Source organism: Amphiura filiformis, chromosome 1 (assembly GCF_039555335.1).
Source record: "Amphiura filiformis chromosome 1, Afil_fr2py, whole genome shotgun sequence".
In the NCBI taxonomy this organism is placed as follows: domain Eukaryota; kingdom Metazoa; phylum Echinodermata; class Ophiuroidea; order Amphilepidida; family Amphiuridae; genus Amphiura; species Amphiura filiformis.
This window is the reverse complement of record NC_092628.1, coordinates 7,806,893-7,910,004: the sequence shown is the minus strand read 5'-3', so window position 1 is coordinate 7,910,004 and position 103,112 is coordinate 7,806,893. Positions and strand designations below refer to the sequence as shown.

General features: G+C 37.1%; 2 protein-coding genes and 2 long non-coding RNA genes across 4 annotated transcripts; 1 reads left to right on the top strand and 3 right to left on the bottom strand.

Annotated features, from left to right (window-relative positions):
- Positions 1-1,611: 1,611 nt before the first annotated feature.
- Positions 1,612-45,045, bottom strand: LOC140146590 (uncharacterized). Its single transcript, XM_072168493.1, has 20 exons — positions 44,767-45,045; positions 41,834-42,247; positions 41,217-41,373; positions 39,972-40,090; positions 38,486-38,736; positions 36,822-36,909; positions 20,676-20,752; positions 20,407-20,443; positions 19,753-19,850; positions 17,339-17,467; positions 16,293-16,441; positions 15,970-16,105; positions 14,803-14,952; positions 13,680-13,779; positions 11,177-11,256; positions 9,316-9,450; positions 8,207-8,332; positions 4,726-4,886; positions 4,034-4,169; positions 1,612-2,605 (listed from the first exon to the last, which is right to left on the bottom strand). Exons 1-20 carry the CDS (start codon positions 45,035-45,037, stop codon positions 1,871-1,873), a joined length of 3,549 nt encoding a protein of 1,182 aa, XP_072024594.1. The 5' UTR covers positions 45,038-45,045; the 3' UTR covers positions 1,612-1,870.
- On the top strand, positions 21,814-26,700 carry LOC140147302 (uncharacterized). Its single transcript, XR_011858352.1, has 3 exons — positions 21,814-21,887; positions 23,606-23,703; positions 25,606-26,700. It is a non-coding gene; the product is annotated as an uncharacterized lncRNA (long non-coding RNA).
- An 8,030-nt stretch (positions 45,046-53,075) lies between the features above and the next one.
- On the bottom strand, positions 53,076-68,250 carry LOC140147541 (uncharacterized). Its single transcript, XR_011858357.1, has 3 exons — positions 68,179-68,250; positions 57,794-58,240; positions 53,076-53,177 (listed from the first exon to the last, which is right to left on the bottom strand). It is a non-coding gene; the product is annotated as an uncharacterized lncRNA (long non-coding RNA).
- Positions 68,251-68,913: 663 nt separating this feature from the next.
- LOC140155206 (tyrosine-protein kinase receptor Tie-1-like) lies at positions 68,914-97,322 on the bottom strand. The gene is made up of 8 exons (XM_072177951.1): positions 97,076-97,322; positions 91,715-91,846; positions 88,078-88,227; positions 71,114-71,245; positions 70,650-70,703; positions 70,060-70,113; positions 69,473-69,526; positions 68,914-68,945 (listed from the first exon to the last, which is right to left on the bottom strand). Exons 1-8 carry the CDS (start codon positions 97,320-97,322, stop codon positions 68,914-68,916), a joined length of 855 nt encoding a protein of 284 aa, XP_072034052.1.
- Positions 97,323-103,112: the final 5,790 nt, after the last annotated feature.

The window sequence follows — 103,112 nt, the reverse complement described above, 5'->3', positions numbered from 1 at the left end:
TACTGATCAATATTTGCAGTTCAGCTCTAATCATCCATTGGTCCAGAAACTCGGTGTAGTGAATACTCTTTATCACAGGGCCGATACCATCATCACAAAGGACTCTGATAAGATCACTGAGCACCAACACTTGCGCCACGCCTTGAAAACGTGTGGTTACAAAGACTGGGCAATTGACAAGGCCCTAAATCGTGGTGAGAAAGACGCTAAACCAACCAGCGAACCCACCGCCTCTTCTGGTACCAAGACTTTTGTCACCATTCCCTACCATGGGGATGTTTCAGAGAAATTAAAGAGGATCTACCGCGATCATGGCATCACTACACACTTCAAGCCAACCAATACCCTCGCGGCAGTCGCTAGTACACCTAAAGGACAAACAGCCCAAGGGCCGTATAAGTGGTGTTGTGTATGGTGTCCAGTGCGCTGAAGATCAGGTGTGCCAAGAACATTACATTGGCGAAACCGGCCAACCACTGCAGAGTCGCATGTCTCAACATAGACGCGCCAGTTCAAGTGGCAACGATTCAGCTGTCTACAAACACCTTGAGGGCAGTGGTCACAGTTTTGACATTGACGACGTTGTCATTTTGGACCGTGAACCCTGTTGGATTGAACGGGGAGTCAAAGAAGCAGTGTGGGTACGAGCCGAACAACCATCACTCAACAGGAGCGGGGGCGTTAGAGTGAATCTGTCACATGGTTGGGATCGGGTCATCAAGCAACTTCCTCATCGATTGACCTCAGATGACCCTAAATCATCCACCCAGCTGAAGGCCTAAGGTTTTGGCCGAAACGTCGGTGATTCCATCTGACCAAAAAGTGAGTTTTTCTGGTTGACCAGATTTAATTATCTACTAATTAATAAAGGTCCGATCTTTTTACCTTTCTGATGATTTTCACAAAGTTTCTTGTCAATTGAGTTGTGTATATGATAAATAATGACATTTTTTGAATGTCATCTCATGATGTTTCTACTTCTGAACATGTGATGTCAATTTTGCAAGTTTTTGTAATTCTTTTACACACAATGAAAACATATTTTGTAGTTTATTTCATGGATAAAAATGTACATGTTTCTATCTTGGAATGGTGCAGTGAAATTTCTTGAATAATTAATTTCAGCTGTAATGTATAGATAAAATATTGTTTAGAATTTCTTAAATAAGTTCAGTATGCATGTAGGCCAGTCCAGCTGAAACACTACTTACTTCTTTCAAAAGTTCTTCAGTTTTGAAAAACAAAAAGCAAAATATACAATTCTGTATACTTTAGCAAAAATATAACATTTTGAGATTTTTAAAGAGGAACCATTTATATATTTACATATATGTGACCCAACGTGAGTGAATGAAGGACAAAATTAAATTATTGTACATTTTGTTAATTGAGACTTTTTGCATTGTCATACAAAGTACTATATAAAAATACATATTTATTAAAATGATACTTCAACCATCTCTGTCATTTACGGTTGCAAAGTTATGATTGGTAAAAGATCATGGAACTTGGACATTGTGAAATACAAAATTATACAGAGAAATACTGTAAATATGTATTCTACATCAGTGGCATTATGACACATATGATAATGTTACAAGCTCAATGATAATGTTACAAGCTCAATAGGCAAGAAAGAAATGTGTACACCTGAATGTGGCATTAGGAGAAGGCGTGCAAGAATTGTAAATAACTGAAATTGTATATTACTTTGGAACTGAGTACAAAATACAATATTTTAACATATGTTTTAACTCTCTTCATGTGGGTGTCGACTGCAGACGACAAGTTTCAATTCAAAAATTCTTTTCATGTTGAAGCGTATGGCCATCATGCAAAGCATTAAAGATTCAGTATTATTCAAATCCCTCTAGAACTGTCCATCAAATGTTACATTTTGGTAATGTTGTTCCTGTTTCTTGACCCCTTTCTTTGACCCATCCACACCTTCTCCTCCTCCATTGCCCCCTTCTTTGACAAGTGGCTTTGCACCTCTATCGATATATGTCTTGGGTCGTCCTCTACCAGCTGGCTTTATCTTGCTGACCACAGGTGGTGTTGATTTTCTCTTAGCAGATGGGCTTCGCTTAGATCCTGCATCATTCACACCGTATGCTGCTGGCAATGTGGCCTTTCTTATAATTGATGGACTGACTTGTGATGTTGCTGCATCTACTGGTAGTGTGAATGTTTTTGCACTTGATGGATTTCCTCTGTATGCTGCCCCCTCATTCTTGCTAAATACTGGTAGAGTGGCTCCTTTTGCAGTTGCTGATGGAGACACATTATTTACTCCAGATGACGCTTCATTCTTGGAGGCTTTTGAGGCTTCACTCTTGGAAGGTACATTTGAAGCACCTTGAGGCATGTCATCCTTTGACGATTTCTTTTCTTTTTCTGTCTCAGACTTTTTCTTGATTTCTTGTATGGTTTCTTGGTTACCGTAGATCACGGCATCATCTTGTTTTTTCTTCTTTTTTGGCTCTTTTGGCTTCTTTGTATCTTTCTTGACGTCCATCACATTCTGGTAGCTTTTCTTGCTTGCGTAGTCATCAAATGCTTTCAGATACTCCAAGATGGTTTCATAGCAGAAGAGATACTTTGCCTACAATGGGGAACAAAATATAGTATATGAATACATTTTTTTTCTGTTTTCACAATTGAAAATGGTAAATTGTAAAGTGCGGTGAAATTAAAGCCATAGTATGTGACACAATATGGTCCATGGGGGCCAAAGGCGGCAAATTTAAATTTAAGGTAAAGGCAAAAATATGGAGTAAAAAACAATAAAATACATAAGAAAAATAGACATCGCAAAACTTCAGAACTGTAGAACCAAATAATGCCAGACATTTTAAGTACATGATAGCCCAATGTTTGTATAAGGTAATCATTATAGTAACTCAATTTTCAAAATGTCTCCTTTGGCCACCATAGAGCAGACTGTGTCACACAATGTCAAATTTTTCTTAACTATATATACTATTAACAACAGTTAGTAATGTTTTCTGGTCATTCTAAACCAAAATAAACATGGCAAATGAAAGAAAGGGAGGATTTTATGTCTTGAGATATTATTTCAAAATTGCTATGTTGTCCTACAAATATGACATATTTTGCTGATTTCAAATTAAGTGTAAGTTAGAATGTTGGTAAACATTATAAATGTGTCAAAAATCAGGTTTGGGAAAAAATAACCAAATACATTTTTTAAAAATGACGGGGCGGCGGAAGAAGAAGGGGCGGCAAAAACGAAGGGGCAGCAAAAAGAATTAGTAAATAAAAAGGGTTGAAAAATTGGATAAAGCATAAAAAATTTTGAAAAAAAAAAAAATTGGCCTGAAACCTTTTTTTTTTTGCTCTTCACTTTTTCAAACGACCGAGAAAAAAATTGGGTCAATCTTTTCGGGCTGTTGAGGAAGGGGCGGCAAAATTGAATTTTCTTCAGCCCCCCGGGGTTGGGTCGGCCACGGTACGTCACTGATTATGGCTTTAATCTGTGAACAGCAGGAAGCAGAAACCTGTGATAATACTTAAGATCCTGGTAGTTTTTGGGTTTTAAACATAATTAAAAGGAATATGTTTTATTTCTTTCTGCCACAAAAATTCTTTTTTAACAATTGAAATGAGCAATAGAAATGGAATACTTGATATTTCCTTTTTTCAAATCAAATCAAAGGGACTGCTACCTTTTGATCTGGTGTGGATAAAGTTTTCTGTGGATAAATTTTATCCCCAACAGGCATGAGTTATAATTAACTCAGCCTCTTTTTTATCCAGATATTTTTTCCTCATGTCAGAGACTACTACAGACTCATCATCACCCGATAATGAGGGCCGATCATACCATGACGTACGATAGATGAAACTGCTACGCACACACAGCTTATGTAGGCGAAGGCACCCAACACTTGCATGATTATTAGGCATGCACGATTGGCCCTCATGAATATACGAGAATTCACAGCATATAAAGCACATGACTCTGACTGTGGATGGATAGTCTGTAGTAGTCTGTGGTAAAAACACTTACTGGTGTATCCACCATATTGGTTCTATGAATTCTCAGCTGTTTGACATTTTGCAGGACATTTGCTCCTTGTTCCTCTCTCACTTGGTCTAGACATGTCTGGATGGTGCAGAAGGCTCCTGTACGTCCTGCAGCATTCCTGTAGATAACAATAAGACAAGTAACAATGAATATAAGGCAGCACATTGATTCTGTGGATTTCAATCTGATCAGAGGCACTGGGTTGAATCAAAGGAACCATAAACAGTGGTCAGGACTAGAGTTTTGTGTCATCAAGGACTTCATAACACACCACCTGAAATAGGAATGTTGCACTTGTGCATAATATGTGGTCATCAGTAATAGGCATACATGTAATTCATCAGTGTGTGGGGGATGTATTTGTAAACACTGGCAAATGAAATTTGTGTGTAACAGCAGACACACAGGAAGGACGGATGTGCACGGTTCGGATCCTGAACAGTATAAATAGATCATCATGCATTATAAAAAAAATAATTTTAATGCCAAAAGGTGGGTAATGGGCATTTGGTGCAAAGGTGGAGCAAATTTGCATCAAGAGAGCAAAAATTGGCATTTTTAGGCTAAATTGCCAAATATTGATATTTCACTGTCCACATTGGCCGTTGTTTACATAAAAGTGTGGGTGTGTGGGAGAGAGAGAATGAGAGAGCGATAGAGTGGGTTGTACTTACATGCATAGTACAACTATAGGTCCTGGTGGGTCCAGTGTTTTCTGCCATTTCTCTACAGCTGATATGAGTTGTAATATCCCTTCTGATGTAGCAGGTCTCTCATCGTCTTTAGGCCATGTTGTATACTGGAAATGACGCACTGGGATGGGACTCTTGACATCCTAAAAAAGAGATGAAATACAACAACTCTCAAGCTATAACAGAATAAGGTAAAATTAAATTTTATTGTCTGACAACTATAATGTTATGTACACATTCCAAATATTGTGATATCATCTTTGAAGATGAGGTCCCCTTTAGCATTGTTTCTCTTCTTTACAATGTAGACTTTGGTAGCCATAGAACTAAATGGTCAAAGCTGGGATAAAGCAATTGAAACTGTCATACTAATTGTTGAGTTATATAAAACTGTTAGCATGATCATGCTATAGTCCGTATGTCTTCCTCGAGTCAGTAATTTAGATATTGTTTTTTATTGTATCTCTAAAAGTGATGATGGTAATCATAAAAGTAAACATTTTCAGAAAGGAAATGTTGCAAGGAATCCAACTAAACAAATTCCTGCAAAAATAGCAGTTTTAGAGAAAATCACAAAATTTGAGATTACTTTACTGCCTCAAGGAAGGCAACTAACTACTTCATCGCCATTTCTCAACAACACCTAGGCCTACTTTTTATTTATTTTTTTAATAAAATGTATGACATTAGATTTGATCTGTAAAACTTTCAGGTTTACATTTTTAAGGAAGGAAGGTTTAATGTTTAAGTCTTGCATTGTCAAGATTAATGCATAACCCACAGATCTTTATGAAACTTCTTAAGGGACATAATTATACACATAAATTTATGTCTTGTGCTTAAATTACAGAAAAAACTGTAATTGTATCCGCATTATTGTAATATTTTGTTATCAATGACACAAACTACATCTATGCAAGCTACTCACCTTTATTCAGTAGGCTATATGAAAAAACTCAATGAACATTAATATTCCATCACCAAATGCAGATGTTATATTAAGCAAAATCCTGCTGCGATAAAGGCAAAATAGTATTAAATACAATGCTGTTCTACACATTGGACAACAAGATCTTCATCAGTTTTTATCATGCAATTATTTGCCCATATTTTTGTTATTTTGTTGGTAGAACTGTTGTTATAACTTGGCTATTCCTCCTCTGAACACTGGAGTGAAACATTGCTATGGAGGTGAATGGGAAGTTAACAGAATTTGAAATGTCAGCAGAATAATGTTATGATCATCTCGTAGCCGACATGAGCAATGATACATTTCAGCAATATGCAAATTTGACTAATATTTTGATAGTATGAATTAATTCTCATGTTCTGTGACTTGATTGTGATCTCAAGTATGGTCACAAATACAGCAGCGAAGATCTTGATATTTGTATAGTATGTTAGTTCACTAAAGTACATATGTTGAACAAATAATTAACAGCATCCTCTGATGCAAATATTACACCATTCCGCCACTTGGCAAATTGAACCACTTTGGGTGACACTTAAACCACTGGCCCATGTAATTAAAAGTGAACCAGCAAAGGCTTGCTTTGTGGTAAAGACATAAATATGATAGGCCTACTAATGGATACAGTAATGGAATAAACATCAGACATGACAATGAGATAATGAATAATGATGCGATAATGAACAGCACAGCAATGATGTAAATCACACAGGTTGGAATGTAATTTCACCTGCTAAGATAATTGCCCGACTTATTTTTTGTAATTTTTCAAAGTTCAAAAAATGGTTGAAGCATGCATTTAAACATATTTATTCACGAATGTTTGAACAAGAACAAATGATAATGAGTCAAATTAAAGGAAATGTAGTAACAAAAAGCCAAATAATTTCTGCCACATATAAGCCAAACAAACTTTATCGGCGCACTGATAGCCTTTTTTTTTCAGTTTTGAATTGCCCCTGGGCTAAATGCTAGGAGATCATTCGTGGTTGACTTACTAAAAAAGTTTGTATTTTAAATATGCAAAGTGATAATTTGTTTTCATGTCATACTCTATTAATGATTTCAAAATGGTTACAAATTCAATGCATTTTGAAATCATTAAGGGCTGGGGTATGAACGTTTGGACAGTATTTATTTTGAGACATCAGAGCACATAGACATATCGAATTGCATTCTGAAAGAATGTCATTCTGATATCAAATAATTTTGATTTTTGAAATTCGCAATTTAATACACATTTTATGGCAAATCATTAAAATTGATATTTTTGATATTTAACAGTACTTGAAGTAAACTTTATAAATCTGATGATTTATACTTAAAGTGTATGTAGGTGGGATGAAAAAGTCAATTGAAAATTTTGACCTTTTTCAGATTGAAGATATGGATTTTTTTCCCAAAACACCACAAAAAAAGGTCTTTTGGGAAAAAAAATCCATATCTTCAATATGAAAGGTCAAAATTTTCAATTGACCGTCGGCTTTTCCTCCCTGCTACATACACTTTAAGAATATATCATTAGATTTATATAATTTACTTCGAGGACTGTTATATATCAAAATTTGAAAAATATCAAATTTTTATAATTCGTCATAAAATTTGTATTATATTGTGATTTTCAAAAAATGAAAATTATTTGATATCAGAAAGACATGCTTCATATTCAGAATGCAATTCGATAGGTCTGAGGTGCTCTCATGTCCTACAAAAAATACTGTCGAAACGCAATAAACGCTCATTTTAGATCCCTTAATAGGACATGAATAAAAAGTATCACTTTGCACATTAAAAACACAAACTTTTTTTGTAAGCAAACCATGAATGATCCTAGCATGTAGATCCAGGTCCAGGGACACTCCAAAACATCCAACGGATAACCTGAAGTAAATTTCTGGTCACCCAGGTTATAATGGTAATCATCATACACAGTAAACATAGAAATGTCTTAAAATGTCTTTTTTGTGTGTGCAAATTAATCAAACTGTTTTAAAAACATATAAAATGTCTGGTTATATAAAGGTCAAAATAAACATTTAAAAATATTTTGAATGGAATAAATGTTGACAAAATAATTTTACTGCACAATATTATTTTTTCAAACATTAAAAATATATTTTGTCAGTACTAAAATAACATTATGTCAAAATATTTCGCAGCAATTTTTAAAAACTTTAAAAAAATGTTTTAGAATCTTTATATAACATGACATTTCAACATTTTCTGGCAACTTTTTCTGCTCCTTTGAAAATGTTACCAAAATGTTTTTGTATTTTCTGGGTGTATTTGATAGTGTTATTTCCTATACTGAATATCTAAGTACTAAGAAATTATAGTTCCCATGTTTTGCTCCCAAAGCTAGCATGTTATTACACTACACATGGCTTTATAATTGAAACATATTTCTTGCAAGCCTACAGAAAATACCCAAAATTTGGTTTTCAATTGATGGGATTGAAAACGTTATTCCCATACACCAGCATAGTGACTTACCCTTTTGGTATAGACAAGTCTGAGTGTTTTGATCTTGAAGTCTTGTGTACTTTCTTTCTCCATGAGGGACACTGAGAATGGTCCATATTCACTGGTGCCTTCATCAGGCCAATACTGGGGGCAGTCCTGTAGGGAAACAAAAGGATAGCAAACAATTCTGATTATTAGGATTGCTGATGTCACAGGTGGACAAAACAGATACAGTCTTCCATGCTTCCTTCTTTATATGAGATATTGAAAATTGAACCTTAATAGCTTGTCCCTTCTTCTATGAAATCTGACTTCTATGGGAAGACAAGTAGGCCTATCATTATCTCCCTATGAGCAAATGTGAAAATGCCTGGTCAATACTGAGGTATGGCATAACCTCTCTCTCTTAAACTCCATTTTATCTACAAAACCAGCTCATTGTGACTATTTGGGCATACAACATTCCCCAAACAACATTACCCAACTCAGGCTCCCTCTGTAACATGTCATTGTGATAACATCCAACCTGCATGTGAATTCCAAAAAGGCTAATAGCTCTGTTGCTTTAGTATGGTATCCAGAGAGGTTGCACCAGCAGCTCATATTTCACGCTTGGTCCAGCCCTTTGGGATGGCCTAACACTCTGCTCATGAGGGCCACAGATTGTAGCTACATATGCACAAATGGGGGGCGAAGATACCGCATTAAAGGAGGATGGTCAAAAATTTAATTACCTTCATACCCCCTTTCCACCTATAGAGTTTCATTCTTGTACTTTAATCCCTTTTGATATGGGAGACAAAAATGTAATTTTGAAGGTCCATAGAATATTGTGTGAGTAAGAAATGGATTTTGAAGGAGAAAAAGTGAGGAAGATATGAGAATGAGACCATCTTCCTTTCCTTTAGGTGTTTTCTGTCAGATATGCCATCTGAGATGGGACTATGTTTCAATAATTCCTTCAGAGCAATATTATTAAGGCTTGTCTTTACCTCATCCTCTTCATGGTACATAGCATTGAGTTGTACAATGTACGGTTGTAATTATAAATTACCCTCAACTCTGGTTCTGTAAGAAACAATAGCATTGTTCAATACAGACCTATTATAAGAATATCTAACATAGTCTCATATTCTTACCTCCTCCTCATGGTCCATAGCATTGAGATGTACAATACTTGTACAGTTGTAATCATACATCATTCTCCATATATCAACTACTGTGTGTGTTAATGGCATCTGGGTTGATATGAACAGGTCTTTCTTCTTGTAGCCCTATAAAAGTTAAAGAAAATGAAAGGTATAAGATGCAAGCATACACCAGAAAGGAAATATGCACACAAACTTCCATGTGCAGTCAGAATTAATAGGTAAATTTTCACGGGAAAATTTTCTGGACACGTGACACCCATGGGCGCAGACATATTAGCATTATGGAATGTGACTCCGAGCACAGCGGGTGTTCTTCCAATGTATTTGAATAGGAAGAATTCTTCCTCTGAGGCAAAATAAGTTACTTGTCGCAAGTTAATAATGTTATGGTAAGAGTTTCCGTAGATAAATATTTTTTTCCGTAGATAGATATTTTTGAAATTACGTTTTGATGATATTGTGAAAAAATTAAGATAACATAATATTCAATAAATTTGCAATGCACAAATTTCTATCAAAATTACGGTCAAAAATACTATTCCAATTCAAAATTACTAAGACTTGAATAGCGAGGTCACCGCCGGGGGTCAGAGATCAGGCTCGAGGTTACACTCACATTGATACGCATTGGTGACGTGTCCAGAAATTTTCCCGTGAAAATTTACCTATTAATGTTGACTGATGTGGGTACCCTATTTTTCCTACTAATTTAACCTCTGATAAATTCTGAAATCAACATCCTCACTTTGCAGGACCTTTGTCATCTACACTGATCATGTATTTGTAATATGCTTGTAGTGACAACTGAAAAACTTACCATATGTATATCTTAGACTCATGAAAAATATTCTTGCATGACTTTGGTTGTGCACTATAACATGACTGCCTATCGGCACATGTCTTACCATGCCTTTGTGACAGGATTGTTGTCTGAAGTTTTTAGAATATGTGACAACTGCACAGTCTCAGACCCTAAGATTCTGAAGAAACATCTGACACTTTTTAAAACAAGTTTTTCAGTTGTCAAGCCAGATAGTAAAAGACTTGAGGGTGACAGTCTAGCAGACAGGCAGTATACCTGTATGTAACTCCCTCCACCACCACTACCACACACATGTTTGAGTTTCTTTCCACTTAAAGTTTTTGCTATTATATGGACTGGTAGATGTCTCATTTTAAGCCATAATGTTCGATCTGCGTCAAATTTTAATTTTGTTATTCTTTATTCAAAATGTTGAAATAATATTAATAATAACTGCCGGGAAGAGCTGCTGTCCATTTTAAGCTGAAATAACAATGTAAAGTGAAAGAAATCCCACTGGTAATTTTGGCCATTTAAAGTCATAATAAAAAATTATGACTTTATGTCAAACTTTGCTATGTTGACCTACAAACACAACAAATTTGGCTGATTCCATTTAGGTGCAAGTTGGGACATGTGTAATCAGGTTTGAAAAAATAAATCAATTTTATATTATATGCATCACCATATGCTAATTTGAGTCAGGGGTTACTAACCCTAACCCTAACTCTAACTCTAACCCCAACCCTAACTCCTATAACCCCGGACCCTAATTAGCATGTGGTGATGATCTGTTTTAAATGAAACATCTACCTGTGGACTGACCCCATACTGGTAACTGTGTCCAATGCTTTAAATGCAAATTTAGGTTGCTCTGGATCTAGAAATACCATTCAGGAACTGCAGACATCTGCGATTCCTGTGTCTACAAATGCACACATACCCCAACAAAGATCCCCACAGGCAACAAACAAATAATTGGAATATAGCTTTTTATATGAAATAGAATATCAACAGAAAATTTGATCATCCTCATTTGAAACTTACATCCATGAATGCAGCATTGATATATGGACTCATGTCATTGTCTTCTCTAGATGTCATCAGGTATGGACGACTAGAATCAACTGAAAGACAAATATGTACTTGATATTAAACATGTGTACTGTACTTTTTCAAAAATAATTAACATTAATTTGTATGATACTTTATGGCAAGCTTGTTAATGTGATTTCTTTAAAAGTATCTTGTTTTGGGGATTGAACAACCATGCATACATAACATTACAGTTGGTGCTATCTACCAAAAATATCATGGGTACATGATCAGAATATATTACAACTGGTATTATATCTGAAGATAACACTGGTATATGATGAGAATGTATTACAACTATTGCTATCTACTGAAGATAACATTGGTACATGATCAGGATGTATTACAACTGGTGTTATCTACTGAAGATAACACTGGTACATGGTCAGGATGTATTACAACTGGTGTTATCTACTGAAGATAACACTGGTACATGGTCAGGATGTATTACAACTGGTGTTATCTACTGAAGATAACACTGGTACATGATCAGGATGTATTACAACTGGTGTTATCTACTGAAGATAACACTGGTACATGATCAGGATGTATTACAACTGGTGTTATCTACTGAAGATAACACTGGTACATGGTCAGGATGTATTACAACTGGTGTTATCTACTGAAGATAACACTGGTACATGATCAGGATGTATTACAACTGGTGTTATCTACTGAAGATAACACTGGTACATGATCAGGATGTATTACAACTGGTGTTATCTACTGAAGATAACACTGGTACATGGTCAGGATGTATTACAACTGGTGTTATCTACTGAAGATAACACTGGTACATGGTCAGGATGTATTACAACTGGTGTTATCTACTGAAGATAACACTGGTACATGATCAGGATGTATTACAACTGGTGTTATCTACTGAAGATAACACTGGTACATGATCAGGATGTATTACAACTGGTGTTATCTACTGAAGATAACACTGGTACATGGTCAGGATGTATTACAACTGGTGTTATCTACTGAAGATAACACTGGTACATGATCAGGATGTATTACAACTGGTGTTATCTACTGAAGATAACATTGGTACATGATTAGAATGTACTACAACTGGTGTTATCTACTGAAGATAACACTGGTACATGATCAGAATGTACTACAACTGGTGTTATCTACTGAAGATAACATTGGTACATGATCAGAATGTACTACAACTGGTGTTATCTACTGAAGATAACACTGGTACATGATCAGGATGTATTACAACTGGTGCTATCTACTGAAGATAACACTGGTACATGATCAGGTTGTACTACAACTGGTGCTATCTACTGAAGATAACACTGGTACATGATCAGGTTGTATTACAACTAGTGTTATCTACTGAAGATAACACTGGTACATGATCAGGATGTATTACAACTGGTGTTATCTACTGACGATAACACTGGTACATGATTAGAATGTACTACAACTGGTGTTATCTACTGAAGATAACACTGGTACATAATCAGAATGTACTACAACTGGTGCTATCTACTGAAGATAACACTGGTACATGATCAGGATGTATTACAACTGGCGCTATCTACTGAAGATAACACTGGTACATGATCAGAATGTACTACAACTGGTGCTATCTACTGAAGATAACACTGGTACATGATCAGAATGTACTACAACTGGTGCTATCTACTGAAGATAACACTGGTACATGATCAGAATGTATTACAACTGGTGTTATCTACTGAAGATAACACTGGTACATGATTAGAATGTATTACAACTGGTGCTATCTACTGAAGATACTGATGCTTTCTTCTGAAGATAACATTGGTAGGCATACATAATCAGAATGTATTACAACTGGTGTTATCTACTGAAGATAACATTGATACATGATCAGAATGCAATACAAGTGGTGTGACAACATTATTAACTTGGTCCTGGTGATGTCACCTCAAGCCTCTCATGGCAGTTTAAAGATAGCAGCTGGGTTGGACATCCGGGTACTGCACTTTCAACACTTTCTAAAAGTGGGGTTGGCTCAGCAGTTTGTTGCATGGATAAGAAGTGCAATTCCAGCCCATGTGTACATGCCCTTATTTAGCCTAAGTATGCACAAGTTTACAAAGACACAGCATGTTTTTAAAAAGGCGCCATCTTGCTTTCACTGTCCCACCCGCCCATTTGTCTACTGAAGATAGCACTTGTAAATAGCTGCATTATGGGGTTTGCTGCTATCAACAGAAGACAGCATAATACGGATATTAGTGCTATTCACCAGGCTTTTAATGGGGAGAGGGATAGTCACATATAAAAGTTGCAGGCATGCATATGAATGCAAATGTAGTGATGGGTGGTTTTGAAAAGCAAAAAGCCAATACGTGAATGTGTAATTTCATAGGAAAAGATTGTAAATGCCAATATTAAGATGCTCAATTTAATAGAGAAAGATTTGGGTTTTTTTATCAGGCCCATCACCAACCTGGAATACTATCCCCAGATCTCAGTTTGGATAAGCTTTCATCCTTAAGACTGCCCCGTGTTCTGTCTGAACTGAAGTTTGGTGAAACAAGTTCCAGAATCTGTAAAAAAATGGAGGCATCAGGATTGATTAGCTTGATGAAAATAAGACATTGAAGATACAATATAGCAATGTCACTATCATGTCTATGCCAAGCCTTGCAGAATCCCATGCCCGGCAACCTTGGCCAACCAAAATTTGATCTCAGGCAACCAAATACACAGACTGACCTGGATTTTAAATGACAGATCAATATGTTTATGATCAAGATATTTCCACATTAACTATTACTAAGGCAAGCCCCTCAAAAAGAAATAATATGCATTCTTAAACACTTGATAATGTTCCTGCAATCTTATTGGTTCTATTTCAACCAATCGGAGTTGCATAGCAACAACACTCAGGACTGGTCGATTCTAAGCCCTAGGTAATTCCTTGTAAATTGTAGGATTTAATTTGATTAAAATTTGGTATACTTATGGATAATCTTCTTCTTCCTTATAAGTGCTGGCCTCATATGTATGAGTATTACGCACTGAGTACAGACAAGCTGTACTTAATTATTACTCTGGAACCTAGAGAAGAATTTAATTTGAATTGAAGTGTTTGAGAATGAGAATACAGGTATTGTTTTTAGCCACTGTCATGTACCTATTGTCTCATATGCGACATCATTATTTTTGGCATAAAACAACGAGACAAAGTCGAGTTGTTTTACTTAAAATAATGATGTCGCATGCTACACCTTGTCTGATTGCTGACTACCTTATCATGGTTTAAGGTGAATAAATGTGTGCAAAGACAATTGTAAATAAAATATCAAGCCAGGCAAGTGGATTTCTAAGTGGATTTACCCGATGCAAACAACTAAAAATAGAAGCATCATCAAAGTGACTTAAAAATTTGAATGCAATTATTGCTAAGGTTTAAAAAACAAGAACTAGGAAGGACATTTAAAAGACAAATTTAAAGTGTGTGATTGTCAAAAGTAAGTGACATGCACAGCAAGATGTGTTATATGTAGCAAGTTCAATCCACTACAACTGCACTTATGAACTACACTTATCAAAACCCAAAAACTTACCGCATATTCATCTTCTAAGTATGTGTTGCCAGTCTCTGGGTTCTGTTCTTGAAGTGATTTCAGTCTATCAGCAAACTCCTCTGCTTTAACAAATGAGTTCTTACAGAATAAGTGCTCCAACATGGCATCATGAACATATGCATATTGCTCCTGGGAAGGAAGTATGGAAGTTGCAATGACAATTATACAGGAAGTGATACAACCAAAACCACACAATAGGTTTTTAAAATTCTGCCCACTGCATTTGATGTTATATACCTCACCTAAAAATTCCTGCCATCTGATTGGTTAAAAACATGGGCATAGTTTTGACTATGCCCGCAAAAGTAACTATTCCCTGTGCATAGTTCTGCGTGTGCTTTGTTCCCAGCATGAAATGATATTACGCACATGTTAATGATTTCGCTCGTTACTATTACGCGGAAATCACAGATTGTAATTTGTGCTGTTCGCATTAAAACTAAATTAATTTCTCTTCCCAAAATCGATGCTTTTAACCAAACAGATGACAAGAATCTTAAGATTTGGTATATAAAACATAACATAACATAGCATAACAAATATTTACTGCTTTTTATCAGTTCAGGGCATGATTAAAATTATTGGCCTGCGGTGATCTCAAAACGATGACTATACCCCTCGGCTATGCCTCGGGCATAGACATGGTTTTGTGATCACCTTGGGCCTATAACTTTGACCATGCCCCTCATAGCAGCAATATTTGTATAATATGGCATGGTTGCATATAGGGTTTCCTGCCATCATTACATGTATCCTCATTTCTTCTTCATCAGTCTCCCCGTGGATCTCTTCATCAGTGTCCCCTATCTTATTACCAGAGTGTTCTCTATAAAGTTGTGTAACGTAACTTGTCGAAAATTACATGTAGGGGTACAATGCGGCTTCTGAGGAAGTGTCACCAGATTTTGGACCAGATTGACACAGCAACACTGTGTGGGATTTTTATCGCATCCGGATCACCCTAAACAGGTCTGTGTTGTGTGCATCTTCTATTTTCACCCTTGCATCTTCAAGAGACCCATATCTTACACCCTGTCTCCCTGACGTGACTCCCATAAATCTTGTGTCCACCCATGGAGCCTCTCTTGGATTGAGGCTGTGATGGGCAACACAACAACAAAACAAAATAATTCTTATTTCACTTACCGATGTTTGGACTATGTTGGCTCTATTGTTCCTCATACTGAATACAAAGTTGTAGATATCCACTTGTCCTCTGTGTTCAGCCATTTCCATCATGGCATGTATGCCTATAAGAGCACCTGTACGCCCTGCACCAGCACTGTAATATGGGAGGAAGGAAGAAGGGATGAAAAGGATGAAAGAAGGAAAAAAAATTGCCGCCTTTGGCCTCCATGGATCGTGTCACATATTATTATTGATATTAATTAGAGTATCTTAAATCACATGTAACATGCCATTTTTTAAATTTTATATATATATATATATAAATCAAATACAAATATTACCTGCAGTGTATGAGTAATGGAGCCTTCTTGTCCTGGTAATGTTCATTGACTTCTTTCAGGAATTGGAGGACTGGGGTACAATGCTTAGGTACATCCTTATCTGGCCAATTGACATAGTGGAGCTGAACCACATTGCGAGTACCTTCTCCCTGAAAATATTTCAGATATACAGTGTAGTATTGAGCAAAGCTCGTCATGTGATAACCCAGATCAATAAACCAGTGACCATCAGTTTGAAAAAGACACAGAGTCGTCATGTTGAAAGCTCACATAAGTGAACAAATTTAGTTGTAACTGTTTAAACTCTACCAATATGAATAAATCTTGTTTCTCGAAACAGTTGAAAATAGCTCATCTTTGGGTAGCTTTCTGTCTGCAATTCTCTAGGCTTTCTTCAGCCCCTAATAAACACCTGGGGGCACTGTACAGTGCAGTAGTGTAGCGTGAGTTATCCTGAAGGAGGGGGCACTGACCATTATTGGTTGGCACTGGGCTGATAAGCCATTTTTCAGCAGTTTTCCTATGGGATTTTCTAAATGTTCAACTTGAATCAATGGGCCTAGGGCAATATGCCACTGATACAGTGGGATTAAATCAGATGTTCTGAAAGATAGTAACATTTGTTGAAGAGATAGGAGACCCATGCATTTGATTGGTTTATTGGATTATGATCTAAAAAGGCAAATTTTACTTGAGATACTTGACCACAATAAGATTCACAGATATAACAGTCATTCACAGATATAACTGTTCATTGAGCTTAATTACAATCCTGATAAAAAAACATAACATAACAAAACAACAACAAAAACAAAACATACCAAGTGACTGGCCAATGCATTAACAAATAATTTGCTATTGCAATAGATACCAGTTATTTCCCCATAGGCATGTATGTAGAGGCTACTTTTATTTTTATCATCTTCATTTTGAGAGAGAAATGTCTTTTGGGCATTTCAACCATATTATGTCTGTGTAGCCATTTCACACATCCACCTGATGTATTGAACCTTTCAAACTGGACTTCTCGTAAGTGTTATACTTACCTCTTTAGTAATAGTGAAAAATCTCAAAAGAAAGTCTTCATGTTTCTGCTCTTCTCGATCAAAACTGACAACAAAGTCACCAAAGACCTCATTGCTGCCCTTCTCGGGCCAATATTTGACACATTTAAGCTGCAAGTAAAACAAATAATAATAACACAGCATTAGTTCACTGATGATGTAATAAAATTTTTCACCACAATCAGCTAGGAGGTTTTCATATTTTTATCTGTCCTTATTAACCCTAACCCGCCTGAATACTACAAAATACTACTTGATATATGCGCTGTTCGTGCATGCATCCCATGTGGTGTGATGACGCAATCGCCCTAAGTGATATATAGGCACGCCGACCGAGTGCTTGGCATGCGAGGGGTCTCGGGTTCGAATCCCACCCAGAGCAAAGAACTTCTTTCCTTCTTTTCTCTCTTTATTCTTTCCTTCTTTCCCTTCCCGTCGCCAAAAGGCCCTTAGGCGGTTAGGGTTAGGTTACCACTATCGAAACTCAGTATAGGCTTCCTTAACCCTAACCCGCCTGAATACTACAAAATACTACTTGGCATGCAAGGGGTCTCGGGTTCGAATCCCACCCAGAGCAAACAAGAGCTATATAGAAAGTCATGCGAGACATGACACACAAGCCGACCTGTTAATGGGTCAAGTTTGAGCAATTTAGAAATTTGACCTTTGACCCCTAAACTTTGACCTTTGGGGTCATAAATATTTTAACATGTTTAGAATGTCGTAAGAATAATTCCTGTTGAATTTGAGCTCGATTGGACCAATTTCAAAATTTGACCTTTGACCCCTATAACTTGACCCTTGGGTCACGGATGGGGTCAGCTGCTCTTGCATTGTGCTTAGGATGTCATAAGAAAGATTCCTGGTGAATTTCAGCTTAATCGGAACTTATACATGGATTTTGATTTTTTTAAATTTTTGATTGACCTTTTGACCCCTTAATGACCTTTGACCTCAATGAAAAAAACCTTATGTACAATCGACAAAATGCATTGTTCTAATTTTAATTAAAAAATTCTAACATGTTTAGTTCTCGAGATAAAAATTCTTGAAGTTATTCAGCTAAAAACAGGAAGTGACCAGTTAATGACCTTTGACCCCCAAAATAAAAATACCATGCATACATCAGGGAACACTGATTCATGTATGATGGTTATATTATTCTGGTCTGTTTATCTTTTGAGATAAAAATTTTTTGAAAATTTTTGATAATTTTGGTTTTGACCGAAGTAACCCCTTAATGACCTTTGACCCCAAAACTGTAGGCATCCTAAAGACCCTGTCTAGTAGCAATGCATGTGTGCTAATGGCGACACTCTGCTATGTAATTTGTAAAGACAGTGATTTTTTGAATATTATTTACAAGTTTTTCAGACTATAACCGAAATGACCCTTAATGACCTTTGACCCCTTATCAATGAACACCCTATATACACCGACCATAGACGAGTCATGTGACCAAACCGTGTCATCATCGCATGTTGTTTGTAGGAGAAGATACATTTTGAAGAAAAATCACATTGTTGACCTCTTTATCTAGGTCAAAGGTCACACGTAGTTCAAAGTCATATGACATGTGCGGGCAATGCCAACGGTCCTTCTAACAACGTTTAGTTAAAATACGTCAACCCATGACTGAGTTATACGTACGAATGTGGTCGACAGAAGAAAGAAAGAAGAAGAATGCCAAGAAGACAGTACAAGCCGACGTTCGTCGTCGGCTTGTCGGCTTGTAACAACTTCTTTCCTTCTTTTCTCTCTTTATTCTTTCCTTCTTTCCCTTCCCGTCGCCAAAAGGCCCTTAGGCGGTTAGGGTTAAGACAGTTCATGAACACACTGGCTTCTCTGGGGCTTCTTAAAGCCATAATGTGTGATTTGCTCCAAAGCGATGCTCCATTGTCGAATTTCTACTTTTTGCATGATTTAAGTTTATATATTATATTAAAACCGGAGAACTCCGGTTTTATTCAGAGGTCACTGATCGAGCGCTTGCTATGAATATCAGCTCATGTGTACACACGTATCATTGAATCAGTGACATTTTATTATGCATATCACTGTTCATAGTACGTCTTGATGTATAAACTGTGTGCATATCTCTATTTTGTCTTACATCTTGTTGTGCAATATACAATCGGTGAGCTAATACATGCATTGTACTGAAATGATATTGCAGTATTCTTCATTTTACATAATTTGTTAGCTCAAAATTAGAAGGGGGCAATGTGATCTATGAAAACTAACATTTGAATAGGAATCTATTCTTTATGCAAATCACACATTATGGCTTTAAGTCTCATATATCCTGCATAAATTAACTGTCCTATGAATATTAATTTTCTTCACAAACAATAATCTAAAAAAGGAAACAAAATGCACTCGTCAATCCAACTCACCCTTCCATTTTCAATGATGTTACAAGCCATCACCATCACTGAGACATTTTCTTGCCAAACCATTCTCCAGTAATCACCTATGCTTATATCACTTGGACCTGTCAATTATTTCAATTAATAAAATTAAATGCCAGCCTTTACTGGTGATGCTAATATTATTGTTTGCATTGATTATTATGGGAATGATGATGATAACAATGATGACATTGATGATGATAATGATGACGATGATGAAGATGATGACGACCACGACCACGATGATGAAGATGATGATGATGACAATAGTGATAATGAAGATGATGATAGTGATAAACCCTGGTAGTGGTTTAGTATACCCTCGTGGAAAAATTGAGTGAACTTGAAATTCCCCTGGACAAGGAACTTACTGCTAATGACCTTGTTGTGACACAACTTTGAAAGCTGATCCTGGTTGTGATGGTCATTTGTGGAATATGACTAGGGTAGGGTGTATGCTCTTGAAGCTGCAAAGTCCCTGTGTTGTTGTTAAATGGTTTATGGAATAATGTGGGGCCGTAGTGGTCAGTGACAATCTGTAAAATGTGCTGAGGCTTGTGGATCAACATCTAGGCATTGTACCTGAGCATAGCAAACTATAAATAACAGGTTTTGGTTTTTTTTTTACTGTGCACTCACCTTGAGATGCTATGTAGGCTCTTGGATTGCTCAAACCCTATTAGAAGAAAAAATGCATTTATTTGTTTAGAGGTTGATGGCACTTTTACAAATGTACATCACATTTTATTACTTTTTTATACCATTGTATTGTAATGGAAAATATTAAACTACACATACATATCATTCATATGTCAAAACCTACTTCTGGCATTCTTACGTAATACAACACGGTTAGTTAAAATTTTCTTTTTATTTTGTAAATCCAGTCAGTCATACAATAATCTCACCTTGATGTAACATGCGTTGATGTAGTCAGAATCAGGATCATCTTCTAGAGGCTCTAACACAACACGCGAGTGGTCATCTGAAAGGAAATTATCCAAATGATAACTATTATACATTGGTAGATATGAGTATGTTAATGAGTAAATGTTGCATAAGTATGTTTGGAGTGTATTCTGTTCTATGAATTAAGAACAAACCTGGTGATTGTAACCAACTTGTTATTTATTTCTAATTCCTATAATATGATGCAGAATACACATTAAGTTATCATTTTGTTACAGTTTGTGTTGAATTTCAAATGGGTTGCCTAAATGGGTGACTCTATTTGAAATTCACATGCACTGTGTGGGAGATTAAGGTTATGTCTTCCATAGTGGGGTATAAGGATTTCAACTAAATAGCCCATTCCTGTCTTATGGATGAGGATAGAATAAAGTAACCATGGAAAAATTGGGCACACCTTGACTGTCTTTTGGTGAATCCTGCTCCGGCTCCTCAGATGTTGTCATCAGGTCAGTGAGACCCCCAATATTGAAAGATGGGGAGTGGGGAAGGCTGAGATACAAGGCAAAGATTCTACTTTAAATTCATGGCAGACCTGTATCACTCACCTTCATATTATTGGTATGACATCCATTTGAATAGTTTAAAGCACACGGCATCTTTCGGCAAGAAAAAAGATTGCCCATGCCCATATTATCGCGGTCCATGCGTTACGCAAATAAACGGTTACCGCCCATCCCTAATACATTGAAAGCCCACGTAACTGCACGTAATGTAGCCCGAAATGGCAATTTTTTACATTCTTCCTAGAAGAAGATTTCACAAAGAGGTTGTAATGTTTTAGCTTAATTATAATATTTAAAGTGTTTACTTTACATTTTTTAATGAATCGTCCCGGGGCCAACAAAAGTGAAATGTATTTCATTCGAGCACACTACACCCTGTTAGGTGGTTTATTGTTTACTCTTGACAGCTGTTTGCAGCTGTTGTTGATTTCACACCCAATTCAGCGTAATTGGGTGTAATATTGCGATAAATTGGGCGTTAATATTCATCGACGACGTTCGCGCACGTAACAGTAAACGTATGTGGGTGCACTATGTTCTACATTGGGCGGAAAAAGTGGACACTGGGTGTATTCAGAGTCCGACTTCAGACGCACATGTGATGTTGTTTCTACGATTTTCTTCATGTAAATCCCAATTGATTCCGTAAGTAAATCACACAATTCGTAATATATATAGGCTTTTATTGTCTCAAAGTTTAACCATATTACTTTTTGAACGATCGTGGAGTGCACCAGGCCGGTTATAACGCTTGGAAAAGTGGGACATGTTTATAACTTGTTGACTTGTCCGGGAAGCTTATAATTTTTTTCTATTGACAGTGCAGTATCAGTATTGCAGCATAGTCAGTCAGCTGATCAATATTGCAAAACAATCACGCATTCACGGTAAGCTTTACATGATACAAATTACAATGCGCAGGGCTGTCAACTTTTTGGAATTGCTTGGCGTGAGACAAGCGGTGTACCGGGATTTGCCGACTCAATGTTCATTTTGTACCATGTTCGAGAATGTGAATTGTGGGGGGTAGGAGCAACAAATTATTCATGACGATGCGTGAGATTTTGCTCATTTTCCAGCTTTTAGCGTGAGATTTACTACCTAAGCGTGAGATTATACTACCTTGGGCTTGTCGTGAGAAAGTGACCCAGTGCGTGCCGCATGAGACTCATGGCCAATGCGTGAGAGTTGACAACCCTGAATGCGTACATCAGATGTGCATGTGGGAAATACAGGAATAAGATTATGAGAATGGAGTAGAATTTATGAATAACCATTTCATGATTTACAGAAATCACACGTGTTTACTGTCATGACTGTCTTACTTTGTCGATCAACGTCGACCCCTGTAAACGTAAATTACTCCCGAGTCCTGTACGCCGGCCTGTATCAGGGGTAATAAATTTTAATACATATTTTCTTCATTATCTATTATCATGTTCGGATGCATGATGATGTAAGAATTGATTGAAAGACGTTAAGACGCTGCACTCATGAGTCACGCCATTCGTCACTGGCAGGCTGTCAACTCTCACGCATTGGCCGTAAGTCTCACGCATTGGGCCACTTTCACACCAAGGTAGTAGGCCTATAATCTCACGCCTAGGTAGTAAATCTCACAAAAAAGCTGGAAAATGAGTAAAATCTCATGCATCGTCAAAATAATTTGTTGTCCCTTCACAGTGTCATGCTTCAGCGATTTCAGCTATATTTCGAATGCAATGGTCTCTAGCCTCGAATGTTATCAGTGAGCAAATTTGTGGCTAGAGTAGACTTTTGAGCAAGCCACGCCCTGTATGGAAGTCGATTGACAGAGACGGAAAATTGTTGTTTAATGGGGGAGCTCTCTGATCAAGCCTTGAAATAAGCAGGCGCTGGGAGCAAATTTGCTCTCGTAAGGCCACCAATTGCTCCTGGTTCTTGTAAAAGTCAGATGGACCAGGAGCAATTTTCTAAAACAAATTGCTCCTGTTGCACTTGATGCAGTAGTACTGGTATGCTGTATTGTATATGCACAAAAGGGTTTACTATTTGAAAATTGCTCTTGTTTGTTCAGAAATTGCTCCTAGTTCTTGTAAAATCCCAGTGAACCAGGAGCAATGTTCAGAAACAAATTGCTCCTGGTTCCAGTCTGCTTATTTCAAGGCTTGTCTCTGATACAAAGATGCCCAGCTCGGCATGGAAGTCGAAGGGGCCTATGGGGATTTGACGACAGTTCCCTGTAGTTGCCAGGGTATCCGAGACCGGTCGTACAATTAGTAGCCCCATTGATGTTGATGAGGTACATTGTATACCAACAAAGAGTACAGTTTTGCAGTTTATTTACCGTAACTATGTTCCATTTGCCACATTGTTATTTTCAGGTGTCATCCAATAATGGAAAGTTATAGTTGCCATTATACCAGAATAGGCCTACTGCAAATTGATGGAGTGTGATTACTACGTGTATGACTAAGTATCGGTATGTAAATGCAAGTTTATAATTAACAATGTGTTGCAATTAAAAACAATAATTCTAGACAACAACAAAAAAAAAAAACACCTGTTCTACTGGGCCAACGGTCCCATGAGATTTTTTGTGGGTAAGAAATATAAAAAATCCTGACAGACCAGCCCTACAAAAGTCCTTCCGCAGTAGAGCAGGGTTTGTTGATGTTGTCGTCTAGAATTATTGTTTTAGTTTGCAACACTTTATTGTAAACATGAAAAAAGAAAAGGTGACTAAGGCATGCATTTTGGAGTTATTTTGTATCTGGGTACCCTACACATTTTTCGGGCAGGTAATCGGGTACCTGAAATTGCATAATTGTGTCCCTGGACCTAGAGCTAAATGTTAGGATCATTCATTGACCCCCCCCCCACACCACAAAAAAAAAAAATCTACCACAACATTGTTTTTGTCAACCATGAATGATCGTCATATTAACTATTTAGCATAGGTCCAGGGACAAAACCAAGAAAATAAATAACATAAATAATAATAAAAAAAACATGCTGCTGACTCTCTTACCTGGGTAGTGAAATTTTGGTTGGGTACCTGAAAACCGGACCGAAAATGCATGTCTTAGCGGTGCCTCAACAATGGCAAAATGGGCCAGGAACATGAGCCTGGATCTTGTCAGGGACTTCAACATGGGGCAGGACTTTGTAGGGATTCACCATTCAAAGAGTTCATCCTGTTTGGAAGTTAGTGGACAGCGACTAAGTCACTTGGGAAACTTCACCATGGGCCGGGATTTAGTCGGGGACTTACCATTCGATAAAATGCCCTGCCCTGTGTAGAAGCTGGCAGGGCCTTGTGTTGGATTTGTAAATTTTCAAAATTAACACTGTCCATGTCCCTGTGTTGCCCAGGGGACAGTGCAGTGTTACAATAGAGAAGGTGCATTATACAAAGTAGATGAGGGAATATTAATAGAAGCATTAACTAGACTAAGCTGTGGTCTAACCCACGAACACAGCCGTGTTGTTACCCCTAATGACCTTTGACCCCAAAATATATGAAAACGGCCATAGACATTGGCTAAAGTCAATGCATGGGTGCATGTGGTACCACTTTGCTATGTTACTTGTGGCAGAAGGGGCATTTTGAAGGTTTTTCGTCTCAGACCGGAAGTGACCCCTTAATGACATTTGACCCCAAATAAAAAATACCACATATGAATTGGGTACCCACAATTCATGTGTGAACATACTGTTACTGTCCTATGTTTTTCTTAGCAAATAAACAATTTTGACGGTTTTTCGCTTTATACCGAAGTAGCCCCTTAATGACCTTTGACCCCAAATAAAAAATACCACATATGAATTGGGTACCCACAATTCATGTGTGAACATACCGCTACTGTCCTATGTTTTTCTTAGCAAATAAAAAATGTTGAAGGTTTTTCGTTTTATACCGGAAGTGACCCCTTAATGACCTTTGACCCCAAATCTGTGAGGACCCCATAGACACTGGGTAATAACAATGCATGTGTGCAAGTGGCGTCACTGTCCCACGTAATCTGTGAGAGAAGAAGCATTTTGAGTTGAAACCCCTATGACCCCTGCGTGACCTTTGACCCCATGAGTTTCATGTGACATGTAGGGGCATGGACAATGATGGCTGTGACCAAGTCAGGTCAAAATCGGTCCAAGCATGTGAGTGCTAGAGCAAATGTAATGGTCGGCAGAAAGAAGAAAGAAGAAAGAAAGAAGAAAGAAGAAAGAACCTGTAAGAAAAAAGACACAGCCGTGACTAACGTCACGGCTGTGTAATGAAACTTCCATTGCATTGGTTAGATATGTTTGGGTTCTTACAGTATCGGTTTACAAGAAATTAACCAATTTCCATTTTTATCCTTTTCATTTACACATGATGCAGGTGTCCAGAATTTGATATTGATTCAGCATGAGTGTGGCTTGACATCGCTGTATTCCTGACGCCATCGGGCACCGATCTGCTTTGTTACCAAAATGGGACTTGTTTGGTCTTTTAACAATACGAGCACAGTCAATTACAATCATGGATGTACATGTACCATTATGTGCAGGATCCATTCAACCAACTACTGGTGTATCAATCACAGAGCCATGTACACACAAATTCCATATTCTGGGCCATTTTTTACATCATCGTTGGGCAGGAAAAACCTCATATGTGTCATAGGCCCCTGAACATGTTTAAAGCAAAACCTCCTATGTAACCTCTTTGCAGTTTTGTTTTAAACATGTTCAAGGGCCACAAGTACATAGGAGGTTTTTCCTGCCCAGTGACGATATGTAATTATGTAAACATTATAAAAATAAGCGCCCACCCAAAATGACTTTGTTACGCTACCTGGGTTGTTAATGGAATGAATATGGTAGGAGAAAATTGTTCACAGTGGACAGATATGGTGGATTATTGAAAATTGTAAAATATTCCTGTTTCAAAGGAAAAATATTATAAACTATTAAAATTCAGTAACAAGTTAGACAATCTGTCTTCAGTTCCAGTTACATCGTACTTTGTGTCGTTCACCCACACGGTCTTTGTATACCATGTATACTGCCCTATACATGTGTGTATTGACACTGTCAGCTATGGGGGACTTCAGCAACCATACATTTAGCACCTACAGGAACAGAAGAATGGATGAGAAGACAACAAACCAATTTTATTTGAGAACATTATGGAGAAATAATGTCATATGCAAGTATACCCCAGTATGCTTGAAAAATGAATGTGCAGCAATTTACAATGCATGTATTATTGTACAATGCACTTTGAATTTAGTAAAGGGGGAAATGAACATATCAACATATGTACACATAATACACATACATGTGAACATATTGAGCTAAATCCTTGCTCCACAAATGCATTTAGATGGATCAAAGAAATACTGATACAACTTTTTCAGGAAAGCCCATGCTTTAAGGTAACCCACCACATGGGTAGCATCATGTGACTAAATTGTGCCAGCTGTTTTTACAGGAATTTTTTAAAATTCATTTTATTGAGCTACAATCAATGATAAAATTGGAAGACAAACAAATTGTGTATTTGTATCTTTAATTCTTTAGTGATTATTGCGATAAAATTGAAATTAAGAATTTGATTTCAATGTTCCGTATTTTTACGCAAAGCTTTATGAGGCCTAAAATCTCGATAAATTCCTTCATTATCAAGATTTTAGGCCTCGTAAAGCTTTACAAAAGGCCTAAAATCTCGCTTGAATTGAAATTGAGAAGTTTTAATTGATTTTAATGTCCCGTAGCTTTTACCCAAAGCTTACGATGCCTAAAATCTTGAAAATCTTCAATGTGCCGTAGATTTTACGGAACGTGGACAATTTTATCAAGATTTTAAGCCTCGATTTATTAGGCCTAAACTCTCGATAAAATTGAAATTGAGAATTTTAGTTGATTCCAATGTTCCGTAGCTTTTACGCAAAGCTTTACGAGGCCTAAAATCTTGATAAAATCCTTGATTTCAATGTGCCGTAGCTTTATCGGAATATTAAAATGGAGAATATTATCAAGATTTTAGGCCTCGTAAAGCTTTACAAAAGGCCTAAAATCTCGATAAAATTGAAATTGAGAATTTTAATTAATTCCAATATTACGTAGGTTTTACGAAAAGCTTTACGAGGCCTAAAATCTTGATAAAATCTTTGATTTCAATGTGCCGTAGCTTTTACAGAACTTTGAAATCAAGAATTTTATCGAGATTTTAGTCCTCGTAAAGCTTTACTTGGCCTAAAATCAAGATAAAATTGAAATTAAGAATTTAAATTGATTTCAATGTTCCGTAGCTTTTACGCAAACTTTACGATGCCTAAAATCTTGAAAAAATCCTTGATTTCAATGTAAAGTTTGCGTAAAAGCTACAGAACTTTGAAATCAAGAATTTTATCGAGATTTTAGTCCTCGTAAAGTTGGCCTAAAATCGAGATAAAATTGAAATTAAGAATTTAAATTGATTTCAATGTTCCGTAGCTTTTACGCAAACTTTACGATGCCTAAAATCTTGAAAAATCCTTGATTTCAATGTGCCGTAGCTTTTGCAGAACTTTGAAATCAAGAATTTTATCGAGATTTTAGTCCTCGTAAAGCTTTACTTGGCCTAAAATCGAGATAAAATTGAAATTAAGAATTTAAATTGATTTCAATGTTCCGTAGCTTTTACGCAAAACTTTACGATGCCTAAAATCTTGAAAAAATCCTTGATTTCAATGTGCCGTAGCTTTTACAGAACTTTGAAAGCAAGAATTTTATCGAGATTTTAGGCATCGTAAAGCTTTACTAGGCCTAAAATCTAGATAAAATTGAAATTGAGAATTTATTGATTGTTCCGTAGCTTTTACGCGAAGCTTTACGATGACTAAAATCTTAATCAAATCCTTGATTTCAATGTGCCAGAAGTTTTATCGAGATTTTAGGCCTCGTAAAGCTTTTTACTAGGCCTAAAATCGAGATAAAATTGAAATTAAGAATTTAAATTGATTTCAATGTTCCGTAGCTTTTACGCAAAACTTTACGATGCCTAAAATCTTGATAAAATCTTTGATTTCAATGTGCCGTAGCTTTTACAGAACTTTGAAATCAAGAATTTTATCGAGATTTTAGTCCTCGTAAAGTTGGCCTAAAATCGAGATAAAATTGAAATTAAGAATTTAAATTGATTTCAATGTTCCGTAGCTTTTACGCAAAAACTTTACGATGCCTCAAATCTTGATAAAATCTTTGATTTCAATGTGTCAGAAGCTTTTACAGAACTTTGAAATCAAGAATTTTATCGAGATTTTAGTCCTCGTAAAGCTTTACTTGGCCTAAAATCGAGATAAAATTGAAATTAAGAATTTAAATTGATTTCAATGTTCCGTAGCTTTTACGCAAAACTTTACGATGCCTAAAATCTTGAAAAAATCCTTGATTTCAATGTGCCGTAGCTTTTACAGAACTTTGAAATCAAGAATTTTATCGAGATTTTAGTCCTCGTAAAGCTTTACTTGGCCTAAAATAGAGATAAAATAGCAATAAAGAATTTAAATTGATTTCAATGTTCCGTAGCTTTTACGCAAAACTTTACGATGCCTAAAATCTTGAAAAAATCCTTGATTTCAATGTGTCGTAGCTTTTTACAGAACTTTGAAATCAAGAATTTTATCGAGATTTTAGCCATCGTAAAGCTTTACTAGGCCTAAAATCGAGATAAAATTGAAATTAAGAATTTAAATTGATTTCAATGTTCCGTAGCTTTTACGCAAACTTTACGATGCCTAAAATCTTGATAAAATCTTTGATTTCAATGTGTCAGTAGCTTTTACAGAACTTTGAAATCAAGAATTTTATCGAGATTTTAGTCCTCGTAAAGTTGGCCTAAAATCGAGATAAAATTGAAATTAAGAATTTAAATTGATTTCAATGTTCCGTAGCTTTTACGCAAAACTTTACGATGCCTAAAATCTTGATAAAATCTTTGATTTCAATGTGCAGTAGCTTTTACAGAACTTTGAAATCAAGAATTTTATCGAGATTTTAGTCCTCGTAAAGCTTTACTTGGCCTAAAATCGAGATAAAATTGAAATTAAGAATTTAAATTGATTTCAATGTTCCGTAGCTTTTACGCAAAACTTTACGATGCCTAAAATCTTGAAAAAATCCTTGATTTCAATGTGTCAGTAGCTTTTACAGAACTTTGAAATCAAGAATTTATCGAGATTTTAGTCCTCGTAAAGCTTTACTTGGCCTAAAATCGAGATAAAATTGAAATTAAGAATTTAAATTGATTTCAATGTTCCGTAGCTTTTACGCAAAACTTTACGATGCCTAAAATCTTGAAAAAATCCTTGATTTCAATGTGCCGTAGCTTTTACAGAACTTTGAAATCAAGAATTTTATCGAGATTTTAGCCATCGTAAAGCTTTACTAGGCCTAAAATCGAGATAAAATTGAAATTAAGAATTTAAATTGATTTCAATGTTCCGTAGCTTTTACGCAAAACTTTACGATGCCTAAAATCTTGATAAAATCTTTGATTTCAATGTGCCGTAGCTTTTACAGAACTTTGAAATCAAGAATTTGATCGAGATTTTAGTCCTCGTAAAGTTGGCCTAAAATCGAGATAAAATTGAAATTAAGAATTTAAATTGATTTCAATGTTCCGTAGCTTTTACGCAAAACTTTACGATGCCTAAAATCTTGAAAAAATCCTGGATTTCAATGTGCCGTAGCTTTTACAGAACTTTGAAATCAAGAATTTTATCGAGATTTTAGTCCTCGTAAAGTTGGCCTAAAGTCGAGATAAAATTGAAATTAAGAATTTAAATTGATTTCAATGTTCCGTAGCTTTTACGCAAACTTTACGATGCCTAAAATCTTGAAAAAATCCTTGATTTCAATGTGCCGTAGCTTTTACAGAACTTTGAAATCAAGAATTTTATCGAGATTTTAGCCATCGTAAAGCTTTACTAGGCCTAAAATCTAGATAAAATTGAAATTGAGAATTTATTGATTGTTCCGTAGCTTTTACGCAAAGCTTTACGATGACTAAAATCTTGATAAAATCTTTGATTTCAATGTGCCGTAGCTTTTACAGAACTTTGAAATCAAGAATTTTATCGAGATTTTAGTCCTCGTAAAGTTGGCCTAAAATCGAGATAAAATTGAAACTAGATATATTGCATCCTCAGTAAGGCTGCGAAGTCTAGCCGTGACCTTGAAATGACATCTGATGACCTTGAAATGACCTTCACCACATTTTGCATCATATCCACATAACATATACTAATTTTCATTCAAATTGAATAAACTTTGTAATTTGACCCCTTTGACCTTTAGTTGACCACTGGTGACCTTGAAATGACCTCCAATATATTTTGAATCATATCAAGATCACATATACTAATTTTCATCTAAATTGGACAAATATTAGAATTTGACCCCTTTTGACCTTTCGTTGACCTCTGGTGACCTTGAAATGACCTCCAATATATTTTGAATCATATCAAGATCACATATGCTAATTTTCATTTAAATTGGACAAACTTTAGAATTTTACCCCTTTTGACCCCAAAACAGACCCCTCCTCCATGTTTAAGCCAAATCTGATTACAATCGTATATGAACATAATGCTAGAGCCCTTTTGGCATTATTCTGATGATCACAGCACGTAATATGCAGAAAATATTGAATTTTAAAGTGATTTTCAGTAATCAACCATTTTTTTTTTTGTTTGACCTTGAACTCAAAATCTGTGAGGACCCCATAGACACCAACTAATGTCAATGCATATGTGTCAGTCGCATCTCTGTACCATAGAATCTGTAGGAAAAGAAGCATTTTGAAGTTATTTGGTTATGGGCCGAAAATACCCCCTTAATGACCTTTGACCCCAAATCTGTGAGGACCCCATAGGCCCCGGCTATAGCCAAGGTAAATGTCCAAATCTCGATACTCTACCATGTAATCTGTTGGAGAAGAAGCATTTTTTGTTTTTTTCACATTTTTAGCCAAAATTACTCATGCATGACGTTTGACCCCAAATGGGTCATGTCATATGTAAAGGCTGGGGTAGTTGAGCTTGTGCGCAAGTTTGGTCATAATCGGTCAAATAATGAAGGAGCTATAGCAAATTATATCAAATGTTGACAGAAAGAAGAAGAAGAACTAGATATATTGCATCCTTAAAAGGCTGCGAAGTCTAGCCGTGACCTTCAAATGACCTTGAAATGACCTTCACCACGCTTTTGCATCATATCAACAACTGTGTGATATTTGACCGCACGATTGTCATGTGACAAAGCGTGGTCACGGGCAGTGATTGTCTGTGGTAAAGTTTGATATTTTACATGTACTTCAAATAATTAATTGGTGTGGCCCTGCATTGCATACGTGCTCGTGTAGATTTCGCCAGGCGCACAACACTAAATCCTTCCGCATTTGGTGTAACCCTTCATAGTCCCGGTAAAAAATAGTGCCTAAGCGAAATATATCGGCGCTCCGAGGGAACCGAATTTTGAGTGACTCTTGGTTGAGTTGATAGTTGATAAAAACGATAGAATAGGAGCTCAACCTTACAAATTTGTTCAGAACACGTTCCGAATCGAATGTGCATGGGCTCTCGGAACAATAGCATGGCCGTAACTGGGAAGGAGGCGCGAGTGTCTGCTAAAATTCGGGATGGCGCTGTTCAGGGTTTCAGATTCGTCAAGTTTGTCTTAATTTATTTAAATACAAAAATAATATTTAAGACATTTGTGCGATCAAAATATTAATAAATGATTGGAACGTTCTGATAATAATCAGGCTGATAGCACATGCGCCGATGACTGCATACTGAGAAGCCTACTGAGAAAAGTAGTAGGGAATACAAGTGTTGAAAGTGACTTGCCTGAATCATTGCATGGTAAACGGAATTGATTCAGGGCTTGGTAATAATCCTTAGAAAGCCTATTTAATATTATGTAATGTATAGTGAAGAATGAAAAGGATTAGAACCATAGTGTTGCTTTATCGTAGCAGTTGCCTATACACGAATACACAGTCATAGTGGGTGATTAGAAAAGGTCGGGGACTCTATAAAACGATGATAAAATCTGTTTGGGCCGGCGCGGCAAATTTGGGATAAATCCTGGCAACTCATCTGGCACACATCAACTCGCCATCATGTTGTTTTCGTGTCAGATGGACGGTGAAGAATAACACAGAATTCCTATGACCGGTATAGGCTCTTATCGCGTGACTGATAGCCGATGCAGAGACTGCACAAACAAAAAAGACCAAAATGACCCACTTAATGACGGTTGATCTAAAATCTGTGAAGACCCCTAAACTACATTAGTCAATAAACAGTTTGAGTAAATTTCGTGGAATTCTGTCAACTGCTCTAGGAGAAGAAGGAATTGCGCTAAATTGAAAAAAGCGTGAAGAGATACAAGAGTCTAGCACGCCGCCAGACTAAAAATAGTCACGACTAGCAAAAAAAAAACAAAAAAAAAAACAACAACCCATGAAACAGGTAGGGGTTCGAACCCACACCCGTGAGAGCGAGATCAGAGTTTAGTTTACAAGCCGGGTTCTTACCGCTGCGCTATAGAGGATGCTGAAGTTTTCTGAACAAATTCCAAGTAGTATGTGTTGGTGTTAATGTATAACATTGAGGTCGGATCTAAATTGTATAGAACTGATGTATAGTGTTGATGATAGTGGTGGAATTAGCATGATAAAAGCACCCATTCATGGTTGAATATTGTGAATAGATTGGTTGAATGTTTTTTTCTTACCATGTACACTGTAGTATTATGATCAATACCAGTTTATAAAGGACATTTTAGTCAACAATACCGGTCTGACGTAATCCCTGCAGGACTCGGTAATAATCCTTAGAAAGCCTATTTAATATTATGTAATGTATAGTGAAGAATGAAAAGGATTAGAACCATAGTGTTGCTTTATCGTAACAGTTGCCTATACACCGAATACACAGTCATAGTGGGTGATTAGAAAAGGTCGTGGACTCTATAAAACGATGATAAAATCTGTTTGGGCGTTCGCCGGCGCGGCAAATTCGGGATAAATCCTGGCAACTCATCTGGCACACATCAACTCGCCATCATGTTGTTTTCGTGTCAGATGGACGGTGAAGAATAACACAGAATTCCTATGACCGGTATAGTCGCTTATCGCGTGACTGATAGCCGATGCAGAGACTGCAGTAATTAAAAAGACCAAATGACCCACTTAATGACGGTTGATCTAAAATCTGTGAAGACCCCCTAAACTACATTAGTCAATAAACAGTTTGAGTAAATTTCGTGGAATTCTGTCAACTGCTCTAGGAGAAGAAGGGAATTGCGCTAAATTGAAAAAGCGTGAAGAGATACAAGAGTCTAGCCGCCGCTCGGCCAGACTAAGAAGAAGAACTAGTGGCAAATGGTGGTCATAGACCACAAACCTAGCTGGGGCATGTTGGTGTTGTGGAGGTATCTGACCCCTGCAAAATGTTCCACAAATGTTCCACTGGTCATGACGTTTGTTGTCACAGCGGTTGAGTCTCGTACTCCTTACAGATGTCTAGACAATGCATTGTTAAAATTTGACCCCAGATGACCTTTGACCTGACCCCTGCAAAATGTTCAAAATGTTCATCAAGTCTGTTGTCTCTGAGTTTGAGCCCATGCACTTTTACAGATGTCCAGAAAAGCTATTCTAAGATTTGACCTCTACATGACCTTTGACCTGACCCCTGCAAAATGTTCCCCTGGTCATGAGATTTGTTGTTACTGAATTTGAGCCCCATACCCCTTACAGGTATCCAGAAAGTGAAATTCTTAGATGTGACCCCAGATAACCTTTGACCTGACCCCGGCAAAATGTTCCCCAGATCATTGAGTTTGTTGTCAACAGGTTTGAGCCCAGTACTCCTCCCAGATGTACAAGAAATGCATTTCTTAAATTTGACCTCTGCATGACCTTTGACCTGACCCCGCAAAATGTTCCCTGGTCATGAGATTTATTGTAACCGAGTTTAAGCCCCATACCCCTTACAGATGTCCAGATAATGCAATTGTAAGTTTTTACCCCCTTAATGACCTTTGACCCCAATTCTGTGTACAAGTTATAGGCATGTGGTATAGCCAATGCATATATGCAAATTATGTCATTGTGAGAAGCATTTTGAGTTAAATATTTGGTTAAATACCAGAAATGCCCTTTAATGATCTTTGACCCCAATTCTGTTTAGACCCTATGGGCACTGGACATAGTCAATACATATGTGCAAGTTACGTAATTGTAGGGTGTAACATGTAGGAGGAGAAGCATTTTGAAATTTATTGCCAGAAAGAAGAAGAAAAATTCTTAGATGTGACCCCAGATAACCTTTGACCTGACCCCGGCAAAATGTTCCCCAGATCATTGAGTTTGTTGTCAACAGGTTTGAGCCCAGTACTCCTCCCAGATGTACAAGAAATGCATTTCTTAAATTTGACCTCTGCATGACCTTTGACCTGACCCCATAAATGTTCCCTGGTCATGAGATTTATTGTAACCGAGTTTAAGCCCCATACCCTTACAGATGTCCAGATAATGCAATTGTAAGTTTTTACCCCCTTAATGACCTTTGACCCCAATTCTGTGTACAAGTTATAGGCATGTGGTATAGCCAATGCATATATGCAAATTATGTCATTGTGCTATTTAATATGTGGCAGAAGAAGCATTTTGAGTTAAATATTTGGTTAAATACCAGAAATGCCCCTTTAATGATCTTTGACCCCAATTCTGTTTAGACCCTATGGGCACTGGACATAGTCAATACATATGTGCAAGTTACGTAATTGTAGGGTGTAACATGTAGGAGAAGCATTTTGAAATTTATTGCCAGAAAGAAGAAGAAGAAAGATCGGATAGTAAAACAGTACCTAGCTTGGGGGTTGAAAACCCCAGCTAGGTAAGAAGAAGAAAGAAAAACTACTGGGATTCAAGAGTCTCAGCCACCGCCGCTAGACTAATTAAGAATTTAAATTGATTTCAATGTTCCGTAGCTTTTACGCAAACTTTACGATGCCTAAAATCTTGAAAAAATCCTTGATTTCAATGTGCCGTAGCTTTTACAGAACTTTGAAATCAAGAATTTTATCGAGATTTTAGTCCTCGTAAAGTTGGCCTAAAATCGAGATAAAATTGAAATTAAGAATTTAAATTGATTTCAATGTTCCGTAGCTTTTACGCAAACTTTACGATGCCTAAAATCTTGAAAAATTCTTGATTTCAATGTGCCGTAGCTTTTACAGAACTTTGAAATCAAGAATTTTATCGAGATTTTAGGCATCGTAAAGCTTTACTAGGCCTAAAATCTAGATAAAATCCTTGATTTGTAATGTAAAATTTTATTTGCTAAGACTAAAATCTTGATAAAACTGAAATGAAGAATTTTAAATAACTTAATAGCCAGCCACCCAGCATTTCCACTGTGTATAGATTAAGCTTACCTACATGCTGATGCTACAGTCAATGTAGGCTAGTGTATAAATCACTGTAGAAGTCCAGATTTAAAATAAAATATAAAATAAAAACACTCGAAAATGTCTCAAATGTGTTTATATTACTAAAATTTGTGAAATAGTATGGCTATTCTGACACAAAAACCTAAACGGTTTCAACAATCAGACGTGTTTGTATGCACTGTGGTGGTCTTTACACTGCGCCGTAACTCATGGCTGCGGTGACATGCATAACACGCGCTGTACGTAGATATGCGAATTGCCCTGCACTATAATGGCGATTTCATCCGTAAATACTGAACAAATCATGCCAAATTTATTCATCTTGAAGTTCTGTCCCCGGCGCACTTTTTAGTATTATTGGAAAGTGTGTAGTGTTCTTTTCCATTTCCATACCACACATTCATATTTCTTTGTGGTTTTTTCTTTAAATTGATGAAATTCTGTACACTATTCTCGGTAAATTGAAAATGTTAATATTATGCGCTTATCGGCGGAAAACACGCCTGTCAGCGGTATGATTTCAACGCATAATTAATAATTTGTTTAACTCTTAATATTTATTATATAGCAATTTTACAGCAAAATAAAGTTATTACTACATGAAAATTGAAACGTTAGGTAATTATTTATTTTATTCTTTGAGTTTGATGCATTTTTCCATCTGCAATTTTGTGCTTTCGTTCGTCTTTGCTTGCGCTATGGGAAGCCCTTGTTTACGCTATTTGTGTGACGTCACAGTAGTGCTTTCGCGAAATCCCTTACTGGAGGAAACAATTCACTCACCAATAAATCCAAATACTTTATTATCGAAAATGCGTGTATTGGCGATGCCGTGAGCAAGATGTGCTATTTTTATTGTGCTGAATCAATTTATAAAAAGATCTAATTTTACATTTTGCCTTATGTCTTTTCATGGAGAGGTGGTATTTTACAAGTATTCACACCAAACCAAAGCTACCTACCCTGAAATTGTGGTTTAAAAATAAGGTTTAATAAGGCGGTTGAAGCATCACAGTGCTTTTAATTAAAGAGTAGAAACAGATATAGATAAATAAACTAGTGAATGAATACATGAATGAATAGATGAATAGATAAGATACTTACATGCCACAACATTTCTGAATCTATTCTTTCCTCTGTTTTCTGATTTCTTTCCAATTCCTGTAGGCCTGACAAGATCTTTAGGTAGACTCTGTGATAAAAAGGAAATAAACAGAATGATTAATATACAAATACATATGACTTGAATTTATGACACAAAGACATAGAATTCAAACTCAGCAGTTGTTACCTACCATGCACCCATACACATCTTTAATAGCCATAAGATGCCACATTAACACATTGAAGAGTCAACAGTTTACATCATGGTTGTTGATAAGGTGACTGTGAAGGGTTTTAGGGGACTTTCAAATGGTTATGATTAATCATGTTGATCACAACATTCTGCTTTCTAATGCTAGCAGGATGACATTATAAAACATTTTGCAATGCAAGGCACTTCATGTACTACATACAAGGTGTGGTCGTGTATCTGAGCTCGCCACCAAAAGAAGGTGGCGACGTTACATTTTGCCAAAGTCGACTCAAAACAAATGATGATATCTCCATCAAGAAAGAAGGTATTGTCATGCTTGTGGTCTCATTTTATTGCTAAATAAAATGCACTTTCAACCCTGTAAAAAGAAATACTGTGCTTCATAGAATTCAGAATGGGAAGGGTGGTGGTGGTCGGTGGTGGGGATGTGGTGGTGGGGGATGTGGTACACACAAACTCTATGGGATTGGTATTTTTAGTGCGTAATCTGCTTCTGTAAAGGCTGTAAATTGGATTTGGACTCTATTTAGCATCTAAAACACTCATGGCCTTACAGCTAAACAATTCGACTAATTGTTTTTAATAATTTATGATTGGTTTAGTCTACAAAATACAAACTTTTCCATACAAAACTACCCGTTGTCATATTAAACACTGTAGTAAGTAATGCAGATGTCTTCAAAATCTAAAAGTTACTGTAAAATTTTAATACTTATCCTATCATAGTCAAAGTATAGATTTTCTGGAGGGAAATTTGACGAGGAATCTAAATATGGACATATTTTTTCTGTATGGGTTGGGGGGAAAATGTTTAGGTTCAAAATATGTTGAATTGTAAAAAAATCTAACATACTTTGGGACACCCTATAGTTGGCTCTCCATATCCTCTAACCAAATGAATGTTGTTTACTTCCAGTTTATTACTGTAAGTTGGTAATAAGCAATGCATTGAGTGACCCATTTTTTTTTTTTTTCTTTTTTATTCAACCCTGTATAACTTGTAGGTCACCCTGTATAATGAGTTAAAATGTATATATTTGAATTGCTTATGCCTTCAGCTTTCCAAAAATGTATACTTTTGCTAGTTTAGGGTTGACGATTGTTGAGATAATCTAATTAGAAACCCGGTTGGTGTAAAAATTCAAAATATTAGTCATATAACACTAAGGGTGGCGACTTCAGGACACACGGCCGTGTATAGCAATCTGTTATTGCTCAGTGTGTAGAAATCACGATAATATGTAATCATATAAATAGTGCATTTAATATGCACATGTATATCAAAACATTGACAGGTCTTCCTCAAGAATTATAATGCCCTGATACTTATTTGAGCAACATGTGATTTCACCAAAAATTATCTAACTCTTCAAGACTGATTTTGAACAGATTTGTTTTGTTTGTTGCTATTCTGGTTTTTCAACTATTGATAATTGATCACTTCACTCACCTCCCATTCTCTTCTAAGCTCACCAAAATTCAGTCGTTTATCCTTCACATAATTAGCAAAGTCTTTAACATTCACTGCTGGGATGCGAAGCCTTGTTTTTATGGACTCTGTTGAAACCATACTAGGGCCTGCCCCTGATGATTCAGTAGGTATTGGGGATGGTGTTGGTTGGGCTTGAGCTCCTTGTATGCTGGGTTCCTCTTCTACTTCTACAGCAATGTTGTCTATGACATTAAGACTGGACATTGAAGCTGGTGGGAATTACAATCATCGATTAAAATACATAAGAAATTTGGTATTGTAAAAGCTTTGCAAATCAAATATGCTATAGGGATATGCGGCTTTCATTTGGTCACTATTAATTATCATCGCTCAGATATGACAAACCGGCGTATTAGCCATTTTTGACCAAATAAGATTTTCGTAACTTTCATAACCCCATGATTTGCACAACATAGTGGCGTATCAGTGACATACGTAAATATATGACATACACCACTATTGTGGTATATCGCAGCTGTGTGGCTAATAAGGATATGAATTCAACCATATGATTCAACATACAGACGTATCATGTGTAGTATGTTGTTTTTGAGAATCATTTTTCAAAAATTTTGACATACTAACGTATAAGTTAATTTGTGAATGACAACAATGTATTTTATACATTAAATGTAACTTAACTATCTATTTTTTCATAAACATTTTCAAGAGAAGGGGACATTTTAATAGAAGTAATACTAATATATGGCAAACAGGTAAAAGTTGCAAAAACTTCATATGTGATTATCTCAAAATGGCCGTTTTTGTGATACGTCACTTTGTCAGCCAAGTGACGTTATGATGACAAATCACCTCCTTTGGCCAGGTTGGATCAGGCTGTGTCACATACATGTATGTCACTTCTCCCTATTCCAGAAAAATACAGCACTAATTTTTTGGGATTCAAAAAATACTATCAAGTTCTGCCAAATGAAACATAGCTCAATCCTAATCATTCATTTAGTCCTAACTGGAGATAAAAGAAAAAGTTCACTATTTTACTAATTTCTTGAAAAAAGAGCCAAAAACATGCATTTTTGGCATGTTTTCTGACAATTGAGTCACAAAAGGTGTAACTTGAATTATGCCAAAATTTTGCTCTAATTTTCACTTTTTTGTGTTACTTTAATTAATGGTTGGTTATAAGAATGAAACAAATCTTTTCCAAACATTAAAATGCATAAACTGAAATTAGTCTAAGTTCAAGTCTTTGGGCTTGATTGTCACGGCATACAAAAAAACACCCTAAAAACACATGTTTTTGGCACTTATTTCCAAAAATTGGCCAAATATTAAAATTTGACTTTTATTGCTAGTTAGGACTAAGCTATGGATTAGGATTAGGATTTAGTTGTTTCAATTGGCAAAACAGGATACTATTTTTTCAATCCCAAAAAATTAGTTCTGTATTTTTCTGGAACACTGAGATGCAAACATCACCTACCTCTATTACTACTACTTGACATTATTGGCATCTCATCATCATCATCTGCAATCTTTTTGGTTATCACGACAGTAGCAGGTACATCAAGAGCAATATCCTTCTTTAGATTGCTTCTTCTTCTACAAAAGGAATGAAAACTTTATATCATTACAAAGAAGCAAGTTGATTTTCTGCCACAGGTATATTTTTCTACTCTGATTAGTTCAAATAGGTGTGAATGATAAAATCATTTTGTTTAATGCACAACATTTATCACACTCATACATATCTATTTGCAATTCAGTCAATATGCTACAACAAACAGGCATACACATGGTGCACAGTTTTTCCATTGCAAACATCAAAGAGTCTCTTGAAAACATAAATAGTTTTCATCTACACATCACTAATAAAGGATTCACAAAAAATAACTCCCCCCTAAAATTAAAAAACATTTCTTTGCATAACTTGACATATATTTCGTTGATTTGAAAAATTAAAAATCCTGTGAATAAAGGAATCGTTTTTCTACCCTCCCAAAGTTCTTTCTTCTAAAAATCTTTTTGTTTTGGCCAAAAATAATCACATTTTCCAAAAACGATGCTTTCAGAAAAAGTTGCACTTTTCAATATACTCATTTATGTCAAAATTATCTTAAATGAATCATTATTTGCACTACATGATGGTTGCATGGGTGACTAAGGGATCAGAGACAGAAAGGTGAATGAAAACAAAACAATTAAAATCAATCATAACATTGATATCGAGAAAGTTTTGTACATGGGATGTTGAAAAGTGCAATTTTTTTAAAGCATCATTTTTGAAAAATGTGAGTATTTTTTACCAAAACAAAATTTAGCACTGGCAATAGAAATATTGTACTAATACAATTTGAACATTGAGTTTCCAGGATTACCAGAAAACCCTGACCTTAATTGCTGGTTTCATACTTTCTGCGGCCAGCTGCATGACACTTCATCATGCCACCAGTACTTTTCTGCAAGGAAGTGGTAACAACCTTAATATTAAAGCCAATGTTGCCGCTCAGCACTGGCAAAAATCATTTTCTGTTCTCATACATCAGAGTGGCACCGCTCCCGAGTTGACTTGAATTCAACCCCTAGTGATCTACCGCTTTAGGGAAAGCAGTGGAGTGATCGGTATATTATTGGTTTGCCACTGGTCATCTCTAGCATTTATGGTGCAACCGCACAATGAAATCGTTTTAAGAGTGGCAGGAAAGTATGAAACCAGCGTAACACATACCTTCTTAAAATCCATATCACCACAATGATCAAAATGAGTAGGATAACTAGCACAACAATAACTGCTATGATGACGATGTACAGCTCCTGAAATGCTGGAGCCGGTGAGGATTTACTCACTGGCTCTGTCATATTCATGGAAGTAGAAATCACAGTAGCTGTGAATAATAAGACAAATCACTCAGTGTTAGATCATAGAACAATTGGTAAATAGAAAACTAAATCACATTAACAAGGTCTTGAATGTTAGATGAAACCTCATCCAAGTTTACCAATAAAACCAAGTTGAGAATTCTAGAGGCATTGAACACCATCTGCTCACTACAAAAGTAACTCTTTAAAAAATCTAGAATAGATATCTCAACCAGTGATCAATTATAGCAAGATTTCTGATACTAAGAAGGACTAAACAAATTGAATTCAAATACACTTGAATTCAGGCTTTTATATGTAATTTTGTATTTTCAAACACACAAATTCATACTTGTAGACACAGGGGTAACATTAACACACATATTAATAATCACAGCACCTGAAATATGCTTTGCCCCTCATTTTTTATAACACAATATTAGGCCTATTTGAATTTGATAATGGATATTGTAACATTTGTCATACCTGTTGTTATTGCACCAGGAACTGGTTGTGTGATCTCTTGTACTGGTTCCATTGTGGTTAGTTTCTCTGCAGTTGGTGTTGTCATTCCAGGTTCAGGCATCAGAGGCATTGTAATGACTTCAACCCTTGGACTTGATGGACCTTCTCCTCCTGGACCTTGTCTCTCAACTCTTATGTGGAAAAAGTACAATGTACCAGGGATCAATCCTCCTATAGATAGAGTGATGTGTGTCTGTGATGGGTCAGTAGGAGGCAAAGCTGATGAAACTGGGGATAAGTGATGATACACATTGTATTTAGTGATAGGTCCATCACCTGTATCACCATTATCTGCATTCCATACATCCCATCTCAATGTTACTGATGTGGTGCCAATATATTCAACTGATGGAGCCTGACTCAGTGATGGAAGTCCTGAAATATAAAGAGGAAATAATAAAAAAATTTACAAACATTAATTAACAAAATCCTAAACTTGTTGTACTCATCTGCACATGCATTATTAGTTTAGAGTCTCTGAAAATTGGAATGTTATTTAAATGCATTGTTCAAGTGAGTGGAAATTGCAATTTGGAATGAGTAGAAATTGTGAAATACATTATGTAGGCTTATATGAAGTTAATTATGCACAGTTGTCTGTTAATATGTAGAATTAAATGTATTTTTCATGTTCGCACGGCCACATTTTCTAATGGGTGGTCAGAGGTCGGCAATATAACTTACCCGGATGTGGACTATAATAAGTTAGTTAATGTCACTTGAACAAGTTTGTAAGTTGAAATATTATGTTGCAAAATTTGTTATAAACAAGGATATTATCATCAAGTGCTAACAATGTAAATAGATGTTTATGTTTTGTAATATTTGACATATTTGTAACATGTTTAAAAAAAACCCTTTTTTCTTTTTTTTTGGTCACGCATGCGTACAGACCATTTATGTGAGTGGCCCCCGGGGTACTTTTATTTTATATATATTGGTTTTGTTGGCGGCATCTTTCACATGTAGCACATTAATAGAAACTATGTGAACAGGCAGTTTGTGTGGCTTCGATTTTCATTCCTTTGTTCTGCCTTGACGGCTAAACAAGGATATTATCATTGAGTGCTAACAACGTAAATAGATGTTTATGTTTTGTACTATTTGACATATTTGTAACATGTTAAAAAAACACCCCTTTTTCCTTTTTTTGGTCACGCATGCGTACAGACCATTTATGTGAGTGGCCCCGGGTACTTTTATTTTATATATATTGGTTTTGTTGGCGGCATCTTTTACTTGTAGCACGTTAATAGAAACTATGTGAACAGGCAGTTTGTGTGGCTTCGCTTTTCATTCCTTTGTTCTTTCTTGACGGCTTCAGCATAAGTTGGGATTTCGATCAGCTCTCAATCATGGTAAGAAAATCAACATTTCATTTAGCTAGTAATTAATAAGCTTACTATTGTAGAAGTAATATTATGATTTCAGCAAACAAAAACAAACAAATATTGTAAATTCACAGACCAAGTACACAAGTCGATAGTAGAAATTAATGTAGTGCACGACTTAAAACAAACAAATATCGTCGAATATCATAGTGCACAAGTTGAAACAAACCAAAATCATTAGATCATGAATTGCTCGAATTACATAAATTCGAAGTCAAGAGTGAATTTCAAATACACATTGAATCATGTGATATTGTCGCTAAAAACACGCACTGCGGCACCGTTTAATAAAATCCAAAATAAAAACGCATGAACAAAATTCTTCACTAAATCAGTAGGCCTACATGAGTAGGAAAGCGATCTGCACCATGCAAAGAAGAGTGTTTTTCAAATACAACAAAAATTCAAAGTCAAGAGTGAATTTTCAAATACAAATTCTCGCTAAAAAATATGCACTACTGCGGGACGGTTGAATAAAATCCAAGAAACAAAAATTTTCACTCAATCAGTGATTTTTAAATACACTTTCTCACTAAAAATATGCACTGTTATAGGTCCATGGATTATTAGGCCTATGCAGTAATCAAAATATTACTTCTACGATTAATTACTAGCTTATATATAAATGAAATGTTGATTTTCTTACAATGATGGAGAGCTGATCGAAATCCCAACTGTTAATGCGGAAGCCATCACGTAAAAGAAAGAGCAAAGGGAAGCCACGCTAACTGCCTGTTCACATAGTTTCTATTAATGCGCATAAACGTAAAAGATGCGGCAAAGTACTTATGAAATTAACAACATTTTACTATGCCAAAGAAAATTAATCACACAAGTTTTAAATATGTAAAATAATAAAAAAACATGAACAAATCTTTACGTTTTTTATTACTTAATGATAATATCCTTGTTTATAACAAATTTCAGAACATAATATTTAAACTTACAAACTTGTTCAAGCGACATTTACTAAAAATAGTTCACATCCGGGTAAGTTATATTGCCGACCTCTGACCACCCATGAGAAATTGTGGCCGTGCGAACATGAAAAATACATATAATTCTACATGTTAACAGACAACTATGCATAGTAATTCAAAATAAATAATATTTTTAACATATGATGGAAAATTTACGTTTCAAGAAGAAATAATTTCATTAACTCATGACAAGTCGACCAATCACAGCCGTCGATAGTTACCAGCTTTAAAATTCAGTTGCGACTTGTTATTCGCCTCATCGTAAAGTATAAGCACACTGTCACACACGAAGCTACACGATGGGTCGTTGCTAATCTGAATCACGATTTCTATGCATGAGACAATTACTCGAAAAGACCAGACTCTATAACAGATGATGAAACATCACTACCGGTTCATGACGGTAAACAGTGAGTGTTATTTACGCACTGGGCATGTTTTTCAAACAGCCTCAGTCATCTGGCTATGAAAAATCCCTCAAATAGCCTAGTACACAAATAAAAATCACTCAAGTAGAACTCACTGTAATATTCAGGAGTGATGGTGGTAGAAATAGTTTGACCCCCAGCTGGAAAAGAACAGGTTATCCCACTTCTGGCTTGATGTGATGCTAGTGAATAGGATAAAGTAAGGAAGAACCCCCTTTGGTTACCAGTTGGTGTCCCAGTAGAATACACACCATCCTTGTCATTGTAAACCAGTACTACTTGGCTTACATCTGGTATATCAGGATCACCTGTGATTACTACAGTGACAACCACAGCTTGCATGGGGTTAGTCTTCACATATGTCATAGAAACAATACCTGGAGGGTATTCAAAGATAATAACTCAATTAAGAAACATTATAGCCATGTTCAGATGGTCATAGGATCCTCGAGGATCGGCGTGCTCGAGGATTGCGATCCCCAAGTCAATCCCCGAGTGCGTGTCCACACGACGGACCTGTAATCCTCGAGTTTCTTTTTTTAATTTATTTATTTGTTTATTTATTATGCTTCATCACTGGCTCATATACAATTACAAAATATAATATATATAAATATTGCACATACTAATCAAGACAAGGTAAATAGAATAAAATGCCAGCGAAAAGAATGGGACAAACAGGTGCAAAATCACCTCTAGGACCATCCCACCTTTCGATTTTTGAAAACAAATTATGGAAAAAAAAACCAAAAAAAAAAAAACATCACGGCCCCATCCCAAATTAAATAAGCCTGCAATTTGAGCATCTGCAGTAAGAGCTCCAAGAGCATGTTTTCAAAGAACAAAAATTTGGAGAAAAATGAGAATTCAAAAATTCAACCACCCCGGATTTGAAGGAAGCAAAGGAACCGGCTGTCCTTGTAGACAAAGGCAGCTGATTACAAAGCTGCACAATGCGAGTCATGTGCGCTTCTGTTTTGCAACGTTGAATTTTAAGTTTAAATGGATCGGAAGATAATCTAGTGGTGGGATGGTCCTTCCCATTCCCTTGGCTGAATTTAACATAATTATCGACATTAATATCATAGTGACCCTCCCTACATCTGTAAAAAAAACAAGAGATCACTTTTGTCTCTCCTGAGAGTAAGGGGAAGTAAGTTCAACTTGGTAAGCCTCTCCTTATAATCCTGATCAGGATAATGTAAAATGAATTTGGTAGCTCGTCTTTGAACACCTTCCAACATCTGGATGTTATGTTTGGATGTACCGCTCCAAAGACAGCTACCATACTCAAGATCACTCCTGATCAGGGAACTATAAAGAGTTCTGGTAACTTTTACTGGGGCATTGAACCCTACTGTACGCATGATCATGCTCATCTTATGATTGCATTTTTTGACAACTCTATTAATATGGGTATCCCAGACAAGTTTAGCTGATATGTCGACACCCAAATCTTTGATGGTATCAATTTTACTGAGAGTTGTCCCATTCATATTGTAATCATAAAGGACGGGTTTCCTACATCTTGTCAAGGAAATGACCTGGCATTTGGAAGGGTGAAAATTAAGTTCCAAGGTATTACTCCAATTGACTAGAGCATTTAGGTCTGACTGAAGCTGCTCACAATCTGAAGGTTTTTTTACATTAATAAAACACTTAGCATCGTCGGCAAATAAAGCAATCTTAGAATGTTGGGCAACACTGGGCAGGTCGTTTATGTATAAAACAAAAAGAAGGGGCCCAAGGATAGAGCCCTGTGGAACCCCGGAAACCACAGGAAACCATTCAGAATGGACGCCATCAACAACAACACGTTGGCGTCGATTCGTAAGATACGCTTCAAACCAATTAAGTAGCCCAGAATGAAAACCAAAAGACTGGAGTTTGTGTAAGAGTAATTTATGACAAACACTGTCGAAGGCTTTGGAAAAATCAAGATAAACCATATCGACCTGCCCAGCGTTGTCCAAAGCTGCACTGACTTCATGAAAAACTTCAAGCAGCTGAGTGACAGTGGAACACCTTTTTATAAAGCCATGTTGAAGATGATAGAGCCTCTCTTTTATATGAGGAAAAACCAAATTGACAATTGCTCTCTTCATGACCTTCCCACATATACAAAGTAAAGATACTGGCCTGTAATTACCAACCTGTTGTTTGTCAGCCTTTTTATAAACCGGTATTACATTGGCTTCAAGCCATTCCTGAGGTAATTTACCTTCACTCAGAGACAAGTTAAAAATATGGCATAAGGGAGATACAATTTGATATACACATTCCTTTAGGACACATGGTGATATTCCGTCCGGGCCTGATGCTTTGGAAACATTCAAATTTTTCAGAATATCAAGTACATCGATCATCATTTTGAAGTTCAAAATTGCCCAATGATTCATGTTCAAAGATGGGAATGTTTGGAAAGTTCAGATCATTCTTTGGTTTTGTAAATACAGAAAAGAAATAACTGTTAAAGAGAGTAGCCTTTTCTTTAGCAGTGGAAGCGGTTACACCATTGGTATCACTGATTACCTGGGGCAAGGATTTTGATCTGGTTTTGGATCTAAAAAATGACCAAAAACGTTTTGGATTTTCCAGAAGCCTAGACCCAAAATTATCAATGTGCTGGTCATATTTAACAGCAATCAGATTTTTCAGGCGATTACGAAGTTTCCGAAACTTTGACCAGTGATGTTCAGAATTTGATTTCTGTGCTCGCTTCCAGGCTGTGAACTTACTTTTCTGTAAATGACGAACTTCGGAATCAATCCAGCCTGGAGTAGTGCTATCCTTGATTTTGATTTTAGGAATATGTTTGTCAAGAACATTTGTAAAAATTGTTTTAAAATTTGACCAAGCAGTATCAACAGTGCCAGCACACAATCAAATAAGTCAGCATTATTCATCTCATGTCCGACATTATTAAAATTTGCTTTCTTGAAATTATACACTTCACAACAAATTTCAACTTTGGTTAAAATACGAAATTCTAAAAGTTTGTGAACAGTAGGAAACGTTTCACTCGAGATAACCACAGTTTAACCTATCAGGAGATGTAGTTAGTACAAGATCCAGAATATTTTTACATGCATCACAGGATGGAATAAAATTAAGCTGCGTCAGTAAAAAAGAATTTATGACATCACAGAAAGACAGTTCAGCAGGGGGTACATTATTCATATTTCTGCAGCCATCAATCTTGGGCAAGTTGAAGTCACCAATAACATGGAACTGATTTTGTTGAACCTTCTAATTAATAGCATACTTTTGGATACCTCTATACTTGGTATTACCTAATTAATTATTAAGACTTGGGGTCTGTTACCGTCAAGCAAAAGTTTAAATATGTGGACAAACTCAAAAAAATAGAAATCCTTGATTCTTTCAGCATGGAAAGGGTTTAGGGGGGACATTTTAAAAATGACATTTAAAAAGTTGCATTTGACCTGTTGGCATGGTAACGGACAAATCAAATTTTAGTCGAAAATGACCAAAAAATACAATTTTCATTTTTGAAAAAAAGGCAAAGTTTGGTAGAATGCCACAAATAAATAAGATGTGATATTTTTTTTTTTTAATTTCTTCAGATAGGGGCATGCTTTGGTAGTCCTTGCAAATGAAGAAAGAGCTTGTCACCCTTTTAAAAGATCCTTTAATTTTAAGTAGAAAAAACACATTTTTGGGCCATTGTAAGTGCCATTTTACCCCAACATTGAAGGGGTGTAAATGTAAAGAGGTTGATATTTTGTAAGTGTATGGTGTCATAGCTAGAGTGAACCCTTGTTGACAGATATATAGTTTTAAAAAATTGGGATCTCAACTTCGTAGGAAGTTATGGCTTTTAAAAGTACCAAGTTTTTGAAAATAATTGTATTTTTTAAGGGGAATTTATGGCAAAAATGTCATATTTTGATTGAAGTATTGTATTTAAATAACCGTAATGAAATAATTATTGAATATATTTCTATTGATGAAAAGATTAAGTGACTTCATAAGTTTGAGTCTCAGTTTTAAATGGTGCAAACAAGCTATTGGGCCTTTTAAGGGGGTACTACACCCCTGCCCAATTTTGTGCCCTTTTTTGCATTTTTCTCAAAAATTGTAGCGCACTGGGGACAAGTAAGATATGTATATTATAGGGGCAAGGACTACAACTACTGCACTGGAAATTTTATTTCAGCACAGACAACAGTTGTGGAGTTGCAGGAAAAAATGAGTGAAAACCAATGTTTGATCAATAAATCAATAACTACTTGCTTTGAGTTGCTGAATTTTCAGTACAGTAGTTGTTAGTCCTTGCCCCTATAATATACATATCTTACTTGTCACCAATGTGCTATAATTTTTGAGAAAAATGCAAAATTATGCACAAAATTGGACAGGGGTGTAGTACCCCCTTAAGCATGTTAAGCAGATTAGACAGATCGCAGTGCTATTCAAATACAGATAGAGGGCAGTGCTTGGAAGACGGGTTGCTTTTAGCATCAGACAGCTAGCTACCCGGTACAAACAACATAGTTCACCAGCTCTACGAGAACACCAATCAGGGGCTGTGCAATAATGATAAGCCCTGTAGGAAGGGTAAATATGGGGGGAAGGGTGTCCAAGAATTTTTGGCAAGCGAAAAAAACGGGAGGGAGAGCAATTTTTGGCAGGTCATATACCATGGTTCCTAGCTGTCGCAGAGGAGCTAATAGGTAGTGTCAATACCAGTAAACGACACATATGATTTGCCCGGGTTTTTGTAAGTTTGCCACTGCAAGCTAATGTGGTGGCAATGGACATTGGAGCACATTTACTGGGATGGGCAGACTATACTATAGACACACTTAGAAAAACAGTGCAGAAATGTTCAAATATGCAAAATTCCTTGCTCACTACGCTTGCATCATACATGTACATCTAGATCATTATTATAAGGTTTGCAAATTGGGATCTCAAAATTTGGCATGTGCAGGGGGGTTGGGGAGTACAATTTGTTGGCAGACCGAAAGGGGCAAGCAATTCTTTTTGGCACGCCGTTTTAAGCCTCACCCCTCAACATCAGGAAGCATGTAAAGTTTCATCTCCAGCAGATCGGATCTTCTGAGAATTCAACATCAGAAAATGTTAACCAAGAAAACGTTTGAAAATCATCAACATCATGAACTATGTGCTGCTTTTAACATCAGGCAGCTAGCTACCCGGTACAAGCAACAATGTTCAACAATTTCTACGAGAACACCAATCAGCATTAGGAAGTATGTGTAGCTTTATCTTCAGTAGATGAACCTACTATGGTGGATTCAAGAGGTCTATTGAAAACACTATTCAGTTGCCCAAGGAAACATGCACAACGACATACATAAAGCGTTGACGTTAGTAGCTCCCATTCAGTCAGGAAAATATGACAAAATTACAAACACCAAAATTTAAAAAGCCTTCTAGCCAAGATAAGAGGAAATACAAGCGAACAGCAATACATTCTTTCTGAATCAGAGATATGATTAGGTCATGAATTTGCCCTAAAGTCAGCAAAAAAAATTCCAAGAAGCAGAAAGAATTTATTGTTGATGGGTTTGAGCATGGAGAGGTCACTGGGAATCCGGGCTGGGAATAGAGAGACCCTTCTGCTGTTGCTAAGCAAATGCGATTTTGGCGGATGTAAAATAGCAACAAGAGGGCATTTAGTAGGCCTACATCTGAGACGAGTATCTGACCCCACAACAAATAAGTAGTTTTTCCGAGAAATCAATGATGAACTTGCAGATCCTGCAGATACAATGGTATATCAAGAGCCTAAAGCAAGCAGTGCAAAAGCCAGAGCTTTATCATCCCATTACTCCTACTACTTTGGGGACAAATAGATTATTTAGAGTACAAGATGAAAAACAAAACTCTCACGGACATCTGTTAGCCACTGTTCATGATCTCATTTGAAAATCCCACACATGAGCGACTCCGTTCATAATTCTAACATTCTACACTTAGGAGCATCAGTTTATGATGGGTTGGCAATGGCTTCACCATGTCCACATTTAACTTTCTAAAAAAAAAAACCCAAAAAAAAAAAAAAAAAAAAAATACTATGAAATTGTATTTTAAAAACAATAATTGTAGGTTTTAATGACCAATTGACCAACTGAAATAGAATGTGTTTTATTTGGTTTCAATAGTTAAAATCGATTTATCCATTGTTTAGGAAGAGTAGAGATTGTAAAAGACAGATAACCACCACCAAAAAAATTAATGGCCATGGCAACCATTTTGCAGCCTAACTTTGCGCATTTTTCATGATTATGCATAACGATATGGCGGGGGGGGGGTTACTGGCAGTTTACTTAGTGGAAATGTTTATATATACTTAAATAAATGATAACCCATGGTTATGATGGGTCAATGAACTATTCTGGGCATGTTGTTACCCCAAAACTTCATTATGGGGTAAAGAGCCCAATTTTTTTATTGGTTGGTTGATCACCCCCATTCATGGTTATTCTCATCCAACCCCTGACTTTAATCAGCAAACTTCTTCTTTAGAGTTATTGAATTTTAAAGTTATACAACTTTTACTAATGAAAAAAATTGCAAAAAAGAGGGATTTTGCATTGCATATTACACAATATTCTAGGTGGGTGAGAAAACTGGCAATACTATTTTTGTAAAGTCTAATACATAGGCATTTATCAGCAGCAATTTATATTGTTCCATACTTCTAGCAATTTCCTTAGTGCTAGCTAGAAAAATGTGTCTTTTTCGTACTGAAAAATTGAAAAAATGTACTTTCCCTGTGACAATCTTCAAAGAACTGTTACCATGGCAACAAGGATTTTCAAATTTTGATCAAGTTACAAAATCATTAGACCCAAATACCTTTCCTATCACAAGATTTTGGCAAATTCCATGAACCTTTATTTTTGGCTTTGTCCGCACATTGCTGAATTGATACAGACCCCCAGTCTTAATACCTCAACATTGTTTACATAGTGACATCATTAGAGCTGGGTAACTTTGTCAGTACGAAACATGATGAACATTTACACTTTTCTTCCCATTTCTGCTGTATATCGTGTAATACCATATAGCTGACGTTTTAGTCCAATACAATAGGAAAATATTTCTGCCGATGACCCCATGTAAAGGGCCCGGTTCTTGTCCGCCATTTTTTCTCAGATGACTCGACCTTTTGAGGTCATTTAGTAGACTTGTTTATCAGTCATTTTTGTTATCCTAACTACAGTTTGCACATTGAAAAGTGCACTTTGACTTACGTGGTGCAAAAATTTGCTTGCCATACATTTTTTGGTTTATTAATATTCATATTTCAGCCGGACTGGTTTCGTTTACGGCCATGCATTAGTCTTCGCATCGCTAGTTTCAGTTTTTATATAATTTCCTTGGGTGACACGTCCTAATCCATTATTTAAACATTTATTATTTTTTTAGGATATGTGACTTTCGTGTAAAGGGTATAGACAGCAACCTTTTTTTATTTTATTTTATTTGAAAAATGGGTTAGACTATTTTGCCATGTGTCCAGCAACTGCATGTTTCTTTACATTATGAAATGCGATGTGCCAATTGCACACAGTAAATGTTAAAGCCATAATGTGTGATTTGCTCCACAGCGACGCCCACAATATTTCTTGAATTTCTACTTTTTGCATGATTGTAATGCCCAGTGGTGTACTAAAATACCATGTGACATATTTTAAGTTATTATATTAAATCTGGAGATCTCACTAGTTTTATTCAGAGTTCACCAATTGAGTAATGGTAAACACATCGCGTCATCGAATCATTGAAGCAGTGACGTATAAACTGTGTGAATATCGCCATTTGCCTTACGTCTTGTTTGTTTATCCCAGTTGCATGAAGCTCAGGCAATAATTATGATAATAATATGATCGGTGAGCTAATACACATATAGTAAGCACTGGAATGAAATAGAAATTTTCTTTGTTTTAACTCTTTTGTTTGGCTCGAAATCAAAACGGGACAATGAAATCAGTGAAAACCAACATTTAAATAGGAATCTATTCTTTATGCAAATCACACATTATTGCTTTAAATGTTCAAATTGTTTGTAATGCTGCAGCTAAAGTTGCAAATATGGGGGGGGGGGGGGGGCTATGATGATAAGTCCCAGAAGTAAACCAGTTCTTCTGGACACCAAGTGTAATGATCCAATATGGGTATTCAGACTTAATCTCTTTTAATAAAACCTAAATTCACAATACATGAACATAAGTAAAATCTACTGAAACACAAATATCTGTTGTAATTATATTGCCAAAAAAGGAAGTATGACATACTTAACTATTGCAACTGTGGGTGGTAAAAAAAACTTGCTCAGATTAGAATGGGAGATTCCGGGGGAGATTAAATAAGTAGCTTTCCATACCTGTTTGACAGTCTGTACCTCCCCAATTACTAATGCAGCTCCCACTACATCCCAAATCAGGATCACACTGATCCAGTGATCCACAATGACAGGTTTTTGTACAGCCACTATAACAGCCAGAATCTAGGAATATAATAATTCAGATAAATAGCTTAAATAGCTTAAAATGGCAGTCAATGAAGAATTTCCTGTCTCAACCAAGCATCAAACAATTGATTTAAACAAAGGTTCTAGCAGTTAAACAATTTATGATACCAACTTTTTACAAAGTTACAAAATCATGATTATGGATATCTCTATTATAATATAAAAGTGTAGTTCCTTGAATCAGCCTCACTTATCTGCATCTGTAGACCTGCAAACATACTACCTTTGTCTTCAATATAAATGAAGAAGCTGAGAATGCCAAGAGTGTTTACAGCTTCTTCTCAAAAAAGTAGTTACCATAATAACAACACTAAGAACAAAAACATCTGGTCTTACACACAAATGATCAAAACTTAGCATTACCATGATCACGGTAATGAATTGGTAGTCTAATATTATTGAATGAATGTTGATACCTTTAACATGGCATCTCAATAGAGAATAGCATGAAGATTTTTCTTATTGTAAAGAGATACGTACATGAATTTTCAAGGTATATTAACATACCGTAAAACCCCGTCTACAAGCATATATCAAAGAAATGCCCTCAATAAAATTAGTTGCTTTTGTATTTGGAGTTAGAGCAACTATACTAGTATACTAGAGTTGCTCTATAGCAAAGTATATTGTAACACTAATTAATATTGATTTGACATAATAACGACTGTTTCGTATAGCAGGAACAAATTCTCAATTGATAGAGTGTCAGACTTTGGCACTAAAGAGAGCATGGTCCCAGGACCAGTTCCGCTCTTTTTTTGACATGTTCTTTTTGACACATCTTCAAATCTACCGTTCACAGTGTCGACGTCCTATACGATAAATATAAATTTAATACTCCGTTGGTGAGCGGCGGGCGAGTGGTATTTCACCGAACGCAATAAAAGGAATTCTATCTGATTGGCTAGCAATCGATCGCTTAGTAGTCAACTACAAACTCAAAACTGAGCAACGTATTCAATTCGATTGAAATCGATATTCTATTATTGCCGTAGATAAAGAGAGTAATAGTGTGTCAATAATGTACATTGTATTGCAGCTGGATTTTACATGAATTCCTTTATATTATTATTTTCTCAAAGAGTGAATATGATCACAATTTTTACCCAGGATTTCAAATTTTTACCCGCAAATTGCAGTTAAACATATCCACAGCAAAATACCGGTCCTCACTAATTAGTGTATTTAATTTCCAGTTAGTGTATTTAAGATAAAACCTGACAACAAATAAAATTTTCTTGCAATAGAAATATCATATGGGATACTGATATGGTAGGTCGCAACCGCCACAACGTGGAGCTGCTACGCCAGTAGCTGACTTTTTTGCTCCGTGGAGCCAAATTGACCAACCATGATCATGTTAAAGTTTTTCATTACTCGGAGGTAAAACTGACCAATTAAGTACGACTTACTCATTACGTGAAGCGAATTTATTCATTAAGAATTTGCCAGACGAGCGTCACGTAGTTGCAAGATTTCCTCGGTCACGAAAGTTATGATTCAAAAAGTAGTTTATGAAAAGTACGAACTGACTTATTATTAAGATGGACATGCACTCATAAGAAACTCATACAGTATTGTACATAACTATATAGCTAGGCAGAGTGGTGGTAAACTATGCACACAGTTCTGCGATCTGCAGTGTATCGCCGGAGCTAATTTGTATAACTTATGCGGTGTCCCTCGGAATTCGACCTTCAGCAAACTGCAAACCAGTTCGGATTTACTTTATATACTAGTAGTAGGCCATACATACTGTAGTTACTGTCCGCTTTCCTATACACAATACTCAGTGCGCTCACCATTGACGCGTGACCTCTACAAATAGTGTATGTTAGAAGTATAGGCCATTGCCTAGTTGACGCCACTGTGTAAAAAATAACCGCCAATATTTAAAGTATTCTCTGAAATTCTAGAAAATATAGTTTTGTAACATGTCCTAAATTTTAGCTAATTTAGGTGTTTGGAAATATTGGTACTTTAGTGTTTTAGGAAGGATATGTAAACGACAGATAACACCAAAAAATATGAAGAAATTATTTCTAAACCGTGTTAAGTCATTAAGCTTCTCATTTTCAAGAACGCTGGTTAACAATAAGCAGACTATTGTCTCATTTCGTAAACAAAAGCCCACAGTATTGTTACCTTGCGTTCGCTTTATAATCGTTCACCCAACTGAAACTATAATACCAGCTCATTGCTCATTGCACAGGTAAAACAGACAGTGCAGTGTGTATTTAACCAGAGAAGATCTGATGTAACATAGTTGAGCTGTTTTCATTGAGTGTTATCTTGGTTTAATAGCTTTTAATGGGGTTTTTAAACCCCAAAGTCCTTCAAAGGTCGTGGTGAATTCTACTGTAGACATGACTGCATCATGATTATTTTAAAGTCAACAACATTCAACAATATGATCACCGGGATAGTATGACAGTATCAGTACCGTGGGTGCAGTGATCCTGGCCTGACACAGTAGACAAACAAACAAACAAACACGCCACACACATGACACATGCATGCAAGGTAACATTGACTATACACTAATCAAACAATGGTATTGATCCTGTACAACTGGTCGTGGTTTATTTACAATTGATTCATTTAAAATCCCCATAGTAAACATTAATTTTGGCAAGAGTTTTCTCTCTCTGGAACGAGGATGCATCCACTGGCTCCGCGTAATGAAAAGATCTAACATGATTGGTCAATTTAGCTCGCTGGGCGAAAAGTAAGCTACGCGAGCAGCTCCATCGTTAGGGGCGTTACGGCCAGCCATATACTGATCATTCGAAAATTGTAAAAACATAGAATGGAAACAGTGTGGCAGGCTCTCAAAATCTCAAATTGTATGCTTAGCCTAAGTCGCCGGCCTATCTCGAATAAAATCACCATGCGTAGCTATTGAAAAACGTGAGGATTCATCGTACTATCATGGCAATTTTTAACACGAAGATATAGGGACGATGACGGTGTGCCGTTCTACTCTTAGGATTTCATTTTAGGTGTTTTTATTTATTTATTTTTTTATTTTATTTTTTTAAAGTAATTTTGTGGTTTGAGGAATGAGTTCTTATGATACATCTTCAGAGGCGCAGTTCCAGACAATAGCTTGGGATTATTGGGGCAGAGGTTATCTTTTGAATTCTTTTATGACCACTGAACAGTCCGGTCCGACTGCCTGATTAGGAAGTACTGCCGAATCAGGCAGCATGTTTTTCCGAGTTAGGCAACACAGGCTTTGGTAACCATTCCGAATTCGACAGACTAAGGACTAAATAATTGTTCATGGTGATTTTATAAAAGATCTGGGGAAATTTTACTTTGACACACATGAGCTACATGTAAGTTGACAATTTTACACCGGGCGAAAAAAATTCCACCGGGAGCAAAATAATTTAAATAACAAAACAATTTCTAACGTTTTTTTAAAAATTTGATTTAAATATGCAAATTAACTTTATTTTAACTAAAATTGATGAAAAAGTACTACTAATTGTACATTCATTGATAATTTTATATATTTTACCTACTTCTTTACTCTAAACCAAGAAATAACGGTATATTAAAAGATGCTCTATTTGAAATAGAGCATTGCATTGTGGGATACCATATTGCCTGACTTGGCAAAATACTGCTCGATTCGGCAGTACTTCCTGATCAGGCAGTCGGACCGGACTGCTGAAGTATAGTAAAACCTGTCAAGGACACTCGGCGTGAATTGAAAAACCTTGTCACTCACCACAAAAGAATGTCAATTATCCAATTATTGATAAAGTTGAAGGCTACGTTATCCCCTTTATCCTTGCTCCGAAATAGACAGAGCTTCAAAGAACTTGCAGCTGTCAACAATCACTGAATTCTATAGAAAGTCTGAACCCAGAGGTATTTAGATTACTTTTTTACGGGTTGTACTTCCCGAGGTCTAAATTTTGGCTTTACAACTGGCTAAATTTGGCTTATTGAGGATATTTTTTTTTCTCGAAAATGAATCCATGCATGTGTAAGGATTTGGGTGTTGTTGTTTTTTTACAATTTTGTAGTTTTTGGACGATTTGATAAAACACAGATCTATTTCTAAGTATTTGCTGTAATAAATAAAAATAAAGGAAAAATAAAATAAAGCAAGAAAAAAAGACAAAGAAAAGAAGCAATAAAAGAAAAACAATTATAGAAAAAAACCTAAATATGAAAAGAGAGAACGCAAAAAGAGTCTTAATAGAAGAATGTAAGAAAATATAAATATAACACCAACATATAAATGAAAAGTTTGAACAATTGGTTTATAAAATTAATGTGATCTTGATGAGGCTCGAACTCACCAGCTTTCAATCTATAGTCTAAAGCGCTCATGTACTACAGTCCGATGCCTTACCAAGTGAGCTATGCTCGTGAGATTCGAAATGAAGATAAAATAATACATTGTATACCTGCCTGTGTCGGCAATTGATTTGCTCAAATTCATTAACGGTATGATATTATGGAAGACGTCTGTATGAATTTCGCTTTTATCACATTCGCTTCTATATGCTTGTAGACAGTGTTTTACGGTATTCGATCTGATGTTAATGTTAATGTAAAATATTAAGCCTTACATTGTTGACAGTTATCCAGATTGACTCCAGAAGTTGAAACATATCCAGGCTCACAAAGACTCAGTCCAGTAGTGAAGTCAGCAACACATTTACCAGTCACTCTGTCACATGCTGCCTGATATAGACAATGACATTCTGTGTCACATTGCTCTCCCCAGTATCCAAAATGACACTGGATATTCATGCACCCAGTTGTCTTGTCACAATTATTGCAATTATTACACTGAAGTTCACATTGTTCTCCCCAGTATCCAAAATGGCACTGTGTGCACCCAGTAGTCTTGTCACAAAAATTACAGTTGTTGCACTGCTTTTCACATTGCTCCCCCCATGATCCAGTATAGCACACACTATACATACAACCAGTTGTCTTCTCACAGTTGTTACAGTAACATTTATCTAAGCATTCATCACCATAGTAACCAGCAGGGCAGGTACCTGTAGGAACTAAAATAAAATCATGTGTTTCACTATAGCTCGATTTAAGAAATAAAGGGTACGCATATTGTGTCAGAGGCAGTAAAATGAGTACCACCAAACCTATTATTTTTTTTACTGCCACTGACATTTTATTTATAAGAAATAAAGGGTAATGCATTATCCTTTACACGCAAATAATGTGTCCGAGGCAGTAAAAACGTAAATAATGGGTGCGGCGCAGCCAAACCCATTATTTAAACATTTTTACTATTACCACAAAATAGCGCGATTTAAAGATAAAATATTTCCCCCAAATATTGCAAGTTGTTTACCTCAAGGTGAAGCGCCTTCGCGTAGCCAAAGCATAAGAGTTAGCGAGTATTGCAGAATGCGTAACCAAGCGTAATGCGTAATGACGCTAATATACTGCATCACACTTTGCTGTGATGCGAGAAGAACATAAAGTTTGTTGCCCTGGCCATTTTATTGCTAATTAATGGACTTTCATGTGACGGGTTTCAACAAATCACAGAGCGCGATTTTGAATAATGGGTTGTGGGGGTAATAGAATTGGGTTTAAAGGATACTGCTACACCCTTATTTTTATTACCATAAAATAGTGCAATTTAAAGCCATAATCTTATAAACTGGCCTCAAATAGAAACTTATAATTTTTCACAAGGTCATATCTTAAAATCCTCTCCATAAAAATGAACAAAAATTGCACACAGGATTACTTCAATACTCTACTCTAAACACATGTCAATAACCAAGCTGTTGTCCAACTGACACAACAGCAAATCGCACTGACATGGAACACCTTCCTGGACCAAAATTCATAGCCCAACAGATTTCTTTTGTTGGGTTAACTTAACTTAACTGACATAATTTAAATTGCGCCTTTTCCTGTGGTTACAAAGCGCAACAAGCATATTAATATTAAAAAGAACAGCAAACATGATCAAATACAGAAAACAATATTATGGAAAAAGATATGTCTTGAGCACAGGGTCTTAGCTAGCCACCTGTCTGGCCGTCATTTTAGACAGCCAGTTTGCTCCTGGGACGGGCAAAATTAATGCCTTTGACAGATGCTATATTATAAATTGTATGTTTTGAGAAGCCAATTGACCTTTTGGGGGCGCCCTCTACGGAGGGTGCACCATATAGGCATGAAAAATTCTAATTTCACTCTTGCTAGATTTACTCCGCAATTGTTTTGCTAAAATTATGCCCTTGCTCAGAAATAAAACCACAATATGCTTGGATTTTATTTTATTATTGTTTTCTGATATGCACGGGATAAAATGGTGTGCGTATATTCTTTGTTTAAAACACAAAATTAACGGACTTATAAAAACACCAAATAAATCGAGACTTTTGACCTTTGTATGGCTTAACCAGTTTACCGCCTCTTAGAACCCGATAGACGGTGACCAACACTATGGACTACAATAGCCTAATCTCAATGGCATAGTCCAATAACCTCAAATAAACAATCATAGTGCAAAATTTGACCTAACTTGCAGAGTATGAGTTTTGTACCCAAAGTTTCAAAGTCATTCAATGAATGTACAAATGTATGTTGTATTATATAGTTGTCCTTGTTTAATACGCTGCAGCATGGTAGGCATCTTATCAAGATCAAGATAGTGATAGTGACATAACAATTAACATGCTTATCTTACCAAGGTCTTTTCTATCTTCATGTAATTGAAAATTATGGTGTATTTGTTTTAAGGATGAAACAACTGGCTCCTTTTGCATGGAAATTAGAACAAATTAATATACAAGCTGTATCAAAAAGTTTGGTACCCAGCAGTTTTGATATTTTGTCAACACTTAAATAAAATTATGTTAAAATATTTGCACCTAGCAAACACATATTCTTAAAATGTTTTTTACAAAACGTTTTAATAACATTTAAATGTCGGGTTATATAAAGGTCGTGAAAACATTATAAAACGTTATTTAAAATATTTTGGGCAAACATTTTTTGCAAAATATTTTTTCATCTCCAAAATAACATTCTGTTTAGAATGATTTGTACCAAGTTTTCAAAAATGTTTTTGGAATGTTATTAAAACGTTTTTATACCCTTTATATAACTCGACATTTAAATGTTTTCTGTAAAACATTTGTGTTTGCTGTTGCTAAATTACCAACAAATGTTATTTAATGTTATGAAAACGTTTTATACTCTTAATGTACCCTTTATATAACCGACATTTAAACGCTTTTCTGACAACCTTTTATAACCTTTTGCGAATGATGTCGAAAAACGCTTTTGTGTTTGCTGGGTAGCTACTTTTATGAAGAATGAATGTTCTGTAATTGTTTTTTATCCTTCATCTCTATTAGATTTTCAGTGTATTAGCAAGTAGATGATGTATATGTATCACAGACGTTATACATTCATAAAAACTTTTCTTTTGGTCAACATAGGGGTAGACCCCGGGTGGGGGATACCCCCCCCCCCAATATTTTGCCAGGGGGAGCTTACTTATTTGTGTCTTCTATACTATCCATCATATACCCCCCTGCATAACGAAATTCAACAATATTCAATATCCAAAGCAATATCATCACTACAATATGCCCAAAAACAGAACTCCCCCACCCCACATAATCGCAAATTGACACGACAGCTTCATTCCAATTCAATTTATTTCATCCAAAACGGTCCCGTGATACACCTTCCCCAATCAAACACATTTCTCTTGCATTTGATCATCTTCTACTCTTCCCTAGAAAAAAATCATTATAATACCAAATCTAAACACCATGCCATGGAATTCCATACCATATCACGTCCAAGCTCACATTGGGCGCCCATTCCTTTTCTGAAGGAATTTTTATTAGCAGACCCAATTTATAAAAGAAGGCCATATCACTCAGCACATATTTGAACTCCTTGAACCCCCAATGGGCTTTAGATGTCTGGTAAATGTTTTGAAGGTCAAATTAGGACAGGCAATTTTATTCAAATGACGGGGCAACCCTCAATTTCTAGCTAAGACCCTGCTTGAGCGTAGTTTTGAATGATTCAAGAGTAGCAGCATTTCTGATATGAACCAGTAAGGTGTTCCACAAACCTGGAACTGCCACTGAAAAGGCTCTATCACCAGCACCCTTCTTAGAACGAGGTACAAAGAAGGAAATACTATCTGCCGAGCGGGTCTTCATTGCCCTCTGGGGTGATTTTTTTACAGTGAGGCAGTTAGTTATACTGGGGAGAGAGTCCATTCAGAGATTTAAACACATAAAGCAGCGTCTTGTATACAATCCTCTCACTGACACCTGACAGGGAGCCAATGAAGTTGGCTCAAGAGAGGGGTAACATGCTCAAATTTTGGTTTGAGATGTATATTAAATGTGCACACTTATTTTGCAACTTCTGCAAACAATTTAGATCTTTCTTAGATATACCATTAAGTAACACATTACAATAATCAAGACGTGATATAATAACAGCTCTAACAGTATTATGACAAGTATCATAATCAATGTATCATAATCAATGGGTTCCAATTATTCGCCTGTGAATGTGGTCCCGGAAGCTGTTCTGTGTCAGTGCATTTTACTGTTGTGTCAGTTGGACAACTGCTTGTAGTCCCTCAGCTAGCATCGATTTAATCACCCCTCGGGTTCCAAAATTCTGACAGGGTCTATCTTATTCAGAATTTTCCACAGAATTCAAAAATCAATTTCTTACTCGCCAAAGCACTGGGGGTGAAAATGGGGGTGAAAATTTTACTTTTTACCAAACACCTCCATTTTAAAAGGAAAATCCTCAAAATTAGTATTTTGACTATTTCATCAGTATTTGGTAAGCTATTGATGTCTTTTTGGTGTCAAATTAAAGCTACACAACTGTTCATGACAATCAATTTGTAATCTTTTTCATAATAATTTTAATATTGAAAAAAGACAAAATTTGGGCAAAAATCATGTTTTTTTACCATTTTTAATACTTTTTGGCTTTTCAAATGTTTTGAAATCTTTAATGTGACTTAAAACACAATTCTCTATGTTTAACCTAAGAGACAATATTCTTCTGATTACAAAAATTTTTTTTTTCAAAAAAATAGTGAATTTAAAGGTAAGAAATGCATTTTTACCAAAAACCTTCATTTTAAAGTAAAAATTCTAAAAATCGGTATTTTGACCATTTGATCAGTATTTGGTGAGCTATTGATGTCTTTTTGGTGTCAAATTAAAGCTACACAACTTTTCTTGACAATTATTTATAATTTTTTCATATAAAGACATTTTAATGTTGAAAAAACACAAAATTTGGGCAAAAATCATGTTTTTTCATCATTTTTATTATATTTGGTTTTTCAAATGTTTTGAAATATTTAAGTGACTTAAAACGCAATTCTGTATGATAAGCCTAAGAGACAATAATCTTCTGGTTACAAAAATGTCTTGTTTTTCATGAAAATAGTAAATCAAAAGGTGAGAAATGTATTTTTTACCAAAAACCCCATTTAAAAATTTTTTTTAAATCGTTATTGTGACCATAATATTGGTGTAAATTTTAACTGATTCACACAAGCAAATTGATTTTACACTTACGTGTAATTTTTGTGACTTATCCAAGCTCACTTCTTCAGCACTCTGATGGATTGCTGGTACTAGACGTGGTAGCGCGAATCGGATCATGTGACCTGGGTATTGATCCCAAATCACTAGACCCGATCAGCTTCTTGTAGGCGGGGGTGAGGTATTGTGACCATTTTATCAGTATTTGGTGAGCTATTGATGTCTTTTTCGTGTCAAGTTAAAGCTATGTAACAGTTAATGACAGTCAATTTGTAATCTTTTTCACATGAAGTACAAAATGTTTTTTTACCATTTTTAATCATTTTTGTTTTTTCTAATGTTTTGAAACATTTAATGTGTATGTTTAGTGTGAGCGGCAATATTCTTTGATAACAAACAAGAGTAAAGTATTGAAGTAATCCTGTGTGCAATTTTTGGTCATTTTTATGGAGAGGATTTTAAGATATGACCTTGTGAACTAGAGCGGTTACCGCACCATAGCTGAACCATGGGGCTTTGGCAGTATATTGTGGTACATGTATATATATCACCCCTTTATGACCCCTTAATGACCTTAAATGAATATTAAATTATTTTAAACATGTTTAGAATGTCATAAGGATCATTGCATTTAAATTTCAGCTCAATTGGAGCATTTTGAAAACTTGACCTTTGACCCCTGTATGACCCCTTAATGACCTTAAGGCCAGAGTAATGGGAGACACATACGTCCATGCCCGAATTTGAGATTTCTCGATATTTATCAACACTAAGATGTATTCTTTCACTTGAAACTGATAAAATACAACTTGCTAATATTTATTCGTATTTTTGCTTGAGTTTATTTCACTCTTTTCAACTCTAAAAAGTCACATGGCTCAAGACAGCTTATAGTAAATTGGCGGAAATAATGAGTCAGAAATGCGCGATTATGAAATATTGTGATTACGCTGCGTGATTTATGTGATGTGACGCGCGCAACTCTGAGCGTATGTCCAACGCAGTCAAGGCGCATTCGGTATGTTGTTCACGCCAGCAAATGTGGTGTAAACAAAACAAAAATTTGCAGTCAAAATGCCACTTAGATTTTTTAATTATTTTGAATTTTGGCGCACTGAAAGCAGACATTATATTTATTGGTGCAAAAAGATGCATATTTAGACCATGCACCAGATACAGCTTTTACAAGCGTGAAAGTCTTATCGCTTTAAAAATATAAGGACGTTTTGTGCATAATTTTGACATTTTTTACTAAAACGCCGATTTCTCAGAGTTCACTTTTGACAATATTGCACGATTTTTGTGACAAGATAACTCGAAAAATATGCAAGTAAAAGATAAACTTTTTGCACTATCGTTTAGAGTACATCAAAGCCTAGGGAAGGTTTTCTCATTTTTTCAAAATATTTGTTTTAAACAAAAAATATACACCATTATGTGCAATTTTTAGCTTAAGGGATCTAAAATGAGCGTTTATTAAGTTTCGACAGTATTTTTGTGGGACATGAGAGCACCTCAGACCTATCGAATTGCATTCTGAATACTGAAGCACGTCTTTCTGATATCAAATAATTTTCATTTTTGAAAATCACATAATATAAATTTTATGACAAATTATAAAAATTTGATATTTTTCAAATTTTTGATATATAACAGTTTTCGAAGTAAATTATATAAATCTAATGACATATTCTTAAAGTGTATGTAGCAGGGAGCAAAAGTTTACGGTCAATTGAAAATTTTGACCTTTCATATTGAAGATATGGATTTTTTCCCAAAAAGACCTAATTTTTTTGGTGTTTTGGGAAAAAAATCCATATCTTCAATACTGAAAGGTCAAAATTTTCAATTGATCGTCGGCTTTTCATCCCACCTACATACACTTTAAGTATAAATCATCAGATTTATAAAGTTTACTTCAAGTACTTTTAAATATCAAAAATATCAATTTTTAATGATTTGCCATAAAATGTGTATTAAATTGCTAATTTCAAAAATCAAAATTATTTGATATCAGAATGACATTCTTCAGATTCAGAATGCAATTCGATATGTCTGATGTGCTCTAATGTCCCACAATAAATACTGTCCAAACGCTTCATACCCCAGCCCTTAATAGAGTGACAAAATTGCTTTTTTCACATGTTTTTTTCAATATTTCGAAAAAAAAGACGAATTTCAAAAAAATAAAAAAACCTTCCCTAAGTTCATGTCTGTTCTTTATGAAAAACTAACTGAATTTGTTTTACTCCGAACGGATTTTTTTCTAAGTTGTCACAAAAAAATTGGGGTAAAAAAGTGAATTTTTGTGATTTTTTCAAAAACTCAAGATTTTTGAACAAATCTGACATCACCATGGGATTCCTTGACTCATTTCCTTTCCAAAAATGTATAGTTTTATATACTTTTGACATACAAGTCAGAAATAATGATGCTCGAAAAGGTCCATGTTCTCTCCCATTACTCTGCCCTTAAATGAATATTAAATTATTTTAAACATGTTTAGAATGTCATAAGGATCATTGCATTTAAATTTCAGCTCAATTGAACCATTTTGAAAACTTGACCTTTGACCCCTTTATTGACCCCTTAATGACCTTAAATGAATTTTGAAATATTTTAAACATGTTTAGAATGTCTTAAAGATCATTGCATTTAAATATCAGCTCAATTGGAGCATTTTTGGAAACTTGACCTTTGACCCCTTTATGACCCCTTAATGACCTTAAATGAATATTAAAATATTTTAAACATGTTTAGAATGTCATAAGGATTATTGCATATAAATTTCAGCTTAATTGGAGCATTTTTGGTTCAAATGACCTTTTTTGACCTCTGTGACCCCTTGGATGACCTCTGACGTTAGGAAATATTTTTATCATATTCTTTACTTCTTTCTCTTTCATTTGACACCACTTGGGGGTTCATACCTTCGTGGCATTTAAAGATATGTCCATTTTAGACCAAATGGTTGGTAAGTAAGTAAGTAAGTAAGTAAGGGACATACACTAATACAGGCTGATACCATTTCATAGTTCAGCAAAAATTATAAGTTTCTTTTTGGGGCCAGTTTAGTATATAGTATGAAATTGGCTAATTTTTTTTATAAACCGGATTTTTTGGAAAATTTGTAATGTTTACATATGTACCAAAGTAGGCCTATGTCTAAATGGAATCAGCCAAATTCATTATGTTTGTCAGGGTCCCCATAGAATTCCATATGTTAAACAGCCAAAGTAGCCATGTAATTTCTTTCACTCACATTGTTATTTCAGCTTGAACAAAAAATGTGCATGACAGTTATAACTAATATTATTGCAGCATTTTGAGTAAAGAATAACAAAAAAAATGTGATGGAAATTATTCAAAGAGCATTATGACAGTGTGTCAAATTATGTTTTGCAGCACAAATTTATCTATCATTCATAACCTCATTAATAAATGTGATGCGTGCAATCCTATTACATTTAGTTATTTGTGAAAACGCGAACGCAAATCGAGGTCATCAATATCTCACAATTGACCGCAAAATGCGTAATTGTTTCAATGTCGCTCACAATTGACCGGCGTTTGAGTGTTGTTGTGTGTCGAACAAACTGCGCGTGCACTGGCTGCCATATTTGGATTGCGCGCTACCATATTTGCAGTTATTAACCTCTAAATATTCAATATGTTCAATATCTATGTTTTGTTTTGTTTTATTTCTTCTTTTGCCTGGGTTTCATTCAGTGTTGATATAGCTTAAGCTTAACTAAGACTTATCATTTCTAAATTCGCTGGGAATTGGGGGGGACATGTCCCCCCTAAATTTTTCCTTATGGACATGCCCAAATAAGAAAAAATAAAGCAATGATTGTTAAAGGAGAAGATTAAAATTTACTGCGGAGGATCCTTGAGGAAGTTATATCCTCTGTAATAATGACATTTTTGGGTAAAAATTGCGGTAAAAACTTAAAAGTATGTTTTTCAACCTACATATCTGAAGTCATATTGAAATGTTTCACTTAATCCCATATCAAGAATTATTCAGCGTTGCAAGCTCTACACATGTGCCAAATTTAGTGTATTTCCTATAAAAAGAATGTAGGATTTCTCCAATATATTGCCTTTGCGCTGTTACACACATGCAGTTTTCGTTCATTTTCAGTAATAGCAATGTCACACCAAAACGAATCAAGCTATTTCCAAGAAAGTCACAGAATAAGTAGGAGACATATATGTGTCATTGTATTACACAAATTAAAATTAGATACACTGTTGACTGTATTATGTGTGACAGTTATCAAAACCATTTAATCCCATTGATATTTTGTTTAAACAAGGTATAAATCATTTTGTATAGTCCCACTAAAAAAAAAATTCATTCATTTACCCTCAGACCGAGAAAGCCAAAAAGGACAAGGAAATTTCTTCCCGATGTTTACTTGATGGAATGACATTCATAAATGACCAACAAACTCAATCACACACTACATGTAGATGTTTACAAAATCGATGTCACCTATTGATCCCCATGCCAACGCCACAACACGCACAGCAGGGAGCTAGCATGACTGTACCCGGGATCGACAAACAATTGGGATCGTCCATTTCTCGTCATGGGTAAATTTGTTTTCCTTTCGCTTTGCCCGTAAAACATTATTTTCATCATTCTTCTGCCTTTTTTATTTAATAATTCTTTTTGCCACCCCTTCTTTTTGCCGCACACTGCTTTTACCACAGGGGACTCATGCCCCAAAAGCCCCCAAAAACAAATATGTGCAGGAGAGCCCTTAAGCTTTATCCAAATATTGCATCAAAATCACCATGCATGTAGCCTCTCTAAATTGTGTTGCATTATATCTGCTATTAATAGGCCTATATAAAAGTGGAAAAATATCCAAACATCCAGCTCAATTCATTCATATACATTTCTTGTTAAATAAATAAATTTTCACTTAAAAAAAATAGCACATGAATTGGTAAAAAATGATTAATATTGGTAAAAAATTATAAACATTGTGAAAAGTCACCTCAATGTGGCATGATGGAAATAGGATCACAGATATAAAATATTCATATGCCCTTTATTATTCAAAGCAAAAATTAACATTGCAGCTCAATTTTCTTTTGAAGTTATGGCTGCATGGGGCACTATGTACCCACAAAGTGACCTCTCTACTATTGTCTCAGGTTTTGTAAAGTGTATAAAGTTGCCAAATGGAATCAATCCTCTTGATTTTTATTCTCTCTCTCTCTCTCTCTCTCTCTCTCTTTTCTCAGGAAAAAAAAATTGTAAACAAAGTTTGTAAACACTCACTTTGACAATTGTCACCAGACCATCCTGTTGAACACATCCTATCATTACATCTTCCTGTAAACCTATCACATGATGCACCATTATCACAATGACAGAATTAATACTAAGCAACACTTACTTTGACAATTGTCACCAGACCATCCTGTCAGACACATTCCATCATCACATCTTCCTGTAAACCTGTCACATGATGCACCATTATCACAATGACAGAATTGATACTAAGCAACACTTACTTTGACAATTGTCACCAGACCATCCTGTTAGACACATTCTACCATTACATCTTCCTGTAAACCTATCACATGATGCACCATTATGACAATGACAGAATTGATACTAAGCAACACTTACTATGATAATTGTCACCAGACCATCCTGTCAGACACATTCCATCATTACATCTTCCTGTAAACCTATCACATGATGCACCATTATGACAAAGACAGAATTGATACTAAGCAACACTTACTTTGACAATTGTCACCAGACCATCCTGTCAGACACATTCCATCATCACATCTTCCTGTAAACCTATCACATGATGCACCATTATCACAATGACAGAATTGATACTAAGCAACACTTACTTTGACAATTGTCACCAGACCATCCTGTCAGACACATTCCATCATCACATCTTCCTGTAAACCTGTCACATGATGCACCATTATCACAATGACAGAATTGATACTAAGCAACACTTACTTTGACAATTGTCACCAGACCATCCTGTCAGACACATTCCATCATCACATCTTCCTGTAAACCTATCACATGATGCACCATTATCACAATGACAGAATTGATACTAAGCAACACTTACTTTGACAATTGTCACCAGACCATCCTGTCAGACACATTCCATCACATCTTCCTGTAAACCTGTCACATGATGCACCATTATCACAATGACAGAATTGATACTAAGCAACACTTACTTTGACAATTGTCACCAGACCATCCTGTCAGACACATTAGCCATCATCACATCTTCATGTAAACCTGTCACATGATGCACCATTATCACAATGACAGAATTGATACTAAGCAACACTTACTTTGACAATTGTCACCAGACCATCCTGTCAGACACATTCCATCACATCTTCCTGTAAACCTGTCATATGATGCACCATTATCACAATGACAGAATTGATACTAAGTAACACTTACTTTGACAGTTGTCACCAGACCATCCGGTCAGACACATTCCATCATCACATCTTCCTGTAAACCTGTCACATGATCCACCATTATCACAATGACAGAATTGATACTAAGCAACACTTACTTTGACAGTTGTCATCAGACCATCCTGTCAGACACATTCCATCATCACATCCTCCTGTAAACCTGTCACATGATGCACCATTATCACCATGACAGAATTGATACTAAGCAACACTTACTTTGACAATTGTCATCAGACCATCCTGTCAGACACATTCCATCATCACATCCTCCTGTAAACCTGTCACATGATGCACCATTATCACAATGACAGAATTGATACTAAGCAACACTTACTATGACAATTGTCACCAGACCATCCTGTCAGACACATTCCATCACATCTTCCTGTAAACCTGTCATATGATGCACCATTATCACAATGACAGAATTGATACTAAGCAATACTTACTTTGACAATTGTCACCAGACCAGCCTGTCAGACACATCCCACCATCACATCTTCCTGTAAACCTGTCATATGATGCACCATTATCACAATGACAGAATTGATACTAAGCAACACTTACTTTGACAATTGTCACCAGACCATCCTGTGGGACACATTCCATCATCACATCTTCCTGTAAACCTGTCACATGATCCACCATTGTCACAATGACAGAATTTATACTAAGCAACACTTACTTTGACAATTGTCACCAGACCATCCTGTCAGACACATTCCATCATCACATCTTCCTGTAAACCTGGCACATGATGCACCATTATCACAATGACAGAATTGATACTAAGCAACACTTACTTTGACAATTGTCACCAGACCATCCTGTCAGACGCATCCCATCATCACATCTTTCTGTAAACCTGTCATATGATGCACCATTATCACAATGACAGAATTGATACTAAGCAATACTTACTTTGACAATTGTCACCAGACCATCCTGTCAGACACATTCCATCATCACATCTTCCTGTAAACCTGTCACATGATGCACCATTATGACAATGACAGAATTGATACTAAGCAACACTTACTTTGACAATTGTCACCAGACCATCCTGTGGGACACATTCCATCATCACATCTTCCTGTAAACCTGTCACATGATCCACCATTATCACAATGACAGAATTGATACTAAGCAACACTTACTTTGACAGTTGTCATCAGACCATCCTGTCAGACACATTCCATCATCACATCCTCCTGTAAACCTGTCACATGATGCACCATTATCACCATGACAGAATTGATACTAAGCAATACTTACTTTGACAATTGTCACCAGACCATCCTGTCAGACACATTCCATCATCACATCTTCCTGTAAACCTGGCACATGATGCACCATTATCACAATGACAGAATTGATACTAAGCAACACTTACTTTGACAATTGTCACCAGACCATCCTGTCAGACGCATCCCATCATCCTGTAAACCTGTCATATGATGCACCATTATCACAATGACAGAATTGATACTAAGCAATACTTACTTTGACAATTGTCACCAGACCATCCTGTCAGACACATTCCATCATCACATCTTCCTGTAAACCTGTCACATGATGCACCATTATGACAATGACAGAATTGATACTAAGCAACACTTACTTTGACAATTGTCACCAGACCACCCTGTCAGACACATTCCATCATCACATCTTCCTGTAAACCTGTCACATGATGCACCATTATCACAATGACAGAATTGATACTAAGCAACACTTACTTTGACAATTGTCACCAGACCATCCTGTTGGACACATACCATCATCACATCTTCTTGTAAACCTGTCATATGATGCACCATTATCACAAAGACAGAATTGATACTAAGCAACACTTACTTTGACAATTGTCACCAGACCATCCTGTCAGACACATCCCATCATCACATCTTCCTGTAAACCTGTCACATGATCCACTTTGACATCTACAAAATTGTGTACATCCAGCTCCATACATTCCCAGAGGACATTCTGTAATTAATTGTAAAGTAGGAAAATAAATCATTACATTGTAAAATGATCACAATGGTGATAGTATATAAACACATCAAAAAAGTCAGAAAGTACCAACAAAGAACACAATTTCACCATGTTCACTGATTAGTGTTCTTATGAGGCAGGCCCGTAACTAGGATATATGGGGGGGGGCTGATTTTGAAAAAGTGGATTTCGTGGGGGGCATATTTTGAAAAAGTGGACCTTTTTCAAAATGTGGACCTTTTTTATTTTTTGTCTTAGATCTGCATTTGCAGCAAGTGGGGTAAGAGAAAATATACAACATTCAGCCGTACATTTTGTACTTGTGTCAAACTTTAATGCATTTCAACCTTACCATATAAAGTTTAATATCTTTGACAACAAAATCTTGATAAAGGTTCTGTATAAATTCAGTATAAATGCTTGCTAGTTGCAAGGTTGATGGGCTGGAAGCCTGTACAAAATCCCAGACCATATACTTGTCATGCTTGGTTCTCTATATTGATGTTTATTGATGGTAAAATATTGTTAGGGAGAGCTAAATGGGAAAAATGAAAGCTGTAATTTCCAGGAATATTAACTTTCAAGTGTCTTTTGGCAAGAAAAAACAATAATTTTCTTTATTTTATATTAAGGTTTTCAATCCCATCAATTGAAAATCAATTTAACCCCTGCAGAATTAATGCTGTGGTCCCCGTTGGTAAGGCCTATTGTGTGAATTTGTGTACTGTCGATGTTTCGCATTCCGATCATTTCTTGTTTCGTCATTATTTTGTCAGATTCAACAAGACTAGGTTGTGTTTAAAAAATTTTTTCCCACCCACCACTCCCTTTCCAATTTTTCAAATTGAGAGTATGGTAGTGGTGGTGCGGAAAAATTTATAAAGAAAATTTTAAGTTTCTATGTTAAAGTTAAAGAAGCAATTCTAACGTAATTGATAGAGCAATGATTGGGTCACGATATTCCTTTAATTCTTTTTTCCTTTTGAGAGCAGTAAATTGCTCAAATCATGAAACTCTTGATAGGTGCCTTCCTTTGCTACATCAATCAAGAACTTCCTGCTGATACTTCCACTTCATTGTGAAAAATGTGTAACTCGGCGGAATCTCTCTCCTTGGGCTAATAAGTATATAGTTAAATGTTATCTCATATGTTATAGCTTTTCAAACTAAAAATTAAAAGAAAAGGACGAGATAGCTGTAGTTGATTAAAAATACACACATGTCTAACCATGTCATTTGAAGTGAGCAATGCTAAAGCATTAGCATCAATGTAAACAAATTCAAAATCCGCTGGCAGAGATTTTCTAATTTGAAACATATGAAGAGCTTTGTTTCAAAACCCCTTACATCCACTTTTGGCTGAAATTGAGTTATTGACATGACATTATAGTGTGGGTAAAAATACACATTTTGGTGGTTGTTTGACCTTCATTCCACTTTCCCTTCCGGATATATGGTATATTTCCCGTTTGGGAAGTCTTAGGGAATTTCCGGAAAACTGAACATAAAATGAATATAGAATTGTTTTGTTTTAAGTTTTTGATGTATACTAGTAGCATGGAATGTTCTTTACCTATTAAAACTAAAGGGAACTGTTTTTGGGTCACTAGTTTTGAAAAAATCATTTCAATTAACAAAAGGTGTAGCTTCAGAAATACTCACAAAATGCCATTTTCCCGAATTTAAATAAAAATTCATAATTAAAAAAGTAATAAGATATTTCAATTTTTGATTTTGAAAGCATTAGTCAAGTTACATAAAGTAGTGCAAAAAATTAGCTCAAATGTGATTGCAAAGGTGGTTTCTAGAAAAGGGGTAAATTTGTTTTGTTGCAAAAGCCCTTACATCCACAAAAGGCGCGATATAAAAGATATAATAAAATAAATAGGAAGGTTTCAAAATTGTACCAAACCTATTCTTTTAGTTTCTATTCATCAACACTTTATCCAAACCCAAATTGATTCAAATCGAACCAGAAATACTTGCACAATTAAAAAAAGCTGTTTTGGGGGCGCCCTCTACGGAGGCACCCACCATATAGGCATGAGATTGTGAAAAATTCTAATTTCACTCTTACTAGATTTACTCCGCAGTTGTTTTGCTAAAATTATGCCCTTGCTCAGAAATAAAACCACAATATGCTTGGATTTTATTTTGTTATTGTTTTCTGATATGCACGGGATAAAATGGTGTGCGTATATTCTTTGTTTAAAATACAAAATTAATGGATTTATAAAAACACCAAATAAATCGAGACCTTTGACCTTTGTATGGCTTAACCAGTTTACCGCCTCTTAGAACCAGATAGACCCGGTGACCAACACTATGGACTACAATAGCCTAATCTCAATGGCATAGTCCAATAACCTCAAATAAACAATCATAGTGCAACATTTGACCTAACTTGCAGAGTATGAGTTTTTGTACCCAAAGTTTCAAAGTCATTCAATGAATGTAATGTATGTTGTATAGTTGTCCTTGTTTAATACGCTGCAGCATGGTAGGCATCTTATCAAGATCAAGATAGTGGTAGTGACATAACAATTAACATGCTTATCTTACCAAGGTCTTATCTATCTGCATGTAATTGAAAATATGTGTATTTGTTTTAAGGATGAAAGATCTGGCTCCTTTTGCATGGAAATTAGAACAAATTACTATACAAGCTGTATCAAAAGTTTGGTACCCAGCAGTTTTGATATTTTGTCAACACTTAAATAACATTATGTTAAAATATTTGCACCTAGCAAACACAGAAATATTCTTACAATGTTTTTTACAAAACGTTTTAATAACATTTAAATGTCGGGTTATATAAAAGGTCGTGAAAACATTATAAAACGTTATTTAAAATATTTTGGGCAAACATTTTTTTGCAAAAAATTTTTTCAACCCCAAAATAACATTCTGTTTAGAATGATTTGTACCAAGTTTTCACAAATGTTTTTGGAATGTTATTAAAACGTTTTTATACCCTTTATATAACCCGACATTTAAATGTTTTCTGTAAAACATTTGTGTTTGCTGTGCAGTAAATTACCAACAAATGATATTTAATGTTATGAAAACGTTTTATACTCTTAATGTACCCTTTATATAACCGACATTTAAACGTTTTCTGACAACCTTTTATAACCTTTTGCGAATGATGTCGAAAACGTTGTGTGTTTGCTGGGTAGCTACTTTTATGAAGAATGAATGTTCTGACACCAAATTTGCCTGATTTTTCATATTTTGAACCTTAATTAATACAAACATTAGAGTTTGTTAGTAATAAAAAAAAAATCCCACGGCCGACCGACCCAATTTTGACAATTCATTTGCGAGCAAGCAAACAATTTTTTTTATTGGCCTAAGATCAAACAAGGCAGTGACTATATAAACATGAACAAGGCCATGTTTTTGAGTAGTATACTGATAATGATAATTGCAGTCACACACAGCACGCTAATTAAATCTGAATAAAAACCGCTTATTTTGTAAACAGATAATACTCTGTGATTATTTATGGAAGAAAGTTAATGGAACTGCTCTCATTGAAATAATTGATATATTAAACATACATTTTGTTATTTTAACGATGGAAATACGATCACAAATAAAGTTTTTAGGACATTATTTGACAATTCAATTCATTCAGAAAATGCAAGATTGATTCCAGGCGGCGAGTGAAATGATAGAGCCGGGAACTTGTGAAACCGTCCGGCCGTATGGCTTTTTCCATATACTCGGTTAGTTTTGTGGGGTTCACTATCAAACCCAAACGGTTTTAGCTTCTATTGATATTATTTATTAACATAGGCCTATTTGTTTGTGATATTTCAAGCGTTTTAAAAATTCAAAATAATCCCATGCAATAACACGGTTGACGAGAGAATGCACGTCATTCACCACCTGATTGGATCATGAAGATGTTTGCTTATCTTAATGGTACAAGACAGAAAGGGCAAAGAGACAGAAATTTAGAGTTTTAAATTAGAGAGTTGACAGGAAGTTGTAAGAGTTAAATTGTTATGGACATGATTGGTGTAAGCGCGAAAATGTTGAATGTCAGGTCAAAGTCATCCGAGGTGAATTAAGTAATGTCGATCACAATTCTGGGCCAAAATTGTTACAGGTCATCTGAGGTGGACTAAGTATATATTTGGATTGTCAGAACACCTTCCCCAATCAAACACATTTCTCTTGCATTTGATCATCTTCTACCATGTCTACTAGAAAAATAATACCAAATCTACACACCATGGAATTCACCATCACATCCAAGCTCACATTGGGCGCCCCATTCCTTTTTTAAAGGAATTTTTATTCTCAATAAGTCAAAAGTGGATGTAAGGGGTTTTGCAACAAAGCTCTTCATATATCTATTAAGTATGGATAAGAAATGCACACAAACTTAAAGTATGTAGACATTTTAGTATGGATCAAGTATCCAATTTAACCTGTCAGGGAATTCCCCTATATGACTACATGTACGATTCCTGGAAACTCACAGGTATATATATTATATATTTTGCATGCACAAATATTGTTAAAGGTTTCAGCCCATATCATTTTTATTACTGACTGTGCTCTTTGTTTGGATATTTATAATCTCCCTTTTTGTAGTTCACTGGGGATGTGATTTCAGATAGGTCATCTGGGATGCTATATTAAATATTCCTTATTTTATATTTATATTTTCTATTAACAAGATATTATTCAGCTCCCTCTGTAGGGGCCACGAGGGTAGTGACTTAAGATAGGTTTCATCTAGGTCCTCTAAAATATTCTTGTTTATTTTAAGATATTTATAAGCTCTTACTGTGTAGCTTACTGACTTTTGATAGTTCATCAGGGTCCTTTGTAAATCTAAATATCATTTTGCTAATAAGTCCAGGTTTTGGGTGCTAATTCCTTATATGCATGCTATATATTTTGTTACATACTTATTGCAAATAAATCATATATGTTGAACGTCTGACAAAGACGCAAATCATTGCTTCCAATTTTATTATTTTGCCTAGGGTTAAATATAATTTTATTATATAAACAAACACTTTCTTTTTTGGCCTTACCTAGATTACATTCCATTCCCAGTCATACAGCTACTACAACCCACAGGGTCTGGCATACAGAATACACTGTATACACAACCCAAAGCTTACATTGATTACATTCTGTTCCCATCCATCCAGTCATACAGCTACAACCTACAGGGTCTGGCATACAGAATACACTGTATCCACAACCCAAAGCTTACCTTGATTACATTCTGTTCCCATACAGCTACAACCTACAGGGTCTGGCATACAGAATACACTATATACACAACCCAAAGGTTACCTTGATTACATTCTGTTCCCATCCATCCAGTCATACAGCTACAACCCACAGGGTCTGGCATACAGATTACACTATATACACAACCCAAAGCTTACATTGATTACATTCTGTTCCCATCCATCCAGTCATACAGCTACAACCTACAGGGTCTGGCATACAGAATACACTGTATACACAACCCAAAGCTTACCTTGATTACATTCTGTTCCCATACAGCTACAACCTACAGGGTCTGGCATACAGAATACACTGTATACACAACCCAAAGGTTACCTTGATTACATTCTGGTCCCATCCATCCAGTCATACAACTACAACCCACAGGGTCTGGCATACAGAACACACTGTATACACAACCCAAAGCTAACCTTGATTACATTCTGTTCCCATCCATCCAGTCATACAGCTACAACCCACAGGGTCTGGCATACAGAACACACTGTATACACAACCCAAAGCTTACCTTGATTACATTCTGTTCCCATCCATCCAGTCATACAGCTACAACCCACAGGGTCTGGCATACAGAATACACTGTATACACAACCCAAAGCTTACCTTGATTACATTATGTTCCCATTCATCCAGTCATACAGCTACAACCCACAGGGTCTGGCATACAGAATACACTGTACACACAACCCAAAGCTTACATTGATTACATTCTGTTCCCATCCATCCAGTCACACAACTACAACCCACAGGGTCTGGCATACAGAATACACTGTACACACAACCCAAAGCTTACATTGATTACATTCTGTTCCCATCCATCCAGTCACACAACTACAACCCACAGCGTCTGGCATACAGAACACACTGTATACACAACCCAAAGCTTACCTTGATTACATTCTGTTCCCATCCATCAAGTCATACAGCTACAACCCACAGGGTCTGGCATACAGAATACACTGTATACACAACCCAAAGCTTACCTTGATTACATTTTGTTCCCATCCATCCAGTCATACAGCTACAACCCACAGGGTCTGGCATACAGAACACACTGTATACACAACCCAAAGTTTACCTTGATTACGTTCTGTTCCCATCCATCCAGTCATACAACTACAACCCACAGGGTCTGGCATACAGAAAACACTGTATACACAACCCAAAGCTTACCTTGATTACATTTTGTTCCCATCCATCCAGTCATACAGCTACAACCCACAGGGTCTGGCATAGAGAAAACACTGTATACACAACCCAAAACACTATATACACAACCCAAAGCTTACATTGATTACATTCTGTTCCCATCCATCCAGTCATACAGCTACAACCTACAGGGTCTGGCATACAGAATACACTGTATACACAACCCAAAGCTTACCTTGATTACATTCTGTTCCCATACAGCTACAACCTACAGGGTCTGGCATACAGAATACACTGTATACACAACCCAAAGGTTACCTTGATTACATTCTGGTCCCATCCATCCAGTCATACAACTACAACCCACAGGGTCTGGCATACAGAACACACTGTATACACAACCCAAAGCTTACCTTGATTACATTCTGTTCCCATCCATCAAGTCATACAGCTACAACCCACAGGGTCTGGCATACAGAATACACTGTATACACAACCCAAAGCTTACCTTGATTACATTTTGTTCCCATCCATCCAGTCATACAGCTATAACCCACAGGGTCTGGCATACAGAACACACTGTATACACAACCCAAAGTTTACCTTGATTACATTATGTTCCCATCCATCCAGTCATACATCTACAACCCACAGGGTCTAGCATACAGAATACGCTGTATACACAACCCAAAGCTTACCTTGATTACATTCTGTTCCCATACAGCTACAACCTACAGGGTCTGGCATACAGAATACACTGTATACACAACCCAAAGGTTACCTTGATTACATTCTGTTCCCATCCATCCAGTCATACAGCTACAACCCACAGGGTCTGGCATACAGATTACACTATATACACAACCCAAAGCTTACATTGATTACATTCTGTTCCCATCCATCCAGTCATACAGCTACAACCTACAGGGTCTGGCATACAGAATACACTGTACACACAACCCAAAGCTTACCTTGATTACATTCTGTTTTCATACAGCTACAACCTACAGGGTCTGGCATACAGAAAAACACTGTATACACAACCCAAAGGTTACCTTGATTACATTCTGGTCCCATCCATCCAGTCATACAACTACAACCCACAGGGTCTGGCATACAGAACACACTGTATACACAACCCAAAGCTAACCTTGATTACATTCTGTTCCCATCCATCCAGTCATACAGCTACAACCCACAGGGTCTGGCATACAGAACACACTGTATACACAACCCAAAGCTTACCTTGATTACATTCTGTTCCCATCCATCCAGTCATACAGCTACAACCCACAGGGTCTGGCATACAGAATACACTGTATACACAACCCAAAGCTTACCTTGATTACATTTTGTTCCCATCCATCCAGTCATACAGCTACAACCAACAGGGTCTGGCATACAGAACACACTGTATACACAACCCAAAGCTTACCTTGATTACATTCTGTTCCCATTCAAGTCATACAGCTACAACCCACAGGGTCTGGAAAGAATGTTTTACTTAAAATTGGAACAATGCATTTTGTCGGTGTACATAAGGGTTTTTTTTCCATTGAGGTCAAAGGTCATTAAGGGGGTCAAAAGGTCAATCAAAAATTTAAAAAATCAAAATCCATGTATAAGTTCCGATTAAGCTGAAATTCACCAGGAATATTTCTTATGACATCCTAAGCACAATGTAAGAGCAGTTGACCCCATCCGTGACCCAAGGGTCAAGTTATAGGGGTCAAAGGTCAAATTTCGAAATTGGTCCAATCGAGCTCAAATTCAACAGGAATTATTCTTACGACATTCTAAACATGTTAAAAATATTTATGACCCCGAAGGTCAAAGTTTAGGGGTCAAAGGTCAAATTTCTAAATTGCTCAAACTTGACCCATTAACAGGTCGACTTGTGTGTCATGTCTCCCATGACTTTCTATATAGCTCTTGTTACATTCTGTTCCCATCCATCAAGTCATACAGCTACAACACACAGGGTCTGGCATACAGAACACACTGTATACACAACTGAAAGCTTACCTTGATTACATTCTGTTCCCATCCATCCAGCCATACAGCTATAACCCACAGGGTCTGGCATACAGAACACACTGTATACACAATCCAAAGCTTACCTTGATTACATTCTGTTCCCATCCATCCAGTCATACATCTACAACCCACAGGGTCTAGCATACAGAATACTCTGTATACACAACCCAAAGCTTACCTTGATTACATTCTGTTCCCATCCATCCAGTCATACATCTACAACCTACAGGGTCTAGCATACAGAACACACTGTATACACAACCCAAAGCTTACCTTGATTACATTCTGTTCCCATCCATCCAGTCATACATCTACAACCCACAGGGTCTAGCATACAGAATACTCTGTATACACAACCCAAAGCTTACCTTGATTACATTCTGTTCCCATCCATCCAGTCATACATCTACAACCCACAGGGTCTGGTATACAGAACACACTGTATACACAACTGAAAGCTTACCTTGATTACATTCTGTTCCCATCCATCCAGCCATACAGCTATAACCCACAGGGTCTGGCATACAGAACACACTGTATACACAATCCAAAGCTTACCTTGATTACATTCTGTTCCCATCCATCCAGTCATACATCTACAACCCACAGGGTCTAGCATACAGAATACTCTGTATACACAACCCAAAGCTTACCTTGATTACATTCTGTTCCCATCCATCCAGTCATACATCTACAACCCACAGGGTCTGGTATACAGAACACACTGTATACACAACCCAAAGCTTACCTTGATTACATTATGTTCCATCCATCCAGTCATACATCTACAACCCACAGGGTCTAGCATACAGAATACTCTGTATACACAACCCAAAGCTTACCTTGATTACATTCTGTTCCCATCCATCCAGTCATACATCTACAACCTACAGGGTCTAGCATACAGAACACACTGTATACACAACCCAAAGCTTACCTTGATTACATTATGTTCCCATCCATCCAGTCATACATCTACAACCCACAGGGTCTAGCATACAGAATACGCTGTATACACAACCCAAAGCTTACCTTGATTACATTCTGTTCCCATACAGCTACAACCTACAGGGTCTGGCATACAGAATACACTGTATACACAACCCAAAGGTTACCTTGATTACATTCTGTTCCCATCCATCCAGTCATACAGCTACAACCCACAGGGTCTGGCATACAGATTACACTATATACACAACCCAAAGCTTACATTGATTACATTCTGTTCCCATCCATCCAGTCATACAGCTACAACCTACAGGGTCTGGCATACAGAATACACTGTACACACAACCCAAAGCTTACCTTGATTACATTCTGTTTTCATACAGCTACAACCTACAGGGTCTGGCATACAGAATACACTGTATACACAACCCAAAGGTTACCTTGATTACATTCTGGTCCCATCCATCCAGTCATACAACTACAACCCACAGGGTCTGGCATACAGAACACACTGTATACACAACCCAAAGCTTACCTTGATTACATTCTGTTCCCATCCATCCAGTCATACAGCTACAACCCACAGGGTCTGGCATACAGAACACACTGTATACACAACCCAAAGCTTACCTTGATTACATTCTGTTCCCATCCATCCAGTCATACAGCTACAACCCACAGGGTCTGGCATACAGAATACACTGTATACACAACCCAAAGCTTACCTTGATTACATTCTGTTCCCATTCATCCAGTCATACAGCTATAACCCAAAGGGTCTGGCATACAGAATACACTGTACACACAACCCAAAGCTTACATTGATTACATTCTGTTCCCATCCATCCAGTCACACAACTACAACCCACAGGGTCTGGCATACAGAATACACTGGATACACAACCCAAAGCTTACCTTGATTAGATTCTGTTCCCATCTATCCTGTCATACAGCTACAACCAACAGGGTCTGGCGTACAGAACACACTGTATACACAACCCAAAGCTTACCTTGATTACATTTTGTTCCCATCCATCCAGTCATACAGCTACAACCCACAGGGTCTGGCATACAGAACACACTGTATACACAACCCAAAGTTTACCTTGATTACGTTCTGTTCCCATCCATCCAGTCATACAACTACAACCCACAGGGTCTGGCATACAGAACACACTGTATACACAACCCAAAGCTAACCTTGATTACATTCTGTTCCCATCCATCCAGTCATACAGCTACAACCCACAGGGTCTGGCATACAGAACACACTGTATACACAACCCAAAGCTTACCTTGATTACATTCTGTTCCCATCCATCCAGTCATACAGCTACAACCCACAGGGTCTGGCATACAGAATACACTGTATACACAACCCAAAGCTTACCTTGATTACATTCTGTTCCCATTCATCCAGTCATACAGCTACAACCCACAGGGTCTGGCATACAGAATACACTGTACACACAACCCAAAGCTTACATTGATTACATTCTGTTCCCATCCATCCAGTCACACAACTACAACCCACAGGGTCTGGCATACAGAATACACTGGATACACAACCCAAAGCTTACCTTGATTAGATTCTGTTCCCATCTATCCAGTCATACAGCTACAACCCACAGGGTCTGGCGTACAGAACACACTGTATACACAACCCAAACTTTACCTTGATTACATTCTGTTCCCATCCATCCAGTCATACAGCTACAACCCACAGGGTCTGGCATACAGAATACACTGTATACACAACCCAAAGCTTACCTTGATTACATTCTGTTCCCATCCATCCAGTCATACATCTACAACCCACAGGGTCTGGCATACAGAACACACTGTATACACAACCCAAAGCTTACCTTGATTACATTCTGTTCCCATCCATCCAGTCATACATCTACAACCCACAGGGTCTGGCATACAGAATACACTGTATACACAACCCAAAGCTTACCTTGATTACATTCTGTTCCCATCCATCAAGTCATACAGCTACAACCTACAGGGTCTGGCATACAGAATACACTGTATACACAACCCAAAGCTTACCTTGATTACATTTTGTTCCCATCCATCCAGTCATACAGCTACAACCCACAGGGTCTGGCATACAGAACAGACTGTATACACAACCCAAAGTTTACCTTGATTACGTTCTGTTCCCATCCATCCAGTCATACAGCTACAACCCACAGGGTCTGGCATACAGAATACACTGTATACACAACCCAAAGCTTACCTTGATTACATTCTGTTCCCATCCATCCAGTCATACAGCTACAACCCACAGCATCTGGCATACAGAACACACTGTATACACAACCCAAAGCTTACCTTGATTACATTCTGTTCCCATTCAAGTCATACAGCTACAACCCACAGGGTCTGGAAAGAATGTTTTACTTAAAATTGGAACAATGCATTTTGTCGGTGTACATAAGGTTTTTTTTCCATTGAGGTCAAACGTCATGAAGGGGTCAAAAGGTCAATCAAAAATTTAAAAAATCAAAATCCATGTATAAGTTCGATTAAGCTGAAATTCACCAGGAATATTTCTTATGACATCCTAAGCACAATGCAAGAGCAGTTGACCCCATCCGTGACCCAAGGGTCAAGTTATAGGGGTCAAAGGTCAAATTTCGAAATTGGTCCAATCGAGCTCAAATTCAACAGGAATTATTCTTACGACATTCTAAACATGTTAAAAATATTTATGACCCCAAAGGTCAAAGTTTAGGGGGCAAAGGTCAAATTTCTAAATTGCTCAAACTTGACCCATTAACAGGTCGGCTTGTGTGTCATGTCTCCCATGACTTTCTATATAGCTCTTGTTACATTCTGTTCCCATCCATCAAGTCATACAGCTACAACACACAGGGTCTGGCATACAGAACACACTGTATACACAACTGAAAGCTTACCTTGATTACATTCTGTTCCCATCCATCCAGCCATACAGCTATAACCCACAGGGTCTGGCATACAGAACACACTGTATACACAATCCAAAGCTTACCTTGATTACATTCTGTTCCCATCCATCCAGTCATACATCTACAACCCACAGGGTCTAGCATACAGAACACACTGTATACACAACCCAAAGCTTACCTTGAATACATTATGTTCCCATCCATCCAGTCATACATCTACAACCCACAGGGTCTGGCATACAGAATACACTGTATACACAACCCAAAGCTTACCTTGATTACATTTTGTTCCCATCCATCAAGTCATACATCTACAACCCACAGGGTCTGGCATACAGAATACACTGTATACACAACCCAAAGTTTACCTTGATTACATTCTGTTCCCATCCATCCAGTCATACAGCTACAACCCACAGGGTCTGGCATACAGAATACACTGTATACACAACCCAAAGCTTACCTTGATTACATTCTGTTCCCATCCATCCAGTCATACAGCTACAACCCACAGCATCTGGCATACAGAACACACTGTATACACAACCCAAAGCTTACCTTGATTACATTCTGTTCCCATCCATCAAGTCATACAGCTACAACCCACAGGGTCTGGAAAGAATGTTTTACTTAAAATTGGAACAATGCATTTTGTCGGTGTACATAAGGGTTTTTTTTCCATTGAGGTCAAAGGTCATTAAGGGGTCAAAAGGTCAATCAAAAATTTAAAAAATCAAAATCCATGTATAAGTTCCGATTAAGCTGAAATTCACCAGGAATATTTCTTATGACATCCTAAGCACAATGCAAGAGCAGTTGACCCCATCCGTGACCCAAGGGTCAAGTTATAGGGGTCAAAGGTCAAATTTCGAAATTGGTCCAATCGAGCTCAAATTCAACAGGAATTATTCTTACGACATTCTAAACATGTTAAAAATATTTATGACCCCAAAGGTCAAAGTTTAGGGGTCAAAGGTCAAATTTCTAAATTGCTCAAACTTGACCCATTAACAGGTCGGCTTGTGTGTCATGTCTCCCATGACTTTCTATATAGCTCTTGTTACATTCTGTTCCCATCCATCAAGTCATACAGCTACAACACACAGGGTCTGGCATACAGAACACACTGTATACACAACTGAAAGCTTACCTTGATTACATTCTGTTCCCATCCATCCAGCCATACAGCTAAGCCTATAACCCACAGGGTCTGGCATACAGAACACACTGTATACACAATCCAAAGCTTACCTTGATTACATTCTGTTCCCATCCATCCAGTCATACATCTACAACCCACAGGGTCTAGCATACAGAACACACTGTATACACAACCCAAAGCTTACCTTGAATACATTATGTTCCCATCCATCCAGTCATACATCTACAACCCACAGGGTCTGGCATACAGAATACACTGTATACACAACCCAAAGCTTACCTTGATTACATTTTGTTCCCATCCATCAAGTCATACATCTACAACCCACAGGGTCTGGCATACAGAATACACTGTATACACAACCCAAAGCTTACCTTGATTACATTATGTTCCCATCCATGCAGTCATACAGCTACAACCCACAGGGTCTGGCATACAGAACACACAACCCAAAGCTTACCTTGATTACATTATGTTCCCATCCATCAAGTCATACAGCTACAACCCACAGGGTCTGGCATACAGAACACACTGTATACACAACTAAAAGCTTACCTTGATTACATTCTGTTCCCATCCATCCAGTCATACAGCTACAACCCACAGGGTCTGGCATACAGAACACACTGTATACACAACCCAAAGCTTACCTTGATTACATTCTGTTCCCATCCATCCAGTCATACAGCTACAACCCACAGGGTCTGGCATACAGAACACACTGTATACACAACTGAAAGCTTACCTTGATTACATTCTGTTCCCATCCATTAAGTCATACAGCTACAACCCACAGGGTCTGGTATACAGAACATATTGTATACACAACCCAACGCTTACCTTGATTACATTTTGTTCCCATCCATCCAGTCATACAGCTACAACCCACAGGGTCTGGCATACAGAACACACTGTATACACAACCCAAAGTTTACCTTGATTACGTTCTGTTCCCATCCATCCAGTCATACAGCTACAACCCACAGGGTCTGGCACACAGAACACACTGTATACACAACTAAAAGCTTACCTTGATTACATTCTGTTCTCATCCATCAAGTCATACAGCTACAACCCACAGGATCTGGCATACAGAAGACACTGTATACACAACCCAAAGCTTACCTTGATTACATTCTGTTCCCATCCACCCAGTCATACAGCTGTAACCCACAGGGTCTGACATACAGAACACACTGTATACACAACCAAAAGCTTGCCTTGATTACATTCTGTTCCCATCCATCAAGTCATACAGCTACAACCCACATGGTATGGCATACAGAACACACTGTATACACAACCCAAAGCTTAGCTTGAGTACATTCTGTTCCCATCCATCCAGTCATACAGCTACAACCCACAGGGTCTGACATACAGAACACATTGTATACACAACCCAAAGCTTACCTTGATTACATTCTGTTCCCATCCATCCAGTCATAAAGCTACAACCCACAGGGTCTGGCATACAGAACGCACTGTATACACAACCCAAAGCTTACCTTGATTACATTCTGTTCCCATCCATCCAGTCATGCAGCTACAACCCACAGCGTCTGGCATACAGAACACAGTGTATACACAACCCAAAGCTTACCTTGATACATTCTGTTCCCATCCATCCAGTCATACAGCTACAACCTACAGGGTCTGGCAAAGAGAACACACTGTATACACAACCCAAAGCTTAGCTTGAGTACATTCTGTTCCCATCCATCCAGTCATAGAGCTACAACCCACAGCGTCTGGCATACAGAACACAGTGTATACACAACCCAAAGCTTACCTTGATACATTCTGTTCCCATCCATCCAGTCATACAGCTACAACCTACAGGGTCTGGCAAAGAGAACACACTGTATACACAACCCAAAGCTTAGCTTGAGTACATTCTGTTCCCATCCATCCAGTCATACAACTACAAACCACAGGGTCTAGCATACAGAACACACTGTATACACAACCCAAAGCTTACCTTGATTACATTCTCTTCCCATCCATCCAGTCATAGAGCTACAACCCACAGGGTCTGGCATACAGAAGACACTGTATACACAACCCAAAGCTTACCTTGATTACATTCTGTTCCCATCCATCCAGTCATACAGCTACAACCCACAGCGTCTGGCATACAGAACACACTGTATACACAACCCAAAGCTTACCTTGATTACATTCTGTTCCCATCCATCCAGTCATAAAGCTACAACCCACAGGGTCTGGCATACAGAACACCCTGTATACACAACCCAAAGCTTGCCTTGATTACATTCTGTTCCCATCCATCCAGTCATACAGCTACATATCCACAGGGTCTGACATACAGAACACACTGTATACACAACCCAAAGTTTACCTTGATTACATTCTGTTCCCATCCATCCAGTCATACAGCTACAATCCACAGGGTCTGGCATACAGAACACACTGTATACACAACCCAAAGCTTACCTTGATTACATTCTGTTCCCATCCACCCAGTCATACAGCTACAACCCACAACATCTGGCATACAGAACACACTGTATGCACAACCCAAAGCTTACATTGATTACATTCTGTTCCCATCCATCCAGTCATATGGCTACAACCCACAGGGTCTGGTGTACAGAAGACACTGTATACACAACCCAAAGCTTACCTTGATTACATTCTGTTCCCATCCATCCAGTCATACAGTTACAACCCACAGGGTCTGGCATACAGAACACACTGTATACACAACCTAAAGCTTACCTTGATTACATTCTGTTCCCATCCATCCAGTCATACGGTTACAACCCACAGGGTCTAGCATACAGAACACACTGTATACACAACCCAAAGCTTACCTTGATTAGATTTTGTTCCCATCCATCCAGTCATACAGCTACAACCCACAGGGTCTGGCAAAGAGAACACATTGTATACACAACCCAAAGCTTACCTTGATTACATTCTGTTCCCATCCATCCAGTCATACAGCTACAACCCACAGGGTCTGGCATACAGAACACACTGTATACACAACCCAAAGCTTACCTTGATTAGATTTTGTTCCCATCCATCCAGTCATACAGCTACAACCCACAGGGTCTGGCAAAGAGAACACATTGTATACACAACCCAAAGCTTACCTTGATTACATTCTGTTCCCATCCATCCAGTCATACAGCTACAACTCACAGGGTCTGGTGTACAGAACACACTGTACACACAATCCAAAGCTTACCTTGATTACATTCTGTTCCCATCATCCAGTCATACAGCTACAACCCACAGCGTCTGGCATACAGAACACACTGTATACACAACCCAAAGCTTACCTTGATTACATTCTGTTCCCATCCATCCAGTCATACAGCTACAACCCACGGGATCTGGCATACAAAATACACTGCCTGAACATGATGTTATTCCCACAGTACTACCACACTGGTGCTCACAGTCCCAGCCAAACTTATTCTCTCCACATGCTGTAATATTAAATACAAAATCAATATATGAGATGTGAAGTGGTCATAATATACCGGTATGTTGGAGCTGAAGTTGGTCTAGACCATCACAGTTTACTGGAATATATGCCTCCATTATTACACATTAACACCCTTCAGTCTTACCATTGTATAAGTTATCACATGAGACCTACATAGAGGGGGCCATTGTACGATGCAGGGGGTGTCTGAGGAGGATATGCCTCCCTGAGGGTGGTGCAATAATTATGTGTACCCCAGTGAATTATAGGGGGGGCAAAGATTTTTGGCAGGCCAAAGGGGGGCAAGCATTTTTGGCAGGTTGAAAGGGGGGGGTCAAGCGATTTTTGGCAGGGTGAAAGGGGGGGCAAGCAATTTTGGCACAGATATTTTGGGCACCTTTTTCTATATTACGCCATAAAAAGGCGTAGGAAAATGTTACTGAACACGTTCAAATATGCAAAATTTCCTGCTCACTAAGCTTCGCATTATATGTTAAGACAATTTAAGGTTTTAAATTGGGTTCCCCAAAATCTTGCATGTGTAAGGGGGGCAAAGATTTTTTGGCACGTCAAAAGGGGGGGGGGCAAAGGTTTTTTGGCACGTCGAAAGGGGGGGGGGCAAAGATTTTTTGGGATGGCCAAAGGGGGGGGCAAGCGATTTTTGGCAGACCATTTTGAGAATCCACCCCCCCCGGGGGTACACATAATTATTGCACCACCCTGAGAAATTGAAAAATTGTGTCCGGACTCAAGTCCTTTTTTCAAGGACTCGGACTTGGACTCGGAAGCTAAGGACTTGGACTCGGACTCGGTCCCCAAGGACTCGGGGACTCGGCTTCGAGTCCTCCTCGAGTCCGGCAAAATAGGGTCTTTTTAGGTCTTTTATTTTCATTCATTGTAAACTTCTTCTTATACTTGATCAATGATCACATCATGTGATTTTAAAATTTAAGTAATTTTGCATACAAATAAATTCAGTTTGTAAATAAAAGTACAACCAAATAGCAAGAATGATTTCAGTTATATCTTTAATTGGTTAAATGGGTTTTAATCATATTCGTTTGTTTTGACATGACTGCTTTGTTAGACGCAAGTCTAGAATGTACATGAATAATAATAATACTCTGGGGCACTCAAGTTAAATTTTGGTAGAGGTGTGCGGTGCCAAACTTTGAGAACTAAGAACTGATTTGGGAGCAAAATAGGGTCTTGATGAACTGAAATTTCAATATTTTTGTGGAGTCTGTGAACTAAAATTAGGCCAAATAATAGGCTTTGGAGCTAACAAATTCAAAATGTTTCCAAATTTGAAATAAAGACCTACAATTTTCTACAGCTATAGTGTTAGGCTCAATGAACTGGAGCATGATGCAAATGTGGGTCTTAAGGAACTGCCGGAGAGCTTGAAAAAGGGACCCTTGACCCACACATACCCGTACCACCTGTACATGTGAGTGACCCCCACCCTCAGAATAATACTGCATAGGCCTAAAGCCAGATCCAACACCTTCGTTTGGCACCTGAAGATTGAAATATTGCATCTTTTGCCTCTTTAAAACACCAGCCTAATAATGCCGAATTGGTCAAGATGGGAGATGACGCACTTGTTGATAGAAAGACAGCTTAGGCTAATAGAAATTGGCACTCCTTTCGTGGTGGATAATAATAAAGTATAAAACATGCAGGCATATGTCCGGCTCTTAGCCTAGGCAGGGTGATTCTTTGTTGGATTATTTTATTTGATCCTATTTGTGACCTCTTCTCATAATTTATTATACTATGATCAGCTCTTAATAGGCGGGAATTATTCGGTTTTTGTTACTGCGAGAGTCAATAAAGTGATCCTATTTGTGACCTCTTCTCATAATTTATTATACTATGATCAGCTCTTAATAGGCGGGAATTATTCGGTTTTTGTTACTGCGAGAGTCAATAAAGTTCCAACTTACGCACGCTTAAATTTACAAAAGCGCGCATCATTCACGCAATACGTAAAGCACAGTTTGCGCAGTTGCTGCGCCTAGTTGTGTGTACGCCATTCTATACCAATCCACGATGTGATGAGTCCCGCCGATTACGAGCTGATACTTTCTTTTTCTCACAAGTCTGAAACATCGAGTCACAGACTCGCAGTACCGTCCATGCGAACTTGGATGTAAGCTTAAGCTTAGGCTTATATCATGACGGTGTTGTTCAACTTAGAAAACTTGGAAGTATGATATATCTCCTTAAATTTGCCTCTGTGGGCCTACTTTAATAAATATGAATATAGAGTAGGCCTATGACTGTGAATTAATTTAGATGCCAAGACAAACAGAGTATCGTAAAAGTCACCAGCGTTTGCAAAAGTTATGACTGAACGCTGTACAATGGTTTATAGGCCTACTCGTCATGAATATCGCCATGGTCGGGGCACGTACCGGGTATGTAGGCCTATTTGCATGCTTGTCGTGGTCAACCTGGCTACAAATCCTGGCGTTTGCGGGCCGAATGTGGCAACCCAAAATTTACGGTCGACCTGGGAGAAACCGATTTACGATAACTTAGGTGGTCTATCGTGTGCGATACAATATTTTAGGTCGACCTGGGATTTTTTTCTCCCAGCTTGACCCAAAACGCCCTAATAATAAGTTACTGTGAGTCTGTGATTATACTGTTTCCAAGATATGCTACCAAAGGGGCTGAGGGGAAGGTAAAATTAGGGGGTAAGAATTTTTTGGCCAATCGAAAGGGAGGGTGGAAGCAATTTTTGGCAAGCCAAGAGGGGAGAACAAGCAATTTTTGGCACATATGGGGCACCTTTCAAATAAAACGCTCTAAAAAGGCTTAGAAAACAGTACAGAAATGCTTACATGTGCAAATTTCCCGTTCTAACCGTTGGGAACCCGTTATAAAAGTTCAGTGACTTCAACCAATGGATTGTTTAATGGCATCGATCAGGGGTGTTGAATTTCATCATGAAAACTCCTTCTAAATTCATCTATTTATGCAAAGTATTTGATCATTCTATTGTGATAATCAATTTACACCGTATGCATGTTTTCCTACAAATATGTGCAATTATATTTTCTTAAGTTCTATGGATCTGTTAGAATTAAAACATTTTTGCTTGTTATGTTGTCTGTGTTGATTGTAAAACTATGTTCCAACCATGTGTGCATGTAAATAAAGAACCTAAAGGATCTTTGATGTAAAGTATAGCTGACCCTGATGACCTTGGATCCCTGCACAATGCACAGCAGTTGAATAGGATAGGATAAAATGCAAAAATACATAGCAAAGTTTATTATGTTGACAGGCTAAGCACAGGCCTTCAAGCAATACCTAAAATAATCAAAGGCCTATATTAATACAATAGGCATGGGCCTACTCAGTTACATGTGCAATTTAACTTTTTCTCTCCTCTTTTCCTTCCTTTCTCATCCTTTTTTTTTTTTGGGGGAGGAGCGCCTGCCCCCCCCTAATCCACACCTTTGACTACTACATACCTGAAACACAGTTAGGTCCCATGAATCCGGGTCTACATACACACTCTCCAGTCTTGTCATCACATATGCCTCCATTGTAACAGTTATCACAAATGCCAGTACAGGATGGACCCCATTTATCATTACCACAACCTTCAAAGTGAATGAAAACCAACAGAAGTTTCACCTTTGCAGAAAGTAATGATCTGGTATTTTATGATTTAGAGCAAGAAAATGGCTTCATAAGTAACTACCCAGCAAAAACAAAACATTTTTAAAACGTTTCTAACAGGTTATAGTTCGGATTTTTGGTTTTGGTAAAAACATTTTAATAACATTAAATGTCTGGTTAAATCAGTATATAAAGGTCATGAAAACGTTTTGCATGAAAACACACTGCATATATATTTTCAAAATGTTTTCAAAATGTTATTGTCAAATACCTTTGCAAGCATTTTTGCCAAATATTTTACTTAAATAACATTATGTTAGAATATTTGCAGTAAGTTATCAAGAAACCTTTATGAATTTTATAAAAATGTTTAATACCCTTTATATACCCTTTATACAACCCGAACATTTTCTGGCAACCTTTTCTAACCTTTTGAGAATTATGTCCAAAAATGTTTTGCGTTTGCTGGGTAGCTACAGATTAAATGTGGCAGCCTCATGCCCCACTTGATCAAAATTGAGACTTGACATCAGAAAAATTAAAGCTTATATTTTACCTCAGAACAGCAAAATATTTGATGGTATGAACAACAACAAAAAAGCGGTAGCAGGGTTGTGCACCCAAATAATATTTACTATTTGTGCTATGCATTGGCTTATGGAGATTTTCAACATGGGGTGGGGGGGGGGGGCTGACAAAAAAATTGGTAACCCATTCCTGGTATCTGGTTACTTTTTTTTTTACTTACCAAAATTATTGCTGGGGCTGAGCCCCCACAAGCCCCTGATTCCTAAGCCTATGCTATGAGCTACAAGCTGTGCATGATATAAAGTCTGCACAAAAAGTAACTCAGCTGTTATAAATACGCCTATAGATTCATAAGTAATAATTGTTTTCACAATATTTCAACATAGAGAGGCATGATTTATTTAGGTGCATTTTGATACCCCATTCGTCAAATGTCGTTCAATATTAACAACACAGTAGTGCTTTTGCAGAAAAATACCCGAATTTAAAAGTGCAGTTTTACAGCGATCAATGGTTATAATGCCAGCACTGAAAACACGCAAAGCCCGCCATTATCTTCGCACTTACTTCAAATCAATACAAATAACTGCAACTTTTAAATTGGGTATTTTTCTTTCAAAACACATCCTGCTGTATTGTCAATATTGAACGAAATTGGACAAATGGGGTATCAAAATGCGCGTAAATAAATCATCCTTCTTTTTATGTTGAAATATTGTAAAAACAATTATTAGTTCTGAATCTATAGGCGTATTATATCAAGTTAGGGGGACTACACCTGTGGTAAATTTGTGACTATTTTTGCATTTTTCTCAAAAATAATAACACACTGGTAACAAAAGTTATGTATATTATTGGGGCAAGGAATCCAATTACTACACTGAAATTTCAGTAACTCAAGACAAGCGGTTCAGTATGATAGGAAATGAGGTACATCCTAGCGGTACCTTATTTCTTATCATAAATAACGAACCGCTTGTCTTGGGTCACTGAAATTCAAGTGTAGTAATTGGATTCCTTGCCCCTATAATATACATAACTTTTGTTACCAGTGTGTTATTAGTTTTGAGAAAATGCAAAAATAGAAACAAATTTATCGAGGGGTGTAGTACCCCCTTTAGGAATTCGATGTTGGTAATGGAGTTGCTCCAGTGGATGCCAAGGATATGACGGAGGCAACGCTGATGGAAGCGTTCAAGGAGTCATAGATGCTTGCGGTACTTGGAACAGTACAGGAGGGTGGACAGAACCACAGCTTTTTACACAGTGATTTTGGTGACTTTCTTCAGGTGCTTGTTGTTCCAAGCTGTACAGTCTGCTAAAGGCGCTGTTTGCTTTGGCCAATCTGCTGTCAATCTCTTTTTCCAGCTTGGCATCTGACGAAATAGTAGATCCCAGGTAAGTGGTGCACTAATTTTAGCCCTGTCTTGTCGATGAAGATGTGTGGAGGTTGGTAATTTTCTTGGGGTGCTGGCTGGTAAAGCACTTCGGTCTTCTTCAGGCTGACTTCAAGTCCAAAGAGTTTTGTGGCCTCTGCAAAACACGATCATATGATGCGCTGCATGGCACTCTCTGTGTGGGCAACAAGAGCGGCATCATCGGCAAACAAAAACTCCCGAACTGGCAGATACATTGTCTGTGTACGGGCCTGAAGGCGTTTCAGATTAAAACTAGCTACTAGTTCAATATCAGTGGTGACCTGATGGAGCATCATGCTGAATAAGATGCTGAATAGAGTTGGCGCAAGAACACAGCCCTGCTTCACCCCATTGGTAGTGGGGAAGGGCTCTGTGAGGTCGTTATTCAGTCTAACCTGACCAAGCTGGTTTTCATGGAGCTGGATGATCATGTTGAGAAACTTTGGGGGACAGCCTAGGTCCTTTCCTGCTCAAAGTATCAAATGCCTTGGCCAGATCCACAAAAGTGACATAAAGTCCTTTGTTTTGTTCATGACACTTCTCCTGGAGCTGGCGAAGAGCAAATGTCTGTACTGCCTCTGTGGATCTAAAACCGCATTGGCTTTCTGGGAGGTGTTCCTCTGCAATGGTGGTTATCAGTCTGTTCAAGAGGATCTGTGCAAGAAACTTTCCAGCAGTAAAGAGCAGGGTAATCCCCCTATAATTGGAGCAGTCAGACTTTTCCCCTTTGTTCTTGTACAAGGTGATAATAACTGCATCATCTCTTAGGTCTTGTGGGAGCTTGCCTTGATTCCAGCAGCAAGAGAATAGTTCATGTAGTTTGGTGTGCTTCCAAATGTCTCCAGGTATGCAATCAACACCTCCCGCCTTTCCAGTCTTCAACTGCTCAATTGTTTTACAGGTCTCTTGCAGTGTAGGAACCTCATCAAGCTCTGTTTTTGTCGGCTGCTAAGGAATGCGGTGCAGTGTCCTGAACTATGCGGTTGGCACTGAAGAGGGATTGGAAATGTTCTGAACATCTGTTCAAAATAGAGACCTTATCCGTGTCTCTACATCAGTACTGCGCAATGGGCTATGAACTTGATGGGTTGGACCATAGACTGACATTAAGGGTTCATAAAATCCACCATAGTCTCCTGCGTCAGCACAAAGCTGGGCTTTCTGTGCCAGGTCTGTCCACCACTTGTTTTGGATCACACGAAGCTCGCGCTGGAGAATGCTACATGCAGTTCTGAAGGCTGCTTTCTTTTCTGGACAAAGAGGCTGGGCCAGGTGGGGCTGAAGCACTGATCTCTTCTTTGCCATTAGTGATTGGATCTCAGCATTGTTTTCGTCGAGTCAGTCAAAGTGTAACCCAGGACTTCTTCAGACAATTGCTGGATGGTGGTTTTTGGTGAACTATCTATGGGGTAACTTGAGCCTTCGATGCGAGTCTGGAGATTCACCTGAAAGGTAGCTTTTACTTATGTTGACTGTAAACTACCAACATTGATCTTTCTTCTAAAGGGGCCTCCTTTCCTTGGCTTTGGTTTAAATTGGAGGTTCAGTTTACAGCGGACAAGGCGATGGTCAGTATGGCATTCTGTAGTGGGCATCACTCTGGTGTGTAAAACATCTTAAGGTCACTTTGGCGCATAACTATGTAATCTATCAGGTGCCGATGTTTGCACCGAGGATGCATCCATGTTGTTTTAGGCTGTCTTTCTGCTGGAAGATAGTATTGGTGATTACAAGTTGCTACTCAGCACAAAGCTCCAGGAGTAAGCAATCAATGTCGTTACACTTTCTGATGCCATGTTTTCCAAGTAGAATGCAACAAAAAGTTCTTCAAAGTAATTCATGTTGTGTAAATAAAGTTTTTGTCATCACAATTGAAGGTTTTTATACTCTGTTGGGCAAAGTCATAATTGATTATATTAAAGTCATAAGTGTATTACAGGTACAGTCGTAATTAATTGTATTTCAAAAGTCAGAATTGTATTATCATTCATTTGAAGTGAATTCAAGTAAGCTGCCATTAAGGTGGTACTACACCCCTGTGGTAAATTTGTGACTATTTTTGCATTTTTCTCAAAAAATAATAACACAATGGTAACAAAGGTTATGTATATTATTGGGGCAAGGAATCCAATTACTACACTGAAATGTCAGTGACTCAAGACAAGCGGTTCAGTATATATGATAGGAAATGAGGTACATCCTAGGGGTACCTTATTTCTTATCATAAATAACGAACCGCTTGTCTTAAGTCACTAAAATTCCAGTGTAGTAATTGGATTCCTTGCCCCTATAATATACGTAACTTTTGTTACCACTGTGTTATTAGTTTTTGAGAAAAATGCAAAAATAGACACAAATTTATCGAGGGGTGTAGTACCCCCTTAAAGCCATATTGTAACATTTCCATAAAAATAGTTTAATATTTCTATTCCATAAAATGTTACATTTTGCTGTCAGATATGTCCCCTTTTAATTTTGAGCCGAACAAGTGAGATAAAGCAAAGAAAATTGGAATTTACTACGAGGGCCAATGTGTGTTTAATATTCCTGCGGTTGTAATACGCTATGATACTTTGATGTGTGTGTATTATCATCCCGTACGGCGTGTACGTACTGAGTTATGAACATCGCATACGTGTTCGACTAATATTTCCATCGTAATGATAAACCGTCTTATTAAGACGGTTGATTCAAAATCTCGGATTTTGACAAAACCATAGCACCTAAAGTGTTGGATTTTTGCAGGGTATCTTTGTTTACTAAAGTAAACTACAATTGTGTAAAAACCAGAATTTGAAAAATTGTCCTCGTCAGCAAATGTTACAATACGGCTTTAGATACAACTTTTCACTAATGTAAATGAATACATTGTTTTAATTGTTTACTTTTTGAAACAACTGACCCATGGCTGACATACATCCGGCTATCACAGGTGGCAAACGGATTGTTTGGGCGGGGTGCTGTTTTTTTACATGCATCGATCATTGTATTTGAAAGTTACACCATGTAAGAGCTTACGTACATTTTTAACTCTACAAAACCTTTTTTTGGGGGTTAACCATAATATATTTGGTGATGGTTTCATAAACGGCACAAAGCATGCCAATATGCCACCATTGAATGATATTTTGGATGAAGTGAATTTCAGGGGGGGGGGGGGGGCAAAATTGCAATTTTGGGTTTTTACTGAAGATGACACATACCAACAATTTCACATTAATTTTGTGTTTTCTGAAACTAAATTAAATTCTTTAAGTAGCTTACTTCTCACTATCAGTCTGAAAAAGCTGCCTGTGAAAGCATTGCGCCAATCTTTCCAGTATGCATAGTAGACACCAGAATGTTCTTCTGTGGCTCCATTAATGAAGTATCCTTTACCTCGGTATGGAAGTGTCTGAAAATCTGAAGTCTCATTACCCTGTTTCTCCCAATATATGTCTGTATTCTCATTTTGATTAGGAGGAGTATATATAACATCAACGTTTAATATAACTGTGATGCCTCTACTCATTGTGATGGTTAACTGCCCATCTGATGATTGAAGAAACCCTGTTGACAAAATGACAATATTTTTGATCATGTATTAATTATCACCAGCATAGCCAGCAAGCACAAGAATGTTTTAAAAACATTTTAAGCAAGTTATTTTGCGGGTTTTGGTTTAGGTAAAAATCCCGGTAAAAACATTTTAATAACATTTAATGTCAGGTTATATAAAGGTCATGAAAACATTTTAAACCGTTTTGTATGAAAACAGGCTACAAAAATATATGTTGTTGTAAACATTTTTTGCCACATATTTTGTCAACACAAAATAACATTATGTTAAAATATTTGCAGTAGGTTATCAAAAATTGTTTTTTAATGTTATGAAAACGTTTTATGCCCTTTATAAACCCTTTATATAACCCGACATTATAAACTTTTTTTGACAACCTTTTACAACCTTTTGCGAGTGATGTCGAATCGTTTTGTGTTTGCTGGGATAGCAATTGCTGGAATTTCAAAAATTGAAAATTATTTGATATCAGAAAGACATTCTTCGTATTCAGAATGCAATTCGATATGTCTGATGTGCTCTCATGTCCCACAAAAATACTGTCGAAATGCTCAAAACGCTCATTCCAGATCCCTTAGGGAACAAGCCAAAAGATCGATGACGTCCTATAAACGTAACTAGTATCGTTTCTCAGCCGACCCCCTCCCTCCCTGCCAGAAACGTAATAAAGAAATGTTGAAAAATTTGACATAATAATAAAAATGACACATTCTTCAGACCGATGTTTTTGTACAAACGTAATCGAGTATGTTTACCCCCTCCCCCTAAACGAAACTAGTTTCGTTTATAGGATGTCATCGATCTTTTGGTTTCTTCCCTTAAAGCCATGTTGTAACATTTACATACAAAATAAATTTAAATCTGTTTCGCACAAAATTAGTTTTCTCCGTCATGTATGTCCATTTTTAATTTTGACCAAACAGATTTTAATCTGTAATTTGCAACACAAAGAAAATTGTTATTCAATACCAGCACAAAATGTCACCAATGCGTGTCACTATGTCTATCGTGATGGTTCTTTTGATGTGGTACGACCTTACCGCACACCGTGTTCATACAGTGTTCGTATGGGTAGGCCTATCACATACACGTTAAACTAATATTTCCATCACCATAGTTAAATGACGTAAATCATCGTTTTATTCAAAATCTCAGATTTTACCACAACTACAGCACCTAAAGTCTTTTTTGCAGGATATGTTAGTTTACTAAAGTACTAAAGTACATTACATTCATGTAAAAATCAGAATTTTGACAAAACTTGAGGGCATCCTCCTTGGCAAATGTCCCATCCGGGCTAGGATGCAACCCAGAAGCAACAAGCAGACATGTTCGCATCTATGGAACATGTTGCATTTGACGTGACGATAATGGTGCAGCAGTCACGCAAACGAGCACATATTTATCTCCAGACATTATTTCTCTGTGCCTAGTAACTCTGACCACCTGGCCAAAATCACCTTGGATACGTGGCTTCACCTACTGCCATGGTTAGGAGCTGTTAGGGATGGGCACTCATAAGTCGAGGTGATATGTCTATGGCCCTATGGCAAATGTTACAATATGGCTTTAATAGAGCATTATGGTATGACCTGCAACACATTCAAATGTATTGTGATATCAAATATAAAATGAGTGGACTAGCATAGTCTGTCAGCAGGAAGCATGTTTGATTTATATCATTTCTCGAGAGATGTAAACAAGTTGGTAGAGTTGGTATTAGGCCAGCATCGGAGGAGAAAAAAAAGTGTTTTCATAGGGTTTTATTTTCTAAATGCAGCATCCCAAATTAAGTGGGGATACGGTTTCGTATATGGGTCTTGGAGCAAGACGTTGTTCGAAACGTCGGAGCAACTGAACATTTTATACCCCAAAATTTCACATCTTTTAGGGACAGTTTGCCCCAAATCTTGGTAGTAGTGCCACCAAAAACTACCAGAGATTAGTTTGAAACCATTTTTAGATCTTTAATGGTTAAGATTGAAGGTGACAGGAAGGATTTATTTTCCGGTAACCAGTTGGATTGTACCTACGTGACGCATCAAATTTCCATCATGGCGGAGACACAGTGGATAGTAATGGAGGAGTAGAGATTTCCCAACGGCCGGGTGCGGGGTTTAGTAGTTAATGGATTGCGCGAGGTGACTGCAGTATCCTTTTCTTTACCAGTCATTGATATATTTGTTATATTTTGTATGCAAATATGAGCAGACCAGCTGCAACCGTGAGTAAGCGTTACCTTTCTTATGATATTGTTGTCAACACTGATTGGAGCCGGGCAGACATGGCAGAAGGGCCTAACACTGCCGGAGGAGAAGTCAGTAAAAATGGAAACGCAACTGGTGCTATAATGAGAATTCAATTCTACCCAGAGTTCTTATATTCTGCCTACCCCTCACAAATAAAACTGTTAAACTTTAACAAGAGTATTAATATGTATTTACATGCAACAAAACACCTAAACAAAATGGCTTTGATGTACATGTGTATGATTATAATCTTGCAGTCTGGGGATTGTCAACCTAACCCAGGCCCAGTGTCAGTTGATTCTAGTAATCAGCCAAGTTGTAAATTTCCTTGTAATATTTGCCAAAAAGCATGCTTATGGGGAGAACGTGCGGTTTGTTGCGATAGTTGCGACAAGTGGTATCATGTAAACTGCATGGGGATGAAAACTGGCATCTATGAGGTTTTAGAGCAGCACAGTAATATCTTGTGGATTTGCTGCCGGTGTGGTTTGCCCAATTTTGCCTCAAGTCTCTTTTCATCTGACTCCATAGATGTTACTAACAGTTTCAGTAGTCTTGATGCAGTTGACATAGATGCAGACGTTGATCAACCATTATCATCTCCGATAGCAACCTCATCCCCGCAAACAAAGTTCAGTAAAAAACATCAAGAGAGTAAAGGACACACACAGGAGGAAAAGACAATAAAACAAAAAACTAATAAGAAACCATACAAGCCAACCATGCAAGATACTGGTAATCAATTTCCAAAGCATCAGAGGCAAAACAGCCGAACTCGCCACATGCTTGGAGTTTGATGATCCAGACATCTTGATTGCGACAGAAACATGGATTGACAGCTCTGTTCACAGTAGCGAAATATTTCCTAATAATTTCACAGTGTATCGGAAAGACAGACCTCAAATTAAGGGAAGGCCGCATGGTGGCGTTCTAATTGCTGTCAAAAGTGACATGATCCACGCCCAGAGACATGATTTAGATACCGATTGCGAACTGGTGTGGAATGAGCTTAGCGTTGTAGGATCCAAGCCCATCTTAGTAGGGTCCTTTTACCGGCCACCCAGTTCACCAATTGAGGATCTGAACATGCTCAGAACTTCTCTGGCCAGGGTTAAGGTTGACAATTACAGTAATGTATGGCTTGGAGGTGACTTCAATCTTGGCGATATCATATGGGAGACTCAATCAGGTCGCCCGGGCTCACCAAAAGGCCCCATGTGTAGAGATCTCATAGATATTGCGAATGATTGCGGTTTCAAACAAGTCGTGGAGGGTCCCACGAGGGGTAAAAATACCTTGGATTTGTTATTTGTGAAAATTCCATCCCTGGTGGTTAAATCTGGACTCTTGCTGGGCATAAGCGACCACGACGGGATCCCGGTTGTAAGTATTCATTCCAAACCATCCACTGTCAAGCAAAAGCCTAGGAAAATTTTCCTCTATAACAAGGCCAACATTGATGAGCTGAAAGCTGACATAAATGAAATCAGCAGTGATTTCAAGAGTGGTAACGTTTCTGAAACTGATGCAAATGCTCTCTGGATCATTTTCAAAACTAGATTGTTGCAGGCAGTGGATAAACATGTGCCATCAAAAATGGTGCGGAAAAGAAATTACACACCATAGATCAATCAAACATTAAAACGCCTACACAAACGTAAGCAAAGGGCGTATAACAGAGCAAGAAAAAGTAACAGTCAAGAAGATTGGGAGAGTTTTAAAGAACTTAGGAGGAAAATAAAAAAGGCAACTAAAGCATACAGGGGATACATAAGAGATAAGTGTCTTGAATCATCAAAACAATTCTAAAGAATCATCAAATCATTGAAAAAATGATTCGTCAGGTATACCAGCATTAAAAGATGCGCACGGTGGTCTAGTGACATGTAACAAACAAAAAGCTGAACTCCTAAACTATCAATACCAAAAGCAATTCACACAGGAGAGACTTGAGGACTAACCAACAGAGCCAGAGAGCAACATTCCATCAATGCCTAACATAACCATCAGAGAAGAAGGGGTTTGTAAGTTGTTGTCTGACCTCAACCCTTTCAAAGCTACAGGTCCAGATGAGATCTAAGTGGGTGCTAAAGACGACGGCAAAAGAACTCAGTCCAGCGCTAACAGTGTTATTCCAATTAACATTGGATTCGGGAGTTGTGCCAGAAGACTGGTTGTGCGCCAACATCACCCCTATTTATAAAAAAGGGGATAAAACAGACCCTGCAAATTACCGTTCTGTAAACTTAACATCTGTTTGCAGTAAAATGTTCAAACACATACTTCACTCTAATATTATGACCCATCTGGACACACACAACATATTGTGCAATCAACAGCATGGATTTAGATCGGGTCACTCATGTGAGACACAGTTAATTTCCACAATTCAAGATATTGCAGCTGAACTAGACAAGAACTAGACAAGAAACATTGAAATTATGGCGTTACGGCATCAGAGGTAACATACATAAGTGGATAGAAGCATTCCTAACACGCAGGAAACAACGCGTGGTGATTGATGGTGAATGCTCAGATTGGGTCAAAGTGGACTCAAGTGTGCCACAGGGTACCGTAACAGGGCCCCTTGATTTCCTCCTATTTATCAATGACTTGCCGGACAATATCAACACAAATGTCAGGTTGTTTGCAGACGATTGCATTTTGTATACTACCGTAGCCGGGCCTGAGGACGCTGGCAAATTACAAGCAGACTTAGATACACTTACAAGATGGCAAACAAAATGGCAGATGGAGTTCAATCCGCAAAAATGTTATGTTATGCATGTCACCCATGCAAGATCACCACATCTCAACACATATACCTTAAACAACATAATACTTAATGAAACAACATCTCACTCCTATTTAGGGGTAGATCTGACCGAGGACTTATCCTGGAACTCACACATAAATAAAATTGCAACAAAGGCAAATATGACTCTGGGTTTCCTGAGAAGGAATCTGCATTCATGTCCACAACACATAAAGGAAATGTCATACAAGACATTAGTGTGCCCAATCTTACAATGCTGCTCCTCCGTGTGGGACCCACACACTCAAGTGTTAATTAACAAATTGGAAGCAGTACAAAACAGGGCTGCACGATTTGTAAAAGGGGTGTATTGCAGAAATACAAGCGTTAGCGCATTAAAAAAGGACTTACACTGGGAGAGCCTAGAAACATTAAGGAAAGTGGACAGACTAACCATATTTCATCAAGCTGTAGTAGGTCACCTTGCCATTCCAGTACGAAATACCCTGCGCCCGGTCAAGAGGAATTTACGACATACATCACAGGCAGCTAAGAGTTTTATCCCAATTTCAACAAATAAAAACTGCTACAAATACTCCTTTATCCCCCGTACATTAACCGACTGGAATAAACTACCATCTAACCTAACCAACATCGACGACAAAGAATCCTTCAAGCAAGCAACAAAGAACCACCTACAAAACAACTAGTCTGCAGTCGCAGTGCGCCTCACGTACC

Bases quoted from the DNA above. Each gene is read 5' to 3' on its own strand.
- LOC140146590 (XM_072168493.1), bottom strand. From the start codon at position 45,037: ATGACATATGTGAAGACTAACCCCATGCAAGCTGTGGTTGTCACTGTA. The intron at 17,468-19,752 runs GTGAGTTGGATT...TTTTACTTGCAG, and splicing joins ACATCATTGAAAATGGAAGG to CTTAAATGTGTCAAATATTG. The intron at 2,606-4,033 runs GTAAGTGTTTTT...TCCCCATTGTAG, and splicing joins CCAATATGGTGGATACACCA to GCAAAGTATCTCTTCTGCTA.
- LOC140155206 (XM_072177951.1), bottom strand. From the start codon at position 97,322: ATGAGTAGAGGCATCACAGTTATATTAAACGTTGATGTTATATATACT. The intron at 88,228-91,714 runs GTATGTAGTAGT...TTAATATTACAG, and splicing joins GGGACCTAACTGTGTTTCAG to CATGTGGAGAGAATAAGTTT. The intron at 69,527-70,059 runs GTAAGTGTTGCT...ACAGGTTTACAG, and splicing joins GTCTGGTGACAATTGTCAAA to GAGGATGTGATGATGGAATG.